A 120,799-nucleotide genomic window follows, 5' to 3' on the forward strand; every position below is an offset into this window, starting at 1 on the left:
GATTCGAAGCTATTGTAAGTATAGCTTTCATTAAAATAAAGGAACACAAGACAAAAGATAATATTTATTCTTCTTGACAAACTGATCGAATAAGACACATTTATAACTAAAGTTCCGTCGATGTACACATATATTAAAGGCGCTACTATCGACTTACAGTTCTTTTAATGTTCTATTTTATACTGTCTTAACTTTGAAGTGTTTATCTTATAACGATTTTTTTTTAAATTCTGGTTTTCTTTTGTTCTCTGTTTAAGCAGATAAAGATACACGGACTACTTTCACAACAGCATCGCATTAACTCGCTCATATGGATATATAGATTGTTTCAACAACAATAGCACAGATAATAAAACATCTAAAGCATTTACAGCGATTTTGTTTTGTTAAAGATAGCAAGAAACATAAAGATTGTTTTTAAATATACGATTTTCTTAAAACAGACAAAATCAAGAGATGGTTATAAGAGGTTTACATATTACTTTGTTAAACGGTACACAATAGATGATGTTATAGTTCATAAATACATTTCCTTAAGAATTAGGTTGAAGTAACACGTCCATAGATATAAGGGTTTAAAATGTGCAATCGTTTTGAAAGATATTGAAGGGAAGAATTCGACATTAAGTATATACACTGCGTTTGTATCTAGACCTCTTAACTAGATTAGTAATAACATCTTCCCATTTTAACACAGTCTTATTAGTATTATTATGGAATTCTCAGGTATACTGAAAAGTTTTATGTAATAGTCATGATTGAAATAACTAGAGACGTATTGACAAATGTGTTATATGGCCATATTTAAGATATTTTTACTTCAATGAATTGAAAGTAGATATTAGCCACACATTACACAATGTTTTATCAAGCACGTAAACACACACAAATCAAAAACAGAACTTTTCTGTCTATAGAAATAGAGATTTGTCTCAGAAGAATACCTGATGAAAGCTTGGTTTCGACTGAGAGGGTTAACCACTATATACGTATTTTAATAAAGTCTGAGTGTACTTATTGCCAACTAGATTGCTTGGTGTCCCCCAGTGGTACAACGGTATATCTGTGGGCTTACAACGCTAGAACCCGAGTTTCGATACCTGTGGTGGGCAGAATACAGGTAGCCCGTTATGTAGCTTTGTGCTTAATTACAAACAGCAGCATTACTTGGTCTCATAATCTAAAACACGGGAACTGTATTCCCTCTAGTCTATCATTTCTAAATTAGGGACAGCTAGCGTAAATCCCCGTTGTTAGATTCGCTCGAAATTCAACAAACAAATACAGTTTTCAAGCTTTGTATTTTAAAATGTTATTGAGTTATCTTTACGTTTTTACACTTCACTTTTAGAAGTTCACTACGAAAAAATATATTGATTGTGACACGAAGAACTTGCCTTTCTTAGCGGGAAAACATGTTTCGTTGACTGTTGTAATTTAAATATACAGACAATGCTTTAATGGTTTTAAAGTCTGGTTAGTTAGTGAAATTATTTATGAATGGACAGGCTTCGAAGAAGGTCTTAAGAAAACACCACTTTGATAAAAATTGTTACTAACGGACTTTATGTTTCGTTTTCCAATACTTTTAAACACTACATACGAACGTCTTGTTTTACAGAGTAGCAGAAGCATATATTTTAACATTCTAAACACTTTTATGCCCACACTGTAATCGTAGGTGTAGGACATCGCTTCACCTTTACATACATAAATATATGGGTTCATCAGTTACAGCGTTTAGACATTTCTGATGAGCAATGTGAATGTGATTACACACGTAACAACAGTCACAAGTAATTTTATTAATATTATTATTATCACAAAATTCAGAATGCCACAAAACATTATTAAGTATGGCTACAAGTTCCATTTCTCATTGGTTGACACATTATACGTTACACTTGTGATAGAAATGGGTCTCATAAAGTTAAAAGATTAATATATTTTGTTTCTTTGAAATAAACCATCAATTGATAAAACTGGAAGCTTGATGTAACAAGAACATTGATGATGGGCGTGTGTTTTTCAATGCAAAACGCATCTGTTAGTTACTTCCACGTGGACTTCAAACTACAAAACAACTCTTGCCACAACATTTCACACAGCGTTAAATCACATCTAACACCTTATGGTACAACAATATGTACAAGCAGAAATACAATAAAATATATTTAATTACCTACAATGTTTTCCAGGTTGATTTTTACTTATTGACATATTTTGTGTTTTACAGCCCTGGAAATCACGCCGATGGCCACAGCCATGAGACTTCCATCTCTGACGTTAAATGAAAGGACTGTTGTGGTTGTGCTACTTGGAAACTCATTCAAAATGAGTGCCCCTACTGGATACTGTTAGTTTTGGGATGAATTGGGTGTGTTGTCATATTACCTATGCCCTGTCACGGAGGTCAAGCTATTGTAGAACTAGTCTAGTGGTCTCGTACCATAACTACTAGTTTCCTTTAAGTAAAGATATATTATATTACTTTTTTATGTTATTTCTGCGAATAGTATTAGAAAAACAAATTATGAACATCATTTTGCAGTGTTAGCTTCGTACGTGGATTTAGAACTAGCCTAAATATCACAAACGATATTTCCATGATCACTCGGACTACGGTGAAGGTACCCAAATGATGAATCAGTACATTTTAGTCAATGTAAGCCAAGGAGAAAAACTTAAAGGATAAAGCCAAGATTCTTAGTTTTATTGGCGAACTACACAATCAAAACACTGGATTCAGTAGTTCACATACTCCAGAATTACTCATGGTCTATAGGAAACTTGAGACAACAATATATTTTTCTCTCTAGTGGCCATAAGAATGATGAGGAATGTAAACAAACTTTCTTATATTACAAACTTAATTGAGAGTGACATAAAAGTTGAGGTCAAGCTCTTTAGTGTTGGTGGACTACACAATCAAAGTTCATGATTCTACCTCTCATATACTCTAGAACTATTTATTTTACATAGGGTGTTGAAGGCCAGTAGCTTTCTCTGAATGATGCGTATTCGAACAAAGCGTTAGCTGAGAAGTACCATTACTGTCGTTGATAATGTTACGTATTAAATGCTAATATTAATTGATCACAAAAATGGAAGGTGATTAATGTCAACTGAAAAACAGAGAAGAGGCATCTCATAACATGTCAAGTCTAATGTTTACCTTCATATCTCACCAAACTGAACGGAGATACATCAAGTAACGGTTAAGAACTGGTCTTTAAGTAATCAGTGACGTCCGATCAAAGTTTCGATTCTTTAAAGATTCAGCTCAGAAATAAATAATCGTTGAAATATTTTTCAATAAAAGAGCTACAGAATAAGAACTACATTAAGGGATCAGGCTTCTTGTAGTTACGTATTTAGAGCTCGTAACCACTCTAATGATTATGATCTGGTACAGAAGATCGTTCAACTTATTGTTTATGGAAAACGAACATATCTTGATTATCTTAAATAAGAAAAAAAATCCAAGTTTATGTTCTATAGGACGTAATAATTATAAACATTGTTAACCTTGTTTCACAATGGAAAGAGGTGATAGTATTATGTGTAGTGTTGTACACGTGAATTATTGTTTTTGTAGTATTTAAAGAAAGTGTTCTGTTTCATCATAATGGTCTATGACAGCATAAAGGTTAATAAATCACACTTTTTATAAAATAACACAAAACCCTAAGGATTTAAGTTTTGTTTCATTTCGTAATATAATCATTTCTTGTTTTTAATTGTTGTTACTGCAACTGTCTCGAGTTTCGCTGACAAGCATGCACGTATAGTTTATAACTGATTTGTACAGTTTAACAGTTAAGTCTAAAATTTTTTAGGTATCCTCAAATAAGCTCTAACCTAACTGAAAATCATGGGAGAAGTATCCAGAAAACATAGTTTGACAATATAAGTAAATTTTTGAATAGATAATTCAGTATCAGACTAGACAACGAATAAGAAATTTCGATAACTCTTTTATTTTTGGAGTTAATAAGTTGTTAGCGAAGTTTAAAGATACACTGTATGTTCATGTTTAGTCACATCTTGAGGACACAGTAGGTCTGGTAAGAGTGGGAATTGCGATTCGTTTGTTTCTCAAGTTCACTCAAAGCTGCACAAGAACAAGCCATTCCTAATTTTGAACTGTTAGACCAAGGGAAAATCAACTAGCCAACAGTTGCCACCCTCAACTTTAGGCTATTCGAATCGAATAGTGAAATTCGACTGTCATTCTTATGACGCCCACAAAGAGCAAAGAGAATTTTTTTTGCAGGGACTGAACACAAAAGTGGATTCTCAGATTCACAGTGCAGCACACTAACTATAAGCCACGTCATCACAGTAATTATGATTATAATATAATTAACAACTTGATTTTCATATTCGGAAAGGAGTAGAACTTCAGAAAATTGTTTTTAAGAATAAAAATGTTTTGGAAATTTATTTGCAATACGTTTTGTGTTGTGTCAATAAATACTCTCAAGTCTGTGTGTCATTTGGATGTTCTGTAAACATCCTCCAGTAGTTCGTTGTACAACAGGAAGAAGAATCATTTAACATCTAGAGAGTAAATCCATTTATTTTTAGTGAATTTAATGGATTTTTTTATGTAAGGCTTTTTAAGTTGTATTTATTAGATTGAAAAACTAGTAAGTATAGTTTTCAAAAATAAACTTAAATTAATTCGTCGTCTGAAATGCTAGTTAGCCGTAGGTTGGTCCTCTGATAGAGCTGTTGATTTCGGATATGGTTTGCTTTGGTTTGTTTTGAATTTCGCATAAAGCTACACGAGGGCTATCTACGCTTGCCGTCCTTAATTTTGCAGTGTAAGACTAGAGGGAAGGCAGCTAGTCATCACCACCCACCGCCAACCTTTAGGTTACTCTTTTACCAATGAATAGTGGGATTGACCGTCGTATTATAATGCACCCATAGCTGAAAAGGCGAGCATGTTTGGTGAGACAGAGATTTGAACTCGCGATTCTCAGATTACGAGTAGAGTGCCTTGACCACTTGGTCATGCCAGGCCCTTCGGATATGTCAAGCCGGCTTTGGATCCGTGCAATATTGTAAATATTCGTTTCATTTAAAGCTTTGGGTGTTTTGTAAGAGTGACAGTCAATTTATTCGCGTGATAAGGCGCTGCTAAGTGTTTGTTTTTCGTCTGGTAAGTAGTTCAAAATTAGAGAAAGCTGAACACAGCTTTCGTAGCTTTGTGATAAATACAAAAATGCCAGATTTTATTACATTACCTAACTGTGCTTACGAATCCCCTTAAGAATGAATAGCTTATATTTTTTATCCTGTTTGCCTTATATTTTATGTGTATATTTTCAGAAATGAAAAAAATATAAATATAGTTTTTGGTATTTACCTAAAATGCTTCCATATTATAATTAAACTTACAAGTTTCCTTTCAATCAAATAGGTTTGCAGATACATTGTGAATGATACGTGTAAATTTGAGCTCAGTTTCTTCACCTAAATATTTCAGTATCATACTAGCGGTTGTTATTTTATTTTGTTTTGTGCAAGTGAGTCCTAGGTCATCGTAGAGGTAGGTGACTTGATGGAAAACACTGGAGATATTGAATGAGTTACGCAGATGTCACGAAAACTGAGAAAAAACAAAAGTCAGACGAGCCGTGAACGTCGATAACAGCGAGAAGACGATGACTAAGCACGACTTAATGTTAATTAATGTTCATACACAGTGTTTGTATGTTTTGTCGCACGAGCTAAGGAATTTTACTGCTTATCCGTAAATTGATGTTGTTTGAAACTGTTGTTTTCGGTGTGAATAATTTTATATGGTTTGAAAGTATTGTTTTCGGTGTGAATATTTTTATGGATTTTGATAGTGTTGTTTTCGGTGTGAACATTTTTATGTGGTTTGAAAGTGTTGTTTTCGGTGTGAATATTTTTATGTAGTTTGAAAGTGTTGTTTTCGGTGTGAATATTTTTATGTGGTTGCGAGTGCTTGCTCCTTTTTAGTTGGCCCTGCATGGCCAAGCGCGTTAAGGCGTGCGACTCGTAATCTAAGGGTCGCGGGTTCGCATCCCCGTCGCGCCAAACATGCTCGCCCTTTAAGCCGTGGGAGCGTTATAATGTTACGGTCAATCCCACTATTCGTTGGTAAAAGAGTAGCTCAAGAGTTGGCGGTGGGTGGTGCTGACTAGCTGCCTTCCCTCTAGTCTTACACTGCTAAATTAGGGACGGCTAGCACAGATAGCCCTCGAGTAGCTTTGTGCGAAATTCAAAAAACAAACAATCCTTTTTAGCTACATTTAACAGAGATGTCGAAACAAAATAAGTTTGTATTTTGGGGAGGGAAGCGAGGTTTATTTCATCGAATTATTTGTTTCATGATTTAACTTCATGCATTTTCCTACTCTTCTCGAGAGAAAATTTCCTTATGTTGTTGCATTTTGAACTGGGACAAATTGAAAAGTGTCCCTCTCCGCTTCCAAAGTCACCGTCTTACCTGCTATTAGTATAGTATTTGATCGTCGAAGAAGTACGTGAAGGCTCATTTTGTGAAACTTTCATGACATAACGAGACATTCGTTGAACTTTCCAAGGTCAAATGACAGTGATTCACATACTCTTGGTGATCAAGTAAAAAGTCTCAGAATGTTATAAAAAGTTTTCAAGCAAACGACAACTTGTATTAAGAATCTACACCAGGTAGTGTTCAAGGTCAGCTTTCTTTTTGCTTGCTTTAGCAACATAGCTATGTAGTGAAACTATCTATGTTGTACCAACAGTAAGGATATATCACAGAATTTTATCAGTGTATTTGTTTGGGTTTGCTTTGTTTGAATTTCGCGCAAAGCTACTCGAGGGCTATCCGCGCTAGCCGTCCCTAATTTAGCAGTTTAAGACTAGAGAGAAGGCAGCTAGTCATCACGACTAACCGCCAACTCTTAAGCTACTCTTTTACCAACGAATAGTGGGATTGACCGTAACATTATAACGTCCCACGGCTGAAAGGGCGAGCATGTTTATGGTGCGACCGGGATTCGAACCCGCGACCCTCGGATTACGAATCGAACGCCATAACACGCTTTGCCATCCGGGCCCTTTTATCAGTGTAAACATCCGCTTTAGCGCGGAACCACTGGGAACTCCATATTTCTTAATAGGAATGAACATGTTATTTTAAACAAATTGAATTCAATATGGCCCGACATGGCCGAGCGCGTTAAGGCGTGCGACTCGTAATCTGAGGGTCGCGGGTTCGCATCCCCGTCGCGCCAAACATGCTTGCCCTTTCAGCCGTGGGGGCGTTATAATGTGATGGTCAATCCCACTATTCGTTGGTAAAAGAGTAGCCCAATAGTTGGCGGTGGGTGGTGATGACCTGCTGCCTTCCCTCTAGTCTTACACTGCTAAATTAGGGACGGCTAGCACAGATAGCCCTCGAGTAGCTTTGTGCGAAATTCAAAAACAAACAAACAAACAAACAAGAATTCAATATATACTTATGGCCAGGTGGTTAAAGTACTCGATTCGTAATCTGAGGGTCGCGGGTTCGAATCTCTGTCACACCAAACATGATAACCCTTTCAGCCGTGTGGGCGTTATAATTTATGGTCAACCCTCTATTCGTTGGTAAAAAGAGTAGCCCTAGAGTTGGCGATGGGTGGTGATGACTAGCTGCCTTCCCTCTAGTCATACACTGCTAAATTGGGAACGCCCAACTCTTGGACTATACTCTTGCCAACAAATAGTGGAAGTGATCGTCACATTATAGTGACTCCACGCTGAAAGAGGAATCATGTTTGGTGTGACGGGGATTCGAACCCACGGCCCTTAAATTACGAGTCGAGCGCTTAACCACCTGACCATGCCGGGCCTAAAGAACTTTTAAATTTTAATTTCAACTTGGAAGCGAATTGAATGACGATACGTATTAACTTTATGATATTTACCAACAATATTGATACACTCATCTTTCTTTTTTAACACAAATATATTTTAATGTACAAGCAACAATACAGTTTATAATAACAGTTATTACAAATAATAATTCATATATAAAAGTTTTACAAACTTACAATAAACAATACTGAGTCTTCTATTCGGCCTAGAACTGAACGAATTAATTTTACGTTGATATCGGTACAGTTCACTTAACTAGTAAGCTATTTCCCACTACATGAAAGTGAGTTTTACACAAACGAAGATACGTAATATCATCATGGAAATATTAATGTCCGAAGTTAATTCACTGAAATTAACAGGTTTGTAATGATCGAAATCTATAAACATTCCTTGTCAAATTCTGTAGTTTTTCGATTAATAAGCTTTAATCATAACTTCTAATGTTTAAAGTATAATGGCTGTAGCTGCCAAATAATAACTGTCTCTCGGTGTCTTGTGATGACTTGCTTTTATATACTCACGGAGATTCTCGAACGTTCAACAATGTTCGAAAACACGTAAACCACATTTTATTGATTCTTGCTCTAGAGAATCTTCAACAAATTTAGAGAATAGGCGAGACTTGCGCAATACACATCCAACAATATACGTCACATAAGAAACTCTACCGAAACAAACGCAGATATTAAAACAAATGTATATCAGTAAATCTGTTACATACTTAAGACAGCGTTGAGCTCGGGATAACAAATTTACCGAGATTTACCCAGATTTTGAATTTCTATAAAATTTCACAGGTTTTGGATTCAGTAATTTCATAATTTTAACCTCTATGCAATAACTCCTAAATTTTATTCTAACACATTAGCATGTTTTATGGTGTGTGTTTTTTTTAACTTTCTGAGAACTCCAAAAGTTGTCCACTGACAGAGTTAACTTTCATTTTTATCTGTTCAGGCGCCTTTAGGTCTTCATCTGTAGTTTAATTTATTTATTTACGTTGGCCATGCGCAAACCTTGTATAAGTTGCTTCAAGAAACAGGAAAGTTTCCATTTATATTTAAGGTATGGATATCATTGTTGTGGTGAAACCTAAGTAAGAAATTGTTTTTCATAGAGGTTAAAACGAGGGTTAACTTTATTCTTTACAATACATCTTGAGGACATTCTCTGGTATCATTCTTCGTTTATATTCTAGTCTAAGATGCAAGAAGAAACCAGCACAAGAAAAAGTTAATTTTATTAATGTGACGGTCAATCTCATTATTCGTTGGTAAAAGAGTAGCCCAAGAGTCGGCGGTTGGTGGTGATGACTAGCTGCCGTCTTCTCTAGTCTTACACTGCTAAATTAGGGACGGCTAGCGCAGATAGCCTTTGTGTAGCTTTGCGCGAAATTAAGAAAAAAAAGTAAAGTCCCATTCATCTTTCTAGTCCTGCACCTTTCTACATACAAACCCAAATTCACTTACACTACTGTAGTATATATAGGTGTTTATTATATTGTGGTGTATTGTTGTTTGCACTTTAAACTGTAAGATTGTCTTTAAATATATATCTTTATATGTTAATCTTTGTCTTATCTCATTCTTTGTGACTTCACTTTTGTCAGATGTTGAGAAATATACAACCCAAGCCCGAACACCTTCAGCTATTAGCGGGCTAATCCACGAGATACCACAATACAAACTTATGTGAGATGGTTCTAAGCAATTAAAATAAGAAATACGTGCCCCCTAGTGGCTTAGCGGTACGTCTGAAGACTAATAACGCTAAAACAGGGTTTATATACCTGTTGTGGGTACAACAAAGATAAACCATTGCGTAGCTTTGTACATGACGACAAACAAAACCAGGAACGTGTTTTCATTTTATAGAAACGGAAAATTTCGGTTCACACATGGATGATAAACAAGAAATAAAACAACATTTTCTTCACCTAATTCTTATTGGTAGTATTACGCATACAATGAAGGAAACATTAGTAACAATTCTTTCATGAGTTTCTTACTATTTATAAGTTTTTAGTTTTGTATAATAAGATTTCAGAAGACTGAAGTATTATTTCGGTAGTTAGGTTGCTATATGATTTATTGATTCGACTACTTTAGAATGTTTAGCTTCAGTGAAAAGAAGACACATTAGCAGCAAAGGCTAACCTTTTCTGGTTTAATGATTACCATATTTTCAGTAAAATTGTTGAACAACTTAAAATTAATAAACACTTTTTAAAATAAACTGCAAATATCATATCAGTAATAATAATTACCTTGTTAGAACTCTCTAAAAAAAAAAGAGACTAATTTTTATCTAAAGATGACGTTTAGAAAATCGAGATGAAATTTTAATTTAAAAACTTTCTGGTATCGTTATAATAAAGTAATAGTTGACTGGTTAATTATCAGCCAGTGCTCTATAATTTTAATAAACATAATAATTGTTGTATTTTTATAACAATAATAAGACCGGTATAAAGTACAGAACCGTCACATAGAAGAAAGTTTGCGTATTCACAACATGAGACGTGAGATAAAATATTGTTGGAACAAGTTTTTAAATGTTGCATTAGGGGGCACTTTGTTGCTCTGGGAAACACTTCTAAAATAGAGCACTGGATCGGTGGGTGGTGTTGAATAATCGCCTTTCCTCTAACCCTGCTACTTTAAAATTGGGTTTGCTAACGCAGATAACCCTCGTGTAGCTTTGCGCAAAATTCAGTAAAATAAACAAATAATGTATTAATGCTATGTAAATAAACATATAATGCACACGCTACTTTAGACGTAGCTTCAGAACCTATTTGATGTTTGAAATGTGTTCACAGATACCGACTGTGCAGCTATGTGCTTAACACCAGAAAACAAGCAAAAGCACAAAGTTGCACGATGTGCTGTTCCCTCTGCAGGGATCGAGACCTGAATTTCAACATCATAAGCTTACAAGTTTATCGCCCAGTCATTAGGAGGCAATAAATAGAGTTCAATGATATTAACAAGTACTAAAAGGGTCGCTCACCACTCAGAATCAATACATAGTTCATTATACATGTTTTTTCTACAAAGATGTTCACGTACCAGTTAATACCTCTATACTTTTAAGAAACATAATAAAGTAGCTTATTATTAGGCTTATTATGCTAAATCACGACAGTTTCAGGAACAAAAACATAATTCATTTTTATATTTCCTACTAGATGGCGCAAGACATTCGTCAGGAAAAGCTTGAGCAGAACACGTCTGTTCGAAAGAATGTGAGACAAAGCAACCCGCGGTCATTACTTTCAATCTGCAATCAGTGAGATGCACGCGCACAAAAAACAAGGAAAGAACCCAAATCGTATTGTCCCCATTCAGCATAGCAACAATACAATCACATGATTCTTTATATTTAACATTTTCTGCCATAAGAAAAGAGATGCTGGATCATGTGACAATTTTAAATCTAAATCTCATGACTTATGAAACATAAAGTACATATAAATACACAAGGTAGGATTAAGGGTTCTACTGGTACTAGACTTTTCAACTTAAGGAGGCCCTTTCGAGACATAACCTGTACATGCAATACGTTAAAAGTCATAACTTGAGGTCCCAACAATTAGTGTGAGGCCCAATTAGCCCATGTCTTAATCCGGGGCTGCAAGTACAGAAATTAAAAATAAAGGGAAAAGTAACAGTTATAAAGGGCACAGAATTAGCGAGTAATTAGCGAAGGATAACTGAAACGGCAGAAGTGTTTGAAGTCAATTAACTTCTATTTAAATAAAATCCCTGAGGTCTAGATTTAATAGTGTAACAAATAAAACTATAAAAATCTGAGTGGATAAAGGATTATTATTAACTACCCATATTGTAGTTGTTGTTTACTGAGACCACTGTATAATAGCTACTGAACAGTACATTTTCTAGAGACTAGTGTATCTTTCAAATAAATTAAAATGAAGACCAAAGACCAAGCTTGTTCGGTTTGAACTTCGCGCAAGGGCTATCAGCACTAGCCATTTCTAATTTAGTAGTGAAAACAAGAGGGTGAGTTTGATTGTTTTGAATTTTCGCGCAAAGCTACACAAGGGCAATCTGCGCTAGCCTTCCCTAATTTAGCAATGTAAGACCAGAGGGAAGGCAGCTAGTCATCACTACTCACCGCCAACTCTTGGGCTGCTCTTTTACCAACGAATAGTTGGATTGACCGTAAAATTATAACGCCCCCACGGCTGAAAGGGCAAGCATGTTTGGTGCGACGGCGATTCGAACCCGCGACCCTCAGATTACGAGTCGAACGCCTTAACCCACCTGACTATGCCGGGGCGTTCTTTTAAACAAAGATTTCAATGGGAACTTGAGTTATCTTGTAGTATATAATACATATATATGTATTGAAAATCTTTTACTCAAGTACAGATAGTTAAATAGAAACTATTATACATTGAAAATTATTACTAGATATTTTAAAACAATTGTGTTTTTAGGTTTTGGAATATGGTAATTATATTTGTGATTTTTTTTTTAATTCTAAAATACCAAGCTGACAGTTATTTATTGGTTAAGGATATCCTTATATATTTAGATTGGTTTATTTTAATATTTTGTCTTTATTTTATTTCGAATTCTTATAAAACCTAACTTCTCATTTCCAATACTGATGATTTTCTTATGAAATTTCGATTGAAATTATAAGGACTAGTGAGTTGTTGTTGTAAATTATAAGGACTAGTGAGTTGTTGTTGTTATTTTTTGTTACGTACTCAAGTTACAGAAACACCTAATGTTTCATCGACGGTAACTTCAACTTTGAATATACTTAGTTGAAACTGTTATGATTTCAGGTTTAAATCTTTTCTTTATGTCTGTTTATCACAGTATGCCGTGTTTGCAGTGGTGGATTTAAGGTTGTGTGGGCTTAGGGGCCAGTCATTTTTGCGGATCCGACATCCCATGCAGCTTCACATAGAATAAAATTACCAATAGGCCCTGAGCCCCTCAAGCCCCAACCTAAATACGCCACTGCTAGTTTGGAACAGAAGCTTGAATTATGCATTCTTCATTAGTAGCCGTTGGAAAAACATTTTATTATTAATCTTTGTTTCACGTAGCTTATATTTGTTGTTAAGTACAAAGCGTCACGATGGGTTATCTGTGCTGTGTCCACCACATGCGTCGAAACCTGGCTTTTTAATGTGTTTAAAAGACGGCAAACTTACCTATACGTATAGCATAAGTTACCGTATTAGCATAATAGTCATAATTTAACAAAAAGAAAATAAGATAATGTAAGAAAGTATTACATTATTAGTAGCAGTTAAGTATTATATAATTTCAAAAATATGAAGAAGAACAACATCTTAAACAATCGTAATCTAACAATTTTGGGTGTCTGTATATAAAGTTAATTATTAAGCTCAATAACAGATGGCGCAAGCGAAACGCTGATCAAAGAATTTATTTGAATTTCGCGCAAAGCTACACGAGGGTTACTTGCGCCAGGCGTTTCTAATTTTGTAGTGTGAAGCCAGAGGAAAGACAGTTAGTCATCACCACCAACCGCTAACTCTGGGGCTACTCTTTTACCAACAAATAGTGGGATTGACTGTTACTTTATAACGTCCTAACGGTTGAAAGGACGAGCACGCTTCGTGTGACGTAGATTCGAACCCGCGACGCTCATATTAGGAGTCGAGTGCCTTAACCACCTGGCCATGCCGGCTTACAAAAGCACACTCCCAAAAACTTACTAATGGAACTTATATATACATTAACTGTATTTTTCGTATAATTTAGGTTTACCAAGCAGGTGTACAGAATATTTCATGATATTCAAACACTTTACTTTCATAAATTAACATTTTACGTAACACTGGAATTTAAAGCAAATGTTGGTCTTAGATAAGTTTTGCGATCATAATAATCAGATCTGTAATCGTTTCATATTCTAAATGATAAAAAAAAAAAGATCAGTATAACAAGTGATAAACCATACATTAAACAGGATAATACGAACAAGATGTAGACATTATGAGGTAATATAAGATATTGGTATTTGGATAAACGAAATCACTTTTGCAGCCTATACACCTCTAGTGGATAAAGGAAGTACTAAATATTTTCACAATAATATAGAGTTAAACCCGGAATGATGGATATTTTTTGTTATGTATATAGTATTTTGTGACAGTATACAATGTTTATAAAATTATATTTATTTCTTACGAATTAAAATAAACTACACATGAGCACAAAATGAGAAATTGATAAAAATATGGAACAAAATATGCTTATACATATTTCTCTTTTCCCGAACAGGACTTTGAACGTCAAATTTTAACTTGTTTCAAAGGTCAGTGACAATGTAACTGCTGTTCAAAGTAATAGTGTCATGAATCGATTGTTATGTTTGTTTTTCACCCTTTCTTTACTAAACCTGAGCATTTGAATCTTTGCCAAATATTTTAGGTTTGGTCTACTTTTACTTATAATGTCGTTAACTTTAGTTGCCAGACATACAAAAAACAGCAGTCTCATATTTTGAGAAAACTCACAAAATACTACTGAAATTACAAAAAAACAACGCATTAATAATGAAAGGAGCATTGTGTAAAACCGATTTTTTACGAAATTCCACGAGCTTCTTTCGGTTGTCATCAAACTACAAGAATGTCCTAGAATTTTACAAATCTCAAATAATAATATTTTGCTTTACCAACAGATAATGCTAATATGAATTACGTGTGCGTGTAATTCAAATAAATTTCTACCTTTTATTACCCTTTTACATAATCCTGGCTTATATTGCTGTTAAAATGTCAATTATTGTATTTAACATCCACTGACGACCTCTCCTTTCCATCCAAAGTGTACGACCGCTCTGATCTTCATATGTAAAAAGCGTTCCAAAATCGATACTGCTTGGAGTTTATACTGTCATTCTTACCTAAAACTTTGCTAAATATACAGTGATTACCAAAGCCTTTTTTATAACATTTAAAAAGTTTAGGCTTAAAGCAATTCTGTACTTTTCTCACAAGATGTGCAAAGCACGATAAAAAAAAGTACTGAAGCAAAGCAGAAGAAAACGTCTGTCTGTCTGTTTTGAATTTGGCGCAAAGCTATTCGAGAGCTATCTGCACTATCCGTCCCTAATCTATCAGTGTAAATCTAGCGGGAAAGTCATCATCATCCACCACAAACTCTTGGGCTACTCTTTTACCAACAATTAGTGGGATTGACCGAAACATTTTGAAACCCGCACGATTCAAACGGCGAGCATATTTTGGGGGACGAGGATTTGAACCTGCAACCCTCAGATTGTAAGCCGATCACTGTAACCACCTGACCGAGAATAAAATGAGATAATCTAGAAGTTACTAAATAATAGGAAAGTGGTGCATAGATTCTTTCGAATGTATCTCTCTGACGTCATACCCAGGTGATTGTCATAGGTTTAAAATTCTATTGCTATTATTGCTACCAGCCAATATTTTTATGAATTAGTCTGAATATTTGTTTTGAATTTCGCACACAGCTACACGATGCTATCTGCGCTAGCCGTCCTTAATTTAACAGTGTAAGACTGGAGGAAAGGCAGCTAGTTATTACCACCCACCGCCAACTCTTGGGCTACTATTTTACCAACGAATAGTGGGATTGACCGTCACATTATAACGCCCCCACGGCTGAAAGGGCGAGCATGTTTGGTGCGACGGGGATTCGAACTTGCAACCCTGGGATTACGAGTCGAGCGCCTTAACACCATGGCCATGCCGGGCCTTGTCTAAATAAAGGAAGACATTCGTGTTTAACAGCATAATATTCCACGCGCGCACACACACACACACACACACACACACACATACATATATATATATGAATTTTCTGTATAATGTTTTACCAAATAGATAGAGTGCTTAAAACATAAGTGCATATCATATATGTAAGTTATTTTCGTAATGTTTTACTCAATAGGTAGGGTGTCCCAGACATCCATGTATAGTATACGTAATTTCTGTAATTTTTTCATCAAATAAATAGAGTGCTTTCCACATCCATGTATACTATACGTACGTACTTTCTGTAGTGCTCTACCCAACAGGAAAGGTGCCTCATGGACCCACGTTTACTATACAATGAAACTTGGAATTCAAACAACCTTACATTTATTGGTATAAATACTGGGCAAGTAAGTTTTTACAAAGAAAAAGCGAAAACGAGAGGTTCATAAACCAGCATCGTTGAAGGTTGATGAACCACAATGTAGTAAATCCTGGACTTGTCCAGTCATTGTTTGAATTCTTTCATCACTAAACACAGGTCTGATTAGTTTTACATTTTAGTGCTAGAGCTAAGATTGAATGATAAACACAGGTAACGAAACCACTGCAGGTCGAAGAACCAGAAAACATGTTTGAGACAACTCGTTATTATTAATGAAGTGTTAACTGTGTAAACAGAAAAGACCACACGAAATTTAACTGCATGGAAATACAAATGCATTAACGTAGTAAACGCTAAAACTATATACGTTTTCACTTTCCCGAAATAACACCTTAACTTATGATTTTTAACATCCAATAACAACAGTCTCTCATGAAGTTTAAAGTTTCATATGCTATTTAGTTAGTACGTTTAAGATATAAAAGTGTAACGTAAAATCGAATAACAACAGTCTCTCTTTCAAGTGTAAAATGTCATATGTCCTAAAGTTACTACGTTCTGTTAATAAACGAATTTCGTCTAGTTCGTAACTTCATGTAACAACAGCATAATCTCTTCTTCATAACTTCGTGTATCATTCGTGTATCCTCCAGTTCGTACCTTCATGAAACACATGTTTATCCTTTAGTTTAGGTTAATTTAACAACCACGTGTGGTATAGACCTTAAATTCGTGTAAAAACTGTATATTTCCTAGCTCGTTCATTCATGCAACATCTGCGCATTTTTATGTGTGTCTTAACATGCTAGCATACGTTATATCTAACATGACATGTCAGCATACGTTATATCTACCATGACATGTCAGCATACGTTATTTCTAACATGACATGCTAGCTAACATAAAATATTAATTTATTTTTCAGTAGAACTTGAGAGAAACATAAACTATAATTTGCTAGTTCAGTAGAACATGTTTGGTCCAATGGGGCTGTTCTGTTGGTCACTCGTCAGTAATAATCAACACTCCCCACACTTTACTTGTAACAAATACGTTCCCTTTCGATTTTCGTCACTACAAAGATTGATGACAAATGGATCAAACTGTCATTCAAATAGGGTGTCTTTACTACGAACAGTCTTGTCACGAGACGGATACCCACCATCATTATTCCTAGTCTTTTAAGGTTACAGTAACCTCCGCTCTTACTTTTGCCCCCTATACCACTCATACTATTTTTAAATCCCTGTATCTCAAGGTTTATATTCACAGACAAACAAACTGAATATTCCACAAATATATAAAAAAATATATATATATATATATGTATGGTGTCCTAGTAAAACGACCAACCAAATGTGAAATGTACCTATTTAAGTTTAGATGTATGTACGAGGTATGTTCAAAAAATACGCGGACTGTTTGAATTGCGCGGCTCTAGTTGGTTCCAGGGGAATCCGCTTGGTGTCGCTAGGTTCACACAGATCAGCTGATTACGACGCCATTTCCCGATTGCAGATATCTTCATTTGTGTATTATCTACGCGGTTTTAAGTGAAGTGCGATTTTTTCGTTTGGCGGATTTCAGAATGAATGACCTGAAGGAGCAACGACTTGCTGTGAAATTTTGTGTTAAACTTGGAAAATCTGCGACTGAAACTTTTGCTATGCTTAACACGGCTTACAGTGATGTTGCTATGAATCGTACGGCATGTTTCAAGTGGCATGAACGTTTTAAGGATGGTCGACAGTCCGTTGAAGATGATGAGCGTCCTGGACGTCCTTCCACGTCAACTGACGACCCACACGTCGACAAAATCAACACCCTGGTACGGGCAAATCGACGTCTGACTGTCAGGGAGCTTGCTGAAGAGTTTGGGATATCAGTTGGATCTTGTTACGAGATTTTGACCGAAATATTGAAGATGCACCGTGTTGCTGCGAAATTCAGCCCTCAGAACTCGTGAGTTTTTGGCCAAACACTCGATCACTGTCCTTCCCCACCCCCCTACTCACCTGACCTTGCTCCTTGCGATTTTTTCTTGTTCCCCAAACTCAAAAGACCCTTGAAAGGAAGAAGATTTGAGACGATTCCCAAGATTAAGGCAAATGCGACGAAGGAGCTGGAGGACATTACAAAAGAAGCGTACCAGGACTGTTTCAACAATTGAAAACACCGTTGGGATAAGTGTGTGCGTTGAGGAGGAGAGTACTCTGAAGGGGTCCCAGACCTGTAACTTCTAAATAAAGTACATTTTGTTTTATGACGTCAGTCCGCGTATTTTTTGAACAGCCCTCGAATGTGTCGATGGATACATAAAAATACATCTGTGTGTTTTTTTGCTTTTATTATATAAGTGTTCCTGTAATATATGTTACATGACGTGCTAGCATACATTATATCTAACATTATTTGAGAGTGTCTGTTTTGTTTTTGTTTGTTTTTGAATTTCGCGCAAAGCTACAAGGGCTATCTGCGCTAGCCGTCCCTAATTTAGCAGTGTAAGATTAGAGGGAAGGCAGCTAGTCATCACCATCCACCACCAACTCTTGGGCTATTCTTTTGCCAACGAATAGTGGGATTGACCGTCACATTATAACGTCCCCACGGTTGAAATGGCGAACACGTTTGGTGCGACATGGATTCGAACCCGTGACCCTCGGATTACGAGAAAGGGCGAGCATGTCGGGCCTTGAGAGTGTCATTTCAATGTATATGACAGTTAACATGAGTGTACTATATATATATGTATATATACATATATTTCTACCTGTTTAAATCATAGTGTGATATTTTGTACGAGTGTATTTTTCTGTTACAATTAAATACACTTTTTACCGACGTTCTTATTTTAACATATAGACTATTTCTTCCGGAACGACTGTGCACGATATTACTTTCTGTATTTTCTTGCTGTATATTTCATATACTTCTGGTTATCTTTATTGGCAAAGCAGTTTGCAACATTTGAAACAAGCATGATTAGAATCGGTGATGATTAGAAAAAGGTACGTGTGTGAACAGCCAAAGGTTGTTATCCGAGCGACAATGAGATCCGTGAGTTGTATCTGCTTTCTATCAGGTAATGATTCGTGCTGATCCTAATGGTAAACATACATATGTTTGTGCTTAAAAACTAGTTTATTCTGCATTTCTTTGTCTTGCGTTTTTATCCAAGTTACGTGTGAACGTTGTCAGGTCTTCGGCCTTCCATAGAAGACCGAGTTACTAAATGAGTTCGTGACACCCAGGAAAAGTATCAAAGCTTATGGAAAGTCATTGAAATTTGTTCTTTGAGACGGACAACAACCTGACGTCCTTGCCAAGGTCATAGTCATAATAACATTGAAAGGATATTCAAATTATGTGTGAATGAAAAAGAAACACGTTTGATTAATTTATTTAGCTTCCTTTGTTCGTTGTTTGTGATTATTAATAAACATAAATCTTTTGTCATATTTTTATTTAAGTAGTTTATCGATATTTCTTCGTTTCACTTATATATACATAAAAATAAACATTAGCTGTGGTAGTAAAAATGTAAGGCATAGTTTTTAAACGTAGTATTGTATAACAACAGAATTCATTTCAATTTATAATAATTCATTATATATATATATCAGAATACGAAAGCAATATAAAATAATTCCTTTAAGCTACATATTGTTTGGATCGAAAGGCTAAAATTGGAGAAACGACATTTAGTTGCCCTGTAGAAACACTGCATTGGTTCTGCATATCTAACGTTGAAGAGAAAGATCTGAACTATTGGTTGCTGGTTCTGTATATCTAACATTGGAGAGTAAAATGTGAACTATTGGTTGCTGGTTCTGTTTATCTAACATTGGATAGAAAAATGTGAACTATTGGTTGCTGGTTCTGTATATCTAACATTGGAGAGAGGATTTGTTTGTTTGTTTGTTTTGGAATTTCGCACAAAGCTACTCGAGGGCTATCTGTGCTAGCCGTCCCTAATTTAGCAGTGTAAGACTAGAGGGAAGGCAGCTTGCTGGTCATCACCACCCACCGCCAACTCTTGGGCTACTTCTTTTACCAACGAATAGTGGGATTGACCGTCACATTATACACCCCCACGGCTGGGAGGGCGAGCATGTTTAGCGCGACGCGAGCGCGAACCCGCGACCCTCAGATTACGAGTCGCACGCCTTACGCGCTTGGCCATGCCAGGCCCTTGGAGAGAGGAATGTGAACTATTGGTTGCTGGTTCTGTATATCTAACATTGGAGAGTAAAATGTGAACTATTGGCCGCTGGTTTTGTTTATCTAGCATTGGAGAGTAAAATGTGAACTATTGGTCGCTGGTTCTGTTTATCTAGCATTGGTGGCCTGGCATGGCCAAGCGCGTAGGACGTGCGACTCGTAATCCGAGGGTCGCGGAATCGCGCCCGCGTCGCGCTAAACATGCTCGCCCTCCCAGCCGTGGGGGTGTATAATGTGACGGTCAATCCCACTATTCGTTGGTAAAAGAGTAGCCAAAGAGTTGGCGGTGGGTGGTGATGACTAGCTGCCTTCCTCTAGTCTTGCACTGCTAAATTAGGGACGGCTAGCCCTCGAGTACCTTTGTGCGAAATTCCAAAACAAACAAACAAACAAACAAAATCTAGCATTGGAGAGAAAAATGTGAACTATTGGTTGCTGGTTCTGTATATCTAACATTGGATAGAAAAATGTGAACTATTGGTCGCTGGTTCTGTGTATTCAACATTGGAGAGAGGAATGTGAGATATTAGTTGCTGGTTCTGTTTATCTAACGTTATAGTGGGGAATATTCAGCTCGTTCATTTTACTGTACGAAAACTGGAGAGAGGAATGTAAAACTTTCTTTGTTACTTATGTAGAACTAATTCGAAAAAGATGAAAGAAAATATTACTTCTTGTTTCTAAGGAAGTAAATAATAAAGTGGCAGAAATTAATGCTGGTGTGCTACTGCTAGTTCTCTGTATGTAATATAAAACAAACAGATTAATATAAAGTATTATATACTGATTATGTGGTAGAAACAAACATGAAATATTAATTGCTAGTTCTGTGTATGTAATATAAAACAAACAGATTAATATAAAGTGTTATATACTGATTATGTGGTAGAAACAAACATGAAATATTAATTGCTAGTTCTGTAGAACTGAAGCGTGTGTGTTTTCTTATAGCAAAGCCATATTGGGCTCTCTGCTGAGCCCACCGAGGGGAATCGAACCCCTGATTTTAGCGTTACAAATCCGTAGACTTACCGCTGTACTAGCGGGGGGTAACTGGAGCGTCTCATTTCAAATATTATTTACTGGTTCTGTAAATCTAATGAAGAACAGATAAACGTGAGATATTATTTTTTCTCATTGTATAGTTAACGTGGAAGAAACCACTATGGAATATTCCTTGCTGATTCCCTTTAACACAAGAAAGATAAATATCAAATACTACACGTTGATCGCATAGAACTAATGCGGAAGAGATGATGTGGAATACATCTTTTTGATTCTTTAGAACTAATGTAGGAGATAAATACGTGTCAAATACTGCATGTTGCTTATTTAGAATTCATATGACAAAGATGACTGTCGAATACTTGTATCTGGTTCTGTAAAGCTGACGTGGATTTGTTTTTGTTTGTTTTTGAATTTTGCCCAAAGCTACTCGAGAGCTACCTGCTCTAGCCGTCCCTAATTTAGCAGCATAAGGCTAGAGGGAAGGCAGCTAGTCATCGTCACCCACCGCAAACTATGGACTACTCTTTTGTCAACGAATAGTGGGATTGACCGAAACATTATAACCCCCCACGGATTTCGAGTCGAACGCCTTAACACACTTGGCCATGCCGCGCCTCACATACTTTGGAATATAAATGTCATGAATTGTATAGTTTACGCGTTAGCCTTACTATATATTAATGTTACATACTAGATATGAAATTAACTAACATTTCCTTTAAACTGAATTTTAGAGAACTTGTTAAGATTTTATAATGTACAGTTATATGTATCGTCACTATTAGGAACTTTTCAACAGTAGCACCTAGTGCTTTATAATTAAATTAATGGGTATTCATACAGCCTTTATATTCAGATTTTAATTGAAAGATCTAACTACACATATTCACACAAAAAGTAAATTTTATTATAGCACAAAATGAAGTACTCATAAGCAATAATAACAAAATACTTATATGTTACAAATTATCCTTTTTTTTTACCTTTGATACATGAAATCTGGTATAAAACGTGAAGAACGAAACAAGACGAAAGTCACTTTTCAGCGATGAACTCTTAGCAAAGGCAGAGTGATAACCTGTAAGAAATAAAAACATCTAGCGATAATTGTATGTTTTTTGTAATAAGTTGTCTGTCAGGGTTAGTCAAACACACCCCTTTAATGAAATATAAACAACAAAGCGGAGTTTCAATCTATTCTAAACTGTCTGCTAACTCAATGTCATATGAAAACAATAGTTAAAAATGATGTTTTGAATCTCACATTTTACACCGATACCACCGCTTCTTCGCTTACGTTTTAAAATGATGTAGAAATACTCCGAAAAACTGTACAACACCACATAGATTATTTTATAATGAAACAGATTTAAAATGATTTCACCGCAGTGTTGAAGTGATTCAATATTACTAGTTAATGTAAGAATTCATTATGAATCAATCTACACAGTTAGAAGTGAATGAATTACATGAGAAGTCACCAGGGGTCTCTACATCCACGTTTACATGAAACATTATCAAACTAGTTTAGATTCATTTAAGTGCTGAAACTTGTCATTTTTTTTCCCTAAAAGAAACACCAACAAGCGGATTCAAATTCCTCTCCTAACGCTGTTTCTACACAAAATTCGACAAAAGAATGAACTCATGAAAAGACAAGGAGGTTTGTTAAGAACCATAAGGAGAAAACAGGTTTCGTCTGGTCGTTTTTAGCGCCAGTGACTCATCCTTGTTGCGGTCAAGTCAGTCGACCATGAAAATCTCCACCCGTCGGCATCTAGAGATGTTATAAAGGGACACTAAGGTTCCCTTTCGCATTCATCTACTTCTCCGCTCGTTTCAGGACCGTCAACTCCCATCTTTATGGAGACAAGAAGTGAGTACCAACATTTCACACACACAAGTTTTGTTGTTCAACATTTTTTTTTGGTTTCCGTCGTAATGAAATTCTGTGTTTAGTGATAAGTTAACCGTAAGAGAAACAGAACATGCTCGTGGAAACATTGAGAAGAAAGATATTATCTGAATTAATATCTGAAGCAATAGAATTTTAAAAATTAGCTATTTTTATATCTGGTCTTTAAAATACAGCAAAAATTCATAGAGTTTGTTATTTACATTATGTGTAAAGAATACGTAATAATGTGTATGACATCTAAAGTCTCAGAGAATTTTAAACCATACGACTTTTGTTTGTTTCTTATTTTAATTCTTAGTATCTTTCATTAATCTCGTCTTACATATATTCAAAAGAGGTGTGTAGAACATTTTTTGTTGCTCGAATCTAGAGAACTATTTCTTGTTAAACATTGTTTCTTGAACAGGGTGTGACTAGATATTTAGAATTCCCAAACAATGAATTTTAGAGCTCGTGGTTCGCGAGTGTTTTGCAAGAATCGCTGTAAAATCCCACAATTCAATCAAACAAAGCTAGCTCAAAAGTTGACGACGGGTGCTGTTAACTAACTGTCTTTCTTCTAGCCGATGAATATGGAATTAGGAACAGCTATGCTGAAGTAGCCTTTTCGTAGCTTCGTGCTAAATTCTAAACAAACAAACAAATAAATATCTTTCTCTAATTCTATGATAATCGTAATTTGAAGAATGATATCAACTCACAAGAAATTAAGTTATTTCTATAGATGGCATCTCATGGTATCGCATGTAAATTTGTTGTATTTTGTTATGTGAATAATATGGATACAGCAGTGTAAGCGAATTACGAAATTACACATGATTACTTTGTTTCATATTTAATGCGTATACACTTATTGTCCATTAATGAGTATTATGTAAGCCTATATACGAGTAACTTGTCAAGTTTTCCTATCGATGATTCAAATTAGTATCATTCTGCAAATAGAAAGTGTATTACGGTCAAATTGAAGTCAACAACTGGGTCGTCGGTTCCGGAACGTGAAGGAGACCCTTTTTTATATTGTTTTGTTAAATAACAGTGATCCGGAATGGAGCGTGTATGAACTCATAATCTAAAGTGTAACACCAAAAAACACAGCCTACCTGCTGCCTATTAACAAAATGTGTTCTTTATCCTAACAAAATATTCCGAACACTAAACAAAAGTGACCCACAGCGGAAGTTGGGACATGATTACGTCATGTTAATCTGGATTTTGATGATCCGTGACATAATACATAGTGGGATGGAAGTGTTGTTTTCAATAACCGGACTCTGTTGGGTGTCACACGGTTCTGGGTTTGAAACAAAAATGAAATGTACCTTTCGGCTTTAGCACGTGACTTTCATATATATTGTAACCCTCGTTATTTTGGAAACCTAACGAAGCAGTATAGTATTAAAACATAGGTTATAGAACAAAGTCGATAGTATAGGACAATTTTTCAAACTGCCAGGTCAGTGATGTTCGTTGTCTATATTAGTATATTTTTATAAATATTCAAAGCTTATTAGGTTGTGTTAAACTCAACTGTTCAGAAACCCGAGAACTGGCCATTATTTTCAGATACAGAAAACAAAAGTATATAGATATTGTAGCGAATTCTGGGACATGACAGTCTTATCATGTACTTAAGTTTAACTGTTATTGTTTTGATTTATGAGAGAAGTTCCTGAAGCGTAAGTGGTTAATTATTGGTTTATCATAAACTAATTCACAGATATGTTTGTTATCAAACATAATATAATCCAAAAGAGAATGGTCCTAGAAATGCAACTTAATGGTGGTATAACAATTAGTTGTGATAAGCCACAGGTATAATTAGTATATTAGGGATATGTCACAGGTATGATTAGTATAGTTATGATAAGCAACAGGTATAATTAGTATAGTTGTGAGAAGCCACATGCATGAATAGTATGTTAGGTATATGCCAGAGGTATGATTAGTATAGTTGGTATATGCCACAGGTGTGATTAGTATGGTAAGGAAATGCCAAAGGTGTGATTAGTATAGTAGGGATATGCTACAGGTATGATTAGTATAGTAGAGATATGTCACCAGTTTGATTAGTACTTTTCAGGAGAGCGATGGAAAAATTTTACAAAATGGTGATATTCGAAAAAAATAAATTGTAAAATATGTAACGTAAAACACACAATGATATATACGTGAAGTAAACCTGAAAATACAAGATTTTATGACGCATTCCATGTTTTTTTAACAGAAATACATGGGTTCCGTAAAAAGGTTTATCTTATGAGAAATGAGTAGTTTTTTTCTTTTCTAACATGACTGATTTTGCTATAAATCTGAATGTACAAGATAACACTGGCTAAATTAGATGGTTTCTTCCATTTTTTTCATTTATAAATAATCTAATATAGTCTGTAAACAAAATAAATCGTATTAAGTAATCAGCAAATCATATTCTGAAAAATTTTCGTTTATTGTTCTTTATAACTGTTGATTAAGAATATAACATTTAAAGAACTATTGTAATATCTGCTGGTACCATACTACACTATTATTAATAATAAAATTATAGGTCATATATATTTATTTCGTGAATTATTCATTTACTATGTAAATTACTGACAACAGCATTGAAACCTGTTATTTATTAACACTAGCTTTTATGGCTATTTACAGAATTTATAATATAAATTATCATTAATAATTATACTTTAATGTGTTACTGGTAATTACGTAAAAGACTAATAGTTGTATTTCCATCGAAGAACATTGAAAACGTTTACTTAATTGTATATTTATATCATTACAGAAATATATCAGTAAATATAACACTCTCATAGTGAAGTAACTGTGGGGATTTTGGGATGTAATTATTATATGAATACAATGAATCTGTAACTAAATAAACGGTCTTGACACCATTCAGTGTAAGTTTTGTAAATTACGTTCTGTTAGCCTCAGATTCACCCGATGATAAGAAATAAACCTGGTGAAACATTTTGAATAAAATAAACAAAATTTTTATTATACACAACCGATAAAAACTCAACGAATTTTAAAGATATATTTCTTTCAAATGTTTCATTAGTTTGTTATTTTGTCACTTTATGGAAATTTGATCAATAAATACTATATAAGCAGTATAATTTCATCTTCTACTTCGTATGAAATATAAATTTAATGTTTTAAACTTTTGTTGTGGAAAGTATCTAAGGTCTCAAGTTTAAGCAGGTTTATTGATTGAATGCGATAAAAACAAACAAACTACAATCGAACATGGTTTTTAAAGCACTTTTTAAGCCTAATAAAATTCATTTCTTCATTAAGTTTGGCATTTATATTGTATTTCCTGTATAACAAAGAAATACAATATAATTTGGTCCCGATTAAATTATGAGTTATGTTGTTTGGCGAAATACCTGCTGGTTAATGACTTGTTAGAAATGATCCAAAAGACGCGAAATAATATTCCTACATTATTTTGAGTAATGTACTAATTAATTGTGTTATGATAAAGATTATTTGCATAACTAAATATAACAATTTTTTTCCTTAACATTTTTTGGGCCTAATATGATGTGTTTTTCATGTTTCAGAAATGATTTCTCCACACCTTCTCTCTTTATTTCCTCTGACTGTCTCGCTTATTGTCTTAGTTTCCAGTGGTAAGTCCAACAACAATAACTGTGAAGTTTTGTATCAGTGGTAAAGAGATAATAGATTGATATATATGCTGCATGTTTGTGAAGCAAACGCATGTTTATATAAATATGCTGAGGGTTCTTGATGCAAATCCATGCTTATATATGTTACATGTTTGAGTTGTGATAAGAACAGTGATCCGAAAATGTTTGTTTTGTTTTTTGTTTCTAATAATATCAATCTTAATATAACTTATATAATTTTATTAGGCTTTGTTTGCTTTAGTATTTTCCTGAAGTCACTGCTGTGTAAATGTAATATTCTAAAACATCACAAATGAGTTATCAGAATATTTTATACGAAATATTTTTACCCTTAAAATTATTTGGTGTTTTATGTGTTGGAGTTTCAAAGTTTATCTCGTCCTATAATTCTGGAACGTGAAAAATATTACGCAAACTTTAATTTTGCTTTTCAAGTTCGTTTTACAAGATAAAGATAATTTATTTTTTATTTTCGAAAATGTACCAGTTTCCGTTACTAAATACAATAAAGGTCTTATGTAATGTTACTAAATACAATACAGGTCTTATGTAATGTTAGTCTGATGTTGCTCCACTTGAGTTTGAGTGCACAAGTTTCCAAACATAAATGTTAAGCTATTTGAAGTGTATTAACAATAGTTTGTTTGAAATTCGCGTAAAGCTACACGAGGGCTATCTGCGCTAGCCGTCCCTAATTTAGCAGTGTAAGACAAGAGGGAAGGCAGCTAGTCATCAGCACCCTTCACCAAAACTTCGGCTACCCTTTTACCAACGAATAGTGGAATTGACCGTAACATTATAACGCTCCCACCGTTGAAAGGCGAGCATATTTGGTGCGACGGGGGATTCGAACTCGCGACCCTCGAATCACGAGTCGAGTGCCTTAACCACCTGGCCATGCCGGGCCTATTAGCAATAGAAAGAATAAAGGTATTTAAAGCTTTTGTCTATAATCCACATTATCAAGAATGCTAATATAATCTAACGCTTGCCCACCAGATAACTTGATCATTTTTATATCACTTATGTAGCTCTTTGAATGCACCTACATATTTAAATTTCAAATTTAAAAGATCTATTAAACTGAGGAATCGACACATTCGATATTGACATTCGGAAAGTTGTGACGTCATTAATTACTACACTCTGAGTGTCAGAGCTATAATTTATAAATACACTCCATTTTTATCCCAACAACTAACAGTTAAATTCTAAATATGAAGATATCAAAGTTGCTGTCTCTACAATAACCTTTAATTTTGTCTCGTCAAAAACGATATGGAATCGAATTTATATTTGTTAATCACAGATTTACTGGGAATTCTGTCACGACTATTTTATTTCGTGGTCCCTTGATGGATCAGCGTTAATTTTACGGAATTACAACGCTAAAATCTGGAGTTTGATCCCCGTAAAGAACAGATCACAGATAGTCTATTGCCTAGCTTTGTGCTGGAAAAACAACAACAACAATTTATATGCAGAACTTTTGAGAAGTGTTTAAAACCAGTAATTCTAACAAATATTTTTATTTGGCTATCTTCAGCATCGTTATCTAACATCGACTCACAAGAATTTAATACCACCGTCCAGTTTGACAAGAATATTCAGAAAGAAAGCCTTGGTAAGTCTTTGGCTATTCATTGTTTACCTATTTTACTCTGTTATGTTGTATTGTTTTGTTTTTCTAATTTCGTGCAAAGCTGCTCGAGAGCTATCTGCTCTAGCCGTCCCTAATTTAGTAGTGTAAGATTAGAGGGAAGGCAGCTAGTCATCACCACCCATTTAGATTTGCTCAAAGGTTATTTAACTTTAAAGTAGGCCCGGCATAGCCAGGTGAGTTAAAGCGTTCGACTCGTAATCTGAGGGTTGCGGGTTTGAGTCTCCGTCGCACCAAACATGCTCGCCCTTTCAGCCGTGGAGGCATTATAATGTGACGATCAATCCCACTATTCGTTGGTACAATAGAATCCCAAGAGCTGGCGGTGGGTGGTGATGACTAGCTACCTTCCTTCTAGTCTTATACTGCAAAATTAGGGACGGCTAGCGCAGATAGCCCTCGTGTAGCTTTACGTGAAATTCGAAACAAACAAACTCTAAAGTTATACTTATAACACACAAAAATAAGGGTTACCAAAACGTTACGTTTATTTATCTTTTCGGTTAATTGTTTTATACATGAGATGGTACAATACATTCAAACTAGAAAACCCACCATTTTAAGGTGAAAGATATAATGTAACGAGAAATACGATATAAAAATTGTAAATTTTGATTTCATGGACATATTTCTAGATTCTTACACTATTAGTGGCTTAGTATTTATCATGTAGAGTTGCAGATCAAATGTTCAGGGTTTGTTATGCCTCCAATGTTCAGCTGTGAACGGGTTATAAAAGCTATAGCCAACCCTTTCAATCAGTTCAAAATCCTTGTTGCAACGGCTGCTGTTGACCATTCCTCTGGTCAATAGTTTAAATTAGAGAATGCGATCCATGAATCTTGGAGACCTCTGATCTGACCGTTTAGTGCCCTTTTTAGAGGTTGAAAACTGCAATTCCATTTCTGATATTAGTTGGCATTTCAAAAATCTGTGAAGTTCATGCAACGGGTCGCGTTGGTCGTTTTATTTGCACTTCTTGAGCTGGCTAAAGGCAGAAAACGTGTTTACTCCCGGAGCGATATTGTCTTAGCTGACACTGGAATCACCAATATCCCATTCTGCGCAAACAGATTCACTAAATATTAGTTGAAGAACATTTGAAAATCAAAAAGCATACAAATATAAGTGTGCGCGCTACACGTAACTTACGTGTAATAGTGACTGTAGTGAAGTAACGGATGCGAATACAACAATTACTCAAATAGTTACACACTGTGATATCATTCGATGATGCATTATTAAATACGGTTTATTGTTACCTAGCAAATAACTTTTCACTCTCAATAATAATGTGTACGTTACACCATTAAATTTCACGTTTTTGTTGTTGTTGTCCGGTAAATAAACCATTGACTTGCAATAATGATGTTTGTGTAATATTTTCACATTTCCTGTTTTGCCAGCAAAGTTACAAGTATTAAAAAAATCTGCTTAAATCGGGTAATGTAAACAAGAAACATATTTAAGTTTCTCTCAGTGTTAAATTCACACGTGTGAACGTTTCTTAAGTCGCTAGCGATGTCGTGGCACAATGGTGTGTCTTCAGATTTCCTACGCTAGAAACCAGGTTTCAATAGCTCATTGCGTAGTTTTGAGTTTAATTAAATGCCTAGAAGTGATTAACATTTTGAACCGATTAAACTGTCATGTTTTCCTTGTTATTTTTGTTGTTATCTTAGAACAAAATGACATAGATGACAAAGAGAAGTCTTGCCTCTTCGACGGGGTGTGGTTTCAACACGGTAGCCAAATCCCAAGACCTGATGTTTGTGAGAATTGTTATTGTCTGTTTAGTAATATCTTCTGTTGGCAAAAAAGATGTCCAGATGTGCAACTTAGACCTGGATGCAAAGCTATACACATAGAAGGAATTTGTTGTGCTGTTTATGAATGCCGTATGTTACTACTTTTTAATGTACACTTAAGAATAACACTTTATTATTGTGTCTTGAATTGTGTTTTAAACTCATTTAAAAGTTTAAACTCTTGCCGAGAATGATATAAAATGAAATTTCACACATTTTTAAAGATAATTTTGTTATGCACCAGAGTAAGATTTTATACATAAACTTGTTTTATATCATTGATAGGAAGATTTAGGTGTATTCTCATCTCAAAATAATTCTCCTATAACCCAATTACTAACTCCTTTCCAAATTGTTTTCGAATAAACTGTGCGTATCGAATTCACGTGATTTTTGATGACAAACAAATTATACTTAATTATTTTCTAATTCACAAATTATTCCTTAAAGTTATTGAAACTAAATCATTTTTTCCTTACGTTTACCCAATTTAATTGTGTTATTTATACAACTTGTTATTCGTTTTTAATAAACTTAGAAAGTTTAATTATTAAATATGAAACCAATAAATACACACTGTTTCGTTTTTACCAAACACGAACAAAAACACTTTTTAAAAAATTAAACTTATCTTACAAACAAATCGAGTTACGATTAGTTAAGCAAGAGGAAATGAAAGTCATGATATTTCATATAAGTAAATTTAAATATTTCGTTTCATCCATTGTTAAAACTTGCTCTTTAAAAATAATATTCTATTCTTTTCTTTCATATAATGTAGAATAACATATTATCTTTTCTAAATTTTCCAGTGTTAGAAGTTTTATATTTAGAAAATGATAAAACTAAGTGATGCTTTATTCACCAATTGTATACATAAATATTAGATGTAGTTCCACTGGGTCTCCAAAAGTATTCTGTTACAAGAGTAAATACAATCAAAATTAAGATAAACAAATATTTTTACTTCTTGATTTTGAAGTTTTGTGTAAGTTTTACTGACAGTACAAATTGCAACGTTAAGCGTTACTTATGCTGTGACATTATTTTAGTGTCTACTGACTGACCGATGGACAGCACACTACTGTGCAATAGTACAAGTAGAGTAAACTAGTAATTCCCCCAAGCGGCCTTCGGGGAAATAACCAAGACACAAACACATTTCCACATATAGGTACAAATAATAAATTACTAATAGCATTTTGCTAAAAATACACCTACACATATATATACATATATCAGCCCTCGCTTTATATATAACCGAAAAAAAAAAAGACGCCCATAAAAACTGAAGAACACAAAATGTAAACCTCAACTTGGTATGTATTTCCTTATGGGCCCAACAAACCTTTATACCACATTTGGTGAACATCAATCAACAGGTAGTGAAGTAGTGGTAAAAAAAAAATACGATAACGCTAATATGCCTGCAAAACTGGAAATTTGTATGTACCCATGAAGAACCTAATAAACATCCATACGTAATTTTTTATGAAGATCCATCCACTCCCTGTAAAAAAGTTAATAGATATACAGCAGACAATACTATTATATCATCATATGTCTTAACTTGCTGAGAATGTCATAAGTGTTGAAAAAGTTAAATGAATTGCTATTAGTTTTGCATCTGGTATCTTACCTGCAAAAACATCTATACGTAAAACACAACATTATTCAATGCAAATCAAACTGCACTGAGCTAGCTTATCTTAGAAAATGAAGCAAACAAAGCCATCACTTTTATATTCTGATTTAACGTTAACCAAGCTTCCTCTGACCTAGAACAAGATCAATCATTATTCTCAAATTTCGTTTAGACGTAATAGTTTCTAAATGAACAAATCAAAGATATTTTTTAGACGCGTTTACTCAATCCAAAGATAACTTTAGCTGGCATACACTTATCGAAATTTAATATTACTAATATATGAAACCTATATTTATAAAGCTAGAACAAAATGAATTATATATGTGCGTAACCTTCAGTTATAGAAAAGCTAAAATAACATTATATTTTTGTTTTTACAAACTTTATAATTCTTCCTTTGTTAAGTGTTTTTATGTGCCAAAAGATTTGTTAATCGCAAAGTTTACATTCATGCTTTCTCTCCTACACAGCTCAAACTACTGAATCTGGTCGACAGGAAGTTACAACAAAATCCCAACAGGGGGCTAGTACTACTATTCAACCCACCATTCATTCTTCAGTAATTACAGAAACAACTACTATGGCAACATCAACAACAACGAGTAAGTTATTTATGGTAAAATTATTTAAGGCTATCTTCTCCTTGTGGGGATAAATACATAAATTTAAGACTAAAATATCTTTATGAAACTATATCTAAACTTATAACAAAACAAAATTAAATATATTTATACAAAATCACGACGGCTTGATTAACGATTTGGTTGCGAAAGACAGTTACTTATGTCTAAATTTTGTTGACGTACTTTTACAAACGTTTTGACGTATGTCACAGGTACGTGTATAAATAGCACTTCTCCCGTCCCACCAAATATGCTCGATCTTTCAGCCGTGGGGGCGTTATATGTAACAGTCAATCCTAATATTCGTTGATAAAAGAGTAGCCCAAGGATTGGCGGTGGGTGGTAATGACTAGCTACTTTCCTCCTAGTCTTACACTGCTAAATCATGGACGGCTAGCGCAGATAGCCCTCGTGTAACTTTACGCAAAATTCAAAACAAACAAACAAATAATACTTCGTCGGAAGTTTAACATACTTTTCATGTGTTCATTCTCATATCAGAGCAGCAGAGGTTTAACACATAGAACACAATTTTACTTACAAAATAATATTTGGCAAACCTATTTCTTTATTATGTATAACTTATCCATCTTTCATGTAAACCTCGTTTCTAAAATGTGCCATTTCTTAGCTTCATCCTAATCCTTTCGTTCTTCAACTGAAAAATTTTCGATCCACCTAATTCGACCAACATGTCCAGATTCAATACTTTCTCGTGCACAATAATCTAATACCATCCGATTTTTTTTAATATTTGTGATGGGGTTATATTCTGAAACTATTTCATGTTTAAATTATAGTTATCTAATGATTTATTTTATGTACTTGTGTTATGATGCAACTCACAGAGGTGAAGTGTAATAATAATATTGAAAAGCCATTATTCAATTTTAATGTGTTTCAGATACTCGATAAAGCTGTATAACAACTATTTACGCTACCTGTCCTTAATTTTGAGCTTATAGGTTAGAGAGAAGGCAGCTTGTCAACAGCAACTTCCACCAACTCTTGGGATATTCTAATGGAATAGTAACATTTGACCGTCACTCGTGACTATTTCTGCAGCCAGCTGACGATAGTCATTATTCTTTGTTTCTTTAACCCATGCCCACTAGTCCATCTAGTCCATCTCACCCACTTCCTCGGTTCTCGGTAGTCTCTAAAACAGTGCGTTTCTCTATCTAACAAATTCATTTTACTAGCGATTTGGTGAGTTTATTTTAAGCACAGAACTGTACAACCTACTCTGCATCTATGTCAATTCCAGGGAATCGAACATTGGATTTTAAAGAAAAAGTGTGGACAAATTCTGTATTTTTTATAGTATTTGTTTTCTTAATTACCAAATAAATTTTATCTTTTTGTACAATTATCAGTGCAAGGAATATTTCAAGATATGCGCTGGTGAAGCAATTATTCAATCAATCTTTATCATTTGTCATAACCTCCCTGATTTTACAGGTTCATTTAATTAACAATAAACAAATTAATAGTTCTCAATAAGAAATGTCATTATTTTGTAGCACGAGTTCCAGTGTTATTAAGCATGTTTTTAGAAAATACTCTGCTTTTTAGACCTAAAGAAATAACTTGCAAAAATACTTAAGTGTACTTACTTGTCCATTCAAGAATTACCTACAGAAAAGCTACCAAATGGGCTGTGTATGCTCTAAATATGGGAACTTTAACTTTATAAGCCCTCATGCTTAGTACTGAGCCATCGGGGGCGAAATTTAGCACAAAACCATCGTTAAAAATTCAGGATACTCAGACATGACGAATAGTTTGGAAATTTAGGTATCATAAGATTGTATTTTAAATGTTTGTAACACGAACAATCTGTTGTATTTTTAGCTTGTGATAGAGACGGCCAAAAATATCCACAGGGGGCTCTCATTCCTTCTGCCACTGGTAAATGCATCGAATGCCGCTGTGGGGTGCACGGACAAATAGAGTGTAAGTTTCGATCCTGCAGAGGCGGAGTTTTCGTTGCTGATGATGACGTCAGAGAGAAGAATGCAAAGAATGCTGAAAACAAACTTATTAAAATTGTTTCAAAATTTTGAAGGGTTGCAACTTTCACATGTATCGTGTTTCAGAATGATACCAGGATATAAGCTACTCAGTAGAAATAACAAAGTAAAATACTTGCAAATAAATATTACATAAATACATGGAAAGAATCGCATAAAAATTTAGATGAAATACACAAATATTAGCACTGTTGATACATCTTCATAGTAAGCATGTTTTTGGAAAATAATTAGTTGAAGCAGGTGAATATCTGGAGAACAAAAAAAATAGTTTGTGAATTTTTTAGCTTTAAATCAAGCTCATAGATTCCTAGTTTTTGAAGATATCAGAATAAGTCAATAGTCATTCATTACTTTGTTATGTATTTCAGCCCTTAAAAATTAGATCTTTCACCACGAATATGGTTTATATATCAAAGTAAAATTTTAAAACTCATATTTCCAAAAAAAAAAAGATATTTCCTAAGTACTTATTTAATGATTAACATGTTAAATGATAAAATGTTCTAAGCTTTAGACAAACAACGAATATAAAGGTGTTATTATTCAACACTAATTAGCCAATTAAAGCTTAATTTAAAATACATTTTTTATTGAAATTACCAAACAAATCTGTATTTATGCTACTGATAAAAATATATTAGCGGGACACTTGCTTTACATCAGTGAGTTTTTTATTGTAAAATTAATGGCACCTAAATTATTTTAATAACCAAGCTTCTATAAAATATTAAATAGAGGAAAACTTTCGAGTATTCTCTAACATACGTTGTCGTTTCTAGTAGCTTGTATATCATGAATATGAGGTGACAGAAGGAAAATAGCTAAACATTTCGATCAGCTTTATGTATAAAATGTCGTAGAACATATTATTTTCAAAAATTATATTTATTGCGTATTAAACAGGAAATTCCTTTGTTTGAATCATATGTTTATAAATATATATCTATTTTCTTATCTCCTTCTGTATGCAACATCTGTTAAGCTGTTTATTTATTTATTATTTTGAAGAAACATTATTCATTTAAGTACTTGTTGTTTTACAAAAGGAAATTAGGTATTGTTACCGCTTTTTTATTATCTATGTTATGTATCAAGTGGACTATAATAAACTAAATCTCATGTTCATATTGTTTTCTGGTTAGTTTTATTTCCATTTATATCCGTTCACTCACTCTGAATATTTTATACTGCTCCGTGATAAATCTATCATTATGGAGTTTGCAAAAGAAAAAAAAAAAATTAACTGACTACCTTTAAGTACTTATTTAAATCCGTAAAAAAAAAACTACTACGAATTTTAGTCGAATCGTCAATTGTGTTTCAGAAAGCAGTAAGCTTATTGGTTTGAATTTCGCGCAAAGCTACACGATAACTATCTGCGCTAGCCGTCCCTAATTTAGCAGTGTAAGACTAGAGGGAAGGCAGCTAGTCATCACCACCCACCACCAACTCTTGGGCTACTCTTTTACCAACCAATAGTAGGATTGGCCGTGACATTATAACGACTCAACGGCTCAAAGAGCGAGCATGTTTGCTGTTACAGGGAGTCGAACGCTTTAACCCACTTGGCCATACCGGGCCCTTATGGTATGGATAAACTCTGGAATAAAGGTACGTCAAGTAGAAACGCCCATCAATCAGATAAATAGTTCATACAAAAGTAATATATAAAAAAATTATTTTTACTTTATGAAAAACGAAATTTTGTACTTGCCATGATAAACAACCTACAAAGCAATTATCGGCCGTTGTTCACTATTAAATTTACCTAAAGGTATGTAAAAGCAAAGATGAAAATGGAGGTCAAGATAAAGTTATGACACTTTTAGCTTACTGACAAAGATATTTTTGATATTAGGCTAACAAATTAACTCATATAGTGTATACGTACGCCCTACACACATATATGTATTAACACACAAGAAACACATGTATTCTATATAATTAATAACGCTATTCGTAAAAATTAAACGACAATCAATAAGGCTGGTTTAAATTTTTACATTTTTAGGTTATCATTGTTGTTGTTTTTTCTTAAATTTAACGTACTTATTGTAGAGAACTACCCTAATCCAAACTAGGTTTGAAACTTTATGCACTAATGGTTCTTTATGTAATAGGCCTTTATCAGAAACTATTGAAATTCTATAGAGCAAAGGGCTAGTGCTGATTATTAGAAAATATGATTACTGTTCAAATAATGCTGGGTTTATGGGTTTGTTTGTTGACCTTGACTTTTGGTAAGAGTAGCAAGCTGTTAAAAATAAATGAAACTGAAGTATGCAAAGTGATCACACTGTTTCAGGAGGGTCGCACTCAGACTTAGAAGTCGAACGTCATGGAGTTCTTCCAGTTTATAGTTAGTAGCTTGCAGCGGAGATGACAGACCACGGGATAATACATCAGGATGCCAGGCCAGAGTTTCAGGAGAGATAGATATGAAGTAGACGTCAGATATATTCATAATTTTATCCTTAAAAATTGCACCAAAAGCGTTAGGAGCCTCAAAAACGAGTTTCATCAAGCCATTGGTGCACGTGTGTATTGTGCTTAATAGGTGACGAACAGGCTATATAAGGCTGGCCTCAGGTCCAGGATACTAACACCAAAGTACCGAGCAGCCCGACTGGACCCTTTAGTAACGAACCCTTGTACTATTCACAGATGAGAGTAGTGTCTGTGTATCTTCAAGTAATTGGCGTGTAGGGGCCCGGAGACGTAAAATAGAGTGATATTCGTCCTGTAACACTGTCCACTATGAAGCCTTTGTGGGTGGCTTTGTAGTGGTCTGGAGTAGCATCTACCTGTAAGTGCGTACAGACTTCTATATGGTGGATAGTCCCTGACATTGGATGAGATCCTGCTGCCTACTGTTCTCATTCTGTCGGAGATGAGTTATTGTTTCAGTAGGATAACGCAGCAATTTTTTTTCATGATGAAAGAACAGAGTTACTGAACTTACCTGCTAAGTTGCCAGACCAAAACCCAATTAACATGTATAAGAGTTGCTAGTGATAACAGTTAGAGAGAGACAATCTGCTTCTACAACTATCCAAGAACTCAAATCTACCATCATCCAAGTATGGACCATCTTGCCTTAGCCAGTCTTTTGAAATGCCATCAGCAGTAGGAGGAACAGATGCAGAGAGGGTTATAAACAACAGAGAAGGACAAATTGGTTATCAAAGATTCATTTTGTTTGTTCAGTTTGCTCAATAAGTTATTATTTCTATGATATATGTGTACAGTCAAATATTGGCATTTTTTTATTTGTTAACCTGTTTTTAGACTTGCTTGGTGTGGTTTATCTGTATTTTTTGTAATAAACAAGTTTCTTCAATAGCAAACGTCTCACTTTTTTGTTTTCCAAATTTTGATAAAAACACATCAAAACCTCATTATTTTCGAGTATTGTAGCTAGTGTATCTTAATATTATGTCTGAAAGCGTTACTTATTCAAGAAAAAGGAAATCAATTATCCAATATTAATCACGTGGCTTATCTTTAAGTTTGATACAAATTGTTGTTTGTAAACATTAATAAATGTCTTTAGAATTTTGTTAGTATAAAATAAATGAGATAAGACGAAAACATGTCGAAGACTAATAGTTAATGTTTCAGTCTCCAAATCCAAAGATACATGGTTCGCAACCCAGTGCCATAAAATCTCCCTCTGCATTTTAGGGCTTTCAGTGCTTCGAAAGACTGACGGTTAACTTCCACTTTTCGATTACTGTAGTTTGAACCTTGATAATGGATTATTTTTACTACCTATCTTCTCTCTAGTATATCGGAATAAATTAGGAACAGCGAACATACGAGATAGATAGCTCTCGTTTATGTCGCTTTGCGCGAATATGCGATAAAACAAACCAAATCTATGATGAAAAGTATGAGAAAGGTTCTCATATACAACGATTGTTGTATGGCACGTAAATATTTTATGTAATGTAAAATATCCGTTTGTTTTGTTGTTTCTTTTCATTTCCTTTATCGAGTAATTTTTCTTGAAATAAACGTAAGTTTTGTTTTTAAAAGTAGCTTATCGGAAGTACTGTTAAAATAACTAAGAAAAATTAATTTCGTTATTGGGAGACTTAGCATGTAAAAGGAATGCGTTTGGTCTGTTGTGAATTTCGCACAAAGCTACATTAGGGCAATCAATGCTTACCGTCCTTAATTTAGCAATAAAAGAGATCCAACTCTTGAATTGTTTTACTAATGAATATAGTGGGATTGATTGTTACGTTATAACGCCTCCACAACTGAAAGATCGAACATGTTAAGATGGATGGGGATCTCTACGTTATAACGCCTTCACGACTGAAAGATCGAACATGTTAAGATGGATGGGGATCTCTACGTTATAACGCCTTCACGACTGAAAGATCGAACACGTTAAGATGGATGAGGATCTCTGGAATGAATCAATATAAACTATTGCCATCAGTGGCCGAATTTAGTTTAAATTCTCGTATTTCCTTTTTGTTTCGGGGATTTGTTCCAAAAACCTTTGAAATACGATACATTTTGGCATCATTTGAATTCTTTATAAGTAATGCATTAATTTCATACAAACTAACTCAGTCAGGAGTTGGTAGCAAGAAATATTCTGGAATGTTACTTTAGGATGCCAAGCTCGAAACTGAATAAACAGGACCCATTGGACCTCAGTGAATTGGTGCAACGTTTGCAACTCCTGTAGAAAAGAAGGAACAAAAGATGGGAACAGTAACTAATATTGCAGGATTGGTATTTTGAAAATGAATAGAACCCTATACGATTCATGGGCAAACAGCTATATTAGAAATTTTTATGATTCAGGATGTGTCGTTTCTTATTTTGGGCCCGGCATGGCTAGGTGATTAGGGCGCTCGAACTGTAATCTGAGGGTCACGAATTAGAGTCCCAGTCGCACTAAACAAGCTCGCTCTTACATCCGTGGGGGCGTTATAATGCTATGATCAATCTCACTATTCGTTGGTAAAATAGTAGCCCAAGAGTTAACGATGAGTGGTGATGACCAGCTGCCTTTCCTCTCGTCTTACACTACTAAATTAGGGACGGCTAGCGCAGATAGTCCTCGTGTAGCTTTGCGCGAAAAGTACAAAGTACACAGTCATTCAGATCAAAATTTTATTCTGGTTACTGTTATTAGTTCTACATCGCCAATTCAATACAATTTAAAAGCTAATAAAGATATTATAAAACGATATTCAATCTCAATGATAATAGTATCCTTATAATTTAAAAGTTATTTGAATGCTAAATTTATGATATTTGCCAACAAGAATGATACACACATTTTTTCTTTCTTTACACAAATATATTTTAATATATAAATAACAATATAATTTATAATAACTGTTATTACGTGGAATAATTTATATATAAAAATTTATAAACTCTCAAGCAGTATTCAGTCTTCTATCTGATCTGCAACTGACTATTTTATTGACAGGGACCAATATAACCAGGTGGTTAGAGTATTTGACTCGCAATCTGAGGGTCATCCTCTCAACCATGTGGGCGTAATAAAGTAGGTCAATCCCACTGTTCGTTGGTAAAAGAATATCCCAAAAGTTAATGGTGGGTGGTGATGACTAACTGCCTTCCCTCTAGGCTGGCCCGGCATGCGTGTTAAGGCGTGCGACTCGTAATCCGAGGATCGCGGGTTCGCATCCCCGTCGCGCCAAACATGCTCGCCCTTTCAGCCGTGGGGGCATTATAATGTGACGGTCAATCCCACTATTCGTTGGTAAAAGAGTAGCCCAAGAGTTGGCGGTGGGTGGTGATGACTAGCTGCCTTCCCTCTAGTCTTACACTGCTAAATTAGGGACGGCTAGCACAGATAGCCCTCGAGTAGCTTTGTGCGAAATTCAAAAAACAAACACACCTACCAATAGGATTTGATTCAGTAAGTGACTTTGTCGTCTCTTTTTATTTATAAACCAAACAAAAAAATTCCGAAATAGATAGTCTCCTATCTATTGAATTATTTTAACTATTTTTAAGTAATCTCTGGCCTATATTGCATATTGTTAGTGAGTTCGAAACTGACTCAAAAAGCATTTAATAATATTAATAAAACAATTACCGTCTTTACTGATAAAGGATGTTCGCATATGGTTCAATATGAAGTAAAATAATCACAGTGCTGGATACTTATTCTAATTCTTTTAAACTGAAATCATAGAAAGCACAGATAGGGTTGAACAGTATCTCTTTATTGTGCTGTTATATAATTTGCTGAAGACCGGGTAACTAATCTAGAACACATCAATACTTGTTCTTCCTTCGCTGAGAAATAATTTATAGATAGTCTGTAAAAGCAATATCCTAGCAAGAATATTTCAGTTATCTATATACGCTCCTTGAGAGCAGTTTTGAAATACTTTTAGGAGAGTCGTTAATCTGTTCTGGTACTTCTCATATCGAGACAACGGTTAACAATTTTAAAATAGTGTTCTTAATCGATTTAGAAAACACATAAAATAATTATAATATAACACAGATGTGTGCTTAATTTTAAAATAATGTTATGGCTCTATGGAAACAACAACAACAACAAAAGACATTAACCAGATGAATGTCTGGAATATTATCATTCGTTTCAGTTTAAGATTTTCTTCACGAAATGTCTCTCATCTGATGAGATACTGTTTTAACCTTGGTTTAATAATGACCTAATGACTGAAACCTGAGAGCTGTGTACGTTTCAAAAAAATAAAATCTTCCCCTCGGTGGCTATAATAAAACACGCACACACTCTGAGAAAATCAAATAATATTATTCTTTCATTATTTCTCTATTTAATGTAATAAAAACTTTTATTGGACGTATTTTTGACAAATTTACAAAAATATAGCTCAAACTTTATTAATCTTTTCAGTGCGTCAAAGACGAACAGTTCGCCAGTTTCTTAAAAAGAATGTGTTTTTTGTTGTTGATTTTTCGTAACCCAAGTAAATATTTGGCGCTCTTTCAATGCTTTAATTTTTTTTTTTTTTTGGGGGGGGGTTGTACCGAAAACAAGCCATTTCTAAACCATTTCGCAGGTCCGACACGGTCAGGTAATTAGGATGCTCAACTCATAATCTGAGGGTCGCGAGTTCAAATCCCTGTCACACCTAACATGCTCCTTCTTTCAGCCGTGGCAACGTTATAATGTGATAGTCAACTCCACTTTTGGTTTTTAAAATAGTATCCCAAAATATGGCGGTAGGTGATATTGACTAATTGTCCACTTTCTGATCTATTACTTTTAAATTAGGGAACGCTAGTACACATAACCCTCTTGTAGCTAAGCACGAAATTAAAAAAACAAACAAACAAATAATACATTTTGAAATGATATCTGCTAGTGAGCTAATAGCTAATTTTTTATGAAAGTTGAAATACTCAAACTTATAAGAGATAAGTACTAGCTTATGAAATAAAAACGTGTTTCATCAACCCAAAGTTCATTTTATATTTGCTTATAATTTATATGAGCTAAACCGAATTCCTAAACCTACAATTTACTTTTGGTTTTATTCCCTAACGATACAGAGTTCCAGTCAATGGTTAACTAACCTGTATTATTACCATTAGTAAACAATACAAGATCATATACTGTAGACATAGTAAGCAAAATATTAACTTTGAAATTTAAATTAGCCCAGATTACACATTAATACTCGGTTTGAAACCTCTGTAGTAATTTAAATATATGGCATAATGTCTTTTTGAAATAATATTTATGTAACGCATATGAAATTTTCCATTTTTCATAAAAATTGAATTATGTTTTAATTTTAATTGAGACCACACAATAATAGGCGTTAAAACTTTGGGTTCTTTCTGATCTATTAGTAATCAGGGACTGAAATTTTCCCAGCTAATTTCTCCAAACCTATTTCCTTGTTGGCAGTATTTTCGCTAGATAGTAGATAGGGACAGTGGGAATCTCGTTAACTCATTCATACGCGTCACTAATTAGGTGATGAGACATTTGGCTACCGTAAGAGAGTCATAGTTTTCTTTTTTCTTCTGTAAATGTTTTGCAAATATACAACAAATGACAGTCTAGTTTCGTTTATATTCTGACCTGGCCGGATCGTTAGAGCACTCGATTCACGATCTGTGAATGATGGTTTCGAGTCCCGTCAAATAACATATTCGACCTTTCAGCTGTAAGGGCGCTATAATGTCACAGTCAATTCTACTTTTAGTTCGTAAAACAGTATCCCAAGAAACGACGGTGGGTGATATTGTTTAGTTGTACTCTTTCTGATCTATTATTTTTAATGTAAAGAAGGCTAACGCGTTGCAGAAAATAAAAAAAATCTACTTACCTCTTACTACACATGAATTTTCACAAAGATATACAACGTTGGTGTCTAATACTGAGTAATTTTTTACCTTATTTGGTTCCTTTCATTAGAATTAGTACTATCATAAAAATCCTGCAATAAATGGAAAGTTCTGTCTTGTTTACCACCTCTATCTATATTTGTTTGAAAGAAAACTAAATATTGAAAGAAACTAATAACATCACATTAGCGTGGAAAGTTAGCGGTTCCCTCAGATAACCTATACACGATGTATATATACCATCACACTTTGAAACAAACGGTTGATTATGTTGTAATAAACGTTTACGAAGCGACAAATGTTTCCTAGGTGATGGAATAATGTAAACTCGTTTGTACTATATCACTGAAGTCATTCAAAACGAAGTTCTGCTGTTAATGTTTCATTTCCTTTGCAATACATAATTTTTGAGAAAAGTTGAAATACTCAAGCTTGTATGAGATGAGCACTAACTTAAGTATTTAACTTATGCTACCAACGAAAAATTCAAATGCAAGTCAAAATGGAGTTCTGCTAATGCTCCATTTCCTTTCTGAATATTTTTTTTCTCTTGATGAGATTATGATTAACATTCAAACTGGCCGTTAATACAATATTCCTGTTGATGGTAACAAGGTAATTTAGTGCCATGAGCGAACGTTAACGATGCATATTTAATTGCATCTCATCTAATAATGACTTTCGAAAGCGAGGGTTTGGTCTCTCGTTGCGTAGTTGCGGCTACATTATTAGATATTACAACTATTTACATGCATAGCAAGCTACCACGGTAAGGCATGCTTGCTTCCTAAACCACTACTTAATGTTTTCGTTTAGCTTAGACACTAAGCCATTTACTTTTAGTGTTATAATAGCGCTAGTTTAAAGCAATAAAGGGCCTATCCTGACATCTGAATAATATAGTCCCTGCCATTAATATGGTAATAATCAAATTAACGATTTCCCCCACGTTGCACTGTGTTTGTCTGAAACACGTACAGAACTTGATGGTATAAGTATTTCAAATAACAAATTTCCATACGAAGTTTGGACTTTGACACTCGTTGTAAGCTTTTTAATAAAATAAAGTATGGCATTGCGAACTTATACATCATTAAAACTACTTCGTTTGTTTTTTTTACTTAAATATATGGACTTTGCAAAACGTTACCTAATATTATAATACACCTTTACTAAAGTCAGGGGCCTGATTTCCTTTGGTGGACACAGTAGATAGCCAGAAGTGGCTTTGCTATAAAACAAACAAAAACACAGAAAAACTCAGAGCACGCACGTGGTACAAAGATAATGCACCTAGCAGAACATAACATTAACTTAAGAATAGCTGATAATTAACTAGAAATGTCAAGTAGCCAATATAAAGTAACAACGTTTTGGAACAACATAAACTTATTGGTCTATCTCAGCCGTTCCGTCCTCTAAATTAAATTAAAATAACTAGAACAACAAATGCAAACTCTTAAAACCAGCCTTTATCATTTATATAGGTATCAAGCTTTTCTTAAACTCAGTTAAATTTACTGCCTCTATGACATCTGAAGGGAAACTATCCAACCAACCTGTTAGGAAAATGAAACAGTCTTAGCTGAAGATGACTCCTCTCCTTCCGAAATCTATGTTTGCGTCACCTATTCCTACTATTCTCGTTGTTAAATATGAAAAAATATAATGCATAAACCTTATCAATTCTCTTTATAAATTTAAACACCTCAATCAGATCTCCTCTCACTCCTCAATTTTACGCGAGAAAATAATTTGAGAGATTTCAGGCTCTTCTCATATGATAACCCACCCTCCATCCAACGCCCTTCTCCGAGCCTTTTCCCACAATTCGATGTCTTTCCTAAGGTAAGTAGCCCAACACTAAACGCAATATTCCAAATGAGGCCTAACTAATGAGTGACTTGTACAGTGTAATTATAAACTCTTTAAACTTATATTCAATATTTCTATAGCTACAACCTAAAACCCTATTTGCCTATCGCTAGAAACGGCACACTGTTTGGATGGCTTTAGAGACTGAGCAACAGTTACACCAAGATCCCTTTCCTTCATGACATTGTTAAGGTTATACCTATCTAAATTATACTTATAATTTAAATTATGATAATCAACATGCATTATCTTGCATTTATTATAATTAAAACCCATCATTTAGTTGCCAAACTCATAAAATAATCTAAATTTTTTTGTAAATCAGAAACTTCTTCACAGCTAGCACCACCCACGTTATCAATATCATGTAGAAATTGAAGTAATTTATTGACTGTTTATTCATATATTTCATTGACGTAATTCAATAAAGAGTAAAGTTCCTAAGACTGACCCCTGATGTACACTACTTGTAACATTAATCCAGTTTGACTGAACACCATTTCTAACAACCCTCCGCTTTATTCCCTTCGTGTACTCTTCTATCCAATTTGCTAACGTATCCCCCACATCTATAGGGATAATTTTTTTGCAGCCTTTTATGTGTTACCGTGTCAGATGCTTTTTGAAAATCCAGATATACCAAATTTAAACTTTTACCTTCATATATATACAAACAGTAACCTTTCCAAACCATGTCAAATGATTCGTAAGGCAAAAGTTTCCTTAGTAAAACCATGATGACTATCCAATAAAATTCTAAACTTTGTTAACTGACCTTGCAAATCAACTTTTAACAGACTTTCGAAAACTAATCCAACAGCTGATGTAAGACTAATGGGTCTATAATTACAGGGACAATTTTTATCACCTCCCTTTAAAAACTAGCTTTCAATCCCTTGTATCTAAGCAATATTTAAGGACTGACAAAAATAGCACGAAGTGACTCATATTATTTAATCTTTATCTTTCTTCAAAACCCGTGGGGAAATATTATCTGTCCCAGAAGCATTTTTTAACCAGTTCAGAATTAAAGCTGTCATCCTGTTGGATCTCGTTCCAACTGCTCAAGATGTGCAATGCTGCTTCAATATTCTTAGCAAAAACCGAAGACAAAGCAAAACTTAATAACCAAGCTATCTCATAATCATTACATAATAGGTTTCCTCTATCACCCTTCAAGAGTAATACCCCATTTTAATATTTTGTTTATTCTTAATGTATCTGAAAACTTCCTTCTGTTTGGAAGCAGCAATAATTGGGTTTATCGTAACATTACAACAAGTATGTCCGCTTATGTACATATCGAATTCATAATCATTTCTGCCCGGCGGACTCTGACAGTGAATACAAGAATTCATTGTTCTCGGCCTCTTGGGTACGCTATAACACATAAAAAAATTCAAATTTCACTGTTTTATCAGATAAGAGTAACCAGGCTCCCCAGTGGCACAGCAGTATGTCTGCGAACTTACAGCTCTAGAAACCGGGTTTCAATACCCGTAGTAGACAGAGCATTATACAAGTTTATTTACTGGCTTAACGATAGCCTTTGTGTTTATATACTGGCCTAACGATAGCCTTTGTGTTTATTTACTGGCCTAACGATAGCCTTTGTGTTTATTTACTGGCCTAACGATAGCCTTTGTGTTTATTTACTGGCCTAACGATAGCCTTTGTGTTTATTTACTGGCCTAACGATAGCCTTTGTGTTTATATACTGGCCTAACGATAGCCTTTGTGTTTATTTACTGGCCTAACGATAGCCTTTGTGTTTATTTACTGGCCTAACGATAGCCTTTGTGTTTATTTACTGGCCTAACGATAGCCTTTGTGTTTATTTACTGGCCTAACGATAGCCTTTGTGTTTATTTACTGGCCTAACGATAGCCTTTGTGTTTATATACTGGCCTAACGATAGCCTTTGTGTTTATTTACTGGCCTAACGATAGCCTTTGTGTTTATTTACTGGCCTAACGATAGCCTTTGTGTTTATATACTGGCCTAACGATAGCCTTTGTGTTTATTTACTGGCCTAACGATAGCCTTTGTGTTTATTTACTGGCCTAACGATAGCCTTTGTGTTTATTTACTGGCCTAACGATAGCCTTTGTGTTTATTTACTGGCCTAACGATAGCCTTTGTGTTTATTTACTGGCCTAACGATAGCCTTTGTGTTTATATACTGGCCTAACGATAGCCTTTGTGTTCATTTACTGGCCTAACGATAGCCTTTGTGTTTATTTACTGGCCTAACGATAGCCTTTGTCAACATCGAATCTGCTGTCGATAACCTGAGGAAGAAAAGTTGAAATAATGTAGAATTCACACAAAATGATGACATCACTGAATTAATTAAAACCATTTTTACTAAAACGGGGTAAACTGAAATACAGAATTCAAACGACTAATGATATCATTGAATTAATTAAGACCATTTTTAGTAAAGCTGAATAAATTGTAGAAAAACAAGCAACAGAAAAAATCGCCAAACTTTCTTATGTGAAAGGGGACCAGCTCACAGATACCAAAAAGTAAAAATTACTTCAAATATATGTTTTAAAATGCTAGAAATATAAATAAAAAATAATAAAACTACAAGATCCCATTATATATTCCAACCGATCAGATTGAAACAGATACCAGCGGAAAACATCATTATAACTAATATTTTAGGCGCTATAAACTTTATAAGCTTAAATATGTTTGCATAATGATACGGTCCGGCATGGCCAAGCGTATTAAGGCGTGCGACTCGTAATCTGAGGGTCGTGGGTTCGCATCCCTGTCCGCCAAACGTGCTCGCCCTTTCAGCCGTGGGGCGTTATAATGTTATGGTCAATCTCACTTTTCGTTGGTAAAAGAGTAGCCCAAAAGTTGGCGGTGGGTGGTGATGACTAGCTGCTTTCCCTCTAGTCTTACACTGCTAAATTAGGGACGGCTAGCACAAATAGCCCTCGAGTAGCTTTGTACAAAATTAAAAAAACAAACAAACAAACAAGAATAATGATACATGACATTATGTACTTCTTGTGAGTTTATTATATGTCCCCCTGTGGCACAGTGGTATGTATGCGCGAACTTACACTGCTGAAAATCGGGTTTCGATATCCTTTGTGTAGCTTTGTGCTTGTCAACAACAAGAAGACAACATTTTATTATATATATATATACGATATATGTTTGTATGCATAATTTATTTTATTAATATATATAAGTTACTATTAGTTCTGACTCATACTGTTAGCCTATTTCTGATCAGACATTGTTAATGTTTATATGATTTAGATTAGTACTTTTACTAATCTAGTAATTTCAAGCGTTAACGAGAAGGAGGATCTAGAATTCGGTCACTCAAGGAAATAAAAAAAATATCACCACATAAAAACATTATTGCGTCAAAAATTGCAAACGAATCCAAGATCTTAAAAAAACAAATTTTATTGAACTAGTTGGGCTGGTGTCATGCCCAGCACAGTTTTTGATAAGAATCCATTTTTATTTCTCTCTCGAACAGTATTTTCACCTGGGACCCATTGCATTACAAATAAATGGTTTACCAACTGAGAAACTGCCAGTAGGGGACACTTTTATTTTACCACATCGGATAATATCATGATTATTTTCGAGATCACCAAATTTGAAAACATTCCAGAGAAAATATTTAATTCACATAATCAATTCACTGTATCAGATTGGGAGTTAAACCATGCGTATTTGTGTTGTATTATTTTACAAGAAAATGATTTAGTCAGTGTAGTTGCTACTAGAGAAATATCACATCAGTGCACGTCTGATTTTTATCTTAAGCTAAATAGTTAACAGGTAAAATATGATATACGACTACAGCCTATAAGTGATAAGAAGCTCTAAACATTTGTGCGCTTTTGCAATCACTGTACTTTGATTAGATTTTTACTGGATTGATTTACAGAACTGTTATGTTTCTCTGGCGATTAGGTTTAGCGAAAGCTAGACGTGTGTTTATTGTGTTTTCGAATATAATGTTCTCCTCATGAATATGTGCGTGTATATACACATTCATGTCCTTTAAGTATACAGGAGTTACGCTAGTTCAGGATGAGAAACGTTTTTGTGACTATTCTAATGACTCTGGCAACAATACACTTTACCGTATTCAAAGTCACTTGCCAGTTCAGTATGACTTCACAAAGTAAGTATCTAAGACAAGTTGTACTTAAATCTCTTGTTTAAATAAACTGTAACATCAGGACAGGCCCTAAAATGTGCATTTAATGTTAACTGTAATTTAACTAGATCTGTTCCTTTGGTGGCTCAGTGGCTAGTCCAAGGGCTTATAGAGCTAAAAGTCGGGTTTAAATACCCGCAGTGGGCAGAACACGGATAGTTTAATGTTATGTAATTTTGTGCTTTACAACAAATAACATTAGGTTAATCAACTTTCATGTATTCATTTCTTAATCTAATTAAAATATTTTAGATAACAAAACAGCCAAGTTACAATAAAGGTGTCAACTATGTAAAGGTGTAATATTCAAAAGGGCCAACTTATATAATAGAGCAAACCCTGTAAAAATATAATGTAACACTGAGTAAGTTACAAAGAGAAAAGTAAGAAACGTTGTCCCTGTTTTTCATACTCATGTTCCTACTTATTCCAATTCTAATAAAAATGGGGACAAAGCATCCACCCAATTCTTTTATTTTAACACTTTAACCTTACCCATTTAGATGTTTCATTCCTTTCATATAACTTGGCTTTTTTATATCACACTTTTATAAGACTGACTTATTTATTTTAAGTCATGCTAAACCAACATTAAGATTATCAAAAAACTATACGTAAAAATATTAAAGTGTAATATAATTAACAAACCAATAGCATTTCCAAGATCAAATTAATATTTATTTTTTTGCTCAACCTTCTTTGTTTGTAATGTAAACATGTTTCAAGTTTCACTATTTTAATTTCATGTTGGCATCTGTCCTAAACGTAAGAACAGTGGAACTGTGCCCTTTATAATAACTGTGGCAATACTCTAGATATGACCAAAAGCTCGGTCCTGTTTGTAAGAGACATGGTAATGGTTGAGATCATTACGTGTCTGCAGAGATAAACACATATACTCACACTAGTTCTTTCAACTAGTCTTATACAAATTAGCATAAGTTTTACATTTTAGATATTATACATACTATTAAAACTTTCAATTGTATGATTAAGTCATAATATACATAGACAAAGCATGAGGAACATATGTATATATAAATGTACACTTACGTAACACCTAAGTAACGTTATGAAGCACTTGCACAGTATATTGACTCACATATTAGAGCTTGCTTATATGTAAAATATGGTGATAGTACCATAGGAAAAGCTCATATAATTTATATGTATAACGTTAGCACTGTTAAAAACGTATGTGTTATATAGATGTATTGTTTCAGAAGCGGACACAAGATTACCTAGAGAGGAAATGAACGCCTGTTGTAACAAACCAAATTCTTATTGTAACGAAGACACATGCTACACTTTCTATACGGATGATCACTCATGGAGTGATGTATGGCAGCTGTGTTTGTCCGCTTACCCAGAATTCCCAGAGTTATTGAGTATTTTCGAAATCAATAGTAAATCTGAATTGGATGAGGTGGTGAAATTCGTGACGTCATACGACCCTGTAGCAGTCAGTGGTATGTCACTCTTATTATTTGTGTTATATGTACGTACACACATGTATTTGTAAAGATTTCTTTTATGAAAAGCAGTTGTACTGAGTTTTATGTTTATGTTCTTAAGTTACGTTTTTGAGGGAAAGTTTATGAAACATCTGCGCTTTAACAAACACGAAGAATCAGTCGCAATGTATACGAAAAATAACCCAGGTCTTCTGCTACCCCTGATGGTACTTAATTCGATGGCTATGGTTACATGGCTACAAATTTACACTGTAGAAAGCTTTCGTGAAAGTTGTTCGTGGAAATAACGTATAGACTGACTCCGAGACTAATTTTGAGTAAATCAAATGCACAGAGGTTCATGCCTCTCACAATTTCAAAAGCTACAATGTTACAAGGGGTAGAATGAACACTATTTCATTTTCCATGGTTCGTAAAAGTGCTGTTATCGATTTAAACGAAGAATTTGTCTTGACGTAATTTCTACCTATTTTTCGTTTGGTTTGTTTTGAATTTCGCGCAAAGCTACACGAGGGCTATCCGGGCTAACCGTCTTTAATTTAGCAGTGTAAGACAAAAGAGAATGCAGCTAGTCATCACCACCTACCGCCAACTCTTGGGCTACTCTTTTGCCAATGAATAGTGGGATTGACGCTAATTTAGTAGTGTAAGACAAGAGGGAAGGTAGCTAGTCATTACTACCCACCGCCAACTCTTGGGCTACTCTTTTACCAACGAATAGTAGAATTGACCGTCACATTATAATGCCTCTACAGCTGAAAAGGCAAACATGTTTTATGTGACGGGGATTCGAACCCGCGACTATCGGATTACGAGTCGAGTGTCGTAACCAACTGGTTATGCCGGGTTCTGGTCATACAGTGCAGAAAGTCTTATATAATTAGTATCTATATCTATTTGGGTTTTATTTATAACTGGTGTTCATACGTTCTTCATGCAGTCCGCCTTTGCTTTACTGTTCACTTTGTGGAATAAAAGTTTCATAAAGCAAAGCTTAAAGTCCTCTAAGGATGTGGGAAAGATTTTGTGCGCTCAGAGTTTGTGTTTCATTACTGGACAAGATCTTTCTGAATTCTCTTGTGTGTAGTTACTTGAGATAAGTTTGAATTGCAGCAATCGTCTCCTCGGTTTGGAAGGAAGAGGTAATGATTTTCGGAATGACTAATATCGAACTGTTTTTATTTGTACTGGCAGTACTGCGTATAGTGGGATCTGTTCGGGCGTTTTTACGTCTTCCCAGTGTTATTCACTACGTTATAGTTAGACGTCTTTGAAGATATCTTGATTTGGTATTTGCGCTTTTTTCACTGTTTCTTTACGAACTATTCTTTCTTGAAAGGCTCTTGGCATAAATTATTCCAGTTGTAAACCTAAAACGGCATTGCGCTGTCGAGAGTTCTAGAATACAACATAAAATAAAACAAAACAACAACAAAATACCGTCAATGTGAGACATACAGTTTTATAAACAAACTTTTCTTAGTCATCCAGAAATGTTTCCTGTGTCCAATATAAAATGTACTGGATCACCTAAAAACCAGTCATATATAACTTAACAAATCTTTATTTTCTTTCTACATTATTCTCTCCAGCTAAGGCGTTATCGAACTTTAACTGGTAAGTGTTTTCTTTGTCTACATATTTTTATTTTATTTTTTTACTGTAGCAGGAATTTGGACCAGCGGCTTCATGTCTCCAGCACGTGATACAGGAACACCCTACACGAAACTTCAATGGCTTAGCGGCGGCCATATTGAAGACTGGCTGACAAATTCATTGGAGGATTCAACAAAAGAAATACAACGCGAATTGGGATTATCTTATTTATACTTTGCGACCAATAATGTAACCCATTATAGTGTTAACTTTGATCCTACAAATAGAACACACTCAGTGATTTGTGAGTTTCGTTTTTTTGAGAAAACAACAACTTCAAGGTAACTTTGTTTTACCCATCTTGTAAATGAAATAAATATTAATATATATTTGTCATTTTATCTGAGATTATTCACAGTATTTAACCTTAAGTTTTCAAGAAACGTTCTTTCATCAGAATTCGGTAGTTTGTTTTTTCAGCAGGTGCACGTGTAATTATTTATTTAAGTATCCGCCAAATTTTATTTTTCGACTTTTAATATTGTATCATCTCAATTATGTAAATATTACAAGAACAAAAGTTTTTCATTGCATTTATGAAACCAAAATGAATTAATATGAGGCTGTGAAAATTTATAAGCAGCAGTAATTAATTCTCAGTGTGTGATGCTATCGCTTTTTTGTTTGTTTGTTTTCAATTAAGCACAAAGCTACACAATGGGCTATCTGTGCTATGCCCACAACGGTTATGGAGACCCGAATTTTAGCGTTGTAAGTCCGCAGACATACCGTTTAACCACTGGGTGGTGTTGTTATCGCGTGTGGTGTGATTTTCGAATTGATAAATTAAATACAATCTTTTATTATTTCATCTTCTTTTTCAGTTTTATATCAAAATAAACAGTGTAGAGACTTCAGATTCCTATCCGTTGAACATAAACAGTGTAGAGACTTCAGATTCCTACCCGTTGAACATAAACAGTGTAGATACTTCAGATTCCTATCCGTTGAACATAAACAGTGTAGAGACTTCAGATTCCTATCCGTTGAACATAAACAGTGTAGATACTTCAGATTCCTATTCGTTGAACATAAACAGTGTAAAGACTTCAGATTCCTATTCGTTGAACATAAAAGGTTATGTGGTATTTCTAAACGTTTACAAGATATTTCACAGTCTCCCACGCCACCTACACAAACGTACTTCTCTGTGAGTCTTTCAATCCAACAAATCAATTTACCTAGTACCCTACTCTATTAGCCTGGTGTTACATAATTACATTTCCCTTTTCAGAAAAGAAGCAAATACGACTGTCTTAAACTTATGTTATTTCGTTTTTTTCTTTGGCAACAGGGCCTAGCATGGCCAGGTGGTTAGGGCGCTCGACTCGCAAACTCAGTTCAAATCTCCATCAAACCATACATGCTCGCTCTTTCAGCCATGGGGGCCTTATAATGTGCGATAAATCCCACTATTCGTTGGTAAAAAAGTAGTCCAAGAATTTGTGTTGGGTAGTAATGACTAGCTGCCTTCCCTCTAGTCTTAAACTGCTAAATTAGGGACGGCTAGCCTTGTGTAGTTTTGAGCCAAATTAAAAAACAAACAATCCTTCCTTTGACAATAATAAATACACATTATTTCTTTAAAGCAAAGTCACACTGAAGTTATCTAATGTGACCACCACAGAGAATCGAATCCCGGATTTTAGCGTTTTAAGTCCATAGACTTGCCGTTATCTCACCGGAGGACTAATAGTTGCATATTCGGTGTGCTTATGTAAATAACTCAGTTGTTCATCTTTCTTCAACAACTCTCATCTTCCTCCCAACTAAACCATACAAGTTTCATTTACTTCCCTCTGATAATTGTATTGGAAACTAGGTTACCATATCATAAACTAGTTTTCTTCTCCTTGTCTAAAATATATAGATCTAGACCAGTGTTTCTCAGTCATATTTGCCTGACGACCTCGCATGTCCAGACTTTGGTCATCGCGATCCATTGTCTGAATAAGAATGAAAAAAAAAACAATAAAAAATACGGCAATTTTATTTGTAAAAACAAAATTTTGACACAGGACAGACAGCTCTCGACCCGTCGTTTGAGAAACACTGATGTTACACAATCTCATGCAGAGTATACGAATATATTTACGGTAATATTTAACAGTCATAAGATTAAAGGCATGCCAATGCTCACCATGAATCACAGTTGTGAAACAGTGAAAATATCTAGCTCAAATATGTAATTTTATTTTTATTTAGCACCAGCTCAACTTTCAAACCACCAATTTCTGGAAAGTACTGTAAAGGTCGGTTTAAGAGAGAAATTAATTGGCCTGACACTCCTGCAGGAGAAACAGCTCTACAGCCCTGTCCACGTGGAGCAAAAGGCGAGTTTTATTCAACTGTTTGTTATGTCTTCTCAAATTGTTTTCTTTGTTATGACTAATGAAAAGTTTATTGGTAGATAAATTTAATATTTAATACTCTGCACTTGTTTTCTCGTTCATTTTCTGTAGTTCTCTCATTCAATGTTCATGTGCAGTGCTTCTTTTGTTCTGATTCTAACACTACAGTCGGTTCTTGTCGTTCTTTAGCTTCTCTTACAAAACTTCTGTTCGCAGTTGTTTTCCTAATTCCTTCACTTAGCTGCTACACACACACTAACTTCTAATTTTCCCGCTAAACACATATCTTCTTCCAGTTATTTCACACAGCAACTACTTCTATTTAACTCGTACTTGTGTTTTTTATCACTATGCTACAACACATGTTCCTACTGCTACATCACAAAGTCTATGCACACAAATCTTCTCCTATTTTTTCTCCTATTTTACGCTTTGTTCCGATAGATATTTCTCATATACAATAATATTTCCTTTGTAACAGTACGTGTTTATTTACTCTCACAGTTCCATAATCGTAGTATTTTATTTACCTGCTATAGTGTAAACTCAGTTACTATGCAAGTCTCTATTCTGCCTTCCATATAATTAATGTAGTTCTCTCTCATTGTTCCATCAGTCCTTTCGCGTTTAGCTCTCCTATTTTTCAAGCTCTGTTAGAGATACAGTTAAAGCATTTGTTGTTTGAATGATGTTTTCTTTATTTGTTTTTCGAAATTATCTAGTTTTTAAATTGTTTAAGTGTCAATCACAGAGGTATACTGAGTATATATTTTGATTTCTTAGAACTTCTACTGAGTAGTATATATATATATATAAAGACAGTCTTCGGTGCTTACAATCATACCACCAAAAAATCTTTTCTTCTTCATAGTTTTCACGTAGTAACCTGGCCCGGCATGGCCAAGCGTGTTAAAGCGTGCGATTCGTAATCCGAGGGTCGCGGGTTCGCATCCCCGTCGCGCCAAACATGCTCGCCCTTTCAGCCGTGGGGGCGTTATAATGTGACGGTCAATCCCACTATTCGTTGGTAAAAGAGTAGCCCAAGAGTTGGCGGTGGGTGGTGATGACTAGCTGCCTTCTCTCTAGTCTTACACTGCTAAATTAAGGACGGCTAGCACAGATAGCCCTCGAGTAGCTTTGTGCGAAATAAAAACAAACAAACAAACAAACACGTAGTAACCAAATACAGTTTTACTCTTGCTCAAAAACGCCAAGTTTATACTTAGTTCTAGCTGCTTCACTCTTCACACAATTCGTTTTTGCTAACTGTCTCATAATATTTACTTTACTGTTATTGATTACAAGTTCCATAGTTACAACACAAAACATTGTCGTAAGAACTATTTTTTGAGTGATAAGGCCATTGCGTCATTGCTATTTATAACGACGGTCTCAGAAAAATTTTACAAATGTGATACTATAATGCTGAATCTTGATTAATTTTACTACGAATACTGCGTTGAATTAAAAGAAGCAAGTTTAAATACATAAGTTGTAGCCATACATGACATGTAAAAGTAGTCAATACATAGCCTAACTGGCTTTACCGTTTTCTACCCTAAAAAATATGTATTCTTCTGAATAAAGCAGTCATTCTGGGTTTATTTAAATAAGAGACAGCCACATTGAATTTCTATCTTGATTAAAAAAGTCAAGTATTTTTTAAACAATTCAAAAAATCCATGATTGTCTTGTGTACGACAAATGAAACAAAGATAATTCTGAAGTATCCACATATTTCAAAGTTTATCAGATGATTATTTGAAACTTACTGTGAGCTGGAGTTTATGTATAACGTTGCAAACTCGCTGTTTTTAGCCGCGGCATAATAGCTGAAGTTTTTTTGGGTTTTTCTTAGTACAAACTTTAAGCTCATAGTTCTGTCATTGCTTGACCAATCTGAGATGTGATTACAATTATGAACCCAGGATGTCAAATCCTTTCGATTGATGATTACTTGACGAAGTCCAAAGTGTCATAAATTAATTTGTCCTAATCCTTCGTAAAGTAATTTCAAGTTGAGGGTAGGCTGGTATATATCCTGATAAGTAATAACGTCGAATCGCGCCCCACATTTGATATTATTGGAGCACAAAAATATCTAATAAAAAGGATGAAAAGTATCCTAGAATAATTTAATTTAATCTTGCTTAAAAGAATTTCAAGTGTCGCGACTATTGAGAATTCCCTTTTGTTTACTTTCATGTCCATTTAACTAAGACAGTCTTACAGTATGTAAATATTCGAACCGGAAGTTTTGACCTATTTATGAAATATTTAAATTAAACGTAAATAAAACGTTATATTTGTATCATTGCTTCATCACAACCATCTTAACTATTTCCAAAAACAATAACATATTTTCAATGTTTTTAAATAGGAAATGCAACATGGTTTTGTGACCCTGAAACAAATGATTTTTATCCATCTTCGCCATCCTTCAGGTACTGTCAGCAACGATGGCTCGAAGATCTTGAAAATCAGGTAAGGATAGGTAGTTACCTTCTTGGTTAGATATTAATTTATTTGGAATGATAAACAAGTAGGAAGTATCTAACCAGTATGGTGTGAAGATAGGGAGAATATTTTGTTCTTCTGTGCTTTGCCCACCACAGGTATCAAAACCCGGTTTCTAACGTTGTATGTCTGATGCCATGCCGCTGTTCCATTGGGGGGCTGTAATGAGTAAGTTAGCCAACGGGTTAGAGTTCCGATTGTAAGAACTATGTCTTATCTATTTACCACAATTTCAAGCATGTTGTACGCGTTTGACCCAATAACAAGATTGTATAACGTTATACAAGTAAAACTAATCTACACCTCTTTTTATCTACATAAAAATAAATCGATTAAAAGAACACAGAAAAGGAATTATGTGGGGAGCAAAGCTGTTTGCTTCTGGTTTCTAATAGAAAAGCATTGCTTTTACCGGTTTTTAAAGTTCGTGTGTTATATAACAAATAGTATAATGAAATGTGAACAAAGTTCATGACAAGATATCAATTTACGAAGTCTTTATTTGTTAATTCAAAGTTTACGTTTATTGTTTTAGATTTCACATAAATGTTGCATATACTTTTTCCTAGAATTTTGTAATTGACGCTTTTATTTTTTATGATAAAAGTGGTTTATTAGACTGTCTTTTTTCATGATGTCTCAAATGTACTTTGTTGTTTTGATTGTTTTGAGTCATTTTATAAAAGAGGCTGTTCTTCAATATTATAGGAAATAGTTGAATGTATAACAATGACACTTTAATATATGTGTAACAGACATCAGGAAGGGGCTAATAGCCGAAATGACATCTTTGGTTATGTAATATAATATAAATCCTTTAGTTTACTTTAAAACCCCATCCGTTTTAGAATCAGGTGATAAATATGCTGCAATTACAGTTACAAAAACATTCCGAGAACCGACGAATGTATGCTCATGTGTTCATGAATCTACAAAACGATAGTTACATAAATAAATTACGAAAATCCATAATAATGCATTATGTTTAAAATGTCAAAATACATTAAACAACAAAATGTTTAATAGAAGACAAGCTTTGCTCGATGAAAACTTTAGGTTTAGTGTTTATTGGAAAATCGTGTTTTCTTGACCCAAGAGGAGAGAACAGTAACGAAGGTGAAGTCTCGGTACCTGAGGTTAAATGTTCACTTAAGGAGGTAGATGACTTTTCATCATTGTCAATGTCACAAGCCCCAGTAACTTTTGTTCTATTTCTACAGCGTTGGTTATTAGCCTTCTCTCTGTATACTTCCATATTACTTCTTTTATAAACATTATAGACGACTAATATATACGGTAGGAAGGTTAGTCATAGGTTTGTCTTCTGTGTTTCTATATTCTAACTCAGCATATCAACTATGTTATTGCATAATCTAAGTTCAGTAAAACATGTTGCACATAATGGATGTTACTGGATGTAACTAGATTAAGTCTTGTTATAAATCTTTGTCCCATTTAACGAATTTGGAATTTTACATAGTCCTTGTAGCTTTAAATATTTTAGTAGGGATAGGGTAGTGATAACTGCACGTGGCTCGTACCTCTCACAAGAGACTGACCTTTCTACAAATATTACTGTTTGTTATCACTCACTTTGGATTACTGTTGGTCATCATGTTTACTAGCTGTTAGTGAATCTTTCATCATAAACATGTTATAGTTGCTTCCATAACGCTGTAAACACGCATATTTTAAATCAAGGATGAAACTTCACTCCATATCCAAAATCATTTTACAATTACATGAAAAAAGGTTATATTTTACTGTTTTGGTTAACCTTAACCGAACGAAAACTGCTCAAGTGTTACCAGAATTTTAACATTGTGACTACTCAAAGTTATTAGTAATGGCTGACCTCCACTAACAAAAGTAACAAGTATTCTTTAATTTCTCGACTTTACCAGCTGGAAGTCATAAGCAAACTCCCACCTGCATAGTCGCTTTTATTCCCTCAATCCATCTTGATTTTAACCAGCCAGATTTCTTTAATGTAGTTAGCTCGTGACTGCATATTATGCATAGCTTCACATTCTGCAAGTCATCTCGCTACCTAACTTATGTTAATCTAAAATGATATATCGAAATATTATTGTTTTCACTGTTCTGTCATTCTGATTAGTGTCACATAAAGTTTTATGATGTTGCCGGCAGTAGCCTAGTGGTTAACATGTAGGGCTACAGGTCGAATAATGTGAGGTTACTTTCAGGTATTGGAACATGATGAAGGTGACAGTCAATTCTATCGTTAGTCTTAAAGATCCAGACAAAGATCCGTTGTAGGTGGATACTTTTATCTGGCAGATTTCCAGTAGTTTAAAGTTATACATGATTTCAAGGAGTTTCTAACGTGGCGTATTAGTGCACGTGCGTACAAGGTGCCACCCAAGTTGAAAACTACAAACTTCTTATTATGTCCCAGCTCTATTTTATGTTATTTCAGAATAACATGGATATATATACGTATAACAAGTGTATATGTGTTATTTTCTTACAGTAGAGAATTGACATCCATTCAAGGTAAACTGTCCCCACCGAAACGTAATTTGTTTCGACAAGTGTTTGGATGATACAATTTCGAATATCATAGAGTTGGTAGATAGTCAAGATACTCAATAAACATAATCCAAATATGTAGCTATAAAATCAACAACATCGGAGATTTTGATTTAAAAGATGATTATCACTCACTTTCAATTCCTTTTTCTACCCAACAATTCCAAAAACAAGGCAAGAAACAATTGCTAAGTTACCAAATCAAAAAGTGCCAACCAACCAAATTGTCTATTTTTCTTCTTCTTGTTTCAGTCGAGATAATTCCACAAATACTTTATCACTAACGTTTGCTTAGGCCTACATTAACTATGTGTATTTGTGGGCAGTAAACGATGTCATTGCTTAGTTATAATAAAAATAATATTGAAGCTAGCTGTTTTACAAACATTTAGTGTTACTTAAAAAAGCTTGCATACAGGGTGAAACAGGATTATCAGCCAATAATACACGAACATCAGCTGAATTACATTGTAACATACAGAATATTCAATGCTTTGTACATCACACAATCAGTACTTTTAGGTATGAAGGGAAGGATCAACAAAAATCAATACACATGACATTAAATTTTATTTCACGCATTCATAGAACACGTAAACTTTCTATCAGGGGAGAAAACAAGTAATAAAACCATTTTATAAATGTAAAATGATTTAGTGATGGCAGTGCCAAAAAAGAATGCAAACATGTATGTAGGGATGATACAGCTATACATAGGTCATTTCTACGTGACTTTCATTATTTAAATTGAATATTACACAGTAAAATGCATAATTGACTTTAATATTACTGCAGTTGAAAGTTGTCATCGTTCATCGTGGGTTGTCTCAGAGACTATTGATATACAGTTTGTTTTTCATAATGTCATGGTTATGTCATCAATGTAATGTAAATAAGAGCCTAGTACTTGTATACAAGAAAACCCAAGCCGACTCTTGATTATTACAGACTCTCGCTACGAGGTAGGACAATTCGACAGACCTCGTAAGCGTTTTGTACTTGTGCGTATTACAGTATAACACTCAATTTTAATATTCAAAGTCATCTAAGGATGATATAATATTGTTTGCATTATTTTTTACATTGGCATCCTTACACCATTTTACATTTACAAAATGATATTGTTACTAATAGATTTAATACTTGTGAGAGCTATTTAAAAACAAAACAGAAGTTAATTCATGTAGATCAATCACATTATAATACAATCAATAAAGATACGTCAATGGTGTTAACCTTTTGGACAGAGATCACTTCTTAGAAATAATATCTATTATTATAATGCACTCTCATAGTTTCAAAAACAGTTATCACACAAATTCAGTAAACTTTAGAAGTGGTGATCTGTTAATCCAATTGCTTATATATGCTTTGAAAATGTCAGGTTTTGAAAGTATATTTCCATACAAAACTCAATAAGAAGGCCGATAAAATGAAAGTCGTGTTATGCTGGATCGGAACATGTGTCAGGCTTATATTCCATAATCAAATATTTTTAGTAATTTCGTGCAGTTACTCACTATACATATATGATCTAATAATAATATTTCTTAAGTTCCTCAGCGCATAACGACAAGTTTTGAAAGCTTATAGCAATAAAATCCGGGTTTCGATGCCCTTAGTGAGCACAGCAAGGATCACCAATTGGGTAGCGTTGCACTTAAATCAAAATAAAAAAAAAGACTGGCCTCTTTACGTTGTTTTGATATCACTCAAAATGAATGAATTAGTCTCTTGGAAACAACATAAGTGATCTTTTTAATTTCAGTCTGGTTCTTCATTCACCATTTCATCTAAGATGGAAGTAAAGATTACCACAAAAACTATAGATATAGATCACCGACTTCGCATTCCAAACATTGCAGAGAGTTTTCTCACACCCATGGGTTATCTCAGTTTTATTAGTTTTTAAGTCAACAAATTTATCTAGAAGTGCTTTCTTTTGTTCGTTCAAGGTCATTTCTATTGAGAAATATTGGTTTAACTGTGTGACAACCCTTATCAGATTGTTAATTGAAGATTGGTGAGACTTACGTAGCAATTATAAGGTACATGATAAATTACAACAAAAGAAAAATGTATATTTATTATAATGATGTGCATATCTAAAAATAGAGACAAAAATGTTCGCACGTAAATAATTAACATTAATACAACAAGCCATTGAATAAACAAAATGTTTGTTACTGGGAATAGGAAATATGATTAGAACGAGCCAGTCCTCTACACATACAGAGAAGATTGTTTGTTTATTTTGAATTTCGCACAAAGCTACACAAGGGCTATTTGCGTTAGCCGTCCCTAATTTAGCAGTGCAAGACTAGAGGGAAGGCAGCTAGTCATCACCACCCACCGCCAACTCTTGGGCTACTCTTTTACCAACGAATAATGGGATTGACTGTCACCTTATAATGCCCCCACGGCTGAAAGGGCGAGCATGTTTGATGCGACCGGGATTTGAACCTGCAGCCCTCGGATTACGAGTCGAACGCCTTAACACGCTTGGCCATGCCGGGCCTTACATAGAGGTACAACCATCACAAATCTTTAAATTTTGCTTGGTTGTTCATTTGATCAGAGGTTATAAGTCATAGTTTAATTTCCTTGAGCGTTGTCTCAACATTCATATTTTTGCAATAGTAAATGTTATAATGAAGTTGTATCCAAATATATTGTGGTATGTAATTAATTAAATTAAAACATGACATAAGCCCCATCTATTCACTATTGTAGTTATAAATGTATTTTGACACATGGTCGGCCAAATTTATGTAAGTCGTCATCAAACACGTTCAAAACAAAGGAAACAAAGTTTACATATACTGTATTAAAAATCCTTTCAGCAACAATAAATAATGTTTTATTTCCCGATTCAATAAATATGATAAACAACTTTAAAGAAATGCCCTCCATTTCCACTAGACACCCTCGAGGCTTAAACCCTGTTCGAGGGTGTCGGGCATCACTGTACACAAAGTCAATAAAACATCGCAGCAACCCAAAATAATGCAATATTACAGTAATGTAACAGAACATACATCGTTCTGCTACAGTAACATACATCGTTCTGCTACAGTAACATACATCATTCTGCTACAGTAACATACATCGTTCTGCTACAGTAACATACATCGTTCTGCTACAGTAACAAATTTCCTACTGTATTTTGTAATTCTTTATTCTTTATGTCCCCCCTCAATGGCACAGCTATATGTCTGCGAACCTACAATGCTAGAAAACGGCAGATCAGATATAACCCATCGTGTTGCTTTGTGCTTAGCTTCAAAATAACAAACAATGTTATTTTTTGTTGATGTCATTTAGATCAGATTTGTAGCTTGTGACACTCAGGAACCATCAAAAGGTCGGATGGAATTGGAAGACATATGTCTGAAGTTGTTTGTCGTCTTTCTAAAATATTTTATGTATATTGTTTTATATTTTTTGAATATTTTATCTTAAGTATGAAAAATATAAATATGCGTTTATATATAGAAATATATTATAACCATAAATTTTCAAGCCATAAACAAAATACATTGACATGAAATAAAAAATACGCTGCATATTTTAAAAAAGGATCCTAGGGTACAAGCTACAACGTGGTATTATAAAATGTATCCTAGGTTTTGGAGGTATCTAGGAAGTAGGACCAACATTGCGGTGGGGATATACCGTCTATTAGTCTTAACCCCCAATTCGCTAGTGTCAATAAGAAAATTAGAAATTAGAAGAGCGAAATGTGGGTGATATTTCTTTTAAATATAACATTAATTTTTAACTTAAATGCACCATGTTTTATTAAAACGGGTTTCTAAATATTGACATATTACATGTATTGTTGTTTTGTCTATAATATAGACTCTATATCCTTCTGCCTAATAATAGCCGGAATAAATGTGTCCAAAACATGTAGCAATAGGTCTTTGACTTTGCAATAATATATAATGAAGGTTAAACAGTGTGTTACTTTTATTAAAGAATCCGTACTTGACCGACCAGTCAGAGTTAGTCGCTGGATAGCTTGTTCAGTGGGCCCTACTTTCTACAGTTTAATTAAATTAAAAAATGTTACTACTAAGCTCATTTAAAATGGAATGTTCCCTTGAAACTACCCCCACACTTTCCAACAATAAACTTACCTAACCTACCTTTCTCAACGTTAGAATCTTAAAGAAAAGTGAAAATTCTCCGGGTGTTTTTAATCCTAAAATAATTATGCACACCAAGAAACACGCGCTACTGAAACAAATATGCAAGTAATTAGGTTAAGGTGGATCAATGAATATAAAGCGACAAGAAATAAACTCGTACTGAGTAGTTTCTAGAGAAGTCCTGCAGAAGGAACAATACGCGAAATCACCTGTTCAGTCCTGCGTAGAATATAATTTAACGAACAAGTACCAGTCGTCACAACAAGTTAACGTAGATTTTTTGAGAACAACGAAAGGCTTGATTACTGGAAGTATAAGTAAGTAATAAGTATGTGGATAAAGGTGATTTTTGTTGTTGTTTTTTAATTTCACGCAAAGCTGCTCAAGGGCTATCGGCGCTATCCGTTCCTAATTTAGCAGTGTAAGACTAGAGGTAAGGCAGTTAGCCATCACCACCCACCACCAACTCTTGGGCTACTCTTTTACCAATGAATAGTGGAATTGGCCGTCACATTATAACGCCCACACGGCTGAAAGGGCGAGCATGTTTGGTGCGACAGGGATTCGAACCCGCGATCCTCGGATTACAAATCGAACGCCTTAACCCACCTGGCCAAGCCGAGCCGCCGATAAAGGTGAGCTCTAAGATACGAGCTTTCGTTGGTGGAACAGCTACGAACGGTAGGGCCTCTGAAAGTAATGATTGTGGATGAAAAGAAGTGGAGATTCTTTAGCTTCATCAGCCCATAATTTACCAGTACGGAACAACATTTCGACCTGTTTAGATCATCTTCAGGTTACAAAGGTTTATTTTAATTAAAGTTATAAGACTCACATCAGCCGTCTTTAGAATACAATTGGTAGCAATGTTCTGTCTCTAAGAGTTTAAGTTATATCCAGTTACCTGTCCAACATAGTGGAGACTGGCTATCTCGTCACTTTATGGACGCCAAGCTGTACGTGTTTTAGTGATTTGTAGTTTGGACTTCCTTACTAGAAAGCGTAGCTACTCTTATTTCATATTAGATATGTAATATTAAAGCACAGCACAACTGTTATTTTCTGTGTATCTTTACTGGTTACCAAGAAGATCTTTAGACTGCTGCAAGGTGTCATTTTGTCTTCATGTTTATTAACTTCTGCTTTCTGTACTGAAACTTTGCTTTATGATTGTTACTTAATTAACTCCCAGTTTTGGTGAATAAGAAAATTTTAGTCAACTGATACTTAGCAGGAATGTTTGATCCATAATCAAGTAAGATTGGCTCAAGTGTCAGCACTGAGACATCTCTCACTTTGTTACCTTTACTATTTCCACTCGTTGTTGGTTCAAATAAATACATATGTATTGTTTATATACAATACACAACATGTTGGTTAGGTTTTAGTTAACGTGTAGTATATGTGAATTAGCTGATGACCTTGTTCCCCTCACGTGAGACAGCGGTAAGTTTACGGAGTTACAACGCTAAATAAAATCCGGGGTTCGATTCACCTCGACAGACCCAGCTTAGTATGGCTTTGCTCTAAAAGAACCAACTAATAGCTGATGACCCTGATGTTTAACGTTGATAGATTAAAACGTGATCTAAAAACCGAGACATGAATTATTTACAACACAAAAAGATCGATAATTACAAAATTCTACGTCAGTCAAGTAAAAAAAACAAAAACCTATCATTTTGTTTCGATAAAATTTCAACAGTAAACAAAAAGTCACCTGATTTTGTTTCTCCTACCCTCCCAGTAGCACACGAATGTGTTTTCGAACTTACAACGCTATAAACTGGGTTTCGATACCCATGGTGGGCAGAGCATAAATAGCCTATTGTTTGTGTCCGAGCTGCAAACAAACAAGCTTTATCTGCAATACGCAACTTATCTTAGAAGCTAATAAATATAAACAAAAGAATGCAAATTGGATAAACAATCATTTCATTATTATTTTATATTTCTATAGATAATAAATAGATAATTTCAAATAACTAGGATAAAACCAAGTAGTCTACACATACAGGGTAAAAAAGTATACTGATTGACAGAATTTACCATCTTTACATTTCTGAATAAAAAGAATATATAATAAACAAGTAAAGAAAATACTTTTCAAAAATGACGTAAGTGTAGGGATGGCTAATATCAATCTTTCATAAACAATCTAAACAAGGTAACAGGGATGGCATTTCCATCATCACTACATAACAACACAGATACATAGTGTAGTGGAATGTTAACATTCAAAAATAGGATAAATTAATTTCATTTGTGTCTGAATAGTTACATGTAGATTACCATATGTTCCTTCTTGCCTGTGCTATTATGTAGGGATGATACAAGCGCCGTCCCTGTTACCTTGTTCACATTGTTTCTGAAGAAATGATATTAGCCATCCTTACACTTATACTCCCTTGTTCCAAAAAGTTGTTTTATTTGCTTGCTTGTTGTTTTTATATGAAATACTTCAATAAACATGAGAAGGTTGTATTTATAACTAAGTTCTAAATACAGCGAAGTTCCAACTGTATTATTTATTGTTCATCTATTATTTGCTTGTATTTCCTGTTCCACTCGTAGCCTAAGTTTTTCAAAATAACGCTAAATTTGTGTAAGAAAGCTACTTTAATGAGTTATGATTACATAGTTTACACTAGAGTCATGATATTTTAAATTACTACTAGTTATTAATAATACTTATAAAAGCGGACACTTTTTTGAAACTGTCATCTCAGTAAAATTCGTTGGCACTATTTTTTGGATTTTGAGTTATCACGTGATGAGACAGAAACAGAAGGAAAAAGAACCAGGTATTCAAACTTTTTGCTTTAATGTTTACAGACATTCACATAACTTGTGATTCAGTCATTACATAGCTATTGTTATAAAAGTAAACAATGTATAGTAATGTAAAGTTCTGATGATCTATTTAAGATATATTTAAAAAAACGAACAATCCGAACCATCACTATATAATCAGTACTACCGTTGTCTAATACTATTGGGTTAGAGTGTTCCAAAAGGAACATGTATAATAATTCATTGGTTGTGTATGATTTTTTCAGATATCAGAACAAACTTCCAGACGTTCTAACTATTCCCGCTGGACGAGACGAAACATTGAATTGCAATGCTATTTACGTAAAATTTCCTTAAACTGCTGTTAGGAAATAGTTGAATAGTTACTAAGGGATAGTTGGAAAGGTATTATGAATCAAACATTTGAGATAGCCCAAATTATTTTACTCTTCTCCATTAAATGTTCCAATTAACACAAAGTTTGTATATGTACTTATATATACGATTAATTAGTTGGCAAATGATAAAAATTATAATGTAAAGTAACCATTTGAATTCTGTATTTCAAGATTCACAGAGAATACTTGGACCTTTTGGATATTTCTTCAGTATTAGACAACAAGACTGATATGACAGATTTGTTCGGGGGTGATCTTTTCTTAGTTCTCAACATCTTGAACGAGCTTCAGAATAAGTTTGATGAAAAGCTTCCCTTTAAAGAAAAGGTTCTGAATTTCACAGACAGTGTCACTTCGACAATGAACAACGTACTAGATGAAGGGCAAGCCTGGGAAGATCTTCTGAAGGTAAAAGTTTAAGATGTATTTAAAGAGATTTCATCTGATTGAGAAAGACCGTGTTTTACAATAATCTGCGAACAATTGCCTATAATTTGAATTGACATCACTTTAAGTATTGTAGTTATTTATAAAGCACATATTAAGTATCACTAGTGTATCTTTTTTGTAATTAAGTCGCCAGAATGAAAAGGAATACTTTACCTTGTACAGGAAATTCTTAATTTCTAAGTAATATATATATGGTTAAATATGTTTTGTCTTACAACTGATAATTAATTTATTAAATTTTCTATGCTACTTAAATATCATTTGTGTGTGTTCTTTACAGCACATCGAGCTATCTGCTAAGTCCACCGAGGGGAATCGAGCCCCTGATTTTTGCGTTGTAAGTCCGTAGACCTACCGTTGTATCAAGGGGGATAAATGTCACTTCCTTTTTGAAGTTAGCTTTCTTACAGAAATTTTGTGTTTTTGAATCTTAAGTTTATATTGGCTTACATGGAAATAATTGTAAAATCCTCGTCTTTTTGTAAATGATTTTTAATTAAGAAGTATACGAATACTTGATTAATCTATTTGAATAACCATTACAGAAATATACCTCAAATTTGGGTTGAAGTTTGTTTTCAAATGCCTGAGATAGAAATTATTGTTAAAAATTAGTTTCATACATATAAACATATTAACTGATATACGAACATCTGTTATATCTTGATAAGGATTTCCATTTCTTTTAGTAAAAATGGTTACTTGATGTTTGTTAACTTTTTTATTTCGTTTCATTATATTGAAGCATTCCTTTAAACTTCATGGTCCAACCCTGGGACAGCGGTAAGTCTTCAGATTTTCAACACTAAAATCAGGGGCTCGTTCCCCCTCGGTGAATACAATAGGTACTCCGTTGTGGCTTTGCTCTAAGAAAAACACACACATGCACAGTCCTCATGCATTTCTTCCATTATAAATTGATTTATGTATATTTAGCCATTTATTCTTTGGCTTCCATTCTCAACTGGTTTACGCAGAAATGCAAATTTAGTTTTATTAACTTATATTTTAGTTTTTACCATTATAAAGTGTAAGTTTCTAGGTTTTCACAATTACGTGAACATTGTATTTTCTACATTTAATGTTGTGATGGATATTAACACGCCCACCGTTAGTACAGCGGTAAGTCTACGGATTTACAATGCTAAAATTAGGGTTTCGATTCCCCTTGGTGGGCTTACCTGATAGCCTCACGTGGCTTTACTATAAGAAAAACAAATACATTGATATTAACATTTCGATTTTGACGAGCCCTAGATTCTAATGTAAGACTTACTGTTTCAATACTTCTTAAAGTATTTAACAGATTATATAATAGAAAATATGTTCATTCAATTTTAAGGTAATGTGTTCCTTTTTTTCTGCAAGTGCAACGTTTGCCTTTGCTCAGTTGTTATTATATATTAGGTGTTCTAAGGCTGTTCTACAAAATGTATGATTACAAAAGTGTTTGTCTTCGTCAGACTTTACGTCAGCAGTTGAAGATTCTTATATTATACTTGTCCTCATGACAAATGAGCTCTAGCTCTGATGCTGTAAGTCTTTTTATTTCAGAACGAGAAGAGAGAATCGGCAAGCAGAATTTTGAAAGAAATGGGAAAAGTTGGCGAAAGACTTGGTTGTTACATAGATAATAATAGTACAGAAGTGTGGAAATCCAACATAGGTAAGAATATCTTAATACACAGACAAATTGACCGAGGAACTAAGAGATGTATTTTCTGTTTGAACCAAGCGTTTGGTTGAGACGGATAAAGACAGACTGATCTAATTTATTAAAAATTAAAAATGTACTACTTTGAGTTTATATCACCCATATCAAATATATAACTTAGGTAATTGCAAATAAAATATTGATAAATTTAAAATTACTCCCAATAAAATATTACACTTGAATAACCAAAAATAGAAAGTCATTGAAACTACATCGGCGCATCAATAAATACAGGAACTGAGCGATTAAGCCGTTATAATTAACAATCGCTCAGTGATTCAATGATAAGTCTGAGAGCTTGTAACACTAAACTAAGTTTTGATACTCTTGTTAGGCACAGAATCGGACAGCCCGTTGTTTTTCTTTGTGCTTAAAAATAAACAAAGGAAATGGCATAAATTGAGATAACAATTGTTTTAAAAGTAAAGTATACTGATTAAACACTTATTGTATTATGAAAATATTTTTGTAGCACTAGAAGTATTCAAGTTTTCTGGAAATTCCACTGTGGAAAACCACCGCTTTCCTTCTGAAAAAATCCAAAAAAGATATAAATCTAGCCTGGAAATAGAAGGTGGTTTGACATTTGATGAATGGCCTCGTGTGTGTGATTTCATGACTGGTTTTGGTATCTTGTATGAAAAAATCAACAGTTTTTTGAGCCCGCTCGAAGGAATTAAAAGGTATAAACACTGAAGTTATGTTTTAAATTTTATTTTGGTTTGAACATTATAAAAAAACAACTTTCAAATGTCTTTTTTATTTGTTAATAGTCGATAAATAAGCAGCTTTGTCCCATCTCATAAACCAGGCATGACATAGAAAACAAAACCCAATAATATGTTATGAAAACTAGAATAAAGGTTCAGATGATTTGTTTTTTTCAATACTAAATAGAGCTAATACTAACCAATTGCACCTTATGTATATTTAGTCTTCTTAAGCGTCTCGTGTACATAAAATTTATAACATAACACTTAGGAAATTAAGCTTTCAAATTACGCTATTGAATGTTGAAAGTTAGCAAAGTGTTGAAAAATTGTCAGGTTTAATATTTGTAATAAATTAAACTGCAGATTTTTTTTTTAATTTCGCTCAAAGCTACAAGAGGGCTATCTGCGCTAGCCGTCTCTAATTTAACAGTGTAAGACTAAAGGAAAGGCAGCTAGTCATCACCACCTATCGCCAACTCTTGGGCTACCCTTTTACTAACGAATAATAGGATTGACCATCACATTATAGCTTTCCCACGACTGAAAGGACGAGCATGTTTGGTGTGATGGGGATTTGATCCTGCCACCCTCAGATTACGAGTCGAGCGCCCTAACCACCTGGCCATGCCGGGTCCATGTGTGTAGTGAAGAACCACAGTTCTAACGATATTTCTTTACATTCCTTTTCCTAAAATGTTTGAAAGACCTTTACTCTCTGATATGACAGACAAAACATAGATTTAAAATCAATATCTACACAATTGCCATTTGAAATTTGTAACAGAGCTAGAAATATTGAAAAGAACATGAAAAAAAGCATATATTAGTCTCACTTTATTTTCATCACGTATATCAGGCTTGTCAAAATTAACCTTTAGTTTTAGTAAATAAATAAAACTTGAGTAGTTTAATTTATTTGTTTTAAATCTGGTTTGTTTCGGTATAAAAATATATTTTTCAGGATGTCCATTTTAAAAGTAAACAATTCCTCGCCACTCACAGGTGAGTTTAAAAGCTTATATTCGGGTTTGATTCCTGTGGTTGGTATTACACAGATAAGCCATTGTGCAGCTTTGTGCTCAGAAACAAACTCAAGGTGGGAGAAGACTGTTTAAGTGAATTATGGACAATATGTAACCACTTACGAAACGAGATTCGTAGTTTGCGGGTCCCGGGTTCGAATCCCCGTCACCGAACATGCTCGCTTTCAGCTGTGGGGGCGTTGTAATGTGTAAGTCAATCCCAATATACATTGATAAAATAATAGTGCAAGAGATAGCAGCGGGTGGTGTTGACTTGCTGCTTTATCTTTAGCCTAGCATTGCTAAATAATGGACGACTAGTGCAAATAACCCTTGTGTAGCTTTCCGCGAAATTAAAAATATCACAAACTACAATAAATAATACAAAAATACTCCAGTGATATGAATTAATTACAAACACATGTTTACGAAATACCATCTGTCATTTTCTCATCTTTTTTTATCTGAAAACTATAGAAGTCAATAGATAGTTAGAAGTTGTAAAGTTTGACAAGCAACTTTGTGAGTGGTATTGATAAGTTATTACGTAAGATTAAACACTATAACTTGCAAGTTATTCAGTTGAAGTGAATAAAATATTCTAATGAAAGGTAATTTGAAATTGACGATAGAAAAAAATTCCCTTTATATTATTATTTATATATATATTTAAATATGTAAATAGAAAACAAGTAGTTTTTTTTTAAACCATGAGATTAACACTTTGATGTCGATGGTTAAAAAATTATAAAAATGATTTTTTTTTAAATCAAAACATTATTATCTTTATATCCGCGAAAAATTAAGGTTAAAACTTCTGAGAACATCTGTTTAGTCATCTTCAATACACGTAAGCTTGAAATAAATTTAATAATCTACTGAAAAGTTATGAACCTTTACCTCTTTAACAGTATAATAATTTTTGCCATCGTTGAGACTAAAATGTGTCGATTTGGTAGCAAATTGTAAAATTTAATAAAAAACATATTTTTTGTACGTAACTAAAATAATCACTATGTCTAGTTTTGTATATTTTGAGAAAGACAGTGGGTATAAAATGTTAAGATAAATAACCCAAACTAATACACGTATGTTTGACAAATGGAGTTTATTTAATATTCACCTTTTATGAAAGTCCAATCAAAGTTAATTTCTACGTTTTGATTACATTTCCCCACTTTTTCACAGTTCAACAAATAACACCAAAGTAAATTCTCAAGTCATGGGATTCACATTCGGAAAGCACAACGTTTCTTTTAACCTACCAGAGGGCAAATTTGTCAGAATTTCTTTGGAGCATCTTGAAGTGGACAAATTCAGCAACCCACGTTGTGTGTTCTGGAATTTTTCTAAGTAGGAAAATATTGTTATATCTGTAATATCGCATTACTTAAACGCATTCTAATACATGCAGTTTGTCTAATTATGTTTTTTACGTATTATAATTTATTTCGGACGAGTTTATTGTGTTACGTATTACGGTTTTAAATAGCATGAAATTTTAATTTATAAGTTAACTGAATGTCGATATGTATCAGATTTATGATATTTGTTAACAAGATTGATACATACACATAAATCTTAGTATACAAATAATAATACAATTTATAATAACAGTTATCACAAATACTGATATATACACACAAGTTTTTACAAAATTACAAACAATACTAAGTCTTCTATCTGGTCTGGAACTAAATATTTCAGCAACGGTTCACGACGAACGAATAATTCTGTGTTTGTATTGGTGCATCTCCCTTAATGACTATCTCGACGTTTACAAGCTGACTTTTTTCCGACGAAGATATCTAATGTTCTTGTAGAAATACTCAGCTAATTTTCTAAAGTTAAACGGTTTGTAATGTTCGAAATTTATAAATGTTCCTGATCAAATATTTGTAGTTTTCCACAATTATAGCTTCTGAGTTTTATAACATACTGACTGTAGCAAGCCAAAAATATTCTGAAAACTGTCTACTGGCGCGTCGATTTATAATCTTCAGACAAAGTTCTCGAAAATTCAGAAGGCAACAATGTAAAACACATATTGTTAATTCTTACACTCGGGAATCTTCTACAGATTTAAAGAATAGGCAGGACTTTCGTAATACACATTTAATAATTTAAGTTACACACGTTTCTAAGTATATATTAAATCGAAAGACATAGATATTAAATTAAATGTATGACAGTAATTTCGTTACACGTTTTAAACTCATTGATTATAATTAAGTTTATGTGGTGAATATCTATTTCAATTACTAATGAGAGAGATAAAAATTCCTGAGATTAATACTGCTTTGAGCTTATGATATAATTAGTTAATCAAGTTTCTGTTGTACGTTTCGACATTAGTAATGATAATATATATAAATAATAGCTGTATATTTTTCCAGGTTTCTACATTTGCCTTTATTTAATGTTTCCACACTAGTACAGCGGTAAGTTTACGGATTTACAACACTAAAATCACGGGTTCGATTCCCCTCCGTAGGCTCAGCAGAGAGCCCGATGGATTTGCTACATGAAAACACACACACCTTTATTTAATTTACGGGAGAGTTATTGTAAATAATAACAACAAAAATATAGCAAAATATTTGATTTTCATATTTTAAACTAATCAGTTGTTTAAATATTAAATGAGCATAAAAGAACAGCCTTTTGCTTCGTAATTGTTGTTATTAAACGCTCTAAAAGAAAAGATTTTGTAAAACTTATAAATTTGTATCATTTCTTTTTATGAACAAATTCTGTTAAACATACCTTAGTTTGCCAAAGGTGTTAATGCGTGTATGCTGTTTCAAAGATGTTAAATGTATCAATTATATTGCAAGGGATATTAGATATTCTCTCTACATACATATACATTTCGATAGAAAATATCTGTTGTTTTTTTCGGTTTTTTATGCTAGTATATTCAACATATTTCAAGATTTAGCCCTAAAATACTGAGAACAATTTAAACTCTAAATATCAGGCACATTTGCTTTCAACATGCTTTTATTTTTACATGCTACAGTGAAAACGTGCTTGTTTGTTACAGTTACATAAGTTGACGGTTGAACGAAAAATAAAACGTATCTACGATTTTCAAATGCGATTAGATCTTAGCAAAAAGAGATGGCATTTACAAGCTCTTAAATAGGAGTTTACACCGAAACACATTCTGTATTTCAGAAATTTTGGTGGAGATTGGGATGAAAGTGGTTGTCATCGTACAAAAACTAGTCGTACACACACACAGTGTTCCTGTTCCCACCTAACGAACTTTGCTGTCTTGATGGATATAGGAGGAGTGGTAAGCCATAATTGTTTATTTTAAAATATCCTTGTTTTTACAAAAACAGTAAAGCATCAAATATATATCTGTATTTCTTTATCTCTTTTCTAATTATATATATAGTGGAAAGTGTTTTTGACGTACGGTTAATAAAACAGTTTCGAAACTCATTTTCCATTATTCTAATGTTTAATTTCTTTACTGTTTATTACTTTTGGGTTATATCAAGTTTTATATTTTATTAAACACATATCTAGTTCTAGGATTTATCAAATTCTAATGTTTAATTTCTTTACTGTTTATTACTTTTGGGTTATATCAAGTTTTATATTTTATTAAACACATATCTAGTTCTAGGATTTATCAAACACATATCATGTTCTACGATTCATCAAATACATGTCAAGCCCGGCGTGGCCAGGTAGTTGAGGCGCTCGACTCGTAATTTGAGGGTCGCGGGTTCGAATAGCCGTCACACCAAACATGCTCGCTTGCTCGTTCAGCCGTGGAGGCGTTAAATGTGATGGTCAATCCTGCTATTCGTTGGTAAAAGAGTAGCCCAAGAGTTGGTAGTGGGTTGTGTTGACTGGCTGCCTTCCCTCTAGTATTACACTGCTAAATTAGGGACGGCTAGAACAGATAGCCCTCGTGTAGCTTTGCGCAAAACTCAAAAACAAACAAACAATGTTATTTGTTCTAGTTTTCACCAAACACATGTCTAAGTTTCATCAAACACACCAGGTTCTAGGTTATCTCAAGCATGTTGTGAGCTCTAGGCTTTGTCAAACATTGTTCAAGAGTTCTATTGCAAACTATATAACATACCTGTCCATATCAGTTCAGATACATTTTGACTAATTAACCTACTTTCTGATTCCTAGAAAGCGATGTTTGCTTGCGTTAATTCCAAGAATAAATCCACATTTATCAGCTTATTGACATTTGTAAACATAAAATTCACAGATCTCACTTTATCAATAACTTAACTAAGTTGTATTTATACGCAGCTACTTGATTAATCACATCTAACATAAGCTCAGATTCCAACGTAATCTACAAACATTCTAATTTTATATATTTGTCCAACACATGAGAGCCTCCAGTCAACTGCAGTATATCACACCAGTATATGTAAAATCGAAACTAAAGATATTCTCTGTAAAATACAGTTGATACTAGCCTTACATAATCACAGATATATAAAAACATTACATTTTAAACCAAATTTTATGTCATATAAAACCCCTTCGACAGTTATATTGTTAAGACTTTTTTCTATTCTATTTTATATATTAATTACAATGTTATTAACGTTAATAAACCAAATAAATTGGTAAGATAGAATAAGAAATAAGAAACCATGTTTCCCTCAAAATAAAATTAGTTTTTAAATGCCCACTTGGAAAGTATAAATGGATTTTGTCTAAATGCTCTTAGCAAATAACAAAACGCTACAGATGAGTTGTCCAAATAAAATCATAAACTGGTACTGCCTGTTAGTTCTATTGTATCTTATAATTAATTCTTTTAATTAGGTTCCGAATGATGAAATTATGAATATTCTTTCCATCTGTTGCTGTTCTTTGTCTATTGCAGCCTTGGTTTTGTCTATAGTTTGTTTCATTTCATTCAGGTATGTGATTATAATCTCATAAAAAAATACATTTCTTTCTAGCCGAGTGTCTAGAAATATCTTCAATGAAGTCTAAGGTATTACTAACATTATCAAAACGTGAAACCTAAAATGAAACTAAGAAACTTTGAACGAAGTAACACTACACACATAGAGGTTAAGTACATTATATTAAAATGATTTTGGAGCCTCATTATATTGTTACAGGCCATGCAGACACATTAGTTTGTGCTCTTTCTCCTGACAGTGAACCTTGACAGCAACCCTACACCGTAGATTACATTACATAAGAGATTATATTAAAGCTTTCATGCCCAAAACTTACAACTCCTACCTGCACGGTTTTCATAGTCTGTTTAGTGTACGTGGACGATAATTTTCATGCACCCATTTTATCAATTCGATTGCACAGAAATTCATAATGTCTGAGCTGGTGACTTGACTGGCATATCTTAGTATGGACTAGTATGAATTCCCGTTTTATTCTTTGGCTGTTTCAAGTATGTAACGGTTGAACAGAAGTTGATTGTTAACAGGTGACTCACGTTGCATTTAACTTGAAGCACATAGACGGTTTTGCCACAGAGCTTTTAGATCGTGTATTCCTATATGTTAAAAGAAGCCATAATTTTATCCATATTTCTTTGTTTATCCAAGCCATTAAGTAAAAGTAATATCCTTGCCTCGAAAATTCTAAATACCTTATGTGAACACCTTGTTATGACATTAGTGTATGAATATCTAGGATATTCGATAGGATATCGATAGGAGCTGTTACGAGCCTTGTCTAAAAGGTGAATACACAGAACCTATGTACGTAAAACCAAATAATTTTAAAATTTTTTTCTTATGCAATATGTACCACTGGAAGTTTATATTGGCTGTCGTTGTCGCATGACTTGCTGATTTAAATATTGAAATTCTTTTAATGTTACGTACTGAATTTTGTGTAGAATCCAAATCTTAATGCTAGACATAACACGAGAAGTAATCTGGGAAATATGCTGTGAAACACCTTGCTTAATTCAGAAAGAAAATATTCATTAAAGCACATTAATTTATGTGAATAAAAATTAGTCTATAACTTAATGTACTTAGGTTTTAATAAATCTGATATTATGCCTTCATTATATGGATATAATAGTGATTAAAAGTTAGATATTACTAAACTATTTATTGATACTGAAAGCATTGCTTTACTAATAAATATTTTTATATGTAACTATTTTGTATTCATTAAACTTATGACACCTAATAAATTATTTAATTTTGTGAAAAAAATAATACATATGTGCATTGCATAAAGTTATATGTATATATTTAAAAACTTTGAATGATGTATTTTTAACAGTATCTATTAAGCCTAAGTTTAGTGCAGAATATATATAACCTGTATATAATTTTTCTCGAATTTTTAGGTTTAGTATTACCGTTAGCAATAAGTATCAAAATAATTTTTTAAATTAAGATAAATTTGATTCGGGTTCCACAATATATCTGTGTTACATATGGAAATCAAGTTTTAAATTAGACATGAATGTTTTGAATGTATATTTTGAACAGTACAGGAAATTTCAAAGTAAAAGAGTTATGTTGCATGATGTTAACAATGATTGTTTGGATGCATTAGGACAGTTCTCACTGAGTATTCTAGTAAGAATTAATGCAAGAAGAATTATTCCAATTAATATGTGAAACGAAATTTGAAGGACGTCTTTAGATAATGTGGATTTTTAAGAGACTTTTGTTTATTGTTAATGGTAATCAATGGAATATCTGCCTACCTCAGGTATCGAAACATAAGTTTTAGCTCCAAACTAAATGTTATTGAATTTAATCGACAAACTTTCTTTAAATTGAACAATAATTTGTTACTTAACTCTGTTTCTTGCTTAGGGCTCTCAGAAGTCGTCGAATCATGATTACCTGTAACATGTCGGTTTGCCTTCTGGTTATAAACCTTCTAATTCTAACTGGATTGAATCACACCCAGCACAAGGTATATTTATTTAGTAAATACTTGTTTTCCGTGAATGTTTCAAACACGTTTCTTGGTTTCTGAAGGTTGTTTCAGGTTTCAAATATACATAAATTTAGACTTTCCCTCAAAGGTAACTATCTCACAACAAACCTACATTACAGAATCGGCTCTCTTTTACAACAAACTTGAAAAACAGGATTGGTTCTATTCCACAACAAACCTGGACAATAGGATTGGCTGTATTTAATCACATACATGGAGTATAACACTGGCGTCATTTTTATATAAACCTGAGTTACAGTATTGGATCTGTTTCACCACAAACTAAAGTATGAGACTGATGTTATTTCTCTATAAACCTGGGATGCGGGATTGAATCTATTCCAAAACAAGCCTGGAGCACAGGATTAGCTCTATTCAGCAATAAACAATCAGCGTTATCTCTTAACAAACATGAGATATGGTATTAGTGTAATTCGAATACAAACCTGGAATAAGCGCACTGTTCGTAAGATAATGCACTGATATTTGAAAATACCTTGGGCGAGATTATAGCATTCACATATTTAGTTCACAGCGGATTTTCTACCATTTATCAGCACAATAATCACACAGTTAGACTTATGACTTAGTAATATATAAAAAAAAACTCTCCGAAAAATTTTAGTTACAGAGAAATTGTTAAAGAGAATATATATAGAGAGAGACGAAGAACTCCTTTTTTGAAATAGATTATTTAGAACAGAGATAGTTCCGAAGCCACAACGTATGTTTCAGGGCAACACGTGACAAAGTGAACGTTTACTAATATTATCCATGACCTCCAGTGGCTCAGCGGTTTGTCTGCGGCCTTATAACGCTAAAATCCGGGTTTTGATACCCTGGTGGGCAAAGCACATATAGCCAATTGTGTAGATTTGATACCCTGGTGGGCAGAGCACAGATAGCCAGCCAATTGTGTAGATTTGATACCCTGATGGGCAGAGCACAGATAGCCAATTGTGTAGATTTGATACCCTGATGGGCAGAGCACAGATAGCCAATTGTGTAGATTTGTGCTTAATTCAACAACAACACTATTCAGATTTTATTTATAAATTATCTTTAAATACAGTGTTTTAATAATTCGCTTATAATGAAAATTTTCAATGTATTTTAGTGAAAATATTGTTTATTCCAAACATTATCTTTGTCCTAATCATAAGTCTTTTCAAAAAGTTTAATACAAGTGTTCTTCGTTGTAATGAACTTTACGTAAAGCTAAATTTACAGAAGTGTTTACGAAAGGAATTTCTGAAACGTTTATTTCATGTTCAATCTATGGGTGAAAGCACTCTTTACATGAAAGGATAAAAAATAGCATATTGTATTAAGTCTATTATCACCATAAAGGACACAAGGAAGGATATTTGTGACACCAAATAAAATGTTCTGAATGTATGTTTACTATCACCGCAACAGTCAAAGCGAAGAAAATCTCCAAACTGTCTAGTTCAAGTGTCAGTCTATATAACATGGTGATCAATACCCTGTGATATTTGGTCGCTTCGCAACAAACAAGAAGTATTGTACAATGTGTAGTTTACCCACATGTAAAAATGTACAATGTAGCGAAATATATTTCGTAATGTTCAGGTCAAAGGTATCATGGTGAGAGCGCTAAAAAAAATTCTCTATCGTTTATTTTATCCATAACAGGGATTCTCAACTGCTACTACGGAAAACTTACTCTTACTGCGGGTTAAACTGAAACGTAACGTTAGATTAAACTTATTTACTTAAATTAGTCTTAGTGATGTATATCTGTGTTAACCTGGGAACGCAATAATTGACAATTATAAAAATAAAATATCTAAATAAATGATACATAGGCCTTAACAGAAATATTTGTTATTGATTCAATTCAATGTGCTGGTTAGGGCCACTTGCTGTCGAGGAGCTAATGGAAATTAGGCTCAGTGTGAGATATTTATACATAACCTTACATCAGGAACTCAGCTGGATTTTTATATATAACCTTACATCAGGAACTCAGCTGGATTTTTATATATAACGTTACATCAGGAACTCAGCTGGATTTTTATATATAACCTTGCATCAGGAACTCAGCTGGATTTTTATATATAACCTTACATCAGGAACTCAGCTGGATTTTTATATATAACCTTACATCAGGAACTCAGCTGGATTTTTATATATAACCTTACATCAGGACTCAGCTGGATTTTTATATATAACCTTACATCAGGAACTCAGCTGGATTTTTATATATAACCTTACATCAGGAACTCAGCTGGATTTTTATATATAACCTTACATCAGGAACTCAGCTGGATTTTTATATATAACCTTACATCAGGAACTCAGCTGGATTTTTATATATAACCTTACATCAGGAACTCAGCTGGATTCTTATATATAACCTTACATCAGGAACTCAGCTGGATTTTTATATATAACCTTACATCAGGAACTCAGCTGGATATTTATATATAACCTTACATCAGGAACTCAGCTGGATTTTTATATATAACCTTACATCAGGAACTCAGCTGGATTTTTACATATAACCTTACATCAGGAACTTAGCTGGATTTTTGACTGCTTTTCTCACATACTTTGAGAACCAGAAAAACTGTGGCATTTACAGAACGTTCACAGTTGTTGTTTATTTGTGTGTTTTATATATATATTACTATCATTACTGATTCTTATCTTGCGGAGCCCATGAAATCAGCCCACGGAACTCTAAGGTTCCGTGGAATTCAACTTAAGAAACCCTGATCTAGGAAAACGAAATGTGTAGTAAATAAATATCTGTAAATGTTTAACTCTTTCGCCGCAAACTTTGAAAGTACTTCATAGCTCTGAATTCAAATTTCACAGTAACAATGCAGCAAGTTACAACGACACAATGTTTATTTTATAGAATGTCTTACAGAGCAAGCGAACAATGGTATAAACCTTACTGTAATGAGATGCAAGGTAATTAAAACTTACCAGATAGCAATATTTAATTTAAATATACCTTGTAAAATGAAATGAAGGCCAGCATTGTTTAAGCAGTGTAAAACGTGCAAGATGTACTGAAACAAATGTTGTGTAAAGCTTAGTTTGTGTGAAAACTGGTAGTTATAATACATGTGATTGTAATATATAATACCTGAATCTGTGGCATTTTTAGGTAGCATTGAACAGTAGTAAGGAGATCATGTTCATGTGACATAATGCAAGATGTAATGATGACATCGTGCGATACTGATTCCAACAGGGATATATAAAAAAAAACAACTCTGTAATAGTTATTCTGCGATACATCTTATAAAATGCAGAGACAGATTCTGTAATATTTAATTCGTGTAGTACCATACAGCACTTAACCAAGACCCTGTTAGAATAATGTTTGGTTGATGTAGAATGTTATGAACACAAACTAATAGTTAGTTTATGCAAAGGTAAATGAAGTAAAAGACACTCTTATGTTCAGCTGATGCGATACAATGTAGGGTGTAGTAGATATACCCTGTAATGTTTAGTTCGAGTGACATCACCGTTATAGAGCGTAAGGAAAGCATGTAATAGTTAGCTCACTTAACACCATATTGGGTGTAGTAAAGACATTATAATGTTTAGTTCATATAACATGATGTAGAATACAGTGAATATCTTACTCGATACCATAAAGGATATAACGAAGACACTTATATTTAGTTCGTACAACACGATTCGAAATATAGTGAAAACACTCTGTAACATTTATTTCTTGTTATATCACGTATATAATTTAATAATGGCACTTCTTGCAATGTTTAGCTCACGTGATACTATAAACAATGTATAGAAAACACTTCGTAACGTTAACAATATAATGAAGATGCTTTTTAGTGTTTAAATAATACACCACTTGAGATACAATGAAGATACTTCGTAAAGTTAAATTTATTTGGTACCATATAAGACTGTGTTGAGATTAAGTAGTCATTATATCAAAATGGTATGTTTGACGAATACTCTGTAAAGTTTAGTTCATGTGTTATTGTATAGGTGGCGTGTGCATTGATTGCTGGAGTTTTACATTATGCTGTGCTTGCAGCCTTTGCTTGGACGCTGCTGGAAGGAATTTACCTCTACCAAACCGTAGTTCTTGTATTTAGTTGGCTAAATGATGTGAAGCCAATCTGGTTTTATGTACTTGGATACGGTAAGTACTTTAAAGTACATAAATGGAATATAAAAAAAATAAAAGAAGATATCCTGGTGGTCCTTTTTTATTATCGTAAACGAAAATCAAACACTGTTATATATTTTGAAATTTGAAAAATACTGTATATTATTAACGATTATTCTTCTAAGCTGCAAGGCCTTGCTAAGATTTGTGAGAATAAAGTGCGAGATATAAATTCTGTATATTAGACAGCAATTTCTTCTTAACAAAACTGCTTTTAGTCAATAAATGTGTTTATGTTTTGTTTAAGCAAATCACGTTTTATGCAGAAACACAATTAATGGTTGCATGTTTTTTATATAGTGTTTCCGAATTAGAATTTATTATATAAATATATGTACAGCGTTTAGGCCTCGGCACTTTTTAGCTAGAACATTTTCTCAAATTTCAACCTTTCTCACACTGTACTTTAAACACCTTCATTAAATCATCAAGATGCAATGTTTGTATTTCAATGATTTCACATGGTTATAGCGGTTTCTATGAGGAACGGGTTATAGCGTATTATGCGGTAAAAATTGTTTGTTTGTTTGTTTTTTGACCGTAATATTATAACGCCTCCACGGCTGAAAGGGCGAGCATGTTTGGTGTGACGGAGATTCGAACCCGTGACCTCAAGATTACACGTCTGGCCATGTGAGCCTTAACCGGAAAAGTTCAGTCCACTTAATGACGTAAGCCCCATGCCGTATACGCTTTAGGCCAGTATCCAAACAGACGGAAAAGTTCAGTCCACTTAATTTATAACACCATAGTGTTCTTTTACAACGTTTCAAGCTTCTTCAGTTTCATAATGTGATTCGACTCATAATCTAGGGTTCGCGGGTTCGAACCCACCAAACATAGTTCGTTATAATGGTGTCAAAACTATTCGTTGGTGAAAAGTAGCCCAAGAGTTGGCGGAGGGTGTTGATGACTAACTGTCTTCCCTCTAGTTTTAAACTGCAAAATTAGGGACGTTTAGTCGAACCCGTGACCCTCAGATTACTAGTCGAGCGCCCTAAGCATCTCGTCAAACCGGGTCTTGTTGGATGGAAAATCTATTTTGAATTTTCTGTTAATGTACTTGATGGCTTTGTTGAGGGATTGTACGGATAATAGTGGTTTTAAGACAGGTGTTACTTGTCTATGATTAGTTTAAAATGATTTTCAACTGCGCTTCTTTCGTGTTATTGTTTATAAAGAGCATCAACATGTTATCCTGTTCCTGTATGTAGATTTCTTCCTATATACGTATGATAGCAAATGTTACATGTAAACAACATGGGAAACAAGACACTGATTTTTAAATTGTAAATACGTTTTTCTAAGACAGTTGCATTCATTATATCGTAGTTTTAGGCACTAAGACTTTGAAAGCTAGTTTTTTGGGGTTGACTTGGCTGTTCTATAACTTTAATTAGAAGTCTTATAAAAATAACACTTTTGTGTTATCTTTCGAAAGTCATTTTTTTTTCTCTTCTTGTTGATCTGTCTTTTCTCATGTTCGAAATGCGATGTTGAGTTTTTCACATCATAGTCCATGGAAAATGTATTCGATGTAAAAAGTTGAATATTCGTTGCTATGAAGCGATTTTAGTTCGCAGCCTATATTGTTGTTGTTATTTCACTATAGTTTCGATTGGTTCCTATCTTTTTCGTTACTTCATTTGTAAAAAATAAAATAGTTGAAATCTTCAGCGCCATCATTTGTCCCTATTCATCTGTGGTCGTAGTTCGATTAGAAGAACTACTTTCTGTAAAACGAAACGTTGAGTGTCCAATTAAATAAAAACAACATTTTGGTGTCATAACGTCGTTTATTTTTAGTATTAATATGTCTTTCGCACACCAGCGTGTACTACAGAAACTAAATAAAAATAATAGCGCACGACAGTATTTTAAATTGGATAAAATTTTACGAAGGTCAGCAATGCTAGAATTCATCTTAATACACGAACCAAATAAGCTTTAGTACTGCAAGTTGATAACGCTATTAAAAGTCCAAATCGTAATAACTTGTGAAATAGCTGTCCATCATACAAATTTACATTTTCTTTTGTTTCTTATAACAACTTGAAAATTCATTTCAAAATTGAAAACAAATTAGCTTTATACTATGTTTGATAGCTGTTTTATCTGTTGTTCAACCATTTTTTAAACTCAAGTGCCAGTGATATTTAATTCATAAGATTTACTTTCACACTACATTGAAATCAAAATGACCTAAATGAGTTTTTGAGATTGTTGATTGTAGAGAAACTTCTTTTGTCTTCCACTACAGGATTACCATTCGTCATAGTAACTGTCTCATCTAGCTTGCGATACTCTGATTATGGAACTGAAAAACAGTGAGTTTTAAAAACTACAAATTGTTTGATTGAATAAAAAATAGCTTTAAGAGTAGAAAAACAAAAGCGTTTTTAACCTTAATATAACAACTTGTTTTGATTAACTCTGTGATATATTTTTTAAATGTTAGTTTTCATCAAACAAAATAAAATTTTGTAAGATCACCTACTTTAAAATTACAATGCAAGTGACAGGCATTATTCATCTGCTAAAAGTATGTGATGGTTGAACCGATATGCCGCAGGAGAAACTTTCGTACACACGAGTTGTGTCGTTTTTCTATACGGACATCATTTTCATTATGTTGCGTATACTGTCACCTGAGACCTGTGAATGGCTTTTGTCACCGACTCCCATATTCGTAGATCCTCATCTACAAACACTTCACATTTTTTAGAACAGCTGAGGTACGACTTGTTGCAGGTCTCTTTCTGGATGGTCCTGGTACTCCAAAATAAGCACGTTCTGCTTTTTTCCAGTTTTATTAAACACAGTGGATATTGCTGCCTTGAAACTTTTAAATAACCAATCGGTACGCATCTTTATGATATGAATATACGAATACTATGCACGAGAACTGGTTTTCACATACCCTTCCCAGTAGCAAGCAATTTTTGGTGGCATCACACTCTCGAAGACCCATAAGCAAAGTAAAAATGTAATTCTGATGCATTACTTTTCACCACGGCTTTACATCGACTGTATTTATAGCGTGACTTCTTAATTTGCTTATTCAAAAACTAACCTATATAAAAGGCAGCCAGCGAGTGTCACGTTACGTTACCTTGATTTCTCGAAACAGAAAGAGTCATAAAATCCAAAATGCATTTATCCAGATAGAATGGTTTGATTACTTTTTGCCCATTACGATTTTAATAATGGTAATGCAAGGGAGACGTGACAAGGGTGCCGTTAACCCTTATACGGATAGTGGATGTTGATATAATAAGCCTACAGTAAAGATATAGAATGGGATCATCTAGTCTAGAGCCAAATGTATAAAGTGTATCCCCGTCACACCAATCATGCTTGCCCTTTCAGCCGTGGGGGCGTTATAATGTGACGGTCAATCTCATTATTCATTGGCAAAAGAATTGCCCAAGAGTTGGCGGTGGGTGGTGATGACTAGCTGCCTTTCCTCTAGTCTTATACTGTTAAATTAAGAACGACTAGCACAGATAGCCCTCGTGTAGCTTTGCGCAAAATTCCAAAACAAACAAACAAAACCTTTGTTGCTGAGCAACATAACATAAAAACCATTGTTAGAACCTGGTGTTACCAAAACGATAATTATTCTGTGAATATGGCATAAATTTATTTCATGAATGATTTTAATTTTGATTAGCTCACAAAGGAATTTACCAGCTTTTGACTCTAAGACTGTACATTTCTGTCTATTTATTGGTTGAGCTTGATTTTGCAAAATTTCTTTCTTTCAGCCAGCTTTGAAATGTGAGGTTTTGCCATACTATGAGGTGGGGTTGGTAATAATTGTTTTGCCATTTTGTAAGAGTTATGCGCTTGTCGTTAAATCATAATACAATGATACAACAAATGTAGTCGTTATAATATAACCTATTATGTTTGTTTGTTTGTTTTTGAATTTCGCACAAAGGCTATTCGAGGGCTATCTGTGCTAGCCGTCCCTAATTTAGCAGTGTAAGACTAGAGGGAAGGCAGCTAGTCATCACCCACCGTCAACTCTTGGGCTACTCTTTTACCAACGAATAGTGGGATTGACCATCACATTATAACGCCTCCACGGCTGAAAGGACGAGCATGTTTGGCGGAACGGGGATTCGAACCCGCGACCCTCAGATTACGAGTCGCACGTCTTACGCGCTGGGCCATGCCCAGCCCCACCTATTATGTTCTCTGTAAACATATAATACAACTTATATAATCGTCTAGTAGGTACGTGATGCAACAGATATATTCACCTATTAAACATTTAAAACAGGAGATATACTAACCCAGTGAGTACTGACGTATGAGATAATAAACCTTTAATGCTTCAGGTAAACAAGAATTTTTTTTTCTAATTTATCCAGCTGTTGGCTTTCTCGAGTAAACGGTCTCATGTGGAGTGTTGCTGGTCCAGTTGGTTTTGTCATCTTGGTAAGTTTTCTATGCAATTTCTATAAACCTCTATTTTTTTTCATTTTTTACTTTCAAATGTTTGAATATTTTATTCTTGTAATTCTACATTTTACTTTAAACTAAGTGCAGATGTCCCCAAACAGCTACTTTTTCATAGCAGAAACGTTTCCTAGTGGCACTGCGGTATGCCTGCGAATTTACATTGCCAACAATCGGAGTTTCGATACCTGTGGCGAAAATAGCGCAGATAGCCCATTGCGTAGCTTTGTGCTTAATTCAAAACAGTAATAACAACATAACAAAAGCGGTGAGTTGTTGTTCAGTGGTTATTATGCTCAGAGCTCAAAACCCAAGAATCGCTGCGCATGTATTATACATGCACCAGTTGTTTTATACCATTATGTGTAGTCGTGTACTCTAAGTTGAGTGTTGCTGATTGGTTGGTTCCCTTCTAGCGAACAGTTGTAAAGTAAAAGTGATTATGCCCGAATCTTGGAGGTATCTCATCTGGCTGCTAAGCCTCTGTATCATTTTACCATTCGGCTTACAAATCACAGTTTAAATTCCTATTACCTAACCCAAGGTTTCATACAAATATACGTTATGTATGTACTGACTGCTATCTCTATCACGATGCTATTAAGATATGAACCCTTTCTTCACCACAGATTAAAATTTTACTTTTTTTTCCCTGTATTTACATTTATACAAAAACAGAATTTCCATAAAATAAACCTCTCATAGTTTTCAAAGTTTAACAATGTAATTATGGAATTATTTTAGAAATCTCTTTTTTACAATTTCAACAATAGTTGATTTATAAAATACCTACTCCCGAATTGAAGTGTTTTCCTTTATCAACTGCCTTCTTTAATTAACGTCTAACTTCAACCTAAGATTATTGCATAAAAAATTAGTTGATTTCATCCGTGCGCTAATGTTTCTTTTGACCACTGGATATGTGCAGTATAATAAACTGGAAACCTTGAGACATTGTCCTGCTATCTCAGGTTTTCTATTTTATGTTATTTGCTCTGGCAACCAGAAAACGTACTATTCCTTATTAGAAATTATCCAGTTTCCCCCCACTCTTCAGCATATTACTAAATACCGTATAATTAATAAGTTTGGATTTGTTTGTTTGTTTATGATTCAATTTCGCGCAAAGCTACTTGAGGGCTATCTGCGCTATCCGTCCCTAATTTAGCAGTGTAAGACGAGACGGATGGCAGCTGGTCATCACCAACTCTTGGGCTACTCTTTTACCAACGAATAGTGGGATTGACCGTCACATTATAACGCCCTCACTGCTGAAAGGGTGAGCATATTTGGTGCGACGGGGATTCGAACTCGCGATGCTCGGATTACGTACCAAACGCCTTAATCCACCTGGCCATGCCGGGCAACAGGTTTGGAATATGTAACACTGATAAATTCAGTTATTGATATATTTATGTAATACAATTTTTAATTCAAAAAATGTTTATCGAAAGGTTTAAGTAATAAAATAATGTGTTTATTATATTTTGTATATTTCTAAATTGTATTAGATATTTTATACATCAATGCTATTTGTAACAGGATAAAAAATTCTAGAATTTGGTGAATGATTTTCTTCACAAACTGGGACAAGGAGATTAATATATCGATATCTGTCAGCTGATTACAAACATTTGCTGCTCTAATACACTAAACAAATGATATAGTCTTGTTAGCTAGCTGTTACAAATGCTAATGAAATCATACACTGTATTAAAGCAATATTAATAAATAAGTTTGTGATTAAATTATCCAAACTTTGAGCAAGATTAAAGTTTACAGTTAGGGCGTAATTGTTTAAAACATTGACTCAAAAACGTTTATTGTATTATTTAATGCAATATATTCATTAGATTTAACAGCGTTTCCCAAGTTCTTTAGGCCGCGGAACACTTTTCAGCTCAGCAAAAACTTACGGAACACTCATGACATTTTTTGGAGCAGGTTGATTTTAAATTTAAAAATACATACATTAGTTTAAAGAGATTTATTTTGATTTATTTTACAATGACAAACAAAAATAAAGAATACTCAGATTGAACAAATTAAAAATTTTTCTTTAAAAATATTCGTTAACACTTAATTTTAAAGGTCTAAATTTTATATATTTGTGATGTTTGTTTGTTTTTGAATTTCGCGCAAAGCTACTCGAAGGCTATCTGTGCTAGCCGTCCCTACTTGGGAAATACTTGGCAGTCAACAGGTTAAAGGAATTGGTGTTTCTACGTTTTCGAATAACAAATTCTCTTAATATCAGTAAAAATACTTGATGGCTGAATTCTCATATTAGATCCAGCATTTAGTCTGTTGCTGTATTTTGTCTTTGTTTCCGTATAATACGAAATTCCGTCTCTCGTAAATAAGTCATAAGAAATGGAAGAAGCAGTCGAAGTGTGCACGTTATACGCGGATAATCTGTTATTAGGCTACTCCAAACATTGTTTGGCGGAAGTTCTTTGAACTTCTGTTTCAGTCGAGAGTCATAAACTAAGTCAATTAAGTTCTCGTAGTCTTGCGCTGCAAAACCGACCGGCTTAGATGTAACTATTATACAAATGGATTTTGAACCCAATCATTAGTACTAACAGGAAAATATTTTAATAAAGCAGAGTGTAAGTCACGCAAGTGCTATAAAATAGTGCTGCGAACTTTCTTGTGGACTTTATCATTTATTTGTGTCAGAAATTCATTAAAAGGAAGAAAGCAGTCAAAACAGTCTTGATACTAAATTTGTATATTATTAATTGATTTACTTCATTTATTTATTTACTCAAATTACACATTAATAAATTTTTACATTTTTTTGCTCATAATATATTTTAGGTACAAACCTCTCCACTAAAATGTTATATAGAATAGATACAGCACCTACTATAATTCTTCTTCAATGCAAAACCGTTATTATTTAATTCTAATCCATAGAAAAATATTTCGTAATAAGTTATGATCATACGAAAAATGTTAAATATTTTATTAAAATTTAAAATCATAATTTTCTCACAGAGCACCCATTAATCTCAAACAGAACACCAATGTTCAACGAAACGTAGTTTGGGAAACGCTGCGTTAGAATAATGAAATAATCTTATTGTAGTGTAGTGTTTACAGACACGCCCACATATAATTTCTGGACACTTGAGCTTGCTTAGATATAACAATATTTGCTTTTGCCTACCTAGATACTGTGGATGAGAATAATATGTTAAGCTACAGCTTGTGGTTAATCATGATAATGTGACATTTATTGCTCCATATCATGTATTATGCTACTTATTTCGGATTATACCATATGGCCACTGTAGAGATAAAGAGATTACACGTTACTAAACAATGACCTTTCGTATTTTGTTTATTGGTTTTAACGGAACTGGTTACATTAATGGTCATACCAGCTTTGTACGAACACCAAAACAAAGTATTAACACGCACACAAACAATGATTTTTTTTTAATATCATGATGAACTTGTGTTATCCTTCGATCACTTAAAAAAAACATCTCACCTACACAACGCAGCGTTAAAACATCTGCCAAAGTAATTAGTTTTATCTTTAAATTAATTTAAAGTTTCTAAAATTTCAAGTATAAACAACATCTATATTTTATTCCACAGTAATCATATCTTGTGACCGTAAAACAATGCCTCATGTGGAGACATTCTGGCTGTGAAACAGTAACGAAGGATAAGATTTTGGCCATTACAAAGTAAGGTCCTGCATGTCCAGACGGTTAAGTCACTCGACTCATAATCTGAGGGTCGCGAGTTTGAATCCTCGTCACACTAAACATGCTCGCCATTTCAGCCGTGGGGGCATTATAATATGACTGTCAATCCAACTATTTATTGGTAAAAGAATAGCCCAAGAGTTGACGATGGGCGGTGCTGACTGGCTGCCTTCCCTCTAGCCCTAAATGCTAAATTACGGACGGCTAGCGCAGATAGCCATCGTGTAGCTTTGCGAGAAAAGTACAAAGTACAGACAGTTATTTAGATCAAAATTTTATTCTGGTTACTGTTATTAGTTCTACGCCGCCATTTAAATACAATTTAAAAGCTAATAAAAATATTATAAAACGTAATTCAATCTCAGTGACAATAGTATCCTGTTATGTATTATAATTTACTTCGGATAAGTCTGTGATTTATTATTTTAGGTACGCTACATATTACGATTTCAAATAACCAGAAATTTTAATTCAGAAGTTATTTGAATGTCAGTATATGCCAAATTTATATTTGCCAACAAGGCTGATACATACAATTTTTCTTTCTTAACACAAATATATTTTAATGAAATGTTCCAGGAAATTTCTGCAAGGAACTGATTATTTAGATTAACTGAAGCAATTCAGAATTACCTGATGTAAAAAATGTTTCAGGAAATTTCTACAAGAAACTGATTATTTAGTTAGATTAACTGAAGCAATTCAGAATTAATATAAATAATAATACAAGTTATAATAACGGTTTATATAGATAATAACTTATATACAAAAAAATTACAAACTTTCAAGCAGTATCCAGTCTTCTATCTGATCTGCAAACTGCATAATTTATTGACAGGGGCCGATATGGCCAGGTGGTTAGGGCGTTCGACTCTGAGGGCCGCCCTGTCAGCCGTGGGTGCGTTATAAAGTAGGTAAATCCCACTATTCGTTGGTAAAAGAGTAGCCCATGAGTTGGCGGTGGGTTGTGATGACTAAGTGCCTTCCCTCTACTCTTACACTGCTAATTATGACGGGAACTTGTGTAGTTTTTCGCGAAATTTAAAAACAAGCAAATAAACAAATGCTATCTATGGTCCATATCCACAACGAGCGAATTAATTCTAAGTTGCTTTTGTCACGTTTTGATTAAGCTAAATATCTGTTTATTTTTGTCCTGGCCTCACGTTGCTTGCAAGCTGACGTTTTACCGACGAAAATATCGACTGTCCTCGAAGAAATACTAACGTCCAAAGTTAATTCACTGAAACTGAACGGTTCGTAGTGTTCGAAATCTTTAAACGTTCTTGATCAAATATTTGTAGTTTTCTGATTAATAAGCGTTTATCACCATTATAGCTTCCTAGGCTGTAAGTATACTGAGTGTAGCAGACCAACTATATCATTACACTGCCTCTTGGAATGTCGATTTATAATATTCAGGTGAAATTCGTGATAGTTCAGTAAGCAACAATTTAAAACATATATTGTTGATTCTTACACACGAAAATCTTCTACAAATTTAGAGAATAAGCGAGGCATTCATAACACATGTTTAACATTATAAGTTGCATGCATTTCTAATTATACATAAACCTCAAACAAACATAGATATCAAAATAATATTAAATCCGTTACACCTCCCTCCATAGAGAAGAAAAAATTGGCATTAGACAATTTTAAACCAAAATATTGTCTATATATATATATGTATATACATTGATAACAGTACATGGTCAAACAATCATACAATTTCAAGAATCATGACAATATATAACAAAATCAATACAAATAACCATAAAATTACATAGCACGTAAAGATGCTTACACACAGATGCTACCTTACTGACTTAACACAGTGAATAATCACACGACTGAGGTATTCTTCGTAGGCTGGAATAGGTTTCAAAGGAAAAACAGGAGTTTTCTGGTATGTTTTCCAACAAATTGACATGTATGAAAAGTTTTACTAAACTAAGAAACATCTTGCCTGATTTATGGTCAAAATAAATACCTCATAATTTTTGTCACATGTCTTGTTTACGCCTAAATGACCTCCTACGGGAAGATCCTTGACAACTTTCAATGTTTCAGAACGATGTGTTTTTGGAACATTAATTCGATAAACTACAACTCAGTCCTTTGAAGCTGGCACACCACTTTTGAAAAAAGTAACCATTTGAAACTTTCTCCTGTTCATCATTTAGGAATGTGTGTTAAAATAGTGAAGAGATCTGCGGATCCTTTTCTTGCTCATCAATCGGTTTGCTTCTAGCAAATGGAAATTCACCAGGTGAAACAAATCCCTCACGTCCATCATTGTCAGGAGGATAATTATTCACAAAATCCCCGTTGGGTTCAATAAACGTCTGAATCAAATCCACAATATTGCTTTCTGAACAAGTGTTTATCATTTGTTCCTTGGCTTGAACTCGAGTCACATCACACGAAGGAAACACATCAAATTTTTCTCAGTAACAACATCATCCTTAGATGAAACAGTGATCAACTCGCTAACCATCTTGGGTTCGACAACAACTATTCCCCAAACCAAATCGTATCCCAACAATAATAATGCAGCCTTAATTGGCAGAGTAGGTCTTACTCCAACCACAACTGGCCCCCAAAACTAAGTTTGATGTTAAATAAATGTTATTAAAAGAAAAAATAACAAAGTCATTCTCAATACCCTGAATAATAACAGGCTCGCCAGTGGTAGAAATCAAGCCTAAGGACAATATACCTTCTAACAACAATGATAAATTCACCCCAATGTCATGTAGAATACGTATGGGTATGAGATTAGCAGTGTCATTTATCAAAGACACAGAACCAATAGACACAAAAGGTATAAATTATTCTTCCCTGACTACATCACCCTTTTTATCAGTATCAAAATAAACAACATTGGCTCATATAATGAAACTACTTCTATATGGATCATAAAGTACTGGGTGTTGCTTCCTTTTTGTTTTTCTTTCTCAAACACCAACAATTGGATATAACATGATCAGGTTATATAAAAATGACAGATAGGCCTTAATGGTTTTGACGAAATTTTGTCCCGTATGTAATAGGATTTCGAACTAGAAAAGCTGGATTTTTAAAACGAATCCTGAACTTTATTGGATTGAACAGATATAGATAATTGATTAGGTGGTGGGAACTTGTTTTTATGTGTTAGAGTAGTCATCAGAAAGAGCATCTCCTTCGTTTCAACTTTCTTTCATCCAAATAAGTTTTGAGGTCGCCATTACATCGTTTAAATTCATCAACTAAACATAATTGTTTAAGTTTGTCAAATCTGTAGCCACCATGCATAGGATGACACCATTGATTAAAATAAACCTTTTTTGTGAGCAAACTCCATATAAGTTTGGCTGTTTTGCTTGTGATTACCTAGAAACTTTTGGCGATAAGCCTTCAGTACTAGCTCGTGTGCTTTGAGAATTAACATATGCTGAACGTTTTCTTCAGCAACACAATTTTGAAGAAGGACAAATAGTGCACTGATTTTTTTTTAATGTGGTGGATGTAATGAATGTTTGATTCCTTTGATAGCAGTACTTACTCTCAAAAACATTTTGAAGTTTATTATTTGGTTTATTGTTTGTTTGAATTTTTCAGGACTGTCTAGATTATAAGTTAAATCAGTATATGGATGATAATAGTGTGATACATAGAATGTATAAATTTATATGGACATGATGTTTTATTCAATATTGTGAAAGTATGAAGAGCCATATAGAAGAAGGAGGGTAGAAAACAATAAATGGACACAATTAGTATAATATTAATCTAGTGGTAGTCAAGAGCTGCGTGTTTGTTTTGAATTTCGCGCAAAGCTACACGAGGGTTATCTGCGCTAGTCGTCCATAATTTAGCAGTGTAAGACTAAAGGGAAGGCAACTAGTCATTACCACCCACTGCCTACTCTTGAGCTACTCTTTTACCAACGAATAGTGGGATTGACAGTCACATTATATCGCCCCCACGGCTGAAAAGGTGAGCATGTTTGGTGGGACAGTGATTCGAACCCGGAACCCTCAGATTACGAATCGAGCGCCCCACCACCTGACTATGCGGGGCCTATTTGTTTTACACAGGTACGTTATTATTTTGGGTACTGGAATATCGTATTCACAAGATAAGTAAAATGTATCATCTCAGTGTTCCATTTACTTCATTATTAGTTGTTCTTTTATGTTACGTCAGAAATACCTAGTTTGACAACTAGCTCCAGACAGTAAGTGATAATTTTAGACGTAGGACGTTGATGGCTTGAGTATCCATATCTTTTTTCAGATCTTTTAAATCTTACTTTTATTTTTTACATGTTAGAGTCGCGAATAGAAATAGAGGTTAAAGATAATAATCACTGTATCCTCACTATATAGTGTATCCTCACTATATAGTGTATCCTATATCCACAGATACTTTTGTAGCTAGATATATTTTATCTCTTTTGTAAGATGTTTTTCAAAAGGTAAGGAGAGGCTAGTGAGTTAGGCCTCCTCTGCCTTAAGTATTAAACTTATCATAACGTTCATGTTATCTTTGTAAACACAGGCATAAACTGTCACCGGAAATATCCGTTAGTTTGAAAACAAAACAACTTCCTGTCTGCAACCCATCTCACATATTTAAACTGTATTTAGTGTTTCCTTTTTCATGTTATTTCACTCTGTATTTTCTGTTGTTTAATTTCGGTAAAATCTGCTTTTAAATAGTGTAATATTTAACTAGAATGCTAAACAATTAAAACATATTATTCTGTTTATAAAAATATGGATTAGTATCTTGAAGTTTGTTTGTTTGTTTTTTAATTTCGCGCAAAGCTACAAGAGGGCTATCTGCGGTAGCCGTCCTTAATTCAGAAGCGTAAGATGGCAGCTAGTCATCATAATCCATCGCCAACTCTTAGGCTACTCTTCTACCAACGATAGTCACATTATAACGCCCCCACGGCTTGAAGAGCGGGCATGTTTGATGTGAAGGGTTTTCGAGCCCGTAACCCTCAAATGATGAGTCGAGCGCTCTAACCACTTGGCCAAGCCGGGCTTGTGTGTGTCTTGAAGAATCACAGTTCTAACGAATATAGCGAGTTAATCTTTCTAAGTATACAAATAGTTCCAATTCCAAAAAATTGGTAGATCAGACTACAACATATCCTGTTCTACTATTTACACTTTAATTATTAATTATTTTTGTTTTATTCTGATAATTGCGTTTATAGAATGTTTTTACTTCATTTTTTAATACAATTCTCGATAATACTTTACGCATTTAATGTAAAGATTAAATAAGAATTAGCCACAAGAAATCAGCTACGTGACTATTTTTAGGGCAAAACTTTTCCCAATGTTTTACTAAATATTTAACAACAAGTTCCATAATTAAGATAATTTTAAAAAGTTGTATTTCCAATTTTAATTTCTTGTTCCCAGATCAACTGCCTTTTTTTTTTTAATTTCCAGTTATATACTGTTAATCAAAAGGTTTAAAGAATTCATACATCTAAAATTTTCCATCAGGTTAATACAGTGTTTTTCATTATGAGCCTGCGTTCTGCCTTCTCTGTAAAAATAAGAAACCAACAAACCCAAGCCATCAAAACAATGTAAGCCAATGTATTGCATTAAAAAATATACTTTCTTTCTGTATAAAATCTTTTCATAGGTTTTACGTGTAAACAAAACTTTAATATTTTCTACAAGTGATATAGAATCGATTAAACGTAGAATTATAAAATATTTGAGAATGAGATATTTTTATTAAATGAAAAAACACATTTCTAATTTTTAGCAACGTTAAGGTTGAAAAAAAAGAAATTATGAATTAAGAAATCTATATAATATATAAGAATATAAATGTCACTTGACATCTTTTACATTTTAATGCTAATCTCACAGTAAGTTCTTTTAGCACTTCATATGATCTGAAAAGTGGCATTGTATCTATACAGAAACATTTTGAAAGGTTCCTTCTCTTTGATGGTACTACTTGGACTCACGTGGATATTTGGGTTTTTTCTCACTTCTGAAAAGACAATGGTGATGGCGTACATTTTTTTAGTCCTAAATGGACTGCAGGTGCGTGATTTTTAGTTCAAACATTTATCTTCTCCCTTAACATACGTACAAGTAAACGTACAAAGACACTATTAAATGTATAGTTTATTCTATTAGGATAAATTTCATAGTATAAAGTTTAAAATAAATAACACTGATCAATTGTTTTGTTGTTTAAATTCAATTATTAATTTTATAGTAACAGTATTTTTTTTTATTAATTAGTTGGATTTAATTTTCCAGTAACTGAATTTTGTTTTATTACTTTAAGTGGGTTGTATTTAACATAAAGTTATTAGATAAATATAAAGTTTTTATTAATACCAGATAAACGTAATAATTTGAAATGCATTACATTAAAATTGTTAATTATTTTGAAAGTTTCTGTAGTCATTATTTTGTATATTAAGTTATTTTACCGTACTGCCTCAGCGATAAATCTAAGTTTCAATACACCCCCTCTGTGTCCCCCAGTGGCTCAGCGGCATGTCTGCAGACTTACAACGTTAAAAACCGGGTTTTGATACTCATGGTGGGCAGATCACAGATAGCCCATTGTATAGGTTTGTGCTTAATTCAAAATAATAATAACAATACCCGCTGTAAGCACGTAATAAATATACAGTTATGAAACTTAAAAATTTATACTTTAATAGAATCTCTGAAATTCATATCACACTAATATATTTTGTGCCTTTTATATTAATTATTTTTAGTATACCTTATTTTATTGTTTTTAAGTTCATATTTGAATATTTTTCACTTTAAAGCAATCTCAAATATATTAATTTAGGAAAATATTTTTTCTCTTAAGTATACTAATATTTAACTGTATTTTAAATAAAGTTAATGTTAATTGAAGTTACTTAGGGATTAATTTGATTAATATTGTATTTTTTTTGTTTACGATTCATGTTAAATAGTTTTTTATTATTTTAATTTATTTTGATTTTTGACTTTTTAAAATAAAGTTATCAAATTTTACACCCCAAAAATAATATTTATAAATAGTTTAAACATTGGTGAAACAAAATATCTCATATATTTATCTCATATTATTGTTATTATCGATGTGTTATTGTTTTTTCAAGGGAGTGTTCATATTTATCTTTCATATCTTGGTAAATGAAAAGTACAGGAATCGACTTTTAAGTGTGTTGACAGGAAAACGAGAAACCCAACCAATGAGCCATGTGGTAAGGTTTTTTTCTTACAATAACATTATAGTGAGATTCTGTCACGTGCTACAGAAATACTCTTTAATACCTTTATTTCTCGCACTGTAAAAACACTGTGTAGTTTGTTAAGATTCTTTCACCTGCTTCAGAAAACAATATTTGATGACATGAGTTATATTTTTAATATTTTAATGTATCGAATTTTATTTCTTCGCTTAAGAAAAATACTGTTTCATATATGTAGTAGATTCCTTTTCTTAAGTCCAAAAAAACGTTCTTTAATACTGAGATACTTTTCCCTGCTATAAGCAGAAGTGTTTGATATGAACTATATATTCGCTAAAGGCAACAGTGTTGTATACTGATCATGTATAAAACAGTTGTTGACAGAAATAATTTCCATACTTTCTTTGTTGTAGAAAACAATATGTGTGTATATATATATATACATACATACTTAACTTCATTTAATGAAAAACTGGAGTTTATTATGAAACATTTTTATAAACGTAAATAAAATAACGACCTGCATCTCCAGAATGTAACTTTATTAGCTGAGTATTTCGCGATTACAACTTTATCAGAAGATATTGATGCAGTTTATTAATTTTGTAACATGAAAACTTTGTAGTAACAGGTTAAAAAAAAAGATCTAATTCTGTTCTGATACTTTTAAAATAATCTAAAATATAAGTTCAGTACAACTTCCACTTCTGAATTGGTTTTTTAAGTTTACTAAACAAGTAGTAGAAACGCAGATTTTAATATTCATGACTAAAGTTTTACTTTTTTAAGATTGAACTGTTAGGAACTCGAAAGTTCCTGAAGAAGCTGTAATAGAAAATTATTGAGCTAATAAAGGAGACAGAGGAACTTATTTTATTCGCATTTATGAAGATTTATGTATTTGACAACATTTAAAGTCTCACAGGCTAATTTACCCTAATCCTTCCTAAAAGAATTTTAGTATGTATGTGGGCCGAAAGAGATCCTAGCTTGGTATTGCTAGCGCACAAGAGTAATTAAAGCTAATTAAAGGAAGAATAAAAAAAAGTCTCACAAATTAAGACCCCTCGGTCAAGAAAACCGACCTCTCTAGACCTCGAGTCAAAGTTTTGAAATATTATGTCCCAGAAGACGCTGATTAGTAGAAATAATCTACTTGACTCTACCATTTAGAATTTGTATCAGATACAAAATACATGAAGTATAAAAAAAGATACAGCTGTATACATAATTAATGGTTTTAGATATTTCAGTCTTTCCATCTTTTCCAGAATCAATATCATACAACTTGTTCTCTTCTAAAGTAATTCGATTCTGACCTCTCAGGTTAATTATCTTTCTCAATACTCGACTTTTCCACTATCAGCATCATTTCTTTGCTTCCAATTAATATGATTTACTTTATTCGAGTATAAATCCAAAGGTACGTATCATCTACAAACAGTTTCATTTTTTCTATGTTTATGTTACTGTCAAGACATTCTACATATTTCACTTATGATTGTATTTTTTTCAATCAGAAGAAGCTTTTTTTTAGATTGTATTATTGGAATACGATAATGTAGTCTGGCGCCTCAAATCTGTTTATCGGCACTGTTGTGTTTTTTTCTCCAAAATTTGGGCCGGTATTTCGCGAGCGAGGATCTTTTATCTACTCTGCTCCAACTTAAAAGGATTTCAAGTGGCGCGATTGTTAAGGATTCCCTCTTGTTTTATTTGTTTGTTTTATGGAAAAAATACTTTAAATGTGGAGAATTTCTCGAAATTTGGTGCCAAAAACAAGTGTTCAATAGGGAAAGTTTCCTGTGAAGTTTTAGTAATAAACTTAAACAAAATTCAGTATTTTTTCTCAACAGGAAAGGCTTTCATGCTCCGAGCGCTTTCGTAGCTACACAAAACGCTATTTAATATAACAAGTTTATTGTTTTACAATAAACACTTTTATTCTTCTATAGAAAGCACTTTGCTACAGTGAGCATCTTTATGATAAAATTAAGTATTTGCTATAAGAAGTATTCCTAGTTTTATGAATGGACTGATGGTTAGGACACTCAATTCACAATATGAGGGTCATGAATTTAGATTCCCTCATCAAAAATGCTTGTTCTTTTGATCGTAGGAGCCTGTATTTTAACGATTAATCACGCTTTTTGTTAGTAAAAAAGTAATTTTTTGGGAGGTAGTGTTGACTAGCCGCCTTACCTCTAGGTTCGGCATGACCAGGTGGTTAAGGCACTTGACTTGTAATCCGAGGGTTACGGATTAGAATCCCTGTCACACCAAACATGCTCGCCCTTTCAGCCGTGGGGGTGTTATAATGTAACGGTCAATCCCACTATTCGTTGGTAAAATAGTAGCCCAAGATTTGGCAGTGGGTGGTGATGACTAGCTGCTATCCCTCTAGTCTTACACTGTTAAATTAGGGTTGAATAGCGTAGATCGCCCTCGTGCAGCTTTGCGCGAAGTTTAAAACAAACCAAGTCCTCCAGTTTATCATTTGCCCGCCGCTAGTACAGTGGTAAGTCTACGGATTTACTACGCCAAAATCAAGGATTCGAGTCCATCAGGTGGGCTCACCAGATAGTCCGATGTAACTTTGCTATGAGAAAAACACACACATACACACAATTTACCACTTTTTCTCGAGTAGCTTCGCAAGAAGTTCCAAAAATAAACAAACTTAAAAATCAGTGCTTTATACAACAAGATTATTTTCATATTTATAGAAGCTTTGTATGGTAAATTGTATTTTTGTCGAAAACACTTTATGATACGGAAACCTTTTTTTCTTTGCTTCAAAAACATTATTTCATATATAGCAGGGTACTAAACAAAACACTGTTGGATATAATAACTCTATTTATCACGAGAATTTCTGTTACAGTGTTAACTTTATGCGGTTAGTATGTTTAGCATACTAAAGCAAACATTGTTTTGAAATAAGTGATTTATTTGTGAAGTCCTAGTTAAAATGGCGGGAGCCTCATAGACGCTTAGCGTCTGTTCATCACCTATACTGTTAAGAATTACTAAAATATTAAAAGTAAAAACACAAGAATGTCAGACACCGTCATTTGAATGTGATGAATTTCTTTATTATTTCACAAATATCCCGTTTCATTATGATGATTTCTTTCAGATTCCCAAACATTCTTCCCGAACGAGTGAGTTGGGTCATCCAAATCAATCAGACAGTCGTAAAACAACCACCTCCATGGCTGTATTGAACTGATCACTATATTAAGAGATCGTACGTCGGTTACATTAAAAAAAAAAAAACCTTTAAAAGTATTCTTTGTAAAAATTATATCACTATTTTTATTCTCACGAACAAAAGCAAAGTTGTTATCTTCATAGACGAAAACATTTTTATGTATAAAATATAAAAATCAAAACAAAATGTGTTAAACGAACCAAGTCCAAGTTATTGTTATTAGTTTTGAGTCCTTGTAATTTCAGTCTGTGGAAAGAGCATTACTGTAACCTTGATCTATATTCGAAGCTTATTAAGCAGGGACACGCGCATCTAAAGAAGGGATGGGCAGGAATGACCTTATATAACTTCAATGTGTCTACCAAAGGTTTGCAAGTAGCCATATGACCCATATAAGCACCAATACCAGATTGAAAATGTTTATAAAAATATATATAACAAGGAAATTTTTAAACTATTTGATCACTTCTCCAAACCTTTCCTTTCTTTGAATCTAGTTTCACGAGATAGTTAAAACGAAAGATTGGCGTTTGTTTACGCACACGAAGTGTAAAATGCATATTTAATTTTTTTTTAATTTGCGAAAAGCCCGTAGAATCTTGATTTTATAGGACTGCTATATAAGGCACTATTTTCAAGTCAATAGCATGTAATGTGTTACAACAGTTGTACTACACGTCACATTTGTTTCTGGATGTCTTGGCCATCCACTTCCTCATATTTGGCCGTCTCTGGTCTAGAATGTACTGCTTGAGTAAGTGTATGGTTTATTGTACACAATATACTTTAATAAACTACATATATGTTAATTTTGTTCATCATTACGATTAATTATGATAGTGTTGAATACTGGAAATTTTTTAAAATTTTAACTGATATATCGAACAAAGGAAAACGTTTCTGTCCTTTAAAAAAAATGTAAATAATGCTAGAATCCGTATATTGTTGCAGTACACAGACTGGTTACAAAAAAACTAGAGAATAATTGCATCACATTCTGTTTATTTGCACGATGTCATTAATAAAGTTGTTTGTGCAGTTTGATCACATAATATTTATAACGTTTTTCAAGTTTAAAGGTTTCAGCTAACTAGTAGTGATTTTCCCCAGGGATGAAAATATACACAAAAAATACGAAGTTTATTTTATGTAAAATATTTCTCTAATTGTTTGGTAATATTTGTATAACAATGAAAAGTTCTCAGCATTTTCTGTTTTTCTGAGTCAATATTTTTGTGGCTTTTAAGTTGATGTGACGTTTTTCTCAATAAAATAAATATATAGTTTCAGCATTAAAACTGTCGAGTGTAAATATATTTAGAATTTCAAACATACGTAAATATTTCAAACTTTTTTAATACTGTCATGTTGTAACGACGTGGTGATGCCATAGATAACTTATATCGTTAAAGTATATGTTGAAGTATCCGTGTGAAATGAAGCGTTTAAAATTCCGACCGCATGTTCCAAATCTTGATACTTAAAGAACGTTGTCGACCATGAGAGTATTACCACAATAATGTAATATCGGTTTACTCTTACGTTAAGCTCATTTTATCGACCACACTTTGTCTGAAATTTCACAAACATTCGTATATTCAAAGAATAACGTTAAAGTGCGTTCAGTTTACCTCAGATGCACGAATATGCGAGTATAGGGCATTTGTTACAAAGTTTAGCTCCAGGTGTAAATGACCCATGAAATAGGTATGGTTATACGTAAAGAAAAACAACAAAACATATTATCATTTCAACTCTAAGATATATTTATAGTTATTACCTTATCGTAATACGAAGGATTAAAAATTCACAATGAAGTGTTTATAGGTATTTATTTAATATGGGAAATCATAGCAAATATCTTAACATATAAAATAATATTGTCATCTTCAACAAGTCAACAGTTTTTCTGTTATTATTATTTTAAAAACAACGTTTAACTTAATTTCAAAGTGCTGAAACCTTACAAAACAACACTTTCTCGACATTTTGGGTACATTAAACGAATATTTTTTTATTTTCATTTCAGAAATCTGTAAAACGTGTCACATCAATCTTTCTATCAAACATTAAAAACTATAAGTTATAAATGGCATTCCCTCTATATCAGAAGTGTTTTACGTCATTTAACCTAAACATTATATCAAACGGCTCTCGATTGTGCTTATGATGTGAGATTCTTTATCTGCTTATGTTTATTGTTAAACATAACAGCCATAGCAAGAATCGAGTCCTAACATTTAGCATCATGATCCTTATTAGCATTACAATTACTGAAGCCCACTGCTAAGCAGTGACTTTGACATCAAACCAATTTTGCTTCATTGACTTTTCCATTGCATGTTTACCAAGCATCACGCTGCGGTACTACTTTAAAATCCTATATGTAAGAAGCTAACGATGTTTTCAAAAACATGCCAATTGTTACTTCTACCTGCCGCCGCTGGAACAGCGCCTCGATTTTCCTCGGTGGACACAGCAGATAGCCGTATGTGACTTTGCTATGAGAAAATACACCCACATATCCTTCCACTTAGCCATTGGAAATATACTCTACGATTTAATTTTCCTTATACATTATTCAACTTATTTTTATGTTTTTCTCCCTAATTTTTCTTTTTTCTTAACTATTAGTATGTCAAACATAAATTTCTTGTACTTTGCTATATGTAAAGATGTTTCTAAGATGGTAAATGGTAAATTTATGGACTTACAACACTAAAATTTACAGCTAGAATCACCATGGCGGACAGAGCGGGGACAGTTTATTATGTACAATTGCAATAAAATATTCTTCCTACAATTGTATTACCTTTATTTATTATAGTTATTGAAGTTTACTTATGTCTCTTTAATTATTTCAGTTTAAATATATATATTTTTAGACTCTCTGTACGTTTTTCTTGTTTATAGAGAATATGTTAGAACCATACAACTTTATGGCAGCTCTGAAAACAGACAACAGTTTATTTCAGGCCAAGTTAGCTTTCATTACGTTTAATAGTAGGTGGCAGGTTGAAGAAAAACGGATATTACAGAACACATACAAATCTAAAGTTTTAATTATTTCCCTGGATCTTCGAAAGAGGGAGTGAGGCCGCAAGACTAGCCTTCCACTCCAGTCAGGAGACTGTTTGCTTACCAAAATACTTTTGAAACATATCAAATCACCTGCGTCATGCATGCTTGTTAGTAAAATGTTGGAATTTATGTTCGTAGTGACACCTTTACGCCTCCAGTAAAGAACGGCCCAGCCATGAAAAATAATGATTTATTATTATTATTCACTATCTATATACTTCCATCAACTTTACCACGACGAACTTTGGAATTATTTGTACAACGCTTACACTCACTGGAACACAACCATAATTTCTGTTACTATAGCACATGTTGCCAAGAACTTTAAACAAATATCCTCTTTCGTAGCAGACGTATAACGATAAAAGTGAGAGTTCAGTTCCTCGCGATGGACATGACGTAGATAGCTTATCTTGCAGCTTTTTGCTGAAATAACAACGCCATCTTTATTGCAATATTTGTGATTTTACTAATTTTCGAATGTCTTTGTGTTAACTGCCTTATATTATTTCTTAATATTACACTTTAGATTTTTTAAAATGTAAATCTTAATAATAAAGTTATTTATATATTAAAATTAATATCGAAATAAATCGATCAGCAAATATTCTTGCATGTCAACTGTCTGCATAATTCCGTATGTTTTATTAATAATAACAAATCAGCCAGCCCACCCCGCTCGTACAGCGGTAAGTCTACGGATTTACAAGCTACAATCAGCGGTTCGATAGTGAGCTGTGAGTTCGGCATATACTCCGATGTGGCTTTGCTGTAAGAAAAACACACACAACTCACATACCTACAATAAAACTTTATTTTCGCTACTTTGTTTTACTTTTTATTTCAGCGTTATTCATTAAAATTACCGACTGTTTTTTAATTAAAATGTTGATTAACAGTTTGTCTAAATTTGGCTTTTTTTATTAATTTAACTTTACATACTGGCTTCGCCATGTTAAATGCACGTGATGGCTTTACAATTTCAACTATCGTATATATTATTTAAGTAATTAGTACGTAGATAGTGGTTCTTTATTTAACTAGTGGGGTTAACACTCTCGTAATCAAAACTCCCTTCCACACTTTAACATTTAAATCTTCTTACTCAAAATTTGCTACAATCACAAATAAGGCCAAAGTAAGGTTAAAGAACAATATAATAATATTCACACAGGATAAAGTATGGTATGAATTGTATGTTTTGCACATACAATTTGTTTTCAAATTTCTAAAATCACGAGTTGAAGGGACTGGCATGGCGCGTGATTCGCAATCTGAGCGTCGCGAATTGGAATCCCTCTCACACCAAACATGTTCGCTCCTTCAGCCGTAGGGAGCGAAGGGGGGGGGGTCAGTTTAACTATTTTTTGGTAAAAGAGTAGCCCAAGACTTGGTGGTGATGACTAGTGGTCTTTCCTCTCGTCTCACACTGTAGTTTTGCGCGAAATTTAAAAATAAACAATCATAATTTGAAAAAAACTAAAACCGCTGGAGTATAAATAAATACGGCCCTAAATTGCTTTATCAAACGCTTTAACCACTTCAATGACCAAACTGGAATTAGCTGAGTCAGCATTTAGACCAGTTATGTTAGTTAAAAATCTATGGAATCAATGGCTGAATGGGAGCTAAAACCGATTTCAAATGGATTTTCGCAGGATAAATATAGTTTACAATATTCTGTAAACAAAAACAAAAATCTACAGCTATCTAAATAAAAATAAAAATTTAGCTGTAAAATAGTATCCGAATGAGACTGAATATAGACGACTATGTACAAAAACAAAAGCGCCATCTCTCCCAAAATATATACGTAACTCAAACAAAGCTACACAATAGCTTATAACGGCTCAGCATAGCCAGGTGGGTTAAGGCGTTCAACTCGTAATCCGAGGGTTGCGGGTTCGAATCCCGCTCGCACCAAACACACCCGCCCTTTTAGCCGTGGGGGCGTTATAATGTGACGGTCAACCTCACTATTGGTTGGGAAAAGAATAGCCAAAGAGTTGGCGGTGGGTCTTACCCTGCTAAATTAGGGACGGCTAGCGCAGATAACCCTCGTGTAGCTTTGCGCGAGATTCAAAAACAAACAAAAACAATAGGCCTTCTGCCATGTTTTCCATCGTAGGGTATCGAACGCCGGAGTTTAGCGTTACAAGTCCCTAAAGTTATCTCTGACTCACCGGCAAACATTAAAAATAGTGAGTACACATCCTTCATATCTAACTAAAATTCTACCTAGTTCTTTCAATTCAACTAGAAACACTACATTACTCTAAACAACATAATTCTACACCGACATCTGTGGGATAAATTCAACAGCCACAAAGGACAAAGATTGAACCAGTTTCTCTATTGCAAACATATAAAATTAAATTTAACACTTGTTTAATCTGAATATTTCAATTAAACTTGTTGTTTAGGCCTTCAAATTCTCAATAGTATCTTCTTAGTGACTGAGCACAAAACTACACAACAGTGAAGCCTTGTTGTGCCCACCACAGGAATCTATTCCCGAATTTTAATGTTATAATCTCTCACGTTTATCGTTGAACAAAGATGCAAACAAATCGACTTTATTTCATTAATATTTTTGTACGTCTATTAAGTATTCCATTATTCTGTAAGTTAAAAATACTTTAAGTAATAAAAGAATGATATTTTGAAACGCATGTGGACTGTTTCTTCCATCAAATCGAATGGTCTATTTGAAAGTAGAACACGCTGTATGGCGTTATTCAGATTAGTACCACCACGTCTGAAAGTTAGTAGTACCATGAAGAGATGAACAATATAAAGTCCTGCAAAATCTGCCCCTAACAATGTTTCCTCGAAACTATTCGAATAGATAGGGAGATAGTTTGTCTACGTAAACCCTGAATTATAACACCACAATCAGTCATACTGTTTGTTTATAAGCTTCAGAATTTATATTTCTGATATTGTCCGTCCTTCATTCAGATAATAGAAACCAGCCTTTATAGTAAGGAGAAAAAAAACCTACAGTGTTTAACACGAATATCACCATAATGAAATTTTGATTTATTTATACAACCTGTATATCCAGTGAACACACAATCAAATCTTCTGTTGATATAGCAGTAGTGTCAAGAAATAATGAACGCACAAAATAAGTCATCAACAGTTACTTACATTTTTGAAGCCACCCTCGAATTCACGAATGACACAGACAAATAATAATGCTTTAATATTATAAGAAGAAAAATTGGATTATTAAGGGTTATTTACCCCTTAGAAATTTAAAATATATTAACCCCAAAAATGTTATGGAAAAGAAAAATTATATTAAAAAAAGAAATACTTGCATTTCCGAAACAATGCTCAAATTTACATATTGCGCAGAATGACAACAAGGTTTTAATATAATAAGAAAGGAAAACTGGGAATCCGGATTCGTTTACTCACTATGGGGCATAAAACTTCGAATCTCTAATACATAATGGAATTTTTTTTTTTTTTTAATTTACGTACACTTTCAAAGTCACTCGAAAATTCACTTATCCCATAGAGAAGCAATGTGGTTTTAACATAAGATTAAAAAGTGGTTGATCCTACATAGGAGGTCACACACTAGAGGCATAAAAACTGTAAGCTTTAACAAGTTGCATGAAACAAAACTTCTAAAACATTAATGCATTATCATCTCATCCTTCTGACATCAACTATGCTTCAACACAGGCATCACCCCCAGTTCTTCAGAGAAGCCTGCATCGTATTTATTTAATCGGATATTAGTTACTCTTTTCTGTGATATGTTCAGGTTAAACCGACTTCTTCAGAGTATTAAGTAGATCCACACAATAATGAAAGAAATAGCAAGATAAATCACAAAATAGTATTGAATTCAACTAAACTAACTGAATTTAACCAAAAAGTAAATGAACTGGACATGATATGGATCAGAAACTGGAATCAGCTGTTATTTATTACCAAGAAAAAACATGATCTATTCATTTACTTTTTGGATTCTGGAAGGTCATCTTTGAACAGATTTTTAAATCGATTGTCGAATTTTCATCTCTGTAGATGTTTCTCCTTCAACCAACTATCTTAAAATTAGCAACAAGAATGTTCATTCTGTAAACACCAGTTCCAAAATATTTAAATAAAACATTTCATGTTTACTAGAAAATATCTCGGTGGACTAAGCAGACAGTCCGATGTAGCTTTGCTTTCTGATAACACTCACTACGAAATATCAAAATTTTCCATTGTTAAATATGCTACTCACGCGATTTCTTATTTTCATTCAAAATGGAGGAGGCCACAGCTTAAAATATCATCTGTCTTACCAGTGAAGGTAAGACATGCACAACATGCAGAATTACAATAATTCCTCCTATTAGCAGGGCAGGTATTATGTTCAGAGAATAAAAGAAACAAAAGCAACAATAATAACTTTATATAGCTTATGATATGCAAAAATTGTTCTGAAATAGACAGCTGTCTTTTTTATCAGTAAATGATGTAAAAATCCTGTAATTTCTTGCCCCTATGTTCAAGTTTAAAGCGATATAAAGTCACTTAAGTGACTTTACATATAAAAATGACACTTTCTTTTTTCTCTTTTTTTCTCTAATGCTACCTTTGAAGTAGGTAAGATTAGGTTTATAGAATCTGGTAGACGGTCTTAGTCAAATCAGTTAAATAGAAGTTATTTCTCATCGAGTAAACGTGACTGCCTGTTGTTAAACGAACAATACACCTATGATTTATCTTCATCTTTCTCATTCAAACTTAAAGAATATAGTAGTTTCAAGACATAATAGAACTTCTCATTGGAGGAAAATACTTTCAAAATCCATGAACAATATATGGTATTACAGCCATATCATCCATACCAGTAACAATCAAGTGTTACTACAAGAGAATGACAAATAATAATGATGAAATTTTATGTAACAACTGCACGTACACAGAATAAGTGATTAATTCCAAAAAATAAAGAACGTGTGCTACTCTAATATAATACAATAGTTTTGATACCTTCCAATGGGAAAACGCCCATAGAACCCCCTGCCCCAGTGTTGTTGTTTTTTATCTTTCATTAAAACCATTTTAGTTTTCTGTGTCATATGCTAATTTGAAATTGACTTCAAAAATTCAAGTAACTATTTAAAATTTTGTTTTCCAGCTCGTATTGGAGCATCTAGATTTTTGTAAGTTTGGGTAAACTATCCTAAACCTTCTATTTTTTCTCTTCTTGTATTAAATCTTTAATGCTTGTTTGCGAAATGAGAGAACCAGAGAGTGATTCCAAAACTTCAATAATTTTTCTTAGAATTTTTATTTTCTGTTATATGTTGGGGCAAATAGTTTTGATTCCCCTAGTGATAAAGGACATTAAAGACTCCCTTATTATTATTTTTTTACACTAATGCCTTCTTATTTCTTTACGTTATGTGTATACCTGATAATTTGAGGATGACTTCGGAAGTCAATCAAGTTTTTTTTTCAATTTTTGTTCTCTGGGATATTTTGAAACTTCTAGTTTTATGATCCAATGTGAGTAGACAACCCTGAGATCCCAATTTTTTCTTCTTATATTAAAGCCCATTTCTTATCTGTGGCATTCGAGAAGTTGAGAGTGTCCTCGAAACTAAACAAGTATTTTTCTTGATTATTTTGTTTTCTACAATATGTTGGGACTAGTAGATATAAATGCCCCTAGTACTAGTAGATAAATGACCTTTGAGACTCTCATTTGCTTCTTCTCTTATTAAAGCCCTATTCTTTGTCCGTTACATATCGGAATGTAAGGATGGTTTTGGAAGTACAAATATTTTTTATTTATTTTTCTTTACGTAATCTAATATTATAATATTTTCCCATTTTGTTTTTCGTATTCATAATATATTTGGAAACAACAATCAAGTTCAATCTTGTGAAATGCATATTCGACAGAATTGTATCTTCCACCCACAGTCGGCATATCTTTGAAAGTGGAATTTTGAACCAGTATTTCTTTTTTTGTTTGTTTGGGAATTTCGCACAAAGCTATTCGAGGGCTATCTGTGCTAGCCGTCCCTAATTTAGCAGTGTAAGACTAGATGAAAGGCAGCTAGTCATCACCACCCACCGCCAACTCTTTGGCTACTCTTTTACCAACGAATAGTGGGATTTACCGTCACATTATACACCCTCACGGCTAGGAGGGCGAGCATGTTTGGCGCGACGCGGGCGCGAACCCGCGACCCTCGGATTACGAGTCGCACGCCTTACGCGCTTGGCCAAACAAGAAATAGAAAAGAAATTATTTGGTAGAAAAATATCTTGGTAATAGCAGCATAGCGCAGGTGGCCCCCGTGTAGCTTTGCGCGAAATTCCAAAAAAAACAACATAGCAGCAGAAGCTAAATCATTTTTGTTTTGTTGTCTTGACTACTTCGAAGTACTTGGTGATATGATTCCATCAGCAAATCAGAAATGGCATAATTTTATTAAACTTGCACAAGTAACATTATAATATTTGGAGAAAGTACTGCTGACTTGTGACAGCTATTCTGTATTCATAATGAAAATTTTAAGTGTTATTTATGCAGAAATTATATTCCTAAACTTTACTATTTGAATCATTTTTTTCATTTTTTAATCCTTATTGCAATCATTGCTGTTTTAGGTTAGAATCCAAGCACAGTGTATTTTAAAAAAAGAAATGTAAAACATTTTAAGTGTATTAAGTAATCTGTTGCTCTTGCTTTACATCGTCAAAGATAGATTTGACTACAGCTATAGTGAGTGTGGGAAAAAGCTTGAATTATATTTATGTAGATATTTAAACATGAAAGTGATCACGTGAAAACTGGGGAACATCTGGATGCAAGTATTTATTGTTCTATTAGGTTTAATGTTTCGTTCTATCTGAGTGTAAGAAATAATGATATTTTGGTTCAAAAGTTCATAAAAGCAAAATTTGAAGGGATGCAACAAGAATTATATGCTGAGATACTTGAAAATATTGAACAAATATGGAAAATTTTCAAAGAAACCTTTTTCAGTATTCAAAACAAATATATTCCTTACAGAAAGAAAAGGTTAGCTGCAAGTTAAGAAAAACAGGTTGTTTCACAAAGAGTATAAGAGGTAAAATTAATGTATCATAAATTTAAGAAATTTTAATTGGCTGGTATGACAGGAGATTTAAAAGATTATAGATGTTCAATAAAGTTGGTGAAACAGGAAATTAGGGCATCAAAAAAGATGTATGAGAAAAGGCTGGATGAAAATATAAAAATTAACAGTAAGGATTTCTTTAAATACATAAAGGGAAACAAAATGTCAGGTCCTTTGAGGGATGATAAAGGAAGTCTTGTATCTGATTATTATGAGATGACTGGGTTATTAAATGTTGCTTATTCTTCTGTATTAACTAATGATGATTTAAGTTGTATTCCACATCTTGAACAGTTGGTAGATGGAAATGTGATCAAACAAGATGACTGCATTAATTCTTAGCTGGTTAAGACAAAATCTGGAAATTTACAAATGATAATGCTCGTGGGACAGATTACATTTCCCAACTGGTTTCAAAGGATGTTAAAGATTGGATATATGAGCCACTTGATGTTATATTTTGTCAGTCCTTAAATAGTGGGCAGGTGCCATAGGATTGGAAGTTAGTTAATGTAAATCTTTTTTTTTTCAAAAGAAAAGTTAAAAATTGACCCATTAATTATAGACTTGTTAGTCTTACATCAATTGCAGGAAAAGTTTTGGAAAGTCTGTGAAAAGATGATTTGCAGCGTAATTGAACAAAGCCCAGAATTTTATTGGATAGTCAGTATGGTTTCACTAATGGGTCGTCTTGCTTTACAAATTTTTTGACATGTTTTGAAAAGGTTGCTGCTTATGTATATGAGGGTAAGAGTGTACAATTGGTGTATCTTGATTTTCAGAAAGCATTTGACATGGTGTCACATAAAAAGGCTTTTAAAAAAATTCTCTATAGATGTGGTGGATAAGTTAGCAAATGTGGATAGAGGAGTGGCTGAATGAAAGAAAGCAGAGGGTTCTTACAAATGGTGTTCAGTCAAACTAGATTAATTTCAGAAGCAGGGTATCTCTGTTCTAGCTGTGAAGAGGATGCTGCTGATTTACAAATGAATTTAGATCATTTGGCAAATTTAACAAACAAATGACAAGTGGATTTTAATTATAATAAATGCAAGATAATGCAAATGGGTTGTCATAATTTGACAAATAATTTGACATAAAATATAATTTAGATGGGAATAATCTTAACAGTGTCAATCAGTCTAAAGCTATCTAAGCAGTGTGCCATTGCTGGTGGTAGAGCAAGTAGGGTGTTAGATTGTATATACAGAAATACTGAATATGACTCTAAAGAGTTTATAATTTCACTTCACAGGTCATCAGTTAGGCTAACTTTGAAGTACTGTGTTTAGTCTTTGGCTCCTTACCTTAGGAAGGACATTAAATTGTTGGAAAGGGTTGAAAGTAGGGTTACTAAATGGTACCTTGGATAGAGGGGTTATATATCATATGAGAAGAGATTGATTTTTTTTTCTTGAAATAAAGAATAGTTAGAGGGAATCTGATTGAAGTGTCTAAGATTGCAAAAGGAATTAATAGTGTTGATGCATAATTGTTTTTTATTCCTTATATGACTCAGGGATGCAAATATAAATTTAGGCAAGATTGAAGTCACCTACTGCTAAGACAGTTTTATTTTTTCCAAGAGGGTGGCTGGCCTTTGGAATGGATTACCTTTAGATGTTGTGGAAGCAGTACATATAAGTGTTTAAGAAAAAGGTTGACAAGTAAATGAATGATAAGGTCTAGCTTTAAGATTTTTTCTTTTTTTCAATTTATTTATTCATAGTTTTAGTTTGAAAAATGGAACAGCTGAGATGGGTTTTTTTTTGTTTTTTTTTAATTTTGCGCAAAGCTACTCAAGGGATATCTGTGCTGAGCTGAGATCGATCCACATTGTTCCAAAATGTTAAATAATATGTGTTTCTGTGTATTATATATTGAAGTGCCAACGTTTAACTTGCACATAAATTTTTGTTTTTCAATTTAGCAAAACTAATCATTGTTCAAAGTTTTACTCTCTGCAGTACAGGAGACTTAAGAGTTTTTCCTTGTTTCATTAAGAAATTACATGTTATACAATGTAAGTTTTTGTTGGAGCTTCTAAGAAATAATAAAAAATGTGAAGAAAGTTATAAATTTGTGTTTTTGTTCTATGCAGAAAATAATATTAATGGATTCATACTAATAAACACAGAAGACAGTGGTATCTTTCAGATACCATCTAAGAATATGACATCAATTAAGGAAATACTGAACTCAACAAAAAAATTAATGTTTGATAAACAACATTCAAACAACCACTGGTTAGGAGTGTCACCAGTGACATTTATCAAGAGGAGAGGTGTGTGTGTGTGTTTTCTTATAGCAAAGCCACATTGGGCTATCCGTTAAGTGTACCGAGGGGAATTAAACCTCTGATTTTAGCATTGTAAATCCATAGACTTACTGCTGTATCAGCAGGGGAGTCAAGAGAAAGGAGAAGAAAATGTAGAAAAAACAAAAACTTTTGTCCATCATGTTTATTAAAATACTGTCTTTACAATTGTTACATAATCTGGACTTCAAAAATCAATACTAAGAAAAATTCATCTTTTAATATTAAGAGCTGGCAACACTGACTCATAATACATAAAAATTGTTTTTTCATGTCAAGTAAATTATCAAAATGAAATTATACAAAAAATCTTAAAGCTAATGCAAAATATTTTGTTATTTATTGTAAAATTCAAGAGAAAACTAAGTTCTTTAATTTTCATTGTTGAAGTTTCTTGTAACAAATACATTGTAAGATTATGTAACAGAGAAACATTATGTTATAATAATAGATTATCTTGTTCTTGGTAACTATGTATTGTTATGTGGGGTTGAGTTTGGTATTTGTGTTTTTTATTGCACTATATTTTTAATGCTGTATTGATATAACGTATTTTTAGACATTTTATTCTCTTTTGAAGTGACAGTGTGTATTTTATAGTTGCTTTTTCTTCATTTAATAAATTATTGAAACTTGGATAAGAACATCATAAACCTAATAATCTGTGCAATATGAAAATCCATCACATTTACCAATAAGTACATGTGGAGTTTTGTTGTTTTAATTTGCAGGTAAATGCATCTACTAATTCTGTGGCTTCAAAATAATTTTAAAAACCAAATCTACTTACTATTTTTGGTTGTTACACTTGCAGATGTATACCAGGATATCCAATCATGATTCAAGATTCTCTTGAGAATATTCTAATCATTTAATAATGAAGCAAATTTATGGAATACAATCCTTCCATGTTATAATAATTTATATATATTGAACAGCATAAGCCTGTATAATGAAAGATGACAGTGTGGCAGGTGCTCACATATTGATGATCCTTCCATTGGACCTAATTCATGGGTAAGATTTTTTAACTGCAGCATATTTATTTTCCATTATGTTTAACTTCTTTCATGTTGCATTTCCCAATCAATGAAAACTGATTTTGTTTTTGAAAAATTTGTTTATTAATTATTTACAAATTTTTTCAGTTAAACGATATTTACCAAGAATATATTGTTGTCCATAGTTTTGTCTTGAGTGCCTGGATATAATTACATTAAAAATATTTTGAATATAAATGTCAATACCAACATTGCTTTGAATATGTTAGCAATTGCCAAATTTTTATATCTGGCTTAAATAAATTTTGCTAATGTTTTATATGATGCACATCTATATTATGTACCTACTTACCAAGAAACTTTTATGAAATGTTTGGAAGAAAAAAACTTGAGTGTTGAAATGGACAAGTGTGTTTAAAATGTGGATTGTCATAAACGAAAACGTGCTGAGTGTAGCTTATTGGATTAAATGTGAATGCCCCATTCTTTTCAAAGAGTTTTTGAACTTGTTCTCAGTTGAAAATAAAGCTTTTGACAGTTACTCCTGACAACAAAATCTTGATCCATTCAGCGTACGTATTTATACAGATTCATCAGTAATGGCTAAAAAAGAAAGTTGAAAACAGTATCTGTTACTTTAAGATACAGTTTCTGATAATGCATCTGCACATCAGAATATTTGTGATCAATACTGCCTTCATCAAAATGGTTTGAAAGTTTGCATTGCTGGAGTAGTTTTGGTGAGTCACTATTGTTTGTAACATCAGTCCAAACTTCCTCAAAGTTTCTGTGACAACATCATCCTTGTAACATCTGTAACAAAAATGCAGCAAGATCACTGAAATCAATCTAGTACAGTTTTAGCAACTTATAGAAATATAGAATATAGTTAGTTATTGCAGATAGCCATTGTGTTTGGCACCATAATCATTATACAAATTTCTTTGCATATTCATAAAATTCATAGTTAAATTGTATGCTCATGATGCTTTCTATTTGCTTTCTCGAATTTGTCAGGTGTAATGGGGACATTATCTTACTAGAAGTTCTCAAACCAGGTCAACCATTTTGAAAACTCACAGAATGAAGTCCAGTGTCTGTGATTAGACTAAGTGTATTTTGACAAAAACTGCATCTTGGTTGGCCAAATAAAGGTTGTGTGTATTATGATATATAAAGAAAGCCATTGGTGAAACTGCAGAAAGTTTAGTTTGTACTCCTTTTATTATGCATGTTTTATACAAAGCACCTTGAAACACTGTTTGTTATTGATTCAGAAGTTAAAGCACAACAAGATATAGCACATTCTTTGCAACAGTGTTATTACATCTCACTCTGGCATCTTTAACAAGCCAACAAAATACTCATGTGTGATTAACTTATCATTAACTATATGAAAATAAATGTTCACTTGTTAAGTAACCAACACATTTGCTGTTTCATCAACCATTAAAGTGAAGCATAGTACATACACAAACATATGTTGACAACAACAAGATGAAATAAGAATAAAACTATGAGTAAAAACGATTAATTTTGTATATCATGTGAAATCCAATTTTAGATTCCTCCTTTAAGCTGTCATTGGCCTAAGTACATAATTGCAGAAGTCTGTTGAAGTTAAGTTTTGGGTTGGTGTTATCCCTTACACCAAATTTTGAGAATTTAGGTATTTCATGGAAGTTATTATTCCCAGTATTGCCATTTTTGTGGTTGCTCAATTCATTTCGGTGCTTGACAGCAAGTATCGAGAAACATCTGTTCTTTTTATGTGCATCAATTTGAACATTGCCTCTTGATGACATTCACTCTTCTCAGGTACCTGGAATTTTGCCAAAGCATTTTTTCCAGTTGTTAAACCTGCAAGGTATAAAATGCCAGTCTTTTTTTTTTTGAGGGGGGGGCACTACACTCAAATATGTTTGTTATTTTCGTGATCCTTACATGTAAAAAAACAGCAAATAAAACATTACTGCCTGTGGTTCCATTCATTTTACTGGTATAGTATGCCACAGAGTGTGGATAAAATTCCAAATAAGGAGATGTCTGAAACCCATGGTTGTCGGGATTATGATATATAACCTTGTTGGTGTTGAACAACTTGTTTGAGTTTGATATTGTGCTTAGCATAACCCAAGGGTCATGGGTTCAAATTCTGATCACACCAAACATGTTCACCCTTTCAGCAGTAGGAATGTTATTATGTGATGGTCAATCCCACTATTTGTTGATAAAAGAGTAGCCCAAAAGCTGGTAGTTGATGATGATGACTAGCTGCCTTCCCTCTAGTCTTATTCTGATAAATTAGGGATGGCTAGCATAGATAGCCCTTATGTAGCTTTGCACAAAATTCAAAACAAACAAACAAGCTCAGCATAACTGTGTAAAGAAAACTCCCAATGTGAAGGACTGGAACAACACAGGAGTGGTGATACAATATTTCACCAGTGTTTTCATTGACACAGCCACATGTTCAGAAAAGAATTAAAATACATACATTATCTAATGATTAAGCATAAAAAGTAAAACAGAACATTTAATTGGTAATTGTACTTAAATTTAGACTGAGTTAGCAGAATTGTGTGTACTCAGATTAAATATTATGAACACTGCATATGGAAGGAAATGGATTGTGCAAATTAACCATATCTTGGAAATGCAGATGGGTCATTCCATGCCAAATCATCCAGGGAGCTGCAGATGACCCCCACAAAATGCCTTGAAAAAATTTACATGTGCTCATCTACCCATATAATGAAAAAATTGCCAAAGATTAGATCAATATCTCTACTCGTTTCTGATTTACAGCCCTGTAAAATTTAATTATTTTATTTTTTTATTTTTGGTGAATTGATTTTCAGGCAACTTTGGCTGCTTAAAGCTGCAAGAGTAATGGTGGTAGAAGGCTGAAATTTGCTACACTGACTGAATTAATCTCACGGAATTCAAAAATGGTCTCAAACCACGTTTATCTCTCAGGATTTGCATAATGAGGCAGTAAAATTACCTGAAAACCCAAAATCATAAAAAACATTGGTTTATGTAATAAGCCATAGCTCTAAGACTTAATATGATACAAAGCTGAATTTTGTTTTCAAATTTCCAAAAACATATCAGTTGATAAATCAGCAATTGCTGTAATTAAAAGTCTGTTAAATCTCCTGTAAAAAAATTTAGCTGCATGCAACTTTTTATGAATTGGCTAAAAATAGCCCATTACAGGTCACAGTTTGACCATGTCACCAGTTATTCAGCCTTTTCAGATTTTTACCATATATTCTTACATCTCTGAATATGATCTGCAAAAAAAATCAGGATGGTGTTCAACCTACTTTTTGAGTTATAATTTTTTAAAGTATCCTCTGACCATACGTTTTTTATTCAAAAATAAATTCAGTTCAGGTGTGTTACTGTGTGCAAATATATCCATACAATTTTGAAAAATACCTGTCAGAATTTTATGAATCCCACTGAAATATTCTATCCAGCCTTTCACAATGTTAAATAATGAAGTTGTAAGAAACAAGAAAGAATTAATTCATTTCTGAACAGGTTTATTGGCATATATGCAAATATATTGTGTATGCATTAGAGTTATGCAGACATGGCTGAGTTTAAGATCCATAATATAATATACAAAGGTAAATCATATACAAAAAGCACAGTGCTCCAACAGGGGATAACTGAGAAAGATTATAGTCACACTAAACTGCAATAATTGTGACAATGACATGTTTCAAAAACTGTTTTGGCGATAAATTAGCCTTAACAACATCAAATAAACATTGCTTTGTTCAGACAGCTTGAATAAATTTTTGAAATTCGAGTTTGATTATGTTGAGATCACTTTGACTTAGAACATAGTGGTGAGCACTACTGCCTTGCATGGTAGGTGCACTTATCAGACAAAGAATATGTTGGAAAGGAATCCAACTTTCATCTTTACATGACCTTGCAGGCCATGAGAACAGTTTGTTTCTTGATTTCTTCATAAATGACACCAACACATTGGAATGTTCATCTGATCTATCTTTTATGTTTCCCACATACCATTCATGATTGTATATGCATGTGACATATTTCCCTGGATGATAATTGTCATTGCTATCATTAGATCCTATTTGAGCTGTTGCAGCATCACTTTCACTGCTACTACCAACAGTTACAACTGTGTACACATCATTATCTGATAGCCTTCTCATATACAATGTGTTGGTAGAGTGGGGAATAAAGCTATGATGTGACCTAATACCTGCCACAGTTTTGCATTTTTCATAGCGCTCAAGTAGATCAAACTTTACACAATTCTGCAGGACTGATTCCTGATTGACAAGAAAGAACTGAATGCTCTGAATGTGGTCCTTTGGCCAATGGTACATATCAGAGACACTTAATATTTGATAAGTTATTATTTTTCACAACCTTTATTTTTATGAAGATCATGTTCAGAAATGTAAGAATATATGGTAAAGGCTGATTAGAATATTTCAATGGGATTCATAAATTATTTCAAAATTGTATGGATATATTCGCACACAGTAACACACCTGAACTGAAGTATATTTTTTCAAGTAAATAACGTATGGTCAGATGATACTTTAAAAAATTATAACTCAAAAAGTAGGTTGAACACCATCTTGTTTTTTTTTTGTAGATCATATTCAGAGATGTAAGAATATATAGTAAAAATCTGAAAAGGTTGAATAACTGGTGACATGGTCAAACTGTGGCCTGAAGTAGGGCTATTTTGCTAAATCATAAAAAGTTGCATGCAACTAAATGTTTCTACAGGAGATCTAATAGACTTTTAATTACAACAATTGCTGGTTTATAAACTGATATGTTATAGGAAATTTGAAGACAAAATTCAGTTTTGTATCATATTAAGTCTCAGAGCTATGGCTTATTAAATAAACTGATGTTTTTTTACAATTGTGGGTTTTTAAGTGATTTTACAGTCTCACTATGAAAATCGTAAGAGAGATAAACTTGGTTTGAGACCATTTCTGAATTTTGTGAGATTAATTCAGTCAGTGTAGCAAATTTCAGCCTTCTACTGCAATTACTCTTGCAGCTTTAAACAGCCAAAGTTGCCCAAAAATAAATTTGCCAAAAATAAAAAAAATTAATTAAATTTTTCAGGGCTGTAAATCAGAAACTATTAGAGATAATGATCTAATCTTTGGCAGTTTTTCATTATACGGATAGATGAGCACATGTGAATTTTTTCAAGGCATTCTGAGGGGGTCATCTGTTAAATTTTCCAAAATCTGGATGATTTGACATGGAATGATCCAGATTCACCTTTATTTTTATGATGTAGTAACTGATTTACCACACGTAATGTTTATTCATGTGCTATTTTTAACTAGCATCGTGTTTTTGACATACATTACATGAGGGCATAGATAACAGCCACCCACAAGGTTTGCCTGTTGAACCCCACATGGCACCTGCACATATCATAGCCAATACCATCATAAAATCCAACTAAAATTTAATTTCATATTTTCTAATTAACCCTTTCCACCCTGCTACCTATTATAAGTGTTAGTCTTCAGTTATAATATTCTGTTATTTTAAGGCACAACAAAAACTAACAAAAATATATATTATTTTATACATAAAATTACTTATGGTGTACACATAATATATTTCACAAGCTTAAATTTATGTATAAAATACTATCTATTTTTGTTAGTTTTAACACATTACACAGTTTTTATTGCTCAGTTTTTTTAACAGCAATGACTGCCAAAACTAGGCAGTCAGCCTAGAATTTATACACGAGCCAACAATTTTAGCCAGCCAGCTACTAACCCTTCATTTCCTCCCCTGTATAATGCTGTCAGCAACACTGAAATTAAGACCCAGTCATGCAATGCACACATTTTTCTATAAAACAAATTTTTGTTACCTATTTTATCATTTGGCTGTGATGCTGCTGACTGCAGTGCTATTATTTGCTCAGTTTTTATTACAAGCCTATCTGTGGAAGTTTTCAAAAATCCAGGCTTTATGGAATGGAGGTGTTTTTTGATAACCAGACGCTCAGATTGCTACCAGAAACAGATATTGTACAGTGGATGATGTTAATCTGCTTGCTTCCTTTTGCAGCAAAAGTACAGTGTTTCATCAACTCACTTAGATGACCATATATAGTTCCACTGTAGGTTTATGTAAAACTTTCCAAGGTAAAATCAAATCATATTTTGGGAATGTTCAGCTTACAGTTACATTAAAACGTTGTGCAAGTTTAAACATCTATGACCTAAAACGTGTGTGTGCATGAAGTTTGTATGTATGTACAGCAGTTTAGTTAGCAATTTCATACTTTATAATATAGATTATAAGAAAAAATTATAGAAAAATAAAAAGTGCCTAATCCTAACAATCAAGGTAATAAGCATACTAATATTTCAAAATTTTAAACACATGTCAAAGATTTCAAGACAAAGGTATGACTAATAGTGACCTGAACTCCACAAAGGTTGCTACTATTACTTCCAATATATCTTATTTGTGTCTTCATCTAAGATTTTATAACAAATCAAATGTAGAATAAAGGTTCTCACTTTCTTAAATGAATACTAAATTATTTTGTTTGTTATGAGTTCACTGTTTCACAAATTAATTTAGGTTAATAATGAA

General features: G+C 33.5%; 2 protein-coding genes across 8 annotated transcripts; both read left to right on the forward strand.

Moving 5' to 3' along the window:
* Positions 1-22,812: 22,812 nt before the first annotated feature.
* On the forward strand, positions 22,813-35,741 carry LOC143245063 (uncharacterized). 2 transcript variants are annotated; one of them, XM_076490871.1, is made up of 6 exons: positions 22,817-23,139; positions 26,754-26,822; positions 28,390-28,467; positions 30,186-30,401; positions 32,430-32,561; positions 34,437-35,741. In XM_076490871.1, the coding sequence occupies exons 1-6, from the start codon at positions 23,127-23,129 to the stop codon at positions 34,646-34,648; spliced, it is 720 nt and encodes a 239-aa protein (XP_076346986.1). In that variant the 5' UTR covers positions 22,817-23,126; the 3' UTR covers positions 34,649-35,741. The 2 variants fall into 2 exon arrangements, with proteins under 2 accessions (XP_076346997.1, XP_076346986.1); XM_076490882.1 differs by lacking the exon at positions 28,390-28,467 and having other exon boundaries at positions 22,813-23,139.
* Positions 35,742-48,751: 13,010 nt separating this feature from the next.
* On the forward strand, positions 48,752-101,269 carry LOC143245072 (adhesion G protein-coupled receptor L2-like). 6 transcript variants are annotated; one of them, XM_076490924.1, is made up of 19 exons: positions 48,752-49,019; positions 50,265-50,524; positions 52,197-52,467; positions 54,392-54,519; positions 56,918-57,021; positions 67,124-67,360; positions 68,957-69,068; positions 69,589-69,799; positions 72,040-72,204; positions 74,032-74,152; positions 75,670-75,767; positions 77,664-77,766; positions 81,793-81,949; positions 84,237-84,303; positions 86,356-86,422; positions 95,682-95,767; positions 96,113-96,239; positions 97,357-97,414; positions 100,542-101,269. In XM_076490924.1, exons 1-19 carry the CDS (start codon positions 48,889-48,891, stop codon positions 100,568-100,570), a joined length of 2,532 nt encoding a protein of 843 aa, XP_076347039.1. In that variant the 5' UTR covers positions 48,752-48,888; the 3' UTR covers positions 100,571-101,269. The 6 variants fall into 6 exon arrangements, with proteins under 6 accessions (XP_076347039.1, XP_076347046.1, XP_076347057.1 ...); XM_076490895.1 differs by having other exon boundaries at positions 48,753-49,019; positions 97,310-97,414; XM_076490904.1 differs by having other exon boundaries at positions 48,878-49,019; positions 50,279-50,524; positions 97,310-97,414.
* The last annotated feature ends 19,530 nt before the right edge of the window (positions 101,270-120,799 follow it).

Source organism: Tachypleus tridentatus, chromosome 1, assembly GCF_004210375.1.
Source record: "Tachypleus tridentatus isolate NWPU-2018 chromosome 1, ASM421037v1, whole genome shotgun sequence".
NCBI lineage: Eukaryota > Metazoa > Arthropoda > Merostomata > Xiphosura > Limulidae > Tachypleus > Tachypleus tridentatus.

Bases quoted from the DNA above. Each gene is read 5' to 3' on its own strand.
- LOC143245063 (XM_076490871.1), top strand. The intron at 30,402-32,429 runs GTATGTTACTAC...TCTCCTACACAG, and splicing joins TTGTGCTGTTTATGAATGCC to CTCAAACTACTGAATCTGGT. The intron at 32,562-34,436 runs GTAAGTTATTTA...TTGTATTTTTAG, and splicing joins GGCAACATCAACAACAACGA to CTTGTGATAGAGACGGCCAA.
- LOC143245072 (XM_076490895.1), top strand. From the start codon at position 48,889: ATGTCCTTTAAGTATACAGGAGTTACGCTAGTTCAGGATGAGAAACGT. The intron at 57,022-67,123 runs GTAAGGATAGGT...CTGTATTTCAAG, and splicing joins TCGAAGATCTTGAAAATCAG to ATTCACAGAGAATACTTGGA. The intron at 96,240-97,309 runs GTGCGTGATTTT...TGTTTTTTCAAG, and splicing joins TAGTCCTAAATGGACTGCAG to GGAGTGTTCATATTTATCTT.